Source organism: Anoplopoma fimbria, chromosome 8 (genome assembly GCF_027596085.1).
Source record: "Anoplopoma fimbria isolate UVic2021 breed Golden Eagle Sablefish chromosome 8, Afim_UVic_2022, whole genome shotgun sequence".
In the NCBI taxonomy this organism is placed as follows: Eukaryota; Metazoa; Chordata; class Actinopteri; order Perciformes; family Anoplopomatidae; genus Anoplopoma; species Anoplopoma fimbria.
This window is the reverse complement of record NC_072456.1, coordinates 3,238,823-3,383,001: the sequence shown is the minus strand read 5'-3', so window position 1 is coordinate 3,383,001 and position 144,179 is coordinate 3,238,823. Positions and strand designations below refer to the sequence as shown.

Here is a 144,179-nt window from a genome sequence, read left to right as displayed (position 1 = left end):
GTGTGTGTGTAGTGATGCCTCTTTGTAACAGCAGAGAGCAGCATAGTTACACATTGATCCTGTTATCCAAAATGAGTCTTCCTAAGTTTCCCCCTTCTGTCTCTGTGTATTTAAGTGTCTTATCTTTGGCTGTCATTAGGAGGGAGCTGGTCCACTGTCATCCCCCAGCTCCTCACACTGGGCTGACCCCAGATCAGAACTGGTCCATTATCAGTGAGTTAGCGTGTTGTTGTTATTTTTCTATGTGTTTCTGTTTTCCGAGGAGACCCAGCCCTCATCCATGACACAACAACCGATTTTAGTAATGTATAAAGTGTATGAATCAAGTGCTAAGAAATACTCCATTAGTTTTTATTTAGGTAAATAGTTAGATAGTTAGACTTTGTGATAATGAAGCATAGAATTTAAAGTTTTAGGAGAACCCACACACAGACATGGGATTTTATGGGAGCCTTAAACACATTCACACTTACATTTATATATATATATATATATATATAAAATATTATACAAATGTTGTCCACTTTCTGTAATTTTTTTCAAAGGCAGTTATTCTTTCCTGAAAAAGCTCCATCTTATTTTCAGCGAATTCCATTACAAATCGAAATTTTTATAGTTTTATAGAATCAATGCCACTTTATTTCCTCCTCAGACTGTTTTTATATAAGTATATATAAGGAAAAACATATAATTTACCATTAAGCAGTACAATGCTTTGAAAACCAGGTATCGTAGCCTCAATAACATCTGATAATATGTTGGTCACTTGACGCCAAATATAATGAACATCTGGACCCACATAACACACAGATTTCTGATTAGAATGGAAACATATCGGAATCATCGCTAGCTGACAGCCGCTCTGAGTTTATTAAAATAGTATCTATAAATTATTTAATTGGAAGAGCTGGTGAGTGCAACTTTTAAAGAAAGTTAAAGGAGTATTGCACCATACTCTTTTCCAAATAACTTTCAAACTGGCTGCATCACTCCTCTGTTCATGCTCTCTGTGGACAGCTGAGCAGAGCAGAGGACAAATAATGCTAACGGTTATCTGAAATAAACACCAACTTGTTGTCCCAGTAGGTTTAGCAGAGTAAACACCGGTCTGTGGCGTCCGGACAACAAACAACCACACATCCATAGATCTACCAGAATTTGGCTTCAAATATTTGCACAAGCCTGAGGTGCGTTCGACTCCCTCGGCAACACAACCTGTCTTCTAATCAGCTGATCAACCGTATTTACTCAAAAGGTGAGGCAGGTGTTACTGCATATTCTTCTTTTCTCTGTCCAGTGATCCCACGAAAAGACCAAACCAACAATGGATTAGCGCATCTCTCAATACTTTCTGACTTCCCTTTGCTTTTTTTTAAAGAAGGCTCATCAATTTCACAAAACAATTGGGCCCTGTAGTTTTAATCAAACGTTATACAAACAAGAGGAAATAGAGCCTTTGTTGAGGTAATGAAAAACAATAGAGAAATAGGATATATCAGGTACTTAAATGGTATAAAGATACATTAATGATAACAATGAAAACATAGAATATCACCAGAAACAACATTCATAAAAATATAACATAATAATAATAAATAGTATTGATGAGTTTTCATGAGAATCAAGCTAATGTTTCTATTGGTTCAAAGTTGAAAGAAAATGAACATTCAGTGTTTTTAGTTAGTCAGAGTTATAGTTTATTGATGCTTTACAGTAACAGTCATCAGTTCTCAGTTTATTTTTAGCTCAGTATGTACCTTTAAAAAATATACACACACACACTAACACACTGACACACACAAAGGCCCCTTTACACCCGGTATTAAAATGTTCTTTTTATCTTGTTTGTGGCCCCATTGTGATCACATGGATGTTGTTCATTTCTGAATCACTTTTTGCGGGGGGCCCTCTCAAAATGCTGTGCGGATGATTTTTTTCCTTTGTACCCCGACAACTTAAACTGCCGCTGTGTTTTTTTCCCCATAAACTGCATTAAATGTGGACGTGGTCTCCATGATGTCACCGCTTGTTTTTTTTACTTATCCAGATAACGTCCAGAATCAGATGACATTATAATGCCAGGTGTGAATGAGGTAATATAACCTACACACACACACACACACACACACACACACACACACAAACACACACACACACACACACACACACACACACACACACACAGATACAGTCACATAATAGCAGTGCTTGTAAACCCCCCCCGCTTTCTGAAACAGTACGAAGGGAGTGATTAGAGTAGTGTTCAACTGATGTCAGTGGCGTTTAAAGCTGCTAATAGTTTTTTTTTTTTTTTAAACGAGACGTGTTCAATACCAAATTCTTGAGACAATAAACTAACACAGGGACTATCAACACTGTTGTGGAGAACCTGGAGGGGGAACCTAGAGGATTAAGCCACTAAAAAGACACTTTTAAACCCAGTTTAAACAGACAGAATGTCAGGGGGACTTTAATAACTTAACGCTAACGATGAAAAAAGCAAGCAGCACGAGGTAAGTGGGCAATGTAAGTGTGAATTTTAAGAGTTTGAAGGAATTCATTACCCAGAGATCAGGTTATGTAATCTGAGTTGGGCGGACTCAAGCTGTTTGGTGAGATGAAGATGTGTAGGGGAGTTCATTCAGCAGCCAGAGTTAGATCTCTCACACACACCGGAATCTGCTTTTACACCAGAATACAACCTAACCTAACAAGCTGATTAAGACGATCACTATTACACCTATTACTGTACAAGTTAAAGGAGCAGTGTGTAGGATTTAGTGGCATGTAGTGGTGATGTTGCAGATTGTAACCTCTGCTCACTCCTCCCCTTCCAAGTGCGTCAGACAACTACGGCAGCCTTCAAGTGACGTAAAAACATGAAAGAAGAAAAACATGGTGGTGTAACATGGCGTACTCTGTGAAGAGGACACTCTCCCTATGTAAACGTGATGCACTAACTCTAAGATAACGAAAACATAACAGATGAGTATACACTAATGAAAACATCGTTATAAATATCATATTCCATTCCTGCCAATAAATCCCCTTTTATGTTCCACACTGTTCCTTTAAATAGAAATAAACCACTCCTCCAACTACCATTATTACTGAACTTATTACTGACAGTGAAAGCAGAAATATTTGAGTAAGTCATTAACAGTATTCTGTATAAATATGGAACTAATTCATTCTCAAAACACTGGTCTGCTTTGGTAAAATAAATACCATTAAAGCACCATTTCTATCCAATGTCCAGTACAGAGACATGCAGTGGTGGCTTCTCACAGTCTGGCCTATTCCAAAGACTCAGTTTGTTGTCTTCCGGAATGAATTGAAAACTTTTGTATAGAACCTTCATTTTAATGCCATTTGATTCTCTGTTTTTAACACAGAACAGGTTCTAGTGGATGTCTTGTACAGATTGTTAAAGGGGCTACATACTGTATATTATATTTTCCCACCAAAATTAGCACGTAGATGCATTTTTTAAACGTGGGGAAACCAGCTTGGCGATAGACTACCTTCTATTCTTTTTCTGGTGTGACTTTTTCTGGTGTGCCACAATTGTGACGGGAAAAGAGGGTTAGTAAGTGAAAACGTTACTGTTTGTTACTTGTTCAGTCAATTTGCAACGATGTTTGAGTGCTGATTGGACGAAGACAGACAGAAATCGCCAGCACATTAGTGGCGGTTATTTCTACTTCAACTCTAATTCGTCTAAAGAAATGTATCTTAATCTAAACACATTTCGCTTTCACGTTGACTGCATTTCCAGATTGAATTGACTCAAAACAAAGTATTTAGTATAAAATATAGTGTGTAAACTGCATGTTGTAGCATGTTTACTACAGCACATTCAGTCTGGAACACATAGTGAGGTGATGCATGTAGTTTGGTGTGTGAAGCTGTGTAGGTGTGTTTCACTGTCTCACAGTACAGTGAGTTTTTTGCATGTGTGTGTGTGTGTGTGTGTGTGGGTGTGTTCTAGTAGATCTGTGGCTCATGCTTCCTCTTGTTTTGACAGCAGAGACGGCCGGTTGTAAAGCCTCCTATCATCTAATCAGAACACACACAGGCGCAGTGATACTGTAGACATACAGGACACACACACACACACACACACACACACACACACACACACACACACACACACACACACACACACACACACATACAGGAGGATGTTACACATATACAGTAAGAATTAGAAGGGGAGAGAGAGGAGATGCAGAAAAAGGACACACACACACACACACACGCATGAAGGTGTGAGATCAATAGTTTCTTTGTCCTTCAGTCTCCCTCCTTTTTCATTCATCTCCTCACACCTCCTCGTCCTTCTCCCCTGTAGTGAAAGAGAAATATGGATCAGATCAAAAGAAAACAGGGAGAGAAACCAGATGGGCTCCACAGCCAAGTTTTATTGCTCTCGGGTTTCATTAAATATGTACTTTTACAACTTTCCCACTTACTTCAGAATGGAAAAAAATATTTGTCCAACTGCGACAAAGCTCCTAAAGAGCAACGTGTTAAAAACTTATCTGTAAAAGTTGATGATATTTCCATCTGCAGTGCTATATATATTTTCAGACTCACAATACAATTACTTTTATATGACATAGTGCATATTAGCCTGGTTCCTATACGTTGAGACCACTTACTGGAATATTCCATAGGACTGGGTGGTTTGGAATGTTTGGTCCTCAAAAAGCCTGGAATTATTTACTTATTTTGCTCAGGTTATAATAAAGACCTAAAAACTGTGAGGTAAATAATGAACTATATAGTTGTACAACCTCTCTGTGAAAGCTTATCACAGAAATGATGGTATGTTGGGAAAAGAGGGCTGAAATAATATGAGAAACACATGAGATTTTAGATTGTGTAGACTTCATTACTGGATCCTCACCACCACTATGGATGCATGTGTTCACTTGGTGTTAGCACAGGCCTGACCCTGGGTGTATTAAAAGTGAAGGGGGCCCGCTAAGGCTGCGTATATACAGGGTCTTAGATTTTTGTGTTAATAACGCATTCAGGAGTTCTTACTGTTACAGCTCCAGAAAAAAAAAAAATAATCCTGAAAGAATGTTAATAATATCCAACACTTTTGTTATTTTGAACACACCCCCTAACACACACACAGTTAAATCAAATACAAATTTGAAAATCCATTATAATGTTCAAGACATTTTTTTACAGTCTCAGTAGTGTTGTGCATTGTAGCAGACATTTACAGTCTCAGTAGTGTTGTGCATTGTAGCAGACATGAAAAAACATGGAACAAAGACCTGGAAAAAAAACCCAAGAAGTTAGCAATGCATCGGTTCTCTCGACAAAAAGCCTATGGGATTTTGCGGTTGGATTTTGGATTATTGTGAAAATAAACTGTGTTGCAAACAAACGTTAATGATACAAGATAATCTTTACAAATGAACACCACTTTTATGATTTTTGAAGTGTGAATACAATCGCCAGAAGTACAAAACTAACGTTTAAGGCTTTAAACTATCTACACCGCGGTCACATGACTTCCCGTCACCAGCACAAAGCTAAGGGCGAACAAGAGTTAGCCGTGATCACGTTTAGTAGTCTCATCGAGCCACTTGTTAGCAACCGCCTTTTTTAAGCTTCTAAATTTCAAAAAGTGAAACATTAAAGTACTTTATGTCATAGAACAAAACGTTAAAATATCTTAAGCTTGTGTTAACCACAGACCTTATTTGAACCAAACCTTACCAAAAACACATAAAAAACAACAACAACATTGATTTCGAGATGAGGGAACCGGACGTGCAAAAATGCTGACTCACTTCCGGGTTTTAGGACTCATTCCTGCACACTATACCATAAAAACAAATGAATAAAGCCTCAGCTGTACTGTGTGTTTATTGCTAATTGGCTAATGTTAGCATGCTAACACACTGGTGAACATGATAAACAGTATACCTGCTTAGCATTAGCATGTTAACTTTGCTATTGTGTACGTGTCAGCATTCCCCTTTTAGCATTTAGTTTGAACCCTGTTGTGTGCGGCCAGTTGGACAAAGACGGTTGCAAGACAGGTTCTTTTATTTCCACAACAACATGTGCTCTTTTCAGCCCGTGACAGTCGGTTGTATTTTTATATTCACATATATGCAGGTGAGAGTAGAATCATGCAGGTTGTCCTGGTTGGGTTCTGTATATTGTGGAACCAGTGGACTTCTACACTAAATATCTACCCCTTTTAACACTAGCTTTCTGTCTGACCTCCACCCAGCCCCCTCTCCTCTCTCCTACTTGTCTTCGTTCACAGATCTTTTTCTCAGGTGGGTTTGTGCTGGTGGGACCAGATCAGTATCCGTTTACTCTATATACAATAGGTCTCTGTTCTTCCTCTCCTTTTTTTTGCGTGCCCTCCTCAGTCTCCTCCTCTTTCATCCCTCTGGCATTCTCACCTCCCCTTCCCCACAGCACTCCTCTTCCTCCCTACTTTCAACACACTTCTTCCCTCACTCTGTTCTCCCTCTTTCCCCAAATCTTCCTGTTACTCTCATCTCCCTGTCCCTTCGATAGGAGCTGCATTGACGTCAGCTCAGATATTCACTGGCATCAGGACGTTTTAATAACTATGTCGGCCTGCTCTAAGTGGATATAGTTAGTTAGTATAGCTGCATTAGCATTTTCTACTATAAACTGTTGTTTTAAAGGTGCAATGTGTAAGACCCTGCCACATGTTTCAAACAAATAGGGGGCAGCATTTCACCACTGCTACTTGGTCCATGCTATCGAAATGTATAGTAACAACAGGGCTAGAGCTCAGCTAATAGCTTACGTTAGCCAACTGTGTGTTTGCTGTGATAATTAACCGGGGCTGTAAGGTCAGTGTACGCTTTTATAGTTTGCTAATTGGATTAAATCCAAAGTGGCAGACACAAGAAAATCCCCCCCAAAAATCGTAATCCACCTGGCAACATACGACTACTTTGCTAGGCTGTGCTCGCTGCAAGTGAGTTGCTAATGCTAACCGCCAACTCCTTTTTCTTCCGGTCCGTCCCCCGGAGCTGTGGCCCGTCCTGTTCCTGCAATGTGACAAACAAGCCCCCAGGGCAGATCTACTTCTTCGTCCTCTCATGTTGGACTGAGGACAGACTGGACGCTAAAGTGACTCACTATCACCTCTCAAGGTACAAGTGGTATTACAGGACAGACGGGCCAGGGTTAGCTAGTTAGCATGATCATTTCAGGACAAATTTCTGCAACACTATACATAGACGTCTTTGACATAACCTCAACACTGTAATCATGTTCTATTTAAATGTTTTTTAATTAAATTTTGGCTTAATTTGACCTTTAAGGTCCTCAACAACAGAAGATGCCATTGAGTTGCATTTCAGTAAATACTTTTTTTTTTAGAGTTTGACCCATACTAGGGATTAAAAGTCAGGATATCTCCGATCCAGCTGATTTGATTTTGGACACCCTTTTTTTTTGTCTGTCTCTTGCAAGCCCCCCAACATTTTGGAAGTGCAATACTAAATTTAGTTCACCTTTAAAAGAAAGAGGACATGATTTTTTAAAGTCAGTTGCTACAGCACGGTCAAATGAGATAATTTACTGCATGAAAGAGACTGTGTTCCTCCTGTCCCTGACACTATGTTGCTTACCAAGGCCAACTGATAGCAATGTGAAAGCTTCACACTTGTGAAGAAGAATAAACTGTAAGGACAACACCAGCATTTCTTTGCAGCCTCATCTCATTTTTCTAAATTTTACCAAGCTGACATGTAGAAATATAATTTTTTGCCGTCCACATCCCCTCTGTCTTCCTGCTGCAGTGCTACTGAGCTGAATCTGGGATCCCTCCATACACCACATACTGTATATAGGCTTGTCCCAGATAAGTAACTGAACCGGGTTAGTTCTTCCAGGACTTGACCCACTCCACTGTGCTTTCAGAGGACCCAAATTCCTCATGGACAGAGTGCCTAGTTCCACTAAAAGACTGTCCCCTGAGAGGAAATGCGCTGAACTAACACAAATTATGGAGAACAGTGTTAGGTTTTATTCATTTATACATTTATTTTACTCATATCTTAATATAAGATTTTTCTCATGAAGAAAGTGTTTTATATTAACAATGGACTAAGTGACTACATGTAAAGGGATATAATCACCCAACTTTGCTCACTTTACGGAGCATTGTAGCATTTTCAGCTCACTGTTTAGGTCTAACGGACGCAAATTTCGGTTGACTCTCACCGCTCTCATCAGCGCTGTTTCCAGCAGCAGACTCTTGTTTTAAGTAAATAAAGTAACAAAAAAAACACCACCTGCCCGGCCGCCAAATGGAAGACATGGTCACCCAATCCATCTTACAAAAAGGTTTTTTTCCCATCTATTCTCCTATAATGTTCAGCAACACGAGCAGTAAAACGAGCACAAACTCACGTATGTGGCGTTAGCCACGTAGGTAACAAAAGTGAGTTCAAATGAGTCAACATTGACTTAGAGTTCTGTGTTTGTTTGACCCGTCCATACAACCGACCTTGCCTTTAAGCAGACTCATACTATACTACTCACCTGACTTCCTCAGAGGCAGCCACACAGATTTTGCCTCACAATTAAATGCGTTGTATATAAATTTATAGTGCGCTACTTTTCTTATGTACGATTACAAACAGTAAACGAGAACAACTTGAGCAGGTGAACATAGCAGGTGAACATAGTGGAGCGTTAAGCAGCAGAGTGAATATTACATTCATCGGGTGGAAACTGATGAATGTTAATCCCTATTTACACTCATATTTAAAGGGTTTACTGTACAATGTCATGTAATCGGATGCAGAACAGGTAGGATATATGTGTGTTGGACCTTATTTTCAGGACAATACTTTTTTGTTAAAGTGGTCTGAAGCTACACCAGATAATACAATGCAAAACATGACAGAGCAGAACTCGTTGTAACACTGTTACCTTTTGTACTTGTATCTGTATAGGGGCCACAGTTCTTCTGAGTTGGCGGTGGGAAGCGAGAGTCACTGGAAGGCAGCCCGTACCGTCCGGTCGCTGAGCGGCTGGGTGGGACGGAAATTGTCCCCCAACATCCCGTCGTTCCCCTCTAGTAGCTCCGCCCCTTTGAAATGGGAACGCAGCCTCCGAAACTCCTCGATCTGCAGAGGAGGGAAGATTTCATTTGAAGGGCCAAACTATAGGTCACAGCTCCATATCTCAAGGCTCAACACTTAACAGGTTTGATGTGGCCAGTACTGATATCCCTGGACTGAAGAGGCTTATCACCAATATTCACTAGTTTACATGACAAAGGGATCCCCAACAACTTCAGACCTCCAGTGCACCCTGTGAATTTTATCCTTAGCAGAGTGAAATAGTGTCCTTAACTTGTGCATTACATTTATACAGTCTAGTCCCTAAATAACCAGCTTGTTCGCAATCCCAAGTCACTAAATACAGAAGATTAGTCATTGGCCCTACACGTCACATTTTGACGTGTGGTCTATGTGGTCGTAGTTATGGCGGGAGTAAAGGAGGAAGTCAGGTGCCGTAGTATAAGTGGAAAGTAAGCTGGGGGACTTTCAGGACCTTTCATCCCAAGGGCTGTTGTTTGTGTCCTGTGTGAAACTAACTTTATTTAAGTCAACGTTTAAAGGGGACATATCATGCTAATTTTCAGGTTCATAAAACTTGTTAATATTTCTTAAGGTAAAAAAACAAAACACATTATATTTCCTTATACTGTCTGTCTGAATAGATATGTATTTACCCTCTGTCTGAAAGAACCCCCTTCCGGAAAAGCAAAGTCTGCTCTGATTGGGCAGCGTTTTCCAGTCTTCTGCATTTGCGCTGTCCCCATCACTACAGCTGGGGACTCACTGTTTTGTTACAGTTCTTCAGTGACTACAGCTGTGGCATCACAAAAGTATGAAAATCCTGACGTCTCTTTTAAAGGGGCAGCCTCTGAATACAGGCTGTATGCATTTCTTGGTGGATCGAGCGTCTTGATAGTTTCACAGTATTTATGTAGCACCTAGACCTGCTTAATGATATACAAAAGACATGAAAGTCTTGCTTTTCACAATAAGGGACATTTAAGTAACGTAACGCTTAAATAACCTAACGTTATGTACTTAGCATCGGTTGCATATGTAACATAGCAACCCAAGCCATGATCTTTTTCTAAATCCAACCAATTATCTTTGTTGCCAAAACCTAACCAAGTTATTGGGAAAAGACAGTGTTTCGTAAATTGACACGTGCAAAACGCTAGAGGTACATACATACGACATAGTACAAAGCGTAAAGCCACTGACCAAGCCTCCTGTATTTGATGAGTTAGGAGTGAGAATTTGCTGAAATAACTAGACAACATGGTTGCTTAAAGACACCTGTTTTGCCCTTTGGCTTTCTATACATACACAGGATCATTCAAGTACTCCGTATGACTTCAAAGATTTGCTCTACAATCAGGGTTGCTCTGGCTTTTAAAAGGAACCCGCCTAGTGGAAAATTAGAAGGCTGGGACCAATGTGGAGTCCCTTTCATGATTTAATGATAGTGTGGGAATGAAATGTGAGAATCTGACAGCTGACAGCTTTCAGAGCTGCGGATGCAACAGTGTTGTCAGTCTATTATTTCTGCTGATTTCAGCTCTAGATATTTGCCTAAAGAAAGCGTGGCAGATGGCTGAGCAAACGGCCTGTATTTACCCAGCGCTACGAGAAACATAATCTCTTGTTGTTTTCTTGCTCACACCAGAACCTTGAGGTCAGAACTGTGACAGAAAGGATCTACTATCTGACTTCCCGTTCACGTGTAAACCGGCGCAGATACTATCACTTTTACATGAATGTACTGTAAAGTGGACTAGCCAAGACAAACAACAGTTCCTGTGTTGAGGTGCTGTTGGCTTACAGGAGCAGGATTTATAGTCCTCTGTCAAAGTGCAAAAAAATGGTAGGCATAGAAACACGTGAATACCTGCATGCACACATATACTGTGCACACACACACTCTTTAAGCAGTCAATGATAGCCGGATGTTCTGCTGTTGTACGTGTTAAACATTAAACATGACACATAAAATAGCAGTGCTCACACAAGTCAAATACAGTTAAATATGCAGAGTATAATACATATAGTATGACCTGCTGCAGCAGCTGGTTTTGATTCCTACATACTAAAGTAGTAATGCCTCTTTTAAAATAATTGAGCTGCTTACGTGTATGACCCCCAATATATTGCTCCACATTAAGAAGAAGGAAAGGTTAGGACTAATCTACAGAGATCATCTCAACCGTTTTAACGGCCTGGGACAACAGTCAAAAAGGATCCTCCTGGCGAAAGCTTGCTGATGCTGATTAAATAGCATTATCTCTGTTCAGAATCTTGTGGAATGTCGTGAAAAGTCACCCATTCAACCTACTGTTGAATGGACATAGCCGGAGGCAGGTGGACAGCCAGAAGTAATTCTCTCCGTTAGCATTTCAAAGGGTCAATGTGCCAGAGGGCAGCAAGGATGAAAGACTGAAATAAATGTCAGAGGATTAACCGTCATCATCCTCGAAAAGAGCCACGAGTCAGGGAAAAGGCTGAACTCAAGGCGATGTGACAGGCTCATTGATTGGCGGTGGGTGTAGAGGCTCCCTGTACTGCTTTGAATGCCAGAAGGCCTCAGGTCAGCGGGCGTGTGCTGTATGAAGGCCACAAAAGGGCCCGACATTGATTAGATGTATAATCTGTATTGGGATGTGGAAAAAGAGAGGACAGAGCTCAAACCAGGACAATAGTTTAACTTGTCAGATGACTGTTGCATCTATAAAATAGTCATTTAAGTGACGACCTTACTGTTGCTAGGGCGAGCATTTATGATCCTTGATTACACCCCTTTTATTGCTCACTAGTTTTTCACAAAGGGAAAGTGAAAAAAGCAACTGATCTTTACCTCACTGTATGACGTTGATATGGCGAACATGCTAGCAAACAGTCATTTGCACAACCAAATCAACATTAGCGTCCGTTTGCAGCGATGGAGAGTAACTACATTTGCACAAGTAATGTACTTAAGTACAAATTTGAGGTATTTATACTTATATATACTTTACTTATACATATTTACTTTTAGTACTTTGAGTATATGTTGGTGCAAATGCTATTTTTTTAAGGCAGGACTTTCACTTGTAACAGAGTATTTCTACAGTATCACATTACTACTTTTAATTTAGTAAAAGATTTGAGTACTGTTCAATTGTCATGTGTCTGTCCACCGGATGAATGTAAGTCACAATATTCACTCTCCTTTCAGCTCTGAAGGCTCCACTTTGCTCACCAGCTGGTCTCTAACTGGTTCTGTCTCACTGTTTGCTGGTAAGCAGGTGGAGCACAGTGACTTTATCAGAGCGTCACTGAAAACAGCCTCCTGCAGCCTAGAGAACCAAAAGCAATGAGCTGAGAGATGCTAATATACTCCAAAAGAGTAAAGTGAACTGAATCCGTTGGTTTGGCTGGGTGGCTTGTCACTTTTAACAACCCCTTTCACATTACATTTAGTCATTTAAACCCATTGTTAATATAAATATATATTAATTAGGTAGGAATGGAAGACAGGATTCAGTCACAAATAACTACTTTTAACAGTTAAAAATGGTCTGATTAACACATTAATAAGGGGAAAAAGAACCACAGGTGTACTCCACATTTGAACTTTAACATTACTGACAAAAAAGCGTCAGTATCATGCCCTCAAACCAGAGAAGTTGCCTTTTTGATCTGTGTCCTGCAGCATACCAGTAGCGACTCCATATAGCCTCTAGCAGAGATGAGCAGCGGGCTACAGAGATCTGCTTTACTAGCTCACTTCTTTCTGACTCCACATTTTCTAACTTGGACTCAACCGGGTCTGATTCAGGACATTACACACAGCTCCCTCTGGAGCCTCAAAATGCTTAATACATAAAAAAAAAATGTTATATGTACAGTAGCAATCTTCAACACCTGGAAACAAACTTTGACCTATAAACTTGTCGGAGTTCTCCTTTCAAAAGGCTGCAGACATTGTTTTACGTTTAGGTTTTACCTGTAACTGTGAGATGGTGAGAGGGTAGCGGTAGAGGATCCAGGTCACATTTTCACTACATGGTGGTGTGGTCAGAGATCCTTCATACACCCAGTAGTCTCTCAGTAAAGGGTCTGGAGGCAGAATAAACAGTTTGTAGAATAAAATGCTTCAAAAGATCTGTTGGTGAAAGCAGGTTTTATTCTCCAACTATGCATTATAATAAACGGTCTAATTTTCTGAAAAGGTGAGATTAGTTTAAATGTTGGCACTAATACAATGGGAAATTAAAAGCTGGTTACAGAGAAGCTGCTCCACACAGGACAATGTACAGAAATGATCAAAGGTCCAGAAATGCATCAATTTGTTATATTTGGGGACTCTGGCAATTCGGGCAACCCTTTTCTTGAAATAAGCCACTGTTCCTCAAAATGTTGTGCATGTCCCTGACTGGGGATGGGCTCCACTAGTTGGTTCTGTTTTAAATCTGGTTATAAGATGGTAAAATACCCTGATTCATAAAAGGTATTAAATGAGCCCACTGCAGAGCCGCACCGGCTGTTAGCTAGCCAGAACAGCACACACTTGGACTTATATGCAATAACATTCACAAGTGCAGAGAAGCCTTGAATTAGAAATCATAGATAGAGAGGGACTTCATTCTCTTCATTCTCTACAGAACGCCTTTATATGTTTTTATATATCTTTATATGCAAATAGTTGTTTCCTGCAATATTAATGCTCTAGATTCCAAATTTAGCAGCTTTAGCTCCAAGGTAAAAAAAAGAATCCCTGTCACATTTTGGATTCACAGTCTCTCTTGGATTGTCTCTTTTGCCTGGTTACGTATACAAACATGAGTTAACTCAGCAACACGTTGTTAACAGGACTGAGTGAGTGAACATGGCAAAACGTGTGTGGATACACTTCGCCAAACTCAGCCAAACTATTGTCAAATGCAATATTTGCCGGTGGGGTTCTCAGGACAAAAGGAGAAACAACAAGTCCCTGCTTAAATATTTATCTACTGTTAATAATTTTAAAGTAATAACCGTTTAAAACATGACAGACGGAGGTGAATTTTGATAACTTGATTAGGACGCGTGCCCTGACTCTCTCAGTATTACACCTTGTTCTGTGACACGTCAGATTCTGTGACCTGAAGCAGTGCAATAGTGGTTTTCCACCAACATTGTAAAAACTGGCATTAAGAATGAATGAATTGATGAGAGGATGATTGAGACCCAGCTTGCTGCCAGCTTGAGTCAACTATGGCCGAAAAACTAAAACTTATGTTTATATATTCATTATGCATATGAAAAAAAATATACTTTTCTTCTCACCAGGTAACAGAGTGTTGGGGTTGAAGCAGGGGATTATCTTGCTCTTTGCCTGATGGGGATACGGCAACACAACAGAAATGATTGTATTAATGTATCATGCGTGTTTAACAGTGGGGTTATTCATCTGATGTAATAAATGGTCCTCTAATCTGTCTTTTCAGACTTCTTCTCACTTTGTACTGCAGGTCCTGTAGAACTTCAGTAATGGCCTTCAGACCAAGATGTTCCTTACCGATCTGATAAAAAGCACAAAAGGTTTCAGTGGGCGGACAGTTGGTGGATCAATGTATCTTATCAGTGACAGCCTAAAAGACGTCAACAAAAAGACTTCTGTACAGGAAGTAAACATGAAGTAGAAACAAAAAGAACTGTCGAAAACAGGACGTGTGTGGTTGACTGTGGTCTCAGGAGGTCAGGGCCGGGTGTAACCAGAAGAGACTTCCAGTGCAGCCAACCTACGAAACAAACCTTTCATATGAATATTGAGGAAGGTGTTTTCAAACTTGCGTCATAGGCCTTCTTATATTATTACACAGGATGGTTCAAGCTCATCAGGAATGAACCCGTTCCTTATTGAAACCTTGTTTTAATTACAATTTATTCAACCTTTTTTCCCTGTCACCCTAAATAAATTGACACATAAACTTAGGCTACTGTATGTGTCAGATATTAAATCATGTAGCCTACATTTATAATTGCTAAGGTAAGGTAGCTTTATTTGTTGGCTCAGGCAGCCTGCTTGTTAGCTTTACATGTTCTTAGCTGGTTGTTTCTTGGCTAGCATGTTGTTAGCTGATGATGGAGACGGGAGTGTATGTTTTGTTTCTTGTTAAGGTTGAGTAGCTAAGGGTGATTGTGTGGTTTGTTCTTGGTGGTTTGAGCAGTGTGCTCTTTGTTGTAGCAACATGCTAAAACATTTTTGGGGTTAGCAGGTTGATATTAGCCAGCATGCTGTAGCTTGTGATGTTATAGATATATTAGACATAATTGAATATAGCTTTTTAAAAAAGGGGAGTGGTTCTTGGGCGCTGGTACACATATTCATACACAATACGTTCTCAATATAAATTTGTATTGAAACAATATTACTTTTGTTTAGAAAATTGAAAGAAAAAAGGCAGGACCCAATATGCGCTCATTCGGGTTGCATGTTTATATTTTGTCAAATTTGAATTTTGATCTTTGGCAGTGTAACACTGTGAGGCAAACAAACCCCTTATCTGGACACCACAGTATGCCAGCATACTGGTTCTTGATGTGGATGTTTTACCTGCACGAAAAGAGCTATGATGAGGACTCCGTTCTTCTTCCCGAGAGCGTCCTCCAAAGTGTTGAACAGAGTGCTGTTCCAGTGAATCAGATGGAGCTACAGACGAACAGAGAGACAACAGAACATAACCTGTGTTTGAGAGGCCATTGTTGTGAACAGGTGTATGGAACAGAGGTAAGTGGGAGACCATCAGCTGGAGGTGACTGAGAGTTTTATATATGGACTCTTATGTCAAGTTTATATGAACAAGGAGGAACGAGTGCAAACTTTTACACTGAAACACTAAAATATGAGACCAGACCACAGATCTTAACTTAAAGAGGCTCTAAAACTGAAAGCTGCTATGGTCCTAACAAAGGTTGAAACTAGTGTCTGTTGCACTCAGCTCCAAATCCATTAAAAAATGGTTTCCACTGAATATGAATAAATATTGTTTAATTTCTCATAAAAAAGAAAAGACTAAATCATTTTCGAAACAGTAAGAGTGTGTAGTTTTTAACAAAGGTAACTCATACAGGAGGAAAAAGCGCATTTGTTGGGGACTATTTTCAGCTACAAATGAAAAAAAATTTGGTGAATCTACGCCAACCTAAAAGACAAAATGTATTGTTTGTAATTGATTTGGAAAACTGCCACAAATGGTCTTTTACAAAAATTATTCATATACTGTTTTATGATCTGCCACCTCTATGGTTTGGGTTTGGTTAGATAGAGACTATTTGTTTAGAGGTAAGAAGAAACCAATGTTGACGGCTGGCAGAAGAACGGAACCGAAACAGTCTGACGCTTTGTATGTCCGACCATCCACCCTGACCTCATCCCTGACAGGTATTTTTCCATAACCCCGAAATATTTTCAATGAACCAAAATACGTTAAATGACAATGCTTTGTAAAATGTCCAATACAAACATCTTTTAAATTCTTGATTTGCACAATCTGCATGTGACATCTACAAAATGGTAAATCATGGCGATGGCTCTTGTTAAGGTTTGGCAACTGAAAAACTTGTAATAGGAGTAATATTCAATTCAATTCAATTCAGTTTATTTTGTATAGCCCAGAATCACAAATTACAAATTTGCCTCAGAGGGCTTTACAATCTGTGCACATGCGACATCCTCTGTCCTTCCCTCACATCGGCACAGGAAAAACTCCCCTAAAAAAACCCTTTAACAGGGAGAAAAAAGGAAGAAACCTCTGGGAGAACGACCTTTAATATAAAGGTCTGCATTGATTTAAGTAACCCATCCACCACTTTAACCTCCACACCCTTACTACACAGAAACAGAAAACTACCTGCTTTGGCCCTGAATGTTGGCACTGGATGTAGATTGTGGGGTGCAGCACTGTCCCATATGGACATAGTTCCAATAGTGAAAGTTGATTCCAGTTCCAGTTTAGCCCTACGCTGACTTGAATGGGGATAAAGTAATTAAATTGTGGGTCTCTTCTACAATTTCAAAATGTTATCTAAGGGAATAACTAATTTGTGGTGGTTGTAATGCTCAGAACAATTTATCCGCCTTTTTACAGCCGCCACAGTAACAACGACGTAGGCTACGGTGTAGGCACAAGTTTAATTAACTTGGTTGTGATTGGCCAGTGAGCGTGCACAAATGACCCACAGAGAGGGCCGATAAAGAGGGCCGGACAGCCGGTGAAAACTGTATAGGTTTTTTTTTTGGTCCGAGTATGCCAATTGGCCAGTACCCCCTGCAACCTATAAATGTTTATCTGTGACATGCTAACAGGCAGTGTATCAACAGAACAAAATAACACAGAGAACAATCATAAAGTCAGCAAACAGACTCAGTAATATCACTTATTTGAATTTTATTGAATCTAGACATTTTGACTTTTAAAGAAATGGTTCAAAAATTTCTGAGAAAAAGTTAGATGAGAATATTGATACCGTTTTCATTTGTGTGCAATAAGTACAGAGCTGGAGGTGGGGAGAAAAAGCTTGACTATATTTCTTGAAAAATACACCTACACACCAACAGCAGCCAGAGGCAGTGACTTCCTGCAGTCTTACCTCACTGTGTCGTTGCCAGGTTAGGTACACTAAACAAAAAAAAGTTACATAATTCCTCAAAATGTAATATTAACATTTCTGTTTGTGTATTAAAAAACTGTGTTAATTAGTGAACTGCATAGGTGTCGATACTATGTGTAGTATCCCAGCTCCATTCTAACTGCACAGACAAGAGAGTGGTATTGTTTTTTTTATTTAACTCTCGGACAGAAAGTCAAGAAGCAAATTTCCCTTAAATGTTGAGCAATGTATTTAGGAACAGCTGGCTTTCTTAGCAAATAGTTGGATTTGAAGAGTTAGGGCTGTCAAAAATCTCTTTCACCAAATTTTAATGTAACCTACTTTTACCTAGTTTATTTGAGCATCTCTTTGAGGCTATAGATATAAAGTTGACATAAATATGGTTAAGGGTTAACCCAATCTAAAGGTTCCCTAGACACATAGGGTTGATTTGTTTTCAGCCTGTGAAAACCAGAAGCATCTTTGGGCCTTCAGATGTCAAAAGTGTTACTTGTTAGAGAAGATTAAACAGGTTCTGTGTTCAAGGACTATACAAGCTACGGTGTTATCTGAAGGACAAATGTCAATACCACAAGGCTAAACATGTGAACACTGTATTTCTTGTTGGGGTGTGTGTCTTTGCGTTACCTCCATAGGGAAAGCCTTGAAGTTGACAGTGTGCTCTGATCCTCTCTGGTTCTCTTTGCCCCAGTGGAAACGAACCTCGTGAAGCTCATATTCATGATCGCTAGGCAACGGTCCACCAGTAACAACTGACAACAGCACAGGAAACCCAGGGCATTGTGGGCAAGCACAAACACAGGAAGTAGAAAACAAGTCAAAGCAATGAGAGTTGTCACTTCTTGGTCCATACATCTTTTTTTTCGTTAATGAGGGTGTGAAATGCTCAAAAGTGATAAGAAGGGAGTGAGATGGCTCACTCCTTAGCTACTTCCATCCTCAGCTCAGTGAAAAAAATTGTTTAATTCACAATGTTATTGATCAAGACTTTAAAACAATCTTTAACATCTTCTGGATACAGATTGATGAAGATTGCGATATGAACATAATTCAATTCAATTCAATTCAGTTTATTTTGTATAGCCCAGAATCACAAATTACAAATTTGCCTCAGAGGGCTTTACAATCTGTGCACATGCGACATCCTCTGTCCTTCCCTCACATCGGCACAGGAAAAACTCCCCTAAAAAACCCCTTTAACAGGGAGAAAAAAGGAAGAAACCTATGGGAGAACGACAGAGGAGGGATCCTTCTCCCAGGATGGACAGAATGCAATAGATGTCATGTGTACAGAAGTACATACACTCCAACAGGAGATAAACTGGGACACCTTTTGAAATGGTCTATAGTGTAGGTGCATGTATGTCTCAGATATATGCTTATAGACGTGATGTACATATAAGTAACCATGAATACTAATATCATACTGAACCTAATTGGACTCCATCCAGAAGATGGTAATATGTAATTGTATAAAAAAGTCTTAATCTTTAACATTCTAAATTAAACATATCTTGTTTTTTACAGGGCAGGGAATGGAAGTATCTAACGAGTGAGCTATCTCACTTCCTTCTCATCTTAGTTGAGGGTTGCACTTATGCGCAGTAACAATCAGGCAGGATGTACGAATCAGGTATCAATAAAAGTAAAAGTAAGGAGTAAGTTTTTTACAGTGGGCTAAATTTATTCTTGTTTTCAAACCCTGCATAAAAATGTATGAATGTGTCACTAACCACTTATCCACATTGACTGACAGCAAAAGCTATGCATAAGGCCCGCTACCTAATCTCTTTTTAAACAATAAGTAGTAAGTATTAACATGTTGTCTCCTGGGAGTTACCTGACTTGGACTTGAGTAGGATGCGGACGGTGTGTCCGTCGTTGATGACCTCACAGTCTCGACACACCACGTAGTTTGGTGATAAGCCCACGTCCAGGAGGGACGGGTCATACTGAGCCTCCCTGGAGTTCAAGTTAATGGGAGACTGGTACTCGCCGTTGGCTGATGGGAAATGGAGTCCCCATTCTACACCTATGAGTGATAACAGGTACACGCACAAACACATTACATGTACCGTATCCATCTAGGCCGTCAGTGAAAGTATGCTAGAATTATCAGAAAAATATCCTTAAAGTATCAAAAGTAAATGTACTCAATCCAGAGCAATTCCACCTGTTAGTGTAAATATACTACATCTGTTATGTCATCTATATACATCTATATATTATATTTTACTTAAAGTATATCATTTCATTATTACTATGATGTTAAATTACATTTTACTCTTGTAGTTGGATGAAGTGAAGCAAATATTAAACTTTTACTTATTTTGGACTGTAATTTATGATCAACATTTCCACCAGGAGGATCATGCAATTGCTTACGTGTGTGTGTTTGTCCCTGAGTGAGTGTGCACTTCTGTTTCCGTCTACGGCTGATCTCGCATTCTGCTGAAGCAACTGCCTAATACTTTGGGTGGCCGGTTAGGGCTATATGCTTACCAGAAAGACTGAATGCAGGCAGAAACAATTTGCTTCTGTCAAAAGTGAATAAGAGCATTATCTAAGGGAAGCTAACTAACTAACCAACTAGCTAACGCTTCTAAAACTGCCTCAATTATGTTGTATCATGTTAGCGAGAACACTAGCGAGAACGGAACCTCTTGGAAACTGCGTATGGTCACAAGGCCCAGTTGTTGCTAGCTTAACAGTGGTTAACTGCATGTTAAACCACTATGTCACATTTAGTATTTCTACATACATATTAAATACACTAAATGTCTAAATTCAGAAAAAAAGCTTTTGTGCACAGATTGTAAAGCCCTCTGAGGCAAATTTGTAATTTGTGATTCTGGGCTATACAAAATAAACTGAATTGAATTGAATTGTAACAAGCTAGCTGGCTATTTCCACCTGCCTCAAGTGTCCGCGTTAAGCTAGTCCAAACATATAACAGAGCTCTACCGCTGCATTAAACCCACAGAGATTACATTGATATTGTTAGTATGATCTTACACAGGCCTTCAAACTAGCTGTAATTAAACCTCTTCTTAAGAAACCTACTCTTGATCCAGAGGTCTTGGCTAACTATAGACCTATATCTAACCTTCCATTCCTCTCTAAGATCCTTGAGAAAGCAGTAGCAAATCAGCTCTGTGACTTTATGCATAACAATAGTTTATTTGAGGATTTTCAGTCAGGATTTAGAGTGAATCATAGCACAGAGACGGCACTGGTGAAAATTACCAATGACCTTCTAATAGCTTCAGACAAAGGACTTGTCTCTGTACTTGCATTGCTAGACCTTAGTGCTGCATTTGATACCATTGATCATCAAATCCTATTACAGAGATTGGAGCATCTAATAGGCATTAAAGGAACCGCACTTAGCTGGTTTAAGTCGTATTTATCAGACCGATCTCAGTTTGTATATGTAAACAATGAAAGCTCGATGAAAACCAGGGTCAGTCACGGAGTTCCACAGGGGTCTGTTCTTGGACCTATTTTATTTACCTTATATATGCTTCCCTTGGGGAATATTATCAGAAAACACTCAGTAAACTTTCATTGTTATGCAGATGATACCCAGTTATATCTATCAATTAAGCCAGACGAAACTAACCAGTTCTCTAAACTTCAAGCATGTCTTACGGACATAAAAACCTGGATGACCTGTAACTTCTTAATGTTAAACTCCGAAAAAACAGAAGTTATCCTACTAGGCCCAGATCACCTTCGAAATCAATTATCTAACGATATAGTTTCTCTAGATGGCATTGCTCTAGCATCCAGCACTACCGTTAAGAACCTTGGAGTTATCTTTGATCAGGATCTGTCTTTTAACTCTTATATAAAACAGATCTCAAGGACAGCTTTTTTTCATTTACGTAACATTGCGAAAATCAGGCAAATCCTGTCTCAAAGCAATGCAGAAAAACTAGTTCATGCATTTGTTACCTCTAGACTAGATTACTGTAACTCCTTATTATCAGGCTGCTCTAATAGGTCTCTTAGATCTTTACAGTTGATCCAGAATGCTGCAGCACGTGTTCTAACAAAAACTAAGAAAAGAGATCATATTACTCCAGTATTAGCTTCTCTGCACTGGCTCCCTGTTAAATCAAGAATAGAATTTAAAATTATTTTACTTACCTACAAAGCTCTAACTGGCCAGGCACCGTCTTATCTTAAGGAACTTATAGTTCCATATTACCCAACTAGAAAGCTGCGCTCAATCAATGCAGGGTTACTTGTGGTTCCTAGAGTATATAAAAGTAGGATGGGAGCCAGAGCCTTCAGTTATCAGGCTCCTCTTCTGTGGAACCAGGTTCCAGTTTCAGTCCGGGGGGCAGACACACTCACCACTTTTAAGAGCAGGCTTAAGACCTTCCTTTTTGATAGCGCTTATAGTTAGGGCTGGCTCAGGTTCGCCTTGGTCCAGCCCCTAGATATGCTGCTATATGCCTAGACAGCCGGGGGACTACCTAGGATACACTGAGCTCCTCTCTCCTCTTCTCTCACTCCCTCTTTATGTATTAATCTCCTATTTATGCACATTACTGATTTTGCTTCTTCCCCGGAGTTCTTGTGCTTTCTCGCCTGGCAGGTTCCCAGGAATCGGGGTTATATTTGGACTGTCATCGTGCCACCTGCTGAGGCCATGCTGACACCCATTACTACTACCACTATCATTATTAGTCACATTACTATTATTATTGCCTGTACTATTACGCTTATTGACTTGCTTCTACCCTGGAGTCTTTGTGCTTTCTCGCTTCGCAGGCTTCTATAAATCGTGGCTGTACCTGGACCGTGGTCGTGCATCCTGCTACAGCCCTGCTGACACCGACTGCTACCACCATTATTATTACTAGTCACATTACTATTACTATTACCTGTACCATTAAGCATTTTAGCTTTACTTCCACCCTGAAGCCCTTTTGCTTTCTCGTTCTGCAGGTTTCCATGAATCGTTGTGGTACCTGGACTGTAGTCGTGCCTCCTGCTGTGAGCCGACTGACACCCACTGCTACTTCGATTATTATTATTAATCACATTACTATCCCTATTTTCATAATTATAATTCTACAATAATAATTGCTGCTGTTATTATAAGTAGTCTTATTATATGAATCATTTATGTCATATACATTGAATGTGTTGTATCTCTGTTATGCTGCTCATTCTGTACACATGACATCTATTGCATTCTGTCCATCCTGGGAGAAGGATCCCTCCTCTGTCGTTCTCCCATAGGTTTCTTCCTTTTTTCTCCCTGTTAAAGGGGTTTTTTAGGGGAGTTTTTCCTGTGCCGATGTGAGCGAAGGACAGAGGATGTCGCATGTGTACAGATTGTGTAGCCCTCTGAGGCAAATTTGTAATTTGTGATTCTGGGCTATACAAAATAAACTGAATTGAATTGAATTGAATTACTCAGTAAAACAGCAAAGTTGGTCAATTGTTCTGTAAAAAGGAGGGTTTCTTTGTTTAACTATGTTGTGTATTGCTTCTGAGGTTCCTCCTCTATTTACTCTTTAAAATGTGAAATACATCATTGCATGTGTTGTTATATGACCTGGATGATACTTGACAAAAGCAAAGTCAAATTATTGTTGTTCATTTAAGTTCCCTTTAAATTAAAGGTGAAGCGGGTCATTTTTTACATTTGATAAAGTATTTTTGACATAGTGAAGAAGACCAAGAGATGTGATTGAAAGCTCTGGAAAAGTGTAAGTAACTGGACTTTCAGGTAATTTTTTTAGGCAACCACATTTTCTGAATGCTGTGTGCAGGGGAGAGAGACAGAGGGAGAAATGGGGAAGGATAGAGTGCTTGAAAACAAATTTAAGCAGGTTGTGGTTGCTGAAAGAGGGTCAGCCTATCTAACTGGCTAACTTTAGTTGCATTTATATTTGAATGACAGATTGAGATATTAAAAAATATTTTGTAATAATGTGTGAAAATAATGGGTCAATTGTCGCTATCAACTTAAGTTTTGTTGCACTGGCAGAGTGAAGAAACACAGCAGAGTAGAGAAAGTGATACTAAGTGACACCTACGGTGCACGCCAGTCTAGATTCCCTTCAGCTTTTTGCTGACCACAATCACTCTAAAAGCAGAATCAGATCATTGTTAGGTGTGTGGAACCCAATGTGTCTTTAAAATGAGGAAGCGAACACTTTTAGCGGTGAGTATCGTGTTCAAGAAAGCCCAGTATCCAAAATGTACTCAACTCCTCACGGTAAGCCTCTTCAGACAGGCTGACTGCTCTCTCCATAGCAGAGACGGGGTGAGGGGACCCGTCACATTCCCTCTTTCCTCAGCAACTAAAGCCATGACAACAATTTACTAAAAGCACTGAGGGGTTCAGTGCAGCGACAGTACACATGAAAGGGCTGTGCAAAATTCAGTGTGTGTGTATGTGTTTGGAGGGCTATAGAAATTAGTTTTAGTTGGATGGCGCCAGATCACATTGCTAACTATATAATACGACTGACTACCTGGTTGACTGATTGTGAGTCAGTTAATGTACTTGCCAGCATGTTGATATGACATAACTGTATCACAAAAACATGATTTAATGCTGCATTAAGCAAATTAACTGTAATGAAATGAAAAGTATGTTGTTGAGACATCATACTTCCAGGTTAACCTCTGTTCCATAGCTTTTGGTTCTTCATGTATCCATGCATCTACAAGTCTTTGCCATATGAGCGCTGACAAAACTTCATTGGATCTTAGGTTTTCCAGACCTTTCCTTTTTTTTCATTCATATTAGCACACGATTGCCAAAATTCCATATAACTTTATTGGCACGTGATGAGTATCTTTTGTTTGGCTCCTAGCAAGAAAGCCATCACCTTGAGATGGCTGCAAGACAAACCATCCAGCAAAGGACGAGTGACCTGAAATTGTCAATTAAATAAACTGTGTGGAGAATTTTACTTTTATCCTATGACTACAGTACATTAATACAAATGTGTTTTTGTCCACTGTCATATGTGTTTCTTATCATAGTCTGTGGAGGTCTGCGTAGGCTGGAGGACTCTCACCCTGCAGACCACTATTCGTTTCCCATGTGAAACCTAAAAACAACATTTACTTATTTAACCTATGTACATTACTTAAATAACGTAACAAACGTACTTATTTAAAGCCAACCCATGATCTTTTACTTAACCCTACCAGGTACTTTTGTTGCCGATACATAGACAAGTAATTTAATGTTTTTTTTTGCTTTGTTTTGTTTTAATTTACACGTTAAATATGTGTTAAAAACTGCTACCGTAATCCGGAAGGAAATACACTGCCCTCAAACCTGAGAATGCAGTTTAGTTGTATGGGAACATACACTCATTTTGTAGGAGACAGGGTTGCATAGTATTCAATATGTTAAATACTGAAATAAATGTCTCTTCCCTGCTGTTATAAAAGACGTGTCGGAGAATTTCCGGTGGAGTGTTAGTTTGCAGTTAGTTTGTGTAAGTACTGATTCACACTCAATTTTGTAGAAGTGGCTTTGTTCCAGTTTGTTTGTTGGTCCAGAGAACCAAAACAATGACGCAGCTTAGAGTTGAAGTCACGGCCATTTCATTCAGTTAATAGACATTTTATTCACCCATGCATCTTTAAAAAAAAAAGGAAAAATACATTTTTCAAAATGGTACCAATGCATTGAGAAAATAAGGGACCTGCAATGGGTTTTAAACCAGTGAAATCCCAGACAGATTGAGAAAAAATATGATTAATTCCTATGATAACTTAAGATAACAATGACTCATGCTCTGTGGCAACATCAAACCAATGCAGTTGACTGACAGAGTTACTTTTGTCATGTTTGTTTGTCTTTTGGCTAGGGCACAAGTCAATTCTATTTATATAGTCTATTATCACAAAACACAATTTACCAGGGGCAGAAGCAAAATTCAGTTTTCAGTCAGTCGAATCCGCTTGAAGTTGCATTGTGAAATTCTAATACTTACAGGATTTAGACTTCATCACTATCAGATCCAGATTCAAATGCAGATTATTACAAGCGCTTTGTGTTCAAAGGCAACACATTCTTTGTAAGCTTAAGTCAGTCCTTCCAACATTCTAATGAAGACTTTATAATATCAGGTGTCCTGCTGAAAGCCTTAATCTCCCGTGCACAATATGGCTCTCTTCATGAAAGCATGCAAAAAGTAACCAATTATAATAACTAAAAAACATTAAACATATTATCTGTGTCAATGGTACATCCCATTACTTTTCCTTCTAGTTATGATTAAGATTACTTTTAGGACAAAAGGTTTCCACAAGACACGGATGTGATATTTGCAAGCCATACATTAGTGTCTATCTCATGCCTCCAAAGCGTTGCATATCATTCCGTATACTCACAGTGAGAATTTCACAGCTCAGTATCACAGTATATCCCTCGATGCTCAGTAAATGCAGCAGTAGAAAGAAGACAGAATGAACCAAAACAATTTTAAATGAACTCATCACTTTGTACTTTAACATGTACTTATGTGTGAACATCTTGGAACCCATAATATCTTTCCCTTTGTGGAAAAGTTGAATTTGACTAACATAAATTAGCTCTAGGTAAGGCTTTCTACAATTGTTGGGTGACGGTTTCTTGTACGACCCCGACCCCACTAGTTTTAAGCACCAAGATGAGATTCAGCATCATGGGGGAGTATTACTCAGCCTGTGAAAACTGTTGAAAACAGTCAGGTGGACTGCATGCTGACTTTAGGATACTTTTTGCTTCCAAAGATATTTTGTGTTCGAGACTCTGAACTAGTTCTACTAGCGTGTCCAGTGCTGCAGGATGAGGTCCTTGTCTGGCACAGTTACTTGACTGTAGACCAGGCTAAAAGGCTGGAGAGTACGCAGAAACATGCTAACCCAGAGGCTCCATGCACTCCCTGATTGTGCTGAGATGCAGTCAATATGCCTTGACTTCCCCATAAAGCAGCTTGAGTTATGTTTGCCACTAATGGCGGACAGAAGATGAGTATTGGTCTTGTCAGAGATGGTTACCCTACATTTGTAAAACTCTGGGGAGATGGTTGAGGTATGGCATTGACCTTGAATGGTTAAGGTTAGGTCCTTCGGGCAGCGAGTCTCACGGGATTCTCACAGAAGTTTTCAGATTTACCATCTAGACACGACCCTAAGTATTGTACTGTTGAGAAGTCTCAGAAAGCTGCAAGTAAATAAGTCACTTTTGGATTGAATTTCCCGACTGCAATGACAAAATGCGCAAATCAGCAACCATCATAAGGGCATGTGGGAATTGCAGATCATAAAGCTGTCCCCCATGCCAAACTAACAGAAAATAATCATGATTCACAATAACTGAGAGGAAACTCCATAAAACACACAATTGACTTCCGTCCCGGGAATTGTACGATCCAGGGAAATCTTGGCCTCTGCTGCCTCTATTTTGACTTGTGTAGAGGTGTTGTACTTTTGGACTCTTTAACCCTTTAACTCCATCACACATTAAGTGGTTTCAAGACATTTATGACAGCAAAACTGTGTGTATAATAATAAACAGTTTCATGAGAGTATCCCTAAAACGCTGGTTTGTCTTTAATAACCTGTGTGGATATGGTATTACTTTTATATTTATTCTATACAAACTAATCCAGTTGCTTTTATGTAAATTGTACAGCAGAGGAATACCCACATTATGTTTGAAACAGCACATTTAAAAGCTTCCATGAGTAAAAAGTTACATGTATTAGAGAAACCTGTAAGAAAGGGGTGCAAAACAGACAAAACTCTAATTTATAGAATGGACAGGCCAACACAGTTAGTAACGATTACATAAAGTTTGGTCTCAGACCCCTTTCAAATCCATCTGGACCCTCAACTTTTTGGTTACAACACCCCATATTTCCCAGCATCCCTCCACATGCTGATAACAACCAGCACCGGCCTACCTTCCTCATAGCCCCAGTCCAGCTCATCTTTCCCCGGGTTATAATCCGACTCCTCGTTCACGCTGTCAGCCATGGAGCTCGGCAGTCTGCTCACTGCGAGTAGAAAACCAGTCCGTCCTCCCAGTAGCCACCCAGTCACACCGGTTTGGTCCTTTTCACTTGGACACAAGGTGAAGTCTCTGCAGCCTGCTGGATGGGTTCCCAACTGAGCAACGACTCCCTGGCCCTTTCACTTTCTTCTTATGTCTTTTTTATGTTCTTTAGATTTTTTTCTTTTTTTCTTTTCTCTGCGTCTTCTTGTCCCTTTATGTCCTCTCTCTCTCTCTTGCTCCTGTCTTCATACAGCTACTAACTGATGTGTGTGGAGCTCTCTGCCTCGCTGTGTTTCTCTTTATTCTGTTGCTCCTCCTCTTTCTCTCTGTCTCTCTCTCCACTTTACTCTGCTGTTATCTCTCCCCTCTCTCTCTGTCTTCCTCTCTGTCTTACTTCCTTTCTCTCTCTCTTTTACTCTGCAGACTGTAGGTGTGCTTGCCCCAAATAATCACATTATTTCCTTCTCATCCACCTTCCCTCCATGCTCTTAGTGTGTTAGCTTTTGTTATTTTTCCTTTCTACCATTTTATAAATGTTTTTAGGTTGTAGCCTGACTATGATATTTTCTGATGACCTTTCTGCTGTTTTGGGAAGCCCGATGGTGTTGCTTATGTATGTGTGTGTGTGTGTGTGTGTGTGTGTGTGTGTGTGTGTGTGTGTGTGTGTGTGTGTGTGTGTGTGTGTGTGTGTGTGTGTGTGTGTGTGTTGGCAGGAAGGTCATGCTGGTGTTTTGGTTGGAGGCCATGCACAGACCCACCCTTGGGTGTAGGAAACAGCAGTGGTTGAGAAAACAGGCAGAAAACAGCAGGGGTGGGGAGGCGGAGAGAGTTGATCACTTCAAGATGGACAGATAAACTCTCACACAGTGGATCCTGAAACAACTTAAACACACCCACGTTCACTCTTTGCCACGTGTTCTCATAAAGCTTGATGGTCAGACCTCTAATGCTTTTTTAAATGGGGGCTGGACAAGTTGTAATCTGTTATTTGGGTTCTTTGTACAAAAGCCTGTACGAAAAAGTCAAGAGGGAAAATAGTTCATGTTTCTTTTTTTGTTCTTCCTTGCTTCATTTCTTTCGTTCTTAATCCATGTCCTCCAGGCTGCTGGTGTTAATTGCCCTACATTCCTCATCGGGAAATTGTCCTCGGAGCCATCTAAATGCAGCCCAGCTCCCTTGTTTCCACACTGCGGAACTAAAAGCAGGACCTGGACTGCAGTTCATTTGTACACAGACGGATAAATGGTAAAAGGTAAATGGATTTACAAACGGTGAGGGGAGGGGCTACCATGCCCATCAGGATATCTAACCATTCATACCCATTCATACACCACAGGATCAGGCTACGGTAGCAATTTTGGGTATACTGTTGTGCCCAAGGACACATCGACATGAACTAGAGGAGCCAGGGTTCGAACCGCCGATCTTTGGATTGAACGACCCGTTCTACCTGAGCCAAAGTCGACGGGTGGGCCATTATTTGTGCCACCCATCTGAAAAATGCATGAATAAAATGTATAAATGAACAGGTGTCACAAAGCAAACAATTCAAAAAGTTAACTGATATGTAAATGTGGACACATGTAAACATCCCAGGTTTACATTGTGAAGCAATACTTACATTTTGCTGATTGGATTATCATGTTTTATCTATAGGGACATCCAAGAGAGCACTTTATCATGTTTTCTCCACTGGACTGGCACCCGAACAGGCACTTTATCCTGTTTGATCTACCGTTGGGGCATTTAAAATGGCATTTTATCAGGTTTTCTCCACCTAAATAGAATCCTCAGAGGGCACATTATCATGTTTTGTCCACTCAAAGGGGACCCCAGTGTTTTTTCCATCGGAATGGCACCCTAGATGGCGCTGCATGTTATATCTCGCCTGCAAGCATCCAAGAAGGCACTTCATCTTGTTTTTTCTATTGGAAGCGCACCCTAGGTGGCCCTTCTTCATGATTTCTCCACTCAAAGAGGACCCCAGCCCATATGTACAATGAAAGAATCACTGGTTGCTTTAATTGTTCCTCATATCCTTCCTGGTCATGAGGAGATCCCTTTCTAACGTTATTCCAATGACAGAGATAAAAGGAAAAAATCCACAGTCCTCGATTGGTATTCGCTCTGGGTTAATGTTTTACTGGCCTCTGGCGATCCCGATCGTCTACAAACCTCCCTGAACTATGCTCATAGAATTTACCTTACACCCAGAAGGATGCACTTGATGGCTGATTCCCGATGTACCATGTGTTACCCGGAGGTTCTTGGTACATTTGCTGCGTTCAAATGGAACTTGTTTGTGGTTACGCACTTCAAGCCTTGTAGATGATATGATAGGCGTTCAAAGTGGTTAAGTCGCGAACACCACTGCTAGGCAACAGCAACATAGAAGGTATTTGTCAGCATCTAGAAGACACAGAGGCTAAGAATTTAGCATAATGTAATTAAGTAAATGCAAATGCATAATGATGATAGGGCCGTTGGCGATATCAACTTTCATGGCCTCCACCATTTTTGAATTTGGGTCAAGAAAACGGATTAAACATACGACAAGCTGGATTCTCAAATTTTTGGGTGTAATCTAACTTGGCACCATTCATTGGCGCGTGATTTGAGTTAAGGAGTCCAATATTGTTGTTTTTGGGTGTCGACGGCTTGCTGTCATGGGGCGGCTGTGGCTCCCGAGGTAGAGCGCTCGTGCAGCAACCTCAAGGTTGATGGTTCAAACCCTGGCCCCTACAGTCCACATGCCGAGGTGTCCTAGAGGGAGACGAGGTTTCCTAGAGTGAGACACCTGGGCATGTGTTAGGTGTACTAGTGCGAGTCACCTAACCCCAAGTTTCTCCCTGGGCGCTTCTTAGCCCACTGCTCCTCAGGGATGGGTTAAAGGCAGAAGGGTTTTGTGTGTATATCTACGTCTATGTTTCTGTTCACATCATTGGTCCTGGAGTGTCCTCGGTTGGGCACTCCAGGACCGGTTGAAGATCTTTGCCCTGCTGCCCTGGGCCTTTTGAGGTGAAACCCTAGCTATGCACTGCACTGCACTCCTGCTTGTTTTTTTGTCTAATATTTTCGGGGGATTGTGTTATACTGTTTTTTTACTTTCTATGGTTGCAATCCATGATCGGATGACCAATGATTGTCCCCAATTCTTTAAATCAGCCCTTTTATAATCTTAACATTTAAGATGGCAGCCCTGAGAGGTAAGTGCGAAACAAAATTGTTACAATTATTTTCTTAGCCACAAGAGTCTGACGTGCGCCACCCCTTCATGTTCTAATAGGACTAAAAGCATTCATGTTTTCTTCTGGGTGTTTTAATTTACATAACTTGCTAACACTATTTATGTTCCTTTTTGTTTAGAGTGCATGGAGAAATAAAAAACTCACTCCCACCTGAATTTTACTTTAAGGAGTGTAGAAAGATTATCCTGACAAACCTCTTTAATTTTACAGAAAAGAAGAAAAAAACATAAATCAGACTTGGATCACCAGAAAAGTGTTATATTTTAGTGCATATTTCTATTAACAGATATAGATTTTTCCTGTTTCATTGTTCTGCATGTTCTTTATTATATGCATTTGTGTTGCTTGTTTAATTGGTACACTGACAGTGTCGTGTAATGTTGTCCTGTATGATCATTTTTGCTAACAATAATCCCCTACTTTATTGCATGCTTTTGATGATCTAAATAACTTTTGTAATTTTAATTATAATGTTTTTTTTTTCTTTTTAGGATGACAGTAACATCTGTCTAGGGATTACAGCACTTTGCTTCCCCCTGCAGGAAATGCTGAGCCACTGCAGCTCAGCTGCAGCAGTACTTTCTGCTTTTTGGACTGTTCAAACTGTTGCCAGTTGCCATAAATGACTAATTTTACTGTGCTCATATAGTTTGTTTGTTTTTTATTGTTGTTTTACTGACTCTGAACTACTTAAACTGCGATAAATTAACACTGTAAACTTGCTGCCATCAATTGGCTGTTTCATAGGTTGCAATAGTAATATGGATTATCATTGTACTAGCTACATGTAAACAAACAGTCAACATTAGTTGTTTTTTATTTTTTACTTAAACATGAACATTACAGGAGCAGTAACATAGAGTTGTTTTCTTTGTTCTTTTTGCAACCATTGTTATACCTTTATCCGGATTGTGTCCTTAACACATTTACAACATAAAGATTCATTTTCATAATTAACAATCTCTAACAAACATTTTGTTGAAACTACTGCACATCATTTGTTTTTTACCAAACTGAATGTACTTAAAGCTGTTATGATAATTATTTAAGTCATTTTACATGCAAATGCCAAAGATTTAATGTTTCTTCTCAAATGTGAGGATTTGCTGCTTCTCCTTTTAATTATTTTGATACTTTTCATTTAGTAGGACAAGCACTGTGAAGGTGACTCCTGGGCCTCTGGGTAATTGTGGCGGCGTTATCGTGAATTATTTTGTCAGGAATAATCATGTGTAGTGAAAATCTGATATTGTGACATGTTTTTGACAAAACATACAGACTTTGAGTGACTTTTACTCATTAATGTTAAACATTATAACGGCGCATTTTTACAGGGTTGTAGTAGAAGTAACAGGTAAAGGATCTGAATACTTCCTCCAGTACTGCACTGTAACACGTTTCTGTAGTTTTCACAGCATTATTACTGTATACTGGACAAAAGCTTACTGTAGAACCTATATACAGCATGTTGCTGTAGAGCATCATGGTCAAAATTAATTCCCGGGTTAATCCTACAGTAAATTAATTCTACTGTGTATCATATTACAGAAATTTTGAGCTAGATATTTTTTCAGCAGTTTAAACAATAATCACAAATGATAGTTTTTGTTCAGACAGACAGAAGGGGACACGTCATCTTTAACTCGATACCCTCCGTTGCGTTACTAAAAAAGAGGAGCGTAGACCATAAATGAATATGCTGATGGACATTTCTGATCGCATTCCACACTTCGACTTCAGCAACAGCAAGGTAACAAAACTCATTATTATTCCTTCGTATTTCCTTGTTGCCAGACATTTTGCACCTTTAGGTTAACTAACCACAGTCTTCTAATGTAAAGTAATCGTTAACGTTACCTGTGTACGCGACTTTAAAGTGGCCCTATTATGCTTTTCCACTTTTTCCCTCACCTTTAGTGTGTTATATATATTTTTGTACATGTAAAAGGTCCGTAAAGTGTAAATCCTGAATTCCAAGCCTAAAAGGAGTTAACCTCCCCCTCAGAATCACTGCTCTGAGCTGCCTGAAACGGCTCCATTGAATTCCCTCATTCACTTCCGTGCTTTATGAGGTCATTATGCTAGACAACAAAAGAGAGAGACGGATCTGAAGCTCCGGAGGAAGAGTTTTTTGAAATGTGAAACGTTGACCAATCACAACAGAGCGGGCTAGCTGACCAATCAGAGCAGACTTTGCTTTCTAGAGGGAGGAGCAAGCGCTACAACAGAGCATTTCAGAGAGAGGGTGAGAAGAGGTGCTGCAGGACAGAATGATGATAAAAACAAGGTGGATTATGAGCATTAATGCATGTAAACATGTTGTAACTGTAACTTGAGATAAAAATATGCACCAGGAAAATAACATAATAGGGCCTGTTTAAGAGTGCAACGAAAGAGAGAAGTAGGGAGACACTTTCCTGCACTAGTAAGCTGACGTTAGTGTTACTCACATTACCAAAATAGAGTATTTGCACTTAAAATTTTGACATAAATCATTTGGCGTCATTAAGTTGATAAACGGCACAAGTTAAATGTAAATTGGAAATTAATTGGAATCGTGTCTGACGCTGACACCTTTTATGTTTGTGTTGGTGCGCTAGCTAGCTAACGCTAGCACCATTTGGATAAGTGTTGTCAATCTTTTTTTTGTAACCCTAAGTTAATAATAACCTGTAAATAATGCTTAAATTTTAAATAATCATGAGCCTGTTAGTGATGAAGGTCACATGTTTTTTTATAAGAATAACAGAGTTTATTACAGAACTAGCTCCTGATGTTAACCTGCACCTTTAAATACATTTTGGAATATCTTTTTTAATGCAACATGAATTATTATATTATTATTATATTATTATATTGATTAGCCTGAGTGTTGTTTATACTATTCATTTAAAAGATACCAGGACCTATAGGTCATAGCCACCATGATGTCATATAGTTTTTATATTTATATTATTATTATTATTTTATTTTTTTAAAAGGCAGACACATTTGAATGTTTATTTGATTTTAAATGTGTTTTTTTTTTCATTTTTAAAGATTTTGAATGTTTATTTGAGTTTTGAAGATTTAATGATTTTTTGTTTTATTTTATTAATTTATTTTTTTTTGGGGGGGGGGTCCTGATCTGATTCATTTTGGGATTTATTTTAACTTTTTTAGAGGGAGGCCTCATTTTTTAAATTTGTTAATAATACTGTTTTGCATTTCTTTAGATTTTGGGAATAATTTAAAGTTTCCAATTGGCCTAAAGTGTATATCTTTTGGATTGTGGAAGGAAACCTGAGGTCCAGGAGAAAACCCACGCAGACACAGGGAGAATATACAAACTCCACAGAGAGAGACAGGTGGAGGTGTCTCTGTGAGGCTGCAGTGCTAACCACTGAGCCACTGTGCTGCCCTGAGTGTGAGGGGATGGGGGGAAGAGTGGATAGAGAGAGGTGGTGAGGTAGATGGAGGAGGGAGAGGGGAGAGGTGAAGGGGGGAGGAGGAGGGAGCTACTGTTGTCCTACCTGAGCAGAACAACCAGCAGCTTCCTCCACCTTTTTGTCGCTGTCACACTTCTTGTTTCTGAGCATCGCGCTCCGGAAACCCGTCTTCTTCGTCTCCATCTTCTCCTCCTTTGCTTTTTCCGCCTTCTCCTTCTTCTCTTTCATTTCCAGCTCCTTCTTTTGGAATTTGCTTTTCATTTTCTGCAACTCTGTCTTTCTGTCCTCCATCTTCTTGCGAAACAAGAAGCCTCTCCTCTTCTTTTTCATTTTCAGACAGAGGTCCTCCAGTTCTTTGTTCTCGTCCTTTATCTGTTTTTCTTTCGTGTCCCAGCCCTGTTCTTTCTGGGCCAGGTCCTCTGTGAACTTCTCCTCCAGAGCTTTGCATTCAGCCTGCCAGACTTTCTCTCTCTGGAGGAGTTCAGCGTCTTCAATGTTCAGCTGGTTCATGGTCTCTGGAAGCTTTTGAGAGAGACCGTCCTTCTCCTTGCAGAGAATCAGGATCCCAGCGTCCCTCTGGTGGATCTGGTTCGCTACCTGGTTCACCTTATGGTTCTCATTCTGCAGCGTTTCAAAGTGATGTTGTAGCTCAGACAGGAGCTCTTTGAACTTTGTCTCCAGTTCCTTTGTCTCGTCCAGTATGTGTTGGACGTCTGTCTTCATCAGATTTTCTTTCTCGACCCAGCTCTGATGTTTCTCAGCCAGGTCTTTTGTGAACTTGTCCTCCATAGCTTTGTATTTTGCCTTCCAGGCTTTTTCACTCTGGAAGAGTTCAGTATCTTTGCTGTTCAGCTGGTTCATGGTCTCTGTAAGCCTTTGAGAGAGACCGTCCTTTTCCTTGCAGAGATCCAGGATCTCCGTGTCCCTTTGATGGATTTGTTCCTCCATCTGGTTAACTTTTTTCTTGTATTCAATCTACAATGTCTTCAGGCTCTGTTCTTTCTTGGACAGGTCCTGTGTGAACAAGTTCTCCCACACAACTTCCCTTCTCCGTTCTCTACACTGACTCCCTGTAAGAGCATCCAGTTTAAGACTCTGGTGCTAGCCTACAGGGCAGTGAAAGGAACAGCTCCTTCCTATCTCCAGGCCTTGGTCAAGCCCTACACCCCCGCCCGACCACTTCGCTCTGCTGCCTCGGGGCGACTGGTTGCCCCGTCGCTCAGAGGTCCCTGCGGCCGATCCACCCGGTCACAGCTTTTTTCTGTCCTGGCCCCTCAGTGGTGGAATGAACTCCCCACTGACGTCAGGACAGCAGAGTCGCTGCCCATCTTTAGGCGCAGGCTGAAAACTCACCTCTTCAAGAAGTACTACCCTGAGCCTTCCTCGTAGCACTTATTGCATTCGTATTAGTTGTTGCACGTATTGTATTCGTATCAGTTCGCTGCACTTATTGTATTCGTATTTGTTTACTGCACTTATCCTATTCGTAGTAGTTTGTAGCACTTATTGTATTCGTATTAGTCTGTTGCAATTATTGTTTTCGTAGTAATTTGCCTCTGCACTATACTTTTGCTCTGGTTTATGCTTTAAGATGATGTTTAAGAAAGGAGATGCACTTATGACTTCTGGTGACTAGTAGTTCTCTTGAATACCTATGTTGAATACACTTCCTGTAAGTCGCTTTGGATAAAAGCGTCTGCTAAATGCCTGTAATGTAATGTAATGTAATGAACTTGTCGTCCAGAGCTTTGTATTTAGCCTTACAGGCTTCCTCGCTCTGGAGGAGTTCAGCATCTTTGCTGAACAGCTGGCTTTTGGTGTCTGTGAGGACCTGGGAGAGACAGTCCATCTTTGTCCTGAGATCCAAGATTTCAGTGTCCCTCTGGTGGACTTGTTACTCCATCTGGTTCACCTTCCTCTGGTACTCAATCTGCAGCTCATCGGTACTTTGGCTCTCGACTGCTGTCTTGGACAAAAAAAAGCTCCTGCAGGTAGTTTATTCTCGATCTACCTGCGTCCAACCTGCTGGGGAGGATCGCGTTTTCAGTCATTGATCCTTTCTTGAATTCTGTCAGAGAGTGTATCTGACCAGTCAGATGGTAGATGTGCCTGTTAGCACGATCAAGAGCATGGTGCAGAGGATGGACGTTTGGGGGAGGTAGCGGACGGCCCTGAGGACCGCCAGGAAATCTCCCCCCGTTTCTTTGGTTGTATCTTCTATCCATGGCACTGTCTGTAGCAGACTGCAGATGTGCGTAGAAGAACTTTGTTGTCTGTAGCAGACTTTGACTTTAAGTCAAAGACTTGATGTCTTGACTTAAGCTGTCTGTCGAAGACTTTGTAGTCTTTAAAAAGACTGTGGTTGTCTAGAAGACTTTGGTAGTCTGTAGAAGACTTGGTTGTTTAGAACAGTTTTGTTGTCTGTAAGTGACTTGGTTTTCTGTAGTAGACTGTAATTTTGCGTAGAAGATCGTCTCTGTAGCAGAATGGACCGTCAATCAACACTGGTGTTGATACGAATGAAATAATCTCTCTTGGACAGGTAGGTATTGTCACATCAGAGTTCTAGAATCCTCCATCACAGCTGGTTGGGCTTCGATAACGTCAGAATGTGATGTCATGAGAGGTAGTGTCATTGAGGGGACTCACCCCAGGTGAATGCAACAAGGACTAAAAATCGTCATGACATCCATTAACAGACTACAAAACCCATAGTCAGCAGGGCAGCCAGAACAATGGTTGCTGCCCAGCAGAACCAATAAGGCTGACTGCGGATACACCGTATATGGGTTGAATCTCTGCCATATGAGGTATGATCCTGTGGCCTTTTCGTTGTTTCTGCTCAGATGTGAGAGAATATGCAATGTTTTTATTTTGCAATAAACATTGAATGTGTACAACCCTAGCATGTATGCTACATATCTCAGAGGAGGTAAGTCAATAGTTGGTTTAAGTTCTATGCCATACAAGAAAGAGTTGTCTTCATTATGGAAGCGGTTTACATACAGGATCAATATGTGTCAAGAATTGTTCTTCGCTTAGCATTGCTGAAGTCCCTGCTTCAGGAAACAGGGCTGCTCAGTAAATTACATGTTGAGGAATAAATCTGTACGCAAAAAGTAAAAATGCATTTTTTTTTCTCATACTTTTCTCATGTTTTTTGCATTTAAACTGTATTTGCATGAGCCTAAATGTAATGGGGGACAACCAAATAGTAGCCTGTGACACCACACAAACAGTTTTTAACAATTTTCTAACAAAATGTTCTAAGTGTTCTGTGTATAGCAATACAATATGTTGACTTAGTCATTGGCTTACGTGTTAAAAGTGCCGCACCGACTTACTTCCATTTAATTATTTCAATAAAGAACCACACCACCAAAAATCACGTCGTGAATTTTCCGAGGGGACCCTGAAGACATCATACTGTAGCGTGGCGAGGGCGGGCCGTGTGACGTAGAGCTGAGGCTCTGGCTGTTTATTGTTCCTTCCCCAACACCGACAGAGAAAAACAGGCTAACAGGCTGTCAGCTACCCTTTTCGCACGGTTCACGGTTGGTTCAACGAAGGTGTAACGGTCGAGACAGCTGACTGCACAAACCAGGGGCCATGGCGTATGCGTACCTCTTCAAATACATCATCATCGGAGACACGGGTAAGCCGCAGCGAGTGCCACCTAGACAGCCAGTTAGCATCCAGCTAGCTCTTAGCTTAGTGGTGTATTTCCGCAGTGTTGGATAGTCCAATGACGTGGTAAAAGCGGAGATGCTTGGGGTGGGATGACAGCTCCAATTCTACAACGTTTACATATTCGTATGTGATTACAAACACCCTGACAGTGCCGGGAAATAAGACACAGACCCCTCTAAAACGATATTTCCTTAAACTTCTTTCGCGTAGTAGTTGTTGACACAGTTGGGCCTATTGTCCGTTTGCGTCGAGGGTGGGGGTGTTAGCCGCAGCCTGCTAGCCTGGCTAACTGTCTTGCTAGCATTAGCAGCTCCACTAAATATTTAGCAAACAGCTGTCACAGCGGCATTTGACGGCTCATTAAATCGTTAGTTAATCACAATAGACGTTTATTTTTTTGCCATGGATGCATGCAAACGTCACGCTTAGCTTTCTTGTCACAGAAGGCCAGTACGTCAAGCTAAAGCCTATAATATTCCCTAAAATGGCGTAGGGCACTTTAGTTATTTCTGACCAATTGTTCACGTCAGCTGTCTGTCCTGATGGGCGGCCTGCTCTCAGTTAGCTTGCAGAATGGAAGCAGGTGCATATTGTGATGCTGCCGTATTATAATGATGCTGCCCAAGTGTTTAAATAAAACAGACAGCAGCTCTCAGGTAGAGTGAGACGTGTATTAGGATTACTCAATACAGTAAGCCAAACCAAAGACTTGAGTCAAATACACAGTCAACATCCAAACAGGTGTTTCCAGTCAAGACAATTATGTTTTTATATAGAATATTTATTTTCATGCACCTACTTGCATAGTTAGTATAGACGTTCAAATCAAGGCAGTTATATAGTGGAAGCTATAGAACCACAGTGGGGAAGGATTGATAACTTGCACACATGTTAACTTATTTTAGATTATCCCTGTGGTAGGCTAGAATTTTACTACAGTGTTATTGCGAAACCTGTTTTCCCCCCCTGCTGCTGCTGCTGTTGTTGTTTATCTCTAATAGTGAGAGATGCAGCTAAGCTTGATTACATGCACGTCTACACCAGAAATACTCTAGACAGTCCTGCGAGCACTGCACGCATCTGTAGCCGTGTGTATTTTTTCTAATTTGGTCGAGCGAGGTCCAGGTTTTTTTTTTATTTCTTTAAGGGATTTCAAAATGCAACATGAGAGGGTTCAAGGGATCATTGCAACAACAGGTTGAAGTTTCACAGGTATTGGCTACCTTTTAAACATATAATGTAGACCCCGGGGGAAAATAATATGAAATAACTGTTTTGGTAGTTCATAGCCACAGTAATGTATAGTATCTTGTGTGGGTGTGTGTGTTTACATTTTGAGACCGTTCCTATTGCAGATCTGATGTGCTGAATTGTACAGGTGTGTAAGTTATTTTGTGCACCTCCAATAGATACACACTGACATTGTATATAGTCTGTAGCATTACACCTGCTCCAAAATGTCTCAAACCCTTTTTCTGCTGCCTGTACCTGAAACCCTTCCACAAATCAACTACTTTAGTAGTACTTTAAACAGTGCAGACATTGCGTACGTCCATGTTTAGCTTTGACATCGTAGGTCCTGTTGTCCTTTTTGATTGGAAGGAAAGACTGATTATTTCGTGGACCTTAAGCTGTTGGCTTTCACTAACATATTTGACAGAAATTGGTTATGATACAGCAAAGGAGATGTCCTGGAAAGAAGATTCAGTCTCCTCATAATAGCCATTTTCTATATTGTCACTGTGATGTCACTACACTAGTGTGGGTGGGGAGTGTTTGGGACCTCGTCAGAAATCCACAGAAGCTTCCAAACGTTTCTTAGGCACATACCCAGTTGGCTTACTCCTTTTATTGTTACCAATGTAACTTAAAAGGGTAAATGCTAAGATTTGGGGTGGTGATCTGATAACAGTTTACCTACATCAGTAAAAACATAGTTTAAATAGTCTAAATGTAATGTTTAGTTCTGCATAAAGGAGCCAGTTTTTGATATCACTTTACATAATCCCACACTATTTGGCCGTACCCTGACTCACATTGGACCAAGAGACACATCAATATACACTGAGATATCATTAAGGAGTTGTTAACCTAATGGCCTCTTACTTACCTCTACATTTTAATAAAACCTGTCAGGTCCTCATCTCGTCTCGTCGTCCTGCAGGTTGATGAGATTCACTGATTGTTAGTTACTACAGCCAAGTGTTATTTGTTCATCATCTGAGGCTAGTCCTGGTCTACGGTAGTTTGACATTTTTCAGTTGGGTGTGTAACCGCCAAGTTTAGTCCTGATACACCAAAACAAATAACATTATATCCCCAATATACAAGAGCAGCAGCTTTGACAACAAAAGCCCAGCTCGAGGTGCATGGCAGCACATGCTTTATTACAGAAATTCACTGTTTTCATATTTCTCCTTTTAAAGGCCTTGGTCTTCCCTCACACAAAATGACTGGCGTTGTTTTTGAAAATGTTTAACATTTGAAATTGTTGCGGCCAAGATAGACTTCCAAGCAGATCGGGGGGGGGGGTCGGTAGTGTTTTTTCTTGCATTTGTGGTCCACCAGCAGTAGAGTGTTGGAAATGAAGAGGAAAATTCCACCATTTGACTCATCCAGGTGACTCAGATCGGTGATAAGCTTTACCACTGCACTTAGAGAATGAGGAAGACGCAGGGGCAGTCGGTTAAAGAAGGGAAAGTTTTACGGTTTGCACAAGCAACATTTTGTGGCGGTAGAAAAAACAATTTGGCTAACACCCTTAGACAGCAATTTTTTTTGCTTGTAGTGTAGATTTGTACCCTCAATGTCTGGCATGTATTCAGTCTTTCTTTTTCTAAGCCATTAATTGCACACAGTTTTGTTCCAAGTTGCCATTCCTAAACCTGTTCTTGTAGCGCCTTACCTTTGAGCTATACCTCAGGTGTTTTAGGAGGGTACTTTTAAACACATATTCCTTTAAAACAAAAAAAAGGAATTTTTCCTTTCAGAAATTTGTGAAGTTTGTTAAAAGGAACACTCACTTGGCCTTCCTGTCACTGTTTAAGAAGCTCACCATATGATCAAAATGTCCTCATTTCCAATCCGTCTGGTGAACTTTGTTGCATGTCATTCAACCCACCCTCTCCTCTCTTCTCCTGTCAGCTCTCTACTATGTGCTGTCTATTAAAGAAGGCAGAAATTCCCCAAATAATACTTAAAGAAAATCAAACACATTCATTAGTGGTGCTTTGCAGAGACTCGGGGCGAGACTTTCCTCTTTGCCCACATGACGAGGCAGTGGCCTGGAGCTATAGGAAGTGAGTCGTCATTGATTATACTGTCCTGTTCAATAAGAAAAGAAAGATTTCTGTTGATTTTCTTTCTTTTAGCCAGTGGCCTCCAGCCAGCCTTTCCACAGATCTGGTTGGCAGAAAGACAGACTGGTTGAAAGAAAATTACAGTGTCTGTACATGTTTAACCCTCCAAAATTAGGCTCTGGAACACTGCCCGTTGTAGGTCTGCAAATTTTCAGACACTTACCACTTTTATTAAAGAGGTTTTGATCCCCGTTTTCTGGGTTTTGAGGATGCATTCAGGATCACTGGTTACTAGCAGAAGCACAGACATTACTCTGAGGGAACTAAATCAGTGATCGTCCATTGGGAATTTTTACTTTACATGTAAATGTCGATGCAATTACAAAACTAATACTTTAACTTCATTAAATAGAATAATCAACATTTCAACAATTGCACAAGAAAACATGAGCAAACTTAACCCTTTATGAAGATGATCCATGGCCACGACTAAATATTTACAGCCGGGGCAGTCAGGAATCTACAATCCAGTTTGTAGAACAATCACACTGTTCAATTCAGTTCAAAATCTCTGCCTATATATTGTTACACTTCCACCAAATGTTTGACTATTTACACATGTTTACATATACTACACTTACAACATATATTTTTTAAATTCCTTAGGAGTATCAGCGTCGTAATGTGTATGTCGATTAAAATAAAACTGAAACTAACTAAAAGCTGAACTAAAACTACACATGTCCTTAAAATTAAAACCCAAACAGTTAAAGTAATTTGAAGAATACATTAAAAGTAGATTTTTTTGAAAGCCTAGTTAGTTGTCCCTTGCTTTTTTTAAATTTATTTTTTATAAATTTTATTTAGGAGTATGTCCACCAAATGACTGTCTTGGAAGCCCTTCTTGGCAAGACGTCTTCAGCTCACAATTGTATGAAGTCACTTTTCATTGTATAAAGCTCATTGTAGCTCTTGTCCTTGACATATGGACGGTCTAGCTATAACTATCTGAGTAGTGAACTGCATTAGTAAAAAGGAATCTTAGCCGAGACTGTTGTGTGGCATTGTGTGGTTAAATGGCTGTCATGTGACCTGACTTGCATGGATCAACTCTGCTAACTGCCTCATAGTTTAAAATGGTGTTTCAGAGTGAGAGAGGAGAAGAAATGCAACAAAAGTCCCCCTAAGACCAATGAAAGACCTGTATGAATGTATTTTAAAGACTGTAAGTTCAGATACCACAGGGACGACTTTCATCAGGAAGATCCCGTATAGAGCCCAGAGATCGTTACCATGTTTGAAGACCAGTGATGTCACAATACCAGACATGTTGTAGTCCATACCATTACCAGTGAAATCCCATGATTCCCAAAACCCAGTTGATACCATGGTAAAAAATAAACAACAAGCAGTTAGAGCTAGTGTTAAGAAGTTAAACAGGTCATAATTCCCTCATAATATCTATTTTGTATTGCTTTTATTCAAGTTCTCGCCAACAACTATATTTAACAAGATTACATTTGAACACATCACGCTAACGTTATAATTTACCTTTGCCCAATACTATTGTTTTTGGGTTTTTTACTGAATAAAGCTTGAACTCATCATAATTGAACTCAATGGAATCTACGTAAACGTTAGCAGGACTGTGCTGCCCACCGGCTGCTATCGGCTAACGTTAACTACCATGTTTTTGGGAGGACTTGGTACAGAAGTATCGATTCTCGTGATGTCCCTCATGAAGACACCTCAGTGGCAGCTCCTGTAAGTGGAAAGTTCATCCTGGCAGACTTCCTGTCACATTTCCTCAGTACGGATTGCAGTGTGAGCGGAGCTGTATCTTGTTGACCTGCTGAACACCGCCGTTGATGAATGAATTAAATGAGGCAAATACACCTGGAGCACCCGGCCAAAATGAGCCTCTTATTGATGCCTCATTCTATAAATGGGACAGGCTACGTTGTCGCCGTTGACTTTCCAGGCTGAAAGCCTTGTCTTAAAAGTACAGTACCTGTTTCTGGCAACAAAAAAAAAGTGCTCTGCCTCTGAAATCCCCACTAGACACCCCAAAGAGAAGCTCGACCACAAATTTGCATTGATTCTTCTGCTGATTGTATTACTTCTTAAATGTATCTTATTTTATTTTATTTTCGCTAATAAGCATGCTTACACGCTTAACGAAGATGGTCACCAGCTAAACATCAGCACTTTAATGCTGTCGCTGTTAGCATGCTGATGTTTAGCATTTAGCTCAAAGCTTTGGTCGTGGTCACACGTGTCAATCATAACTGTCCCGTGAGACGTGCTTAAGACAAAAGACACCACCTGTGGAGACAAGCTTGCAGTCTTGTTACAAAGTATACTACTAAAAAGGGGATATTAATCTTTCGTCAGCCAACACATTGGCTCCTGAAAACAGTAATTACAGCAGAAATGTTAAATGGATGCCCGATGAATGAGCTCGCTTTTTACCTGGTTAAACTGAAAGACTTGTTGCCGTGACAACAGCTAAAGCCAGGTCTCTAGAACGCTCAAACCCAGGCTCCAGTCAAATGATCAGCTGTCACACTGAGCGGGTATCCTTTGTATGAAGAACAGAGCTCTGGTTTCAGACGTTGCCACATCGATCTCCTCTTTACGTTCGTGTTGTTCCTGTACAGAATCTTAATCCTGGTTGTTTTGCTCTTAAACCAGACTTTTTAATGTGCTTTTCAAAGCTTTCTCATGGTTAGCATTCAGATTTTTTTTAAATCTACTGTAGGCCTACCACTCGTATTCTAGTTGAATCAAGCAGAACGTCGGCCTGTGCTTATCTCACCTGCCCACATTCGCTGATTCAGACCGGTGTTTGCTCAGCCGGAGCCAAGAAATTAATCCACCTCCCATTCATCCAGTCAATCAGCCAGTTAACCTGTTCTTTCTAACCAGCCGCTCAGTCACCTGGCGGGCTTTTTTTTTTTTCTGATAGCCTGGCGGGGCTGTCCACATTTTGGAATTACCCACGTGTGATAAGAGCTTCTGACACGGCGAGGCGTTATAACCCCATCGAGACGCTGTGACATAATGCGTAGTTCTCCTCTCATTATGGTGAGTGTAGCCACTCTCACCATTTGAAGGCACAGCAGGTTGTGATTGGGGGCTGCAATAGACTGTTTTGCTCCTGCTCCGTACTGCAGGTGTCATGTTGTCAGCCTTTAGCTAGAAACGGGAAGCTGTGCTGCGCTGGAATGGTCTGCTTATTTTATTTTGACTCATTTAGCTTATTGGAAAACTATAAACGGAAGCTAAATGGCCTAATGTTTTCTCTATGACAGCCATAGAGGAGTGAAGTCTGTTGCTGAACACACAAGTGTGAAGGAGGTCAATATGACACAATATTTACTCGTGATATAGCCATCCTCCTCACGATTCTTCCCTCAGTCGCATCATCACCACGCGAGGACGCCTGCCTAGCAACGCCCCGCTGCCTGGTGATGGTAACCCTTGGAAACCACCAAGGAGGAAGACGACCACGTCCCTCCCTGTCAGCTCCTTCAACGTCTGTCAGCCAACCCCTTCTGGCCTTTTCACCAGCATCCTTCCCCCCCCCCCCCCCCCCATCCTCCCATACACTGCCTGTTGACAGCGTTGTGCTGCGCTCTAACCGCAACCCTCAGACGGCTCATCCTGGCATCAACCCACGTCTGCAAAATGATCATTAAACAGCTCTTTATCTTTTACATTGAGACACTCTTCCTTTTCTAATAGTTGCACAATTGAAATTGAAGAACTTTTGATATAAAAATAAGGTGAAGATGTGTCACTTTCTACAGAAAAAAAAGTGGCCAACCTCTAGATTTCAGTTGTGGTTGATTTAAGAATTTCTATTTGAGTGAAAACAAAGGAATTGTGCTCAGAGTTGTGCAGTCTGGAGTCTTGGGTCTTGGGACTATTTTTTTTTTTTGTGTGCGTACAATGGAGAAAAACTGTAGTACTGCACTTTTTTTGTGAGCTTCCCCACAGACACCAAGTTAGTAATATTGCAAATAACTAAATATTGCAATACTTCCATCAGAGGGCCAGAGGCTCAACCACCGCTGCAACTAATTATCGATTTAACTTATCAAATGTCTTCAATGGACTCTTTGGTCTATAAAATGTCAGAAAATATTGAAAAATTACCATAACTATTTCCCGGAACTTAAAAAAATAAATATCAAAGATTCTCCACTTCCAACAGAGTAAGAGAGAAAAAGCAGCAAACCCTCAACAAACCACTGAATGTTTGCATATTTCTGTTATCAGAACGGTTGCAGATTAATTTCATCAGTAGACTTTGTTTCACCTCCACTAAATATGTGCATTTGAGTATTATATAAAGAAAGACTTGCAATATGTGAACCTTTCCTTTTTAGGTGTAAGAGATATGATTCATCTCTAAATGTTAGCTCGGTGTTGTGCATATTAGACTGGGCCATATGACTTTAAAGCCTTGATACACTTTATTTTCTCTCAAATTACCGTTTGATTTAACCTTTTGACGCATATGATCATACCAGCGTGATGATTCAAGTAAGATCATCTGAATTTGGAGCAACACAGCTTGTAGATGATATTATAGAGGACTTTCATTTTGAAATTTCACATCAGGTACTTTGAAGTCAGATTGGTTTATGGAAATGAATTATTATAAAGTTTGACTAATAATTATTATATTGAAATTCATTTTTTCTCTTGAAATACAGTTTGCAGGCAGTATTTTCATTTTGTATTTATTTGTTGTTTTATATGTAGTAATGTTGTTTTGTTGATTGATTGATTGATATTGACAGACTGACTAACTCACTGAATGAACGTCAAACTGCCTATAACGTGCAACGTCTTTTATTTTGAAGTCAGCTATAACACGCTCTTACTCTTACCGTAAGGACTGGAATAAAGAAGTACCTCAAAACAGCATGGTGGCTAGTTTGTCCGTCTTCTTCAAAGTGGAGGCCGGCATCTTCCGTCACCGTTTCAGAAAGACGCAATACGTCGAGTATATTGGGCGTATGGCCAAACCCCTAGCTAGGATAATAACAGCGTGCTGTCTCACCTTTGGTAATCAGGCTATGTGTACTGAAAAGTGAAAATGTTTTACAGCTGTTCTTTTCTTCAGTCACTTTCTAAACATGCTGCAGTGGAGCTGCTGCTGAACCAAACCTGTTTTGTGTGTTTCTAACGCTTCCAATGTTTGTTTTTCAAGCATGTGTCAAGGAAGTAACAGCATAGCTTCCGGGAATCTGTTGATATAAAACGTCTCAGCACAAATCTTTCACGAAGCTATTAGAAGTCATGTGTGGAGGCGTGTTAATAATGAGCCCACACACACACACACACACACACACACACACACACACACACACACACACACACACACACACACACACACTGCAGGTTGGCTGGCTATGTAACAGTTGGCTCACTAACAGTTGGCTCAGGTTAACTGAAGCTAGGTTGGAGAAATGGTGTGTACGCTCCGCTTCGGGGTTGTCAGTGACTCCAATACTCCCAAGTTTAATTTTACTCAATTAAACCTATAATGCATTAATTATCTTTGTACATCTGTAACTTCCTACAGAGGGCTGTTGCCTACAAACAGCAGAGTGTCTGTGTGGGAGTTCAGAGCTCGGAGAAGTAATTGATTTCATAATGATGTTAGTGGCCTGTGTGGTGTTTTATTCTCAGCACATGTGACACCTCTGGAAATTAATCTGGAATGTGTTCGTGCTTGTATGTGTGTGACTATATAATCACTGTTCCAGCTCTATTTAATGCTGTGTTTGTGGGGTTTTTTTTTCTATTTCAGGTGTGGGGAAGTCATGTCTATTACTACAGTTCACAGACAAGAGGTTTCAGCCGGTTCACGATCTCACTATCGGTAAGAGCGCCTGTCCTCTAACAAACTCTACACATCACACCAGGGCAACATCATCACTAGAAACCCATTCATTAAATGTATGAAATATCATCATCATTTAGCGTTAACTAATGGAACTCATGCCTCTTGTTAGAAAGCAAAATTATTACAGCTGATGTTGACAACTGTATATCTTGTATCACAGTTAATGTAGTTTCAGATAAGCAAAGTTGAGCCCTTACATTCGGACGGATCAAATCACATTGAACTACAATAGAAAAATCACTGCAAATGATGTCTTAAGAATAAGGAGACCAGTCTCACCTTAATATCATAAATACAAAATACTTTACCCTTCCCTTTTTTTGTGTCGGAAAGGTAGAAATTTCTCTTTGGTTTGCCCAAACCTACTCTTAATAAAAAAAACATGACACACAATGTAAGCTACATTAAAAGGAGCACCAGGTACTCTACGGTGAGGACTGAATCAGGCTTAAATATATATATATATATATATATATACACATACACACACACACACACACACACACACACACACACACACACACACACACACACACACACACACAGTACCAGTCAAAAGTTTGGACACACCTTCTCATTCAACTACTTTGAAGAATGTAAAATATAAAACATATTCTGGTTTGTTGAGCATTTGTTTGTTTACCACATAATTCCATATGTGTTCCTTCATAGTTTTGATGTCTTCAATATTAATCTACAATGTAGAAAAAAATAAAGAAAAACCATTGAATGAGAAGGTGTGTCCAAACTTTTGACTGGTACTGTATATACAACGCTATGTGCTGAGATAACAAGCTGGCTTTATAAAGTAGCCAATCTTACTAATTAAGATATTTTATAGCAGTGGTGATTTAAGGGATGGCTGAGGTCGTTTAAGGTTTTGCCACTTAAGCATTGGACTGCTTTGCCACGGTCATAGGACAGCATGGTTCACCTCAGTTACAGTTAATCCTTTTTTTATTAATAATAATCGTTTTATCAATCATAGGAAATAATATCTGAGCTAGAGAAAGCACAAGGTATGTGAAATATGTGCAGTATAATATTCTGTCGTAGAAATGACAGTTTGGCCACCCTGTTGGGTCAGTGATAACATACTACACTACAGTATCTCTGTCTAGGCAACTCATCTGTGTGATCCACGTACAATGGATGAATAAGCTGTAAAACGTGCTTTTTATAAAGGAAAACAACAAGCACTTATACATGCTGTATGATGCAGCAGTTTAGAGCCCAACCCCCAAAAAATTGGATGGGCCAATATTACCATGTGACTGTTGCTTATCACAGCTTTATCACTTTTGGCATATATGACGGACAATAGGTAACCAATAAATGTCAAAAGATATGATTTAGAGTAAATTCCCTGATAGATTAGAAGACACAAAATGAGTTCAAACAGAGGTGTGTCCCACTCCCATTTTATTTAAAATATTTTGCATACCTTGTAAAAAAAATGAGTGAAACGTGTGTAATATTATGTAATACTTTGATACTTAGTGTCCCCTTTTTGTTCGGTTTCTGTCTGTTTATCACTGTTTATCTTATGAGGTTCCTTTTCTGAACTAATGATGCTTATGATCAGTTTTTTTTGGGGGGTGAGTTCTTTGCGACGGGAGAAAATACCTAATTGTCCTAATTCCCATTTTTCTGTTTGTTTGTGTGTGTGTCCAGGTGTGGAGTTCGGAGCGAGGATGATCACTATAGATGGCAAACAGATTAAACTGCAGATCTGGGATACGGTAATATATCTAATGTGTATATAAATCGTGCGTGCGTGTGTGTGTACCTATTTATATTAAAGGAAGCTCTCCTCAATGTGGCAGCAGATTCATGACTCTTTAAAGTGAGCTGAACAAAACTTAAATGCCCTAAATTAAACGTCTTTCTCTGAAAATGCAGACGTCTGAGGTCTTCAACATAAACAGAACCTGTGATTCTGTAATGAAGCGTGTCATAAATACAAATTACTTTTATTGGAAATAATCTGAAAAAGTCTTCACAAAGCAATTTTTTTGTGTGAATCTGACAGAATTTTAATATAAATATTTGATCATTACATGCCCTGAATAATTTTGAATGAATTAAAGTGTAAGATATGTAAAAGCAATATATCTGGAGCTCTGTTAGATGATAAGAAGGCTTACTCATAAAAGTTGTACTCACTTTGTCAACATCTTCCATGTTGTGTTCATGCTTTTCCAGATAGTTTTAGCTGTACATAAATCCCTCAAAGCTAATAAAAATTATTTAAAAAAACATGCAATATTCTAGCTGAAGAGGGAAATAATAGAAGCTCAATGGTTTCTGTTCCACTTTAAGTGAGTGAACATTCCTATCAATCTGTGGAGGTACTGTTGTAACGTTAGTAATCATATTAAAACCCCATACACAGCGTCAGCGAGTGTGGAAGTGATGTTCTGACCGTTGTATCAGTGTACTCTGGCTTCCTGTCTATGCAGTTAACCAGTTGACCAGCAGGTGGAGTTAGAGCTCCATGGAAAACAGTGTGAAGGCCCACAGCAGTGATGTCAGTCCTGCTAATCAAAACTAATACTATTGCAGGTTTTCTAACTGCTAGTTAATCGTCTTCACCTGGTTATCCGGGTGTCATGTAGTCCTGATTAGATCATGTCAATATGACAACCAGCATGGCTCACTGATGCTTTCCAGTAAGGATGCCAGCGTCTGTTCGTTTCTAACTGGTTCATTTTAAAGAATAGAAGAAGAAAAAAAAACGCGAAATAAGTGAGATACTAGAGTAAACCCCTTTTTACTCCGGCGCTCCGTTGACTATGAGCTTTGGCGCCGCATTTCGAAACGCTACATCAGTTTAATTTGAATGTTGCAAATGTCTTCGTCTTATGTCTTTTCGGTTGGTTTTGCTGATGTTTATCGACACTTTCTGATCAGGTCACAGGTGCTTCGCCAACAGATGGTTATCAGCTGATATTCTCTCTGGATAGTCTGATCGGTGGTCTCTGTAATGGCCGATTTAGAAGAGCCAAATGATAAATATTGAGAAGAATCTAAAATGGCATGCTTTGTTAACATTTACCTTGATAGCAATATTGCGATGATGTAGTGGTGTTGAATATTCGCGCTATCACAAAATATTTACATAATTACATTTTGATAAATAATCATCAGTAATTTGGATATAAGGACTAATTGGGTAAGGGCTAAAATTAAGACGGTTAGAACAATATGGTAAATTCTGAAAATGACATCACTTAACTGTGATGCAGCCTGCAACCAGAAAAAGGCAGCACTTATGCCATATTATGACCAAAGAATGTGTATAAGCAGTGTACGTAGTCGTCGTGACGTCACCCATCGGTTTGTGGACTGCAGTTATGAAACCTCCAGTTCGGCAATTTTGCTGTCGCCGTCTTGGAATACGGCCGTTGCCATGTTGTTGTTTTTTCACAAACCAATGAATGGAAGTTTCCAAATTTAGAATGCGGAGGAGTGACAGAGATGCCGTATACATCTCTGATAGCGGTAGCGACCTGTCAATCACAGTAACCCCGCCCTAAAGCATACCCTGCTTTATGGTCTATTTGACTCTAAATGGACCATAATTTACTAAATGAACATCATGCTGTGTTGAAAAAGACTTGAAACTAGAGATTAAGACCATAACATCTATGACATCCAAAATCTAACGATATCTAGTCTCATATAGAATTTTGACATATTGAAGCTTTCTTTCGGGCCCATGTGAAATCAACATATAGATCTTACAGAAACCTAATGACCGACATGCGTAACCGTTGACTTCCCTACTTACTAGACTTGTACAAAACACCACCACCAAACGGCTGGGGAAACGTGTGCGTGTAGAGCAGATGGCAGACAGACACGGCGTTCCCTCTCCTTCACCATTATTTATCATTTATTCACTAATAGCATTACAGACTGGTTGGCCGCTCCCTCACCAACGGGTGGCCGTCTGACTGGCTGTTTGCTTCACTGACCGGTCCTCTGGCTGACTGGTTGAGCTAGTTACCGGTGTCTAGCTGTCTTAACTAACCGGCTCAGCGACTGAGTGACTAGTCCTCTGACTGGGGGAGCGACCAGACTGGGTACCTGGGTAACAAACTGGCATCCTGGTGCTCTGACTTGCTAAATGATTCACTGGCTGGCTGTGTTTCTGACTGACTGTCTGGTTTTTCAGATGAGGTCAGAGCAGTGCTGCAGCTGCAAGGATAGAGCGGTGTTTTGTTTTCTGCCCGGGCGAAACACAGACAACATTGTTACTGTACATGGGATGAAGACAGAGGATGAATAGGGGGGGGGGGGGGTGTAAGGGCGCTAGATGGTGAAAGGAGTGATGGAAAGAGTGGAGGCCCTGGCGATTCATGGCGAAAGAATGAGAGGATGAGTGATGCCAGGAAGAGACAGTGGAAGTGAGACAATGAGCGGTAATAATGGAAAGGGGGAGTGAGGGAACAAGGTGACCGGGGGGGGGGGGCACGGACTGTTGATATGACAATGCTACAGGTTTAATCCACATGACACCGCGGCCGATGTGACCTTCCATGTTGTTCAAAAATAAGGAAGCTGGGAGGTAATGCACGCGAACAGAGCGAAAGAAAGGGATTGTGACGACGTGAGGGATGGAGAGAGAAAAGAGAGAAGTCCATTGTATCGGGTTACAGGCTCTGCTCTGTCCTGTCCTCTCCACCAGCTGATAGAAAAACCTGGAGCCGGACACTGCTAGAGAATCAGGGCCGGCACAGGGCATGTTTGGGACTAGACTAAATAATCGGGACTGGTAGATAAACAGGACTGGTGGGAGGATGCCCTGTAGGACCGACTGATGAGGCCTGACTCTTTTTAGGAAAGCAAGGGGATCAGCAGTTGTCTGCGGTCACTTCAATAATTCAGATTTCAATTTCTGTTTATTAATATATGTATGTGTTTCTGCAGGCTGGTCAGGAATCGTTCCGGTCCATCACCAGGTCTTACTACAGAGGAGCAGCAGGAGCTCTGCTAGTCTATGACATCACAAGGTAACAAACACCAATCAAGACAGACCCCTACGCATTCTGCAGCCAGGCTGCGTTCAGGAACTTTGTGAATTTGGTTGTTAGAATGAGAAACAATGACACGAAGTTCAAAATACCCCTAGTTCAACCTGTCCTATCATAAGCATCCTTTCCCCACTATGGGACGTTGCCAAATATTGTAGATTAGCATAATGTTTTTGAGTTTTTAGTAAATCAACATATAGCTGCACCAATGAAAAATATGCATTGCAGGAGTTCACAGATGCATTTCCAGAACGTACTGGCTAAATGCTAACACCAACAGGCTAACAATACCAATGCTAACAAGCTGGTGTTGAGCAGGTTTATTGTTTACAATGTTCGACAACTTACTTTAGTGTGTCAGTGTGCTAAGACACTTGCTAAGTACCAGTCAACTTGAAGTCAACTGAGATGGGTTGGAAAGTCATTTGTTTTGCAGGTATTTGATCATAAATTAAAAGTATTGTACAACTGCATAAAAGACCTGATGATGGCGCTAGATGAAAAAGTTAGGAATCAACAAAGTGATAACCTGACGGGGCATGAATGCGTGAACCCAATTTTTATGGCAATCCATCCAGTAGTTGTTGAAGAATTCATGGTGTCTGGCAACCATGAATGTCTGAACCATACTTTGTACCCATCCATTAAGGACATTCAGTCTGTCTTGGATGCACTTAAACTCGGCTCATTTAAGATAGAATAGCTACCTGATCCTCCTGAGACGAGTGTGAATTGGGTTTGAGCAGCTTCTCTTTTCAAACCCGGTGAGCTGCAGGTTTAAATCAATTCAACGCTACGGTCCGAAGCCAAATATATTGACGACTGCTGGCCAGATTGGCATGAGATTTATTATTGATCTTCATGGTCCCCAGAGGTTAATTCTTAATGATCGCCATGACCCTGTGACCTTTTTGTCCATCAGGTCAAAATCTCAGCCCCACCAGCCTCATCTATGTAAAAAAAACTGATTGGCCAGAGGTCAATAGATTATTTTTTTTTCTTTCTTTTGGATATTCATGTTCCCCAGAAGTAGAATCTAGGGCTGTCCTTGACTAAAGAAAGTCATCTAATCTTTAAATTGATTTAATCAACCGATCTGTTAAAGTTTCTCACTCAAAGGCACCCCTTTACATTTTGTGTTTACCAGAGATGACCTCAGAAGTTTCCTGGAATTGAGACTTTCAGCATGAAGCATTAAAAAAATTATCGACAATTGACTAAGAGGGTGCAGCCCTAGGAGGATCCTGCAGTTCTTAGCCCTGACCTAGTTAGTCGACTTGCTGCTTTGGAGTTCCTTTTGATATAGTTTATAATATTGTTGGGCACAGTGGATATAACAACCTTTAGGGGCCACTAGAGGGACTCTAGACATGGTGCCTCGGGCTTGAGGACAGTAAACTAGAACAAGAGGAAGTGTCAAGAACACCATTCACCACTCAAGGGAGAGTCAAATCTGATATCAATATGTACTGTGAAGCTTCTTGATGATCAGAACCAGGTGCTTTATCTCTGATGTTTTTCTTCTGTATCAGTGTTGAACTGTATTCTTTGCTCGTTTTCACAGAAGGGACACCTTTAACCACTTGACGACCTGGTTAGAGGACGCTCGCCAACATTCCAACTCCAATATGGTCATCATGCTCATTGGCAACAAGAGGTGAGATGCATCACACAGTGACGGTCCTCCACAAAGCCAGATAATCAGCTGTGTGTCGGGTTTAAAACCGTTGTTCTGTATTACAATGGTTTTGTTTAAGTAGTCCTAACGTTACACTCTAGCTTGTGTTCAAATTTAAATGAATCAAACTGTTCCACTCAGAATTAAATTAACAGCTTAGATCTGGTTATTCAGTCTGGCTGTGACGCAACAAGGCTGAAATACTTGCCAACCCCTGTGCAAAAAATACATCAGAACGTGCGGCCTGATAGAGAATGGTGTGCTATGACATTTGTCATAGATGTAAATACATTCTTCTTGTTAAAATTTAAATGAGGAAGTTCACTTCTGCAGCCAACCTCGGCTGCCCAGGTACCCTACCATACATACAAAACAACAAAGCCTGAGTCATCTTTGGCTGCTATTATCAGTGCTTTGTCATCATGAACACATCTCAGTTTAAGTTCATGAGAGAAAACTCTATCACAGAATTTAAGCGACACTGACTCGTGTTAGCTTCCTCCTCACTGTTCCTGCTGCACACCTGTTCAGAGGGTGTACTAATGTACCAGGCCACTAATGTTATCCTTTTGGCTGACCATGAGAACACGTTATGTCATCGTATCAACGTGTTTGTGCTTGTTTTTTAGTGACCTGGAGTCGAGGAGAGAGGTGAAGAAAGAGGAGGGGGAAGCATTTGCCAGAGAACACGGCCTCATATTCATGGAGACCTCAGCCAAGACTGCCTCTAATGTCGAGGAGGTAATAACACACACATGCACAGTACATGGAGACACCCAAATACAGTGGGTACGGAAAGTATTCAGACCCCTTTAAATTTTTCACCCTTTGTTTCATTGCAGCCATTTGCTAAAGTTCATTTTTTTTGCATTAATGTACACTCAGCAACCCATCTTGACAGAAAAAAACAGAAATGTAGAAATCTTTGCAAATTTATTAAAAAAGAAAAACTGAAATATCACATGGTCATAAGTATTCAGACCCTTTGCTCAGTATTGAGTAGAAGCACCCTTTTGAGCTAGTACAGCCATGAGTCTTCTTGGGAATGATGCAACAAGTTTCTCACACCTGGATTTGGGGATCCTCTGCCATTCTTCCTTGCAGATCCTCTCCAGTTCTGTCAGGTTGGATGGTGAACGTTGGTGGACAGCCATTTTCAGGTCTCTCCAGAGATGCTCAATTGGGTTTAGGTCAGGGCTCTGGCTGGGCCAGTCAAGAATGGTCACAGACTTGTTCCGAAGCCACTCCTTTGTTATTTTAGCTGTGTGCTTCGGGTCATTGTCTTGTTGGAAGGTGAACCTTCGGCCCAGTCTGAGGTCCTGAGCACTCTGGAGGAGGTTTTCTTCCAGGATATCTCTGTACTTGGCCGCATTCATCTTTCCTTCAATTGCAACCAGTCGTCCTGTCCCTGCAGCTGAAAAACACCCCCATAGCATGATGCTGCCACCACCATGTTTCACTGTTGGGATTGTATTGGGCAGGTGATGAGCAGTGCCTGGTTTTCTCCACACATACCACTTAGAATTAACGCCAAAAAGTTCAATCTTGGTCTCATCAGACCAGAGAATCTTATTTCTCATAGTTTGGGAGTCCTCCATGTGTTTTTTGGCAAACTCTATGCGGGCTTTCATATGTCTTGCACTGAGGAGAGGCTTCCGTCGGGCCACTCTGCCATAAAGCCCCGACTGGTGGAGGGCTGCAGTGATAGTTGACTTTGTGGAACTTTCTCCCATCTCCCTACTGCATCTCTGGAGCTCAGCCACAGTGATCTTTGGGTTCTTCTTTACCTCTCTCACCAAGGCTCTTCTCCCACGATTGCTCAGTTTGGCTGGACGGCCAGGTCTAGGAAGAGTTCTGGTCATCCCATACTTCTTCCATTTAAGGATTATGGAGGCCACTGTGCTCTTAGGAACCTTGAGTGCTGCAGAAATTCTTTTGTAACCTTGGCCAGATCTGTGCCTTGCCACAATTCTGTCTCTGAGCTCCTTGGGCAGTTCCTTCGACCTCATGATTCTCATTTGTTCTGACATGCACTGTGAGCTGTAAGGTCTTATATAGACAGGTGTGTGCCTTTCCTAATCAAGTCCAATCAGTTTAATTAAACACAGCTGGACTCCAATGAAGGAGTAGAACCATCTCAAGGAGGATCAGAAGAAATGGACAGCATGTGAGTTAAATATGAGTGTCACAGCAAAGGGTCTGAATACTTATGACCATGTGATATTTCAGTTTTTCTTTTTTAATAAATTTGCAAAAATTTCTACATTTCTGTTTTTTTCTGTCAAGATGGGTTGCTGAGTGTACATTAATGCGAAAAAAAATGAACTTTTTCGATTTTAGCAAATGGCTGCAATGAAACAAAGAGTGAAAAATTTAAAGGGGTCTGAATACTTTCCGTACCCACTGTATACTGTATTCAGGCTGATGGGGCCTTTTATAGACTATTGGTCGACTGATATTGGTTGGCTGACAGCGGGTATCTAATGTCGATTTCATTTTTTATTTATTTTTTTACATCCAATAAAATGCAACAATTTAATAATAATAATAACAAATGAGTCAAAACATTGCTAACTTTAAATGAACATTTATTTAACATTGTTTTTCTTTGCATCGCCTGCAGCGCACTTATTTTGAAAATTTAAAAAAAATCTCATAATTATGACGTATTATAGCTAGCCCTATAGGGGGAAAAAAATCACACTAAAAGATACAGCATTACACACATGAATCTCTTCTCGTAGGACGGAGCCAGATCAGAATTTCACACATATCAGCTGTTTCACAGTCATTAGTGCTGCATGTTGACTTGTGTGGCTGCAGTTGGTCCCCTATCTGGAACACAACGCGACCATAAACGTCCTTCACTGGAGGCCATATCTTTGAATATGTCAGGATGTGTGAATCAACAAGCCTTTGTCGGGCTGCAATGATGTTTTGTAACGAGCGCATTGTTAAACAGCATCATGGGTAACAGGGTTGGACCCAATCATTGGCTGATACCAGCTGTGTACGCGTTACAAATCACATTTTAGTCCAATTTGTGTCATCCACCTCTGATATGATGCAATATGACTTATTACATATACACGGTAAACATTATCAATTGCACACAGGAATAGAGTTAACCATTGATGAGATTAGATTCTACACCAGGGTACATGGGTAAAACGAGTGGTAATAGTCATTTTACTGTTTGTAGCCGTGCCGTAAATGTAGTATTAAGGGCCAGGTAAAGCTATTTTATTTAAATATAATATATTAATATTTGTTAGTGTTGACTATCTGTCCTGTTGTAGTTTAATGTACTTACCTGGATGTGTAGATGCCCCGGCATCATGGGTCGGCACCACGCTGGAGCCTAAAACCTTGCCCGCGTCACATCAGCGTCACATCAGCGTCACACAGCGTGGTTAGCCTGCCCCTCGCGTTGCCACGCCCGTGGGTGTTGTCGTGTGTAATGAATGCATGGCGTGGTTCCTGGGGGACCCCTTCCTCACTTATCCAATCACATAAATAATCCCATCCTACACTGCACAGCGCGCCAGCCAGGGGGGCACTGCACAGAGTACGCGTGTGCGTGTGCGTGTGCGTGTGCGTGTGCGTGTGTGTGTGTGTTTACATCGATTATTTTTCTCCCTAGCCCTCGCTCGCTTGGCCTATATCATGCTACACACACACACACACACACACACACACACACACACACACACACACACACACACACACACACACACACACACACACCACTGTTGAGTGGAGCTCTCTCCGGGGTTAAGATGAGGGGGGGGGGTGTGTGTGTGTGTGTGTGTGTGTGTGTGTGTGTGTGTGTGTGTGTGTGTGTGTGTGTGTGTGTGTGTGTGTGTGTGTGTGTGTGTGTGTGGTATGATTAATTTGTCTCATTAGTGTCCTCTGAATCCTCCCGATACCGCTCCACTCCTCCCTTCCCTTCATCTCTTCTCGCTTCATCCCTCCTCATCCCTCGACGTCCATCATTTGCTCTTTACCCCCCCCCCACACACACACACTCTCATCCACATCCTCCTCCCCCCTTCCTCCAGCGTGTTTTCTTCCCCTTTTTCTCCTCTACGTCTTCCTGCGCCTCTTCCATTAATTTCTTCTTCCTCTTCTCCATCATCTCCTTTTCTCTCTCTCTCAGCAGTATATCAACCAGTTATAGTTCATACATATTCATAACCCGCGCCCCGCCTCCCCCTCAGCGACACTCAGCAGCCAATCGGTGGGCCGGGTTTGTCGTCAGGGTCCGTGGGTGGACACCGGGCCGACGGGATGCTCCTTAGAGAGAGGTCCCTGTAAGCATCCTCTCATCTCTCCTTCCTTTTCTTCTCTCCTTACATCCTCCCTTCCTAGAGACCCTTTTCCTCAGCCTCTGCTTGTTTCTGTCCTTAGTTCTTTATCCCTCCTCTTTATTTTATCTCCGCATCCTTGTCTATTTATTTTTTATATCTCTTTTCATTTTTTTCCTCTGCTTTTCAGCTCTCTACTTGTAACCATTCCTCTAGGCCTTTGGATGGCCAAACTAAACTTTAATGGCCTGAAATTATTTTTTAAAGAAACTAGAATATTGTTTGATCATATTCCTAATACATTTTTACTCTATGTACATTTTGCATCCTAGTTTAAAAACTAGATGTTGACTAAGTGAAATGATCTGTGTCTTATAAGCTCTTGGCACAGAAACCAATATTGACCCATTTCTGTTTGTTACATCTTAATGTTCCACTCACAGATTTACATTTACATTTGCATCTTATTCTTCTAAGTGGTCTTAGGCCATGAACAGAAACCCAATTTTTGCCTGTTTTAATGTTACTTACTTACAGATTTAAACATGACATCATAATATGTTAAGCATTTAGGCCATGCACTATATTACAGTTCAAAGGTGTTCAATTCATTTAAATGAAATTGCAGCAGACACTGATATGCTTTTGTAATATGTGGGAACACCATTAAACAACTGTAATGTCAAACGGTAAACTATATTGTTCTAAATACGGCCCACAATCAGAAAAAAGTTTGGTCTCCCTGCTCTAGTCTTTCCTTTCCCCCAATATTCTCTCTCCCTCTCCATGTTCTCTCATCAGTTTTCTCTTTTCCTCCTCTCTTTGTTTACCCTGTCGAACAATCCACACACATCTGAATCTCATAGAAAAGGAAGTGTGGAGGAACAAGGGACGCAGAGATATGTTGAAGGAAGGAAGGAGGACAGGAGTGAACAGGACAGAGTGCACCAGGGAGCACCCTAGGGCTCCTCTGTCTATTTTCAGACTTTGTGTCAGATTAGAAGTTCAGGACATATTTTTTTCAGTCCTTTAATGACTATGCTGAAGACGCATGCTTTTTCTCGGCCTGACAAAGTTGCAGTTTGTAGTGGTGTTCCATTGTTCATCAGTAGAGCGACTCCATGTCAGATCACACAGACTGCACAACAAGTTCATCCATTCTCCAGTTTGGACCCCTGAGACACTTAGAGGCTTGTCTATTGGGAGACAAATGCAGCAATATCACAGTCACAGGCGAGTAGCTCAGGGAGCTTAATTCCACTTTATTCTAACATCTTTGATCTGCAGTGCTGTCTGTGAGGTGTGTGGAAAGAAAACAGAGATTGTGTGTGTGGGTGTGGGTTCTGCTCTTCTTGTAGCAGCTGTCAGCAAGAAGAAGCAAATCTGCTCTAAAGGGTTTCTGCAGCTTCTAACAAGGTCTTATAAAAGCTTTTAAAGTCCCGTAGATATTATTCAGTGAGGAGGTTTACTTCTTCACAGTCCACATCGTGAATGAAATACAGAGGTGAGCGTCTGTCTCCACAGTGAATCATCTGTTGAGTGTTTGATGGTTAATTATTTGCTCTTAAGAACATAAATGCAGTGAAACAATCAGAAAACAACATATTTCATTCTCTGGAAACCCCAGCCTAAAAGTTCCTGTACTTTCAGAGAGTACAAATACATGTCCCAGATCTTAAGTTAGGCCTCTGCTCCCCAATGTTGACACACATAAGGTTCCTAGTCCCTGTGGAAAGGGTTTTGCTGTGAAAAAGGGGCTTTGTAGAGGGGCTGAGTTAGCCCGTTCCCACAGCTCCCAGTTTTTATGCTAAGCTAAGCTAACTACATCCTGTCTTCAGCTCTATTCTAAATGCGCCGACATGAGATTCATACAGTTCTTCTCTTTTCCCTCTCAGAATAATAAGTGTATATGTGTCCTTTCAAAAAGGTTAAACTTTTTTTTTTTAAAAGCCATCATGATTTGGCTCCTTTTAGAAATATTACTTACCTTTATGTGTGTTTTAAGCCAGTTTTACTAAAAATCTTAAATACTCAAAACAGCGTCTTTTATATTTCTGTGTGCGTCTCGTTAGCCTCCCAGGCAGCTGTAGGTTTCTCTTTAATTCAGCATGTGATAAACTGTGCTTGTTTTTATGTTTGTAATAGTTACAGTGTGGCCTTCAAGTGCTGCTGTATAGCTTGGACCTCCCATACTTTACATCAAGAAGTCTGCGTTTGGTCATTTTTTTTCTGAATTAACACAACTTTGTGAGTGCGTCACTGTCCAGCGGCCAACTCTTAAAACGTGGAATGTCCGAGCCTCCCGCCACCATTTAACACTATTACAATATTCCACGAATGGATCCACACCTTCAGCCATCATTTATTTATTTTTTAAATAGTTTTTTCTGCAAAAAAAAGAAATGCAAAGTCATGTTTTAGGGGGGGACATACACGTATGTAATTGAATCTCCTCCTCTCCCCTCCTCTTAGGCCTTCATCAACACAGCCAAGGAGATCTACGAGAAGATCCAGGAGGGAGTGTTTGATATCAACAATGAGGTGAGACGCACCTTTTTTTTTCCACTTCCTCCTAAAACCTCTCCATTATTTATTTTTTTCAAGGCTGTCACCTCCTCTCCTCCAGTCTTTGTTCTCCTCTCTTCCCCCACTCCTTCTCCGTGTAGTTTTCCAGCAGCATGTGTGGTTTGCCACGCTTCCTCTCTCCTCTAAAAAGAGAGGGGGGAGAAAAAAAAACTCTTCTTCTTTGCTTCCTTTGACGCCAGCCAAGCAAAACTCCACTCGTTCCTCCTCTTCCCCCATCTATTTTCCACTCGCTCTTTCCCTCTCTCTCTTTCTTGGCAACTTGCCAGCTCATAAATTCCTCACATCCCACAAGGTCTCAGTCATTCGGCGAGAAAACAAACACTCAGCCAGCCAGTCAGCCCGTAAGCTTCATATCCAGCCAGTCAGTAAGCTTGCGATCCAGTCAACCAGATGGTTATCTTCTCTCAGCGGAACAGTTATCCATGCAGCAAGTATGCACTTGTCAGCAAGTGTTAGTCACACGACGTCCACACTCAAATCACAAAACTCTCAAAAATGCACCTCGCGCGTAACAATCGTCATGCGTCCACGTCGGCTTACATTTCCAGGTTAGATCTGTAAAAATCTCCCTCCGCACAGAAAAGCTGGATTACCTTCTTTGTCATCCTGTTTGGTCTGCAAACAACAAAGCTGCAAACGTCTGGTAAAATCTGGTACATTTTCCAGCACCATTCAGCGCTGGCTAAACTTGTTTTCCTACACAGTCGCACTGATGATCTTCTGATATTTGACGTCTTGACTGAATGGAAAATACCTTGATGACACTCCCTGTTTTATGTCCTCATAAAATGACGACAAACTTCTTAACTTACCTGCTGCAAAGCATCTGCCTAACCAGACACACTTCCAAAAGCTCGGTTTTCGTAGTCCACTCTTGGAGTGAAAAAAGCACCAGATTCGGACCAAAAAAGAGAGAAAAGATGTGTTTAAAGATGATACTTGCGTGTCAATGAAGGTCAACAAGACATCAATTTTACCATTTCACCATTTCCGAGCTAACGTGTTTTAATAAGTCCACGGAGCCCAAAGTGTACGACCCCCACATGTTCAACACCGCAGACACTCTGTGTATTATGAACAGAGTCGTGTGCACATCCACTGTCCGCCCTGCTGCTCTCCAGTCCCCTCCGTCCCTGCAAATATCTGCCCGTCTCCATTCACTTCAGTCTGAGCCTAGCTGTCAGCAGAAGCCTGCGTTTCCTGTTTTTGTGTGGCTCCGGTTGGCTCCTGCAGGGGACACACTGTGACCTAGCGGATGTTCATGTTCAACGATAAAGATGCCGGTTCAGCTTAGTCAGTTTGGTGGAATGAAAGGTCAGTGTTGGCCTGATATTGAGCCTGAATGGCCATTTCCTTTCACTTCATTCAATCAACCTGACTTAGTGTTCATGGTTCTTTCAATATTTCACTATTTATTATCTGTCATTTTGCCCTAACTGATCAGTAGCAAGTGATGTTTCTGTATGCAGACTATTCTCAGTCTGGACAGAATTAGCAGTAGCTGTTCCTATTGGCAGTAAACTTAATGTTTTCCACATTGATCAGAGACAAACTGTTGAAGTAATTCTACATAGGGCTTAATACATGAGCAGCTGCTTTGATTTCATCCACACTAGTCGGAATGTTTAATGAACGTAGCTAGCTATGAAGTAAGATGACATCCCCACTACTACACCCTGCCTGATCGGTACTGCACACTACTACAACTACACTCGTGCATCCTCTTTTTTTTCCCCCCCTGATGTGGCTACATCATGCTTGTTAACGTTAGCTGTTAGCAGCCAGTGGACAGCAAGGTCCTGCTTGGTTAAATAATGGAGCAAACGGCTAACGTTAAGTAAACCGAGGTTGCGTTGAGTTACGTTATGGAGCGTTTAAGCTCCATTAAGTACAAATTCGTTTTTGGCGAAGGTAAATTATATTATAGTGACACGTTCAAATGTATCTTGTAAAACGTAGTATTTGGCGAGAAACTTGAATGAGTCCAGCTCTTTGATAGAGATGTTTTCGTAGCAATAGAAAACAGATATTACAGAGAGAATCATGACCTGGTTAACTTTTATTTCTTATTTTGAACGCACTGGTATTGGATCGGTACTCAGGATTGGCCGATACGAAACTACAGGTAGCGGAACATCCCCGCTATCAATTGTTTGTGAGCTCAAACAACAAAGATAATATTTGATTTTGATTCATATTTTGATTTGAATGGACATTGACATCTTCTTGTGGTCGGAAACACTAGTTTCGGAGGCGTTTCCGAGGTCTGGAACCAAGTCAGGCTGACGTGACCTTTAGTGTGGATGTTCGCTTAGTTTACTTACCAATCTTCTTCAATCTTCTTGCAAAAACTCTTGACCACGTCGTAAATCATCAGTGAAATGATGTCTTTGTCCACACAGACACAATCCTTGTGCAGCCTGTACACGCCAACAAACACGTCCATGAACACAGAGAGTCTATAAAAACAGCAGTGTGTGCATGGAGAACATATGTGGCCCTTTTTATGCAGCCAGCCAGCATGTAACACAGTGTTGGTTTGGACGTGACTGGAGTTGGCCAGCCAGCGAGTGTTTTTGTTATTAGTAACAGTAAGACGGAGGAAAGGCAGGCCGGCCAGCCAAACCACATCAGCTGACTGGCTGAGAGAGAGAGAGAGAGAGAGAGAGAGGGAAGCCCCACCAGAAATGTTGGCAGCCACTATGAGAAAACACTCACACACACTTACTCTCTCACACACACACACACACACACACACACACACACACACACACACACACACACACACGGCCTTAGCTCAATAAATGTGATTTAAAGGCATACAGTGTTTCCCAGAGGCACCACTGCTACTAAGTGTAGGAGGGGGAGTTACGCTGAGAGGGAGAGAGATAGATATATACAGAGAGAGAGAGAGAGAGAGAGATGACGAAACACAGAGGGAAAGTGAGCACCACAGTACACAGAGGGAGAGAGATGAAAGAGCCGTGTCTCTCTACCACCCACCTGCCTCCTCTCTCTCTCTCTCTCTCCCTCTCTCTCTCTCTCTCTCTCTCTCTCTCTCTCGGTTCCTCTTCTTTTATAAGTGCTTTTCATTTTTTTCCTCCGGGTGTCCTTGAGTGCTGCTGGTGTTCCCCCTGCCTTTGTGCACAAAGCAGCACCTGTTGCTCCGTCTGTGATGTGATCTAATAGAAGCACCAGCACCGTTCAGTGTTACATGGATGGTGTCGTTGCATGGAGTACTTCTCCATACAACAAGTTTAAATGAATATTTATAATAAATATGGTGTCATATTTTGGATGAAGGTTAGCTAAGGTATCACATTGGTCTAATCACAATCAAAAATGAGGTGTTAGAATAACACAACAGCTTCAGAAGTTTTAGTAAATTGTTTAAGCACAGTTGTGTTATGTGCTTCCTCACTGCTTTGTTTGTCTACATGTACTGTGGAAGAATGTATAGGGTCGTAGTGATCCATCTCCTGTAGACCACAAGGCTAGCAGGCATTCTGTCAAGATGGCTTGCCATTTGTCAAATTTGCATCAATAAGCCTAAAATGTGAGTTTGACCAGGCGCAACCTTGCTTTAGGTTGCTTTATGCAGGAATAACTCATATATATGATAAATGATAAATAGATCAGAAATAGACAGGGTTTGTCCACAACATAACACTTGATGTGTGATCTGAGTTGCCATTATCCAGAGTAGCATTGCAGCAGAGACATTTCATCATTCCTGAGTGAGATCTTGTCATGATGATGTGCTTTATTCATGTCTTTTCCTAACTTACATTAACTCATTTGGGTTGTCTCTGTCTTTGTCTCCACACAGGCTAACGGTATTAAGATTGGACCCCAGCATCCTACCACCAACTCCACACTGTCCGGTAGCCAGGGAGGCCAACAGGCTGGAGGGGGCTGCTGCTGAAGCCCCAAAACACTCCTCCTCCTCCAACCCCCGACCCTTCCTCCTCCTCCTCCTCCTCCTCCTCGCCCTCTCCAACTTCCCCTTGCGTTTCTACAGAACTGTCCAGGCTCACTAACAGTTTGTTAACCTCTCCCTCTCTTTCTCTCTCTCCTCTGCTTCATTCGTTTATCCACCCCTCCCTCTCTCTCTTTTTTCCTCTCCGTCTTTCAGCCATGTCTTCGCAATGTCCCTCGCCCATACCTAATGGTCTTGGTTGGGGCTATGTCCCCCTAAAAAAACCTGACTTCTTACAGTCTTACGAGGACCGAGTCAGCTTAGCCACCAAATTCATTTTATTTTTTTTTGGGGCTGGTTAAATGTATTTTTATCTTTTTATTTCAAAAACAAAAACATGCCGGTATGTGAAGAATTCTATTCCAGCAGTTTAATATCACACACTCCTCTTAATTCCCGAGGACGTTGTTGGGATTTTCCCGTACCTCAGAATCTAAAGCTAGGGTGTATCTGCAGTAACGATGAGGGTTCTGGGTAGAGATTAAACACGCTCTTAACAAGCTGACTGTATGGAACAAACCATGCGCTGTGTTGTGTCTATACACACACATCTGTACATGTTCTGGAGACAATGACGCAGCACGTTGATAGCAGGACATGTTTCCACATGTGGAGTCGGTCCTTATGCTGTGCCTGTTTGTGTGTGTGTGTGTGTGTATAGGGACGATATATAGGTGTTCCAGTATGCCGCCGGTTTGGTTTAGGAAGCATTCAACTCCCTCTGTATCTGCTGTCCATAAAAAGTGCAAATGATTATGTTATTTTGTGCTTCCTTTCCCTGCTTGTCGCCATGTTTTGTTCTCTCTCTCTCTCTCTCTCTCGCTCGCTCGCTCTGTCTTTGTGTCCTTTTCGTTGACTTGCATATGATTTGTATTTAATGAACACTACAAACTGGTTGTGGCTTAAAATAAAAGTGTTTTAAATTGTCTGGAGAGAGAATAAAAGAGCAAACTGTTCAGTGTGAAACTGGATCCTTTTGGGGACGACAGAACAAGGAAAGTTCAAAGAAACGTTAAGGGAGATTGAGAGCAGCGGCCGCCATTATGAAGTTGAGAAGTTTAAAAGAAAAAAAGAAGAAGAAATGATTGGAAATCGAGACTTTTTGTTAACTATATTTATCGGGCACGTTTTTGTGTATATATGGCTCTTTAGGTTTCTATAGCATTTTTTTTTTTTTTTTTTGGGCTTATTCAAGGTGAAGCTTGGCGTGTTGTTGCGGTCTCGTTATTTCTTTACCAGGGCTGGGAAAGAGACACCTCCAGCAGCTTTTTAGCATTTGTCCATCTCCCACTTAAACCCTAAGGCGCCCGCGCCGCCCCGCTACATTAAGGCCGGCCGTGCCCTTTCTTTTTAAATGACAAGTATGAATGATAGCGGGGCTGTTAACAGGGCCGCGCAGAGGCATTTAAAGTCCCCGGTGGAGAACAGACTCCGACTTAAAAATCTCAAGGCGTCCCTCCCTTTTTTTGAGCGAGCAAAGACTTCCACCATGAATTAGCTGGCAGATATATAATGTATACTGTTTAGAGCTTGATCGATGACTGCTGCAATGTTTTTTGTTTTTTCGCTCGGAGATCTCCGATGTAATCAGCACCATTTTACTGTTATGCTCATATTTTACTACTTTGGTTACTTGTTATCCATCCCCCCCATCCCCACTTCTTCTTCTCTCTCTCTCTCTCTCTCGCTCTCTGACTCTGTGGTAACATTAGCTCTGTATCTATTTTTAATGCCAAATTATTGTGCTAACCTGTGTTTTGTCAAGAAAAAAAGAAAAGAAATTACTAAGGCCCTGTTATATGTCCTGAAATCAGCTGCCTGCCTTAACTCCAGCCCCCCTGAGAGAGATTTGGACAGCTGCTAAAAAACAAATCAAAACTGACCGTTTTCTCTGCTGTTGTTTTTAGATGGCTCGCTAGCTAGCTGACGATGCATTACACATGCAGAGATGCACACGTAGAGAGAGAAGTTGTAGAAACGGGCCTAGTTTGGATTTTGCACATGAATTGGGGCATTCAGAATGAATCCGAAACCAACATGCTAACATTTTTTTCTTCCCATCCTCCCCACACACACATATGCACACACACACACACACACAGCCTGCAAATGGTATGTGCGCCCATATGCAGACGATGCACACATCTATTTCTGTTTATCTAACATAGCCGTAGGGAGTTTTTGGTGGGTTTCACAGCAGTGTGTCCCTCTCTTGTTGTTCTTTTTTTATTCCAAGATATATTCAGAAAGTTATTAATCCTATTCTGATAACAATTATTCTTTGTAAAGCAAAATGTAGTGTGTGTATGTTTGTTTGTGTGCGTGCGTGCGTGCGCGTGTGGACCCAGAGGGACTCCGGGGGGGAAGGATCAAGCCAAACCTGATGCCTCCATCTATCTGTCTATCTATGGATCGATTTAGCTATCTTTATCTATGTGGCCCTCCTCTCCCCCTCCCCCTGCTTCTCCCCCTCCCCCTGCTTCTCCCCCTCAACGTTATTTGCTGTGTTTGTTATTTGGAAAAAACAAAACTTAAAAAAAAGAAAAAATGAAAATGCTATCACAATAAACTATAATAAAACATTCTAAACTCTAAACATGTCATTTTGATGGTTATGTGGAGATAAAAAATACAGTGTTTGAAAAACAAAAAACAAAAAAAACCTTCATTTGTATTTGTTTCTGGTTTGTTTTTTGCTACCCGGCACGCCCATGCTGACTTTTTCGGCATCTGAATGAATCAATCATAATGGGTCCTCCTGCTGTTTTACTCTATCTGATTTATCCATTAAAATGAGCAGGGAGGGACTTGTGCACTTTGGATCCGTGCCATTCGACCTTCAGCGGTCATGGAGATTGTATTCCCGATGAAGGTCAGCCAGACTGAGAGCCTGCTTAATGAATGAAACATTTTTGAACTCGTATGCAGTCAGGGAAGGTTTACATGCTCAGTGCATGCGCACAAGCTTCTCAGAGATGATGTGCATACATAAAATGACTACATTTGAAGGATTATGTCACGTTTTTGGGAAGACAGAATGTAAACGTGTTGCAGTTCCAGAACATTTCAACCTAACATACCACCACGACCACCTCCATAGGTTTGGTACTCCAAAAGATACATATTTAACGATAACCACAAGATATATTAATAAGTATTCAGTGATCAATTATTAATTTGCACCTTTAAAAATGTACAAAAAATATTGACCATAGTTACACAGATACATGTATATTTATATATATTTAGTATATATATATCCCAATGAAAATAAACCTTTTTTCCAGAGCCGTGCCAGCCTTGTGGCATTTTCAAAACCTGGCAATCCAAAAGTTTACTTCAATTTATTACCGATACAATTAATGCTGGATAAAGTCTTGATAAATTATTTATTAACCAGTAAACAAAAGCCATTACTTGTAACATATAACCCTTAAATGTTTTTATTACGGCTAAATTGACTAAAGGGACTTAGTCTCCAGCAGTTGTGGCTACATGGCTCCTTTACAATAATAAACTGTGTAGGTCAATTCCATTACCTGAAGGAGATCGTTCCACTTCGATTTAAAGAGTTGGTTCACCCAAATTACAAAAGAAGAACAACAGTTTACACTTTCCTGTAGTGCTATCTTATTTTTACTCATCCAGGTTTTGCCTCGTGTACATTTTGCACAGCAGGTATTTTGACTTGTCGGGGCAGGAAACGTGTAATTAATACAATTAAGGATGGCTCTGAAACTGGAAAGGCTTAATAGATTGAAACTCTTAGCAATATTATGACTTACAATTGGGGTTTTCCTGCTCTCGTGTGAAAATTTCTCCTGGGAAAAAGAAACTATGGTGAAGAAATGGATAATTACATTTTTTAAAAATCAACTTAAACATCTTTTTACAGGAACTGTGCCCCAGTTACTCCAGTGGATCAATGACAGACCTTATGTCAACAGTTTTTAGAGGGGCTATGTATTTCTACTGTTAAAGGTAGCTCCATAGGAAAAGTTTTTTTGTGTTTGTGTAGGCTCTTTAGAACCTCAATAAATTCAATATAAAGAAATCCTCATGCCCGGATGCTGCTGACTGCAGACCTCAGATCAGCCCTGATGGAAGAAGAGCACGCAGACCACACCTTGAGAATTACAGTAAGTATGTTTAAGCACTAAAGTATTTAACTGTGATGTACTGGCAATGACTAACCAAACATAACATCCGGTTATATCATATTTTATAGCTCCCCAGGCCAGTGGGGTAAAATATACATGTGACCCATTTGTTAGTTTTATGCTTGAAGGTGCACAGAGAGAGCAGCTTCAGTGGGCTGTGGTGAGTTATGGCCACCTTCATCGGTCATTGTGTGCAGCTTCAGATCTCCCATGTCCCTCATCAGATTGAAGACAGCAGAGTCTACCACTGCAGTCCAGACGGATATATCTAAACTACTGGATGGAACCGCGTTGAATTTTGTACCAATGTTCACGATCCCCAGTGGGTGAACCCTTATGGATTAAGTGCCACCAGTAGGTCGAATTTGTTCACTAATCCTGTGAAATATGTCAACATGTACTGACATTCACGTTCCCCTCAGGATGAAATGTAATAACCTTTCTTTCAGCATATTAAATGTCGCTTCAACGTTTGGTTCCACAATGTAAAATACGTCAGTAAATACCCCTATCGGGAATTTTGAAGCTTTTATTTGTCAGTTGTTTACAAATGGCTTAATGAGACTACAAAACTTCATCCCACTTTACAGCTTTGTGTGTATACTCGCTATCATGCGGCCGTTGTGTAGTTTGTTTATAGCCTTACGTTAGCTTTTTACTTCTGCTGTTTGCATTCACTCTTCAAAAATCATAAAAATTGTGTTCATTGTGAAGATTATCTTGCTGAACAATAAGCGTAAGTATCATAAACATTTGTTTGCCACAGAGCTTATTTTCAACAATAAATCCAAATTAAATGGGAAAACCCCATGATGCTTATGGTGATGCTAACATCCACGGCTGGCCTACAAAAATATGTCACCTGTGCACCGCTTTAGTGCTAATCAGCCAATGTTAGCACGCTAAACTGAGATGATGATCATGGTCAAATTTCCTGCTTAGCATCAGCATGCTAGCATCATGGCAGCATGCTGTCATCAGCATTTAAGAAACACTAATCAATATAAATATCAGCTCTATTATTTCTTGAAATGATAAAGCAGTTTTGTTACAGCAAATAATGCAGCATTATATCATTTCTATCCACATCAGTGGAGGTTGACTACAAAGATATACACACTGTAGGAATGAAAATGTGGCCCCAATATGTGATAAAACATTTTTTTTTATAAAGAAATGAAGTAAAAGTAGCAAAACAATACTGTCAATTGCTCCATTGCAAGTAAGTCCCATATTTAAAAAGCTACTAACATAAAGTGTATAAATATTACCAGAAACATGCTCTTTTACAACAATTTGACAAATACAAGTCCTCATCATGCAGTGTCCCCTTTCAGAGTGTTATATTTTCATATATTATATGAATAAGTATTTAAATTATGAATGCATTAACTTGAGAGCAGCCCTTTTTTTGCTCGCTAATTGTAACTACTTCATATTCTGTTGGTTGGTTAAATGTATATAGTGTTTGTATATAAAATCTTAATCTGTAAATCTAGATATAGCTGTCAATCATTGGGTACTTTCTGCACTCAGTTGAGTAGCATGAGGTCACAGATAAAAAGGAGCTGGTTGTTGGGATTTGATACATTACTTAAACAGGAGAATAAATAGCAGGAAAATAAACATCAAACTTCTGCAAAATTGTAATCATCTATTGTACATTCAAAAATATTTTTTTCCTACCTTGAAAAAACAGTTCTTCCACTGTTAGCAAACTCAGTACATAAACCTAAATATGTAAATGTATACAGTGTATGAAGGAGAATAATTAGTTTTTCTGTCTGTTTGTAGCTTTATAGTCAGATAAAACTTTTGGTACTGTGACCTGGACTTCAAATCTGCACCTTTAACTTCATAATCACGCTACGATAACACAACGATGACTATACGAGAAGCGGACACAATGTTCAGGGTGATGAATTACCTAACTCCAGCTAGTTTCAAGTCTCTGCATGTTGATTTTGAAAACATACTGAAATGAGCTGAAACCACGGGGCTGTCTGAACGGGAGGAAAATATGTCCAAAAATACTCTGTGGGAGAAATATAGCGCGTGTTTGGAGTGAAGGGAGAGGTTTAACATGCTAAACCAGGAATTAAAGGGCTGTCAGCTGATCTCAGAGCAGCACAATCTTCTATCAGGAGACACTTAAGAGAGTTGGTCCAAAGTATACTGGAGAACACGGATTTAAGCAGTGGTGTACTCAAGACCACCTAAAATGAGACCAGAGTCTGTCGAGAACAAGTCAAGACCAAGACTTTGAGGGGTTGAGACCAAGTCAAGACCAAGACCAATGCAGGGCGAGACTGAGTCATGACCAAGACCAGAGTGTATCGAGACCAAGTCAAGACGAAGGATGTGCGAGACCAAGTCATGACCGAGACCAGAGTGTATGGAGACTGAGACGAACCCAACACCAGAGTGTATCAAGACTGAGACAAGACCAAGACTAGAGTCCATCGAGACTGAGACAAGACCAAGACCAGAGTCCATCAAGACTGAGAAAAGACCAAGATTTTGAGGTGTTGAGACCAAGCCATTGAGGGTTGAGACCGAGCCAAGACCAGAGTATATTGAGACTGAGTCATGTCTAAAGACTTAGACAAGACCACGACTTTGAGGACTGAGACAAAGTCAAGATCAAGACTAGGGTGTATCAAGACCGAGACAAGAGCAAGACCAGAGTGTATGGAAACTGAGACAAGACCAAGACTTTAAGAGGTTGAGACTGAGTCCAGAACAGTGTGAGTCCCGTACCGCATGGACACACTTACGATAAAATATGGAACTTGCTAACCAGACACCCCTTTAATCAATCTGATGGATCCCCATTCTCATAAAGCATCCACAGAAAAACCGATGATTCCTCCTCATTCAGCTCTTTTATATTCTGTATCTGTAAATGTGTTAGTGTACCATGAGAGACATCTTGATAAAATAATCAAAAGACAACGCAGAGGTGAATTTTACGTGTGGGAATTCTTCTTTGCCTTCTATGAGAAATCACAAGAATGATTAATAAATCAGACAATGCACAGGAAGTTGGGTGGTTTCCAGACGAGACCAAGACTGATCTGGAGTACTAAACTGGTTTTAAGGCAACAAACTTTATTAGGTGACATTTTTTACCCCGAGTACGTCTTCATCAAAGTCCAACAGAATAAAACGTGTATCATTTTCTGTAAATGGGGGACAAAATGCAGAATAATGATATAGGGAATAGTAACAGTAATGTGACTAATAATAATATGATATAGGGAATAGTAATAGTAATGTGACTAATAATAATAATAATGGAAGTAGCAGTGGGTGTCAGCCGGGTCACGGCAGGAGGCACGACCACGGTCCAGGTACCACAACGATTCATGGAAACCGGCGAGGCGAGAAAGCAAAAGGGCTTCAGGGTAGAAGCAAAGTCAATATGCGTAATGGTACAGGTAATAGTAATAAAAAAAATAGTAATGCGACTAATAATAATAGTGGTAGTAGCAGTGGGTGTCAGCAGGGCCACAGCAGGAGGCACAACCACGGTCCAGATATAACCACGATTCATGGAAACCTGCGAGGCGAGAAAGCACAAGGACTCCGGGGAAGAAGCAAAATCAGTAATGTGCATAAATAGGAGATTAATACATAAAGATGGAGGGAGAGAAGAGGAGAGAGGAGCTCAGTGTATCCTAGGTAGTCCCCCGGCTGTCTAGGCATATAGCAGCATATCTAGGGGCTGGACCAAGGCGAACCTGAACCAGCCCTAACTATAAGCGCTATCAAAAAGGAAGGTCTTAAGCCTGCTCTTGAAAGTGGTGAGTGTGTCTGCCCCCCGGACTGAAACTGGAACCTGGTTCCACAGAAGAGGAGCCTGGTAACTGAAGGCTCTGGCTCCCATCCTACTTTTATATACTCTAGGAACCACAAGTAACCCTGCATTGATGGTGCGCAGCTCTCTAGTTGGGTAATATGGAACTATAAGTTCCTTTAGATAAGACGGTGCCTGGCCGGTTAGAGCTTTGTAGGTGAGTAGAAGAATTTTAAATTCTATTCTTGATTTAACAGGGAGCCAGTGCAGAGAAGCTAATACTGGAGTAATATGATCTCTTTTCTTAGTTTTTGTTAGAACACGTGCTGCAGCATTCTGGATCAACTGTAAAGATCTAAGAGACCTATTAGAGCAGCCTGATAATAAGGAGTTACAGTAATCTAGTCTAGAGGTAACAAATGCATGAACTAGTTTTTCTGCATCGCTTTGAGACAGGATTTGCCTGATTTTCGCAATGTTACGTAAATGAAAAAAAGGCTGTCCTTGAGATCTGTTTTATATTAGAGTTGAAAGACAGATCCTGGTCAAAGATAACTCCAAGGTTCTTAACGGTAGTGCTGGATGCTAGAGCAATGCCATCTAGAGAAACTATATCGTTAGATAATTGATTTCGAAGGTGATCTGGGCCTAGTAGAATAACTTCAGTTTTGTCGGAGTTTAACATCAAGAAGTTGCAGGTCATCCAGGTTTTTATGTCCTTAAGACATGCTTGAAGTTTAGAGAACTGGTTGGTTTCGTCTGGCTTAATTGATAGATATAACTGGGTATCATCTGCATAACAATGAAAGTTTACTGAGTGTTTTCTGATAATATTCCCTAAAGGAAGCATGTATAAGGTGAATAAAATTGGTCCAGGGTGATCAGGGTGTGTTATCCTAGTAGCAGCTAATGTAGCCTTGGGCCGCTAGCCTCAAGCAGAGATGAGGGATAGGAAACAGAGGTCTGGTCAACTCACCTGTTTCTAACTCCACACCTACACGTTTTAATGTATTTTAATTTTCAAGCTTGTAGTCTTCAGCCCCATCCGACGCTGACTCAAGTAACATCACCAAATGACTCTTAGGCTTTAAACAAGACGCATCCCTGTGAAAGCTTATTATGATACACTATATGCACCATTTTATTGTCTCGTCACATGATCAGATAGAGACTTGACAACACCCACTTTCATATTTTCCAGTAATCATCATAGCATATCTGTATATGACAAAAAATACTATTGAATTGAATAGTTTTTGTTATAGCTTGTAGTTTATGTAGAATAAGTATCTAATTTTGTTGGTTAGTGACTATTGTACCACCAAAAAATGAAGCTATAAGTTTGCATTTTTGAGGGAATAGCAGATGGCCCATGTATAATATATGTGTAAATTGTCATTTAAACATGGATGTTCCTATGAATTTGCAATTTTAAATAATTGAGACTTGGCCTTTGTCAACACATTGTTTAAGAATCTACTTGCTCCATTGTTTTGGTGTAAGTAGCCTAAAGTGCTGGAGATATATCGGCTGTAGAGATGTCTTCTCTCCAGTATAATGGGATCCACATGTAGGAACTACTGTTGAAAGAAAATAATTTATATAGGAAACTGCTCAAAACGAGGTCTGTTTTATGGGTGAACTGCCCCTTTAAGACACTCACATGCACAAAAAAAATGAAAATTATCCAACAACCCCTCAAGTTTAAATAAATAAAAAGATTTATAGAATTTTTAATACTATGCATTCATGATATTCAGAAAAAAGAAAGAAAGAGGCCTATGCAGACTCATTACAGACCATCACCATCATTCCTCATGGTGGTGATGATCAGCACACAAGCATTCAAATAAAGTTTCCTGTTCCTAAATTGATTGCATTCATGCCATTCACAGTACAAACTTTTAACATAAATAATTACAACCTAGCATTCCAGGAATAAAACAGAATACCTATCTTCCTCTACATGAAAAATAAAAAAAATGATGGCAGAGCTACCCACCTACAAAGGTTAGACCTTAACCCACATTTATGTATTCATTCATTTATGTATTTATCTAAATAATGGGTATGATTTTGAAAACAGTGCTCTTTTCAAATTGGCTTGTATTAGACTCACAAACAGGTTTCCCCACTTCTGTTGTGTTATCATATCTTTCTATTCAAACAATAAACAAATTAAAGGACAAACAATCTAATTTGGAACCACTGTTATTACACCAAACAATAGTCACAGACGCCCTTATTTTGTCATTTATTTTACAATCCACACATTGAGAACTCGCAGAGAGCGTCACACAGGCACGGCAGGGTCAGTGACCGCGCACGCCGCCTGTTTATCTCTAAGAGATTCTCGGGAGCGCGCCCCCCCTGGCCGAGGAAGGTGAGCGAGTGTCTGGAGGGGAGGACTCGGGAGCGCGACCAGCCGAGGGATCGATCGGATTAAACTCGATTTGAGTGAAATTAACACAAAGGAGAGAAGAGCAACGCACACTAGTCGGCGAGGTCGCAGATGCGAGACACGCCGGAGAAACATTTCATGAATAAGAAACTTGAACTTTTTTTTTCTCTGTTTATTTATATTTCAAACGAGGAAAAGGAACCACGGTGGATTTTTTTTTTTGTCCGACCAAGCGGAGATACTAACGAGGAGTTGATTTGATAAAAACCCGAAGTGACCGAGCTTGTTGGGTAAGCTAACAAATGCCCCTTTGAATGAGTGCATTCACATTTAAATCGAGCACAATTCAATACGAATGTGAGAGCTTTAATAGTCAACTGGTTTTGAATTAAAACAGTTTAAATTATCTCTTTAATAGCAAGTTTTCCATACTTTACCCCCCCCAATCGCACACTTTAATCTACCCCTGTTTTTACACCGATGGGCATTTCATTCAGTGCTAACTCGCTGGAAAGCTCATCTTCTTGCCGGCCGGTTTATTTAAATTCTGTTTTATTTCTTTCATTTCAGCAGAAAGTCATTGAAGGTCCATGTAGCTGCCATGCCGACATGCTAACAATAGCAAGTTTAGCCTTGCCACCCGCTGAATCTCACACACACATACATACACACACTCACACACACACACACACAACAGTCCCATAGTTAGTTGAAAAGTGTAAAGAAAACCCCGCAGCACAACACGGATAACCTCACTAATTCTGGGTCTGTCCCCTTGATAACTTGTTGGATTGTATACTATGAAACATTGGGTTTAAAGTGTAAAGTGTTAGCTCTGTTAGCTAATTGTGTTGAAGCTTCTGGGAGACACGAGGTGGCTCGTAGAGGTGAGTCACTGGCCGACTGAACCAGCGGAGCTCTCCGTCACATTCCCTGGGAGAATACCGGGTATATATCACTCAAAAACGCTTCATTTGAGTTAAATTAAATTAGATTACTTGCAAAAGTATGCCTAGTATGTGTGTTTGCATTGAATATGTGTGTTTCCGTCGTGAAAGCACTGTGAAGGCTCCGTAGTTTTATTGGACGGAAGGGACAGAGCCGTGGAAGAGGGGGGGGGTGTGGGGGAGCTGTGAGGCCAGGCGGTCATTCCACATTCAACACTCAAACAACCGTGTGTTTCGCGTTGTTTCTGCCACGTTTTACACCTCCAAAACCCCTTTTAAATATAGATTAAATACTCTCACATACTTCTAAGCTTTGCAATGGAAATTAAAGTGGTTTACTTTGATAAACAGCCGAGATGAGCGAAGCGTTCCTTGGTCCGGAACGACGTGCGAAACACCACTGATAGGCTAATTAGCCGTGCTAGCCGCTGGAGGTTAGCCCAGCTAGGACACACAAGTTCTGCTATGCTAGCCTGCTCTCATCCCTATTGTGTCCGGACTAAAAGCACTTATTACCCCCCCCAAGCTAGCTAGTAACCTGTTATTGTTTGAAGCATAGCTCTGGGCGAGGAAAACGAACTTTCCTCATCTTTCGCTTCACTTTTATTTCATCGAAACACAAAGTAACGTCGCGTCCTTTCCGCGTGGTTTTGTTAATGGAGCTTGTTTGTGATGTGACAATGTATCCGAAGTTTGTTCACCTTCTGCGGCTACACTTGTTACATTGTGTGGACGGGAGTAAACCAAGCTCCAAAAACACCTGCTTGTGTCCGTGTACTTTTTCGCTACACATCTTTACAGGATACACAGACGGCTGCTTTTTGTTTTTTTTTTGTGTTTGTCTTTCTTCACAACGCGACTTTATCCGTGTGTCCTGCCCTCTTTCTCCATTATGCGTTCTGTAATCGGTCAACTTGCATAATGGTCACCCTGCAACTTTGGCTGCTCTATCTCTGGGGGACTACACTACGCGTTATATCCCTAAAACTATATTAATACACAAACCATGGTATTAACTCTCACATAGTGGTTTTCTATTCAGTCTCATTCGTTCAGTGTGCATGTGCTAGTTCGTTATTTCTCCTCCTCCAGCCGGCCACAGCGCCAGGAGCCGCTACCCCCACCACCACCACCTCCTTGTCTGTGAGCCAAGATGGCAGCTAGTCCTGTTTAGCGGGCCACAGAGTGAGAGATAAGAGGCCCCGACCACACACACACACACACACACACACACACACACACACACACACACACACACACACACACACACAACAGATGTTCAGCACTATTTGGGCTCTCTCCCGTTTGTCTCTCTCTTTTTCTTGTGGTTAAAGTTGAGGCACCCCCCTACCCCCCCAGCCACAAGGCTGCTTTGGGTTGTTGGTCTGGACTAAACTCGGGATAGGACACAAAGTTAACCCCCCATGTGGATCTGATCCACATGTAGTGCCATCTCTAATCCCATTTTTATATTTTACCTATATATGTTTCATGTTTGCAGGTTAATGGTAGTTTTCTTCTTGTTAGGAGTGGAGCCTGTTTTTGATTCAAACTCAAGTTGTGTTTCTAGAAGTTGTCTTTGTGACCTTGGGAGTTGATTCTCATGAACATTTCGGTGTAGGCCATGACACATTATTTACAGTCGGAGAGCATGGAGGAAAATTGGGGCAAAATACTGTACATTACATTAGTCATTTAGCAGATGCTTTATCCAAAGCGACTTACAATAACTGTAGGAATTAACATTTAAAGCTACAGGGAGGAAAGTGTCTCACAATCAAAATGTTGCTTAATAGTTAGTGGAGGGATCATTTTAACTTTATTAAGTGCCTGGTTTTTATATCTTGTTAGGCCCATATAGCTGTATAAAGCCAAATCTAGTCCCTCTTTTTAAATCTGTGTGCCCCGTTCCACAAAGCCTAAAATATTCCAGTTTTCGGTTCCAGCGTGTTTGCAACGTCCCCACAAACAGCCAGCTTAATCCCTGCCGCCTCACACTGGGGGCAAGATGTGAGGAAAACCTCCACAAGCAGCCAAGCGACCCACACCCTAACGAAACACAACATTTAGATTTACCAGTTAATTAAGATTTCACAGAATGGCGCAATTCAATTTCCAGTCCTAATATCCATACGCTGGAGCTCCCTCTCCACATGTATGCCCCCATTATACTCTCCCAACACATCCAAACAAACATTTCTAATGCCTATGAAGATTTTAACTGTGCCACGGCCTGGTTCATTCACTCACACTTTTTCGGAAGAAAGAAAGACACTTTGTTTGGAACAGGTGTCCGTCAATGTGTCACTCGTTTTGAATAAGCTGTTCCCTGTTATTTTGACCTATGAATCATAACTGTGATCGGCTCTGGTTATCTGAACGTTTTCACTCGTAATGGGCCACCTTCTATTGACCTTTTAACCAGCTCACACTGTCTTCACAATGGTTCGGGATAGCTCGGAGCAAGGTAGATAAATGTATAAAAGTGCAGTGGGAAATTGGGCCACATGGTGTGAGAGAGAGGACGAGAAGTCAGCAGTGCCCCCATTGGCATGCAGAGAGCACCAGCTCGTGGCTGACAAACACTGATGTTGTTGTGCTCTGTTAGTGAAAATGGCCATTGTTCCCGTCTTTGTCCCTCCCATCTCATTTGACTTTCTTTGCTGCGTGCCATCCACCAACGGCCCTTTCCAATTTCTCTACCCCTTGAGAAGAGTTTAACTCATCAGGTTAATAGTTTTGGAGATCTCTCTTTCTCCCTCATTGCTCTCAAATCTGTCAGAAATTCCCCTTTCACTTGTTAAATTATAATTTCACCACATTTCCATACACCCATTCATATTCAAATCAATCAGCTGAATGTTTTTTTTTTTATTATATGGGTATATCTGAGGAAAAGCTCTGTGGCTGTGATGGGGGCTGCAATTTGTTTTCTCTCGGAGGCTCGGAAGAAGTTTAAATCAGACGACACATTTTCACTTTCAGTGTGACTTGTTGAGCTACTGTAAGCACCCGCTCACATAGTGGATTTACAAATTCAAAGCTATTTGCAGCATTTGGCAGGAAACTTTTTTTTTTATTTCACCCACCTAGTGTGAAGTAAAGTGACTTGACTGGATCTATTAAACACGGCCTAATGTCCTATATACTTGTGTGGGGATAAGGACAGAGTGGTATAGGTCCATGGCTCAGACACCCTTGTTGATGTTGAATTGACTGTGTTTATGAGCCCAGTTATTAGAATAATAGCCTGTCAAAGAGATGGTACCCCATAACACCTTAAAGTGATATTTAACTTAACAGTAGCTCTGGTTGACAAACTGTTAAATCCCACCAAGGAGGGTGGAACTTCCTCTGTGGGTTTGGGGAAACGTACAGAACAACTTCAAACCTCACTTTCATCTCCCATGCTCCACTTTTACAGTTGTCTCAAGTGAACTTCTACAATCTCAACATAGTCCTGTCAGTGTTTTCTCACCACTCTGCCCTCTTCAGCTGATCGGTAGAGCTCTTCAGAGACTGTACTCTACGTGCAATGGTCCTTTAGTGTTTGTATTTTTGAGTTGCAGATGACAGCCGTTCTGTAGCTGAGCATCTACGCACGCCAACTTAGTTTAGGTGCTTTGATACTGAAATTGAGATTTGCTGGCCGATGAATATGTATTGTTATTGATTTTAGTCTTGGTAGGATTAAAGTGTTCTTTGAGCCTTAGGTCTCTTTTCCTGAAATTAAAGGTTAAACACAGAAGCATGGCTAGAAAAGGCTCGGTGAACTTTTCAGGCTATGCCATGACTTGTTCATGCGGTTAGAAAGAAACGGCTGCGAAGCTTATGGGAAAACTCTAAAATGATCGATGGGTAATGCATCTTTATAGATTGCATTATATCTACAAGGTCAATGCAGATTTAACTTTCCTGAAGCCTTTGCAGTCATTTTTCTCGGCCTGACATCTGATTTAAGAGTAATCGCAACAACATGCCCTCACTTTAACCGATGAGAAACTGTATTTCCGAGGTGGGCGACCCTGACTACCAGACTGGCCAGCGTTGGAGCCTGCATGGTGTGTTTGGGTATCTTGAGCCATAAGCAGAGTCGGTGTTTGTCAGGAGTGGCCATTTTGTCTCCCATCATCATGTGTCGCGGATGGCAGACACGAGAAGTGCTGCTTGTTGTTTGTCTCCATCTCTTTTCATCTCGCCCTCCATCGCTCCACCTCCACCCCTCACCCTACCACCCACCCACGGTCCCTCTCCATCCATGCGTGAGCTGCCTCCTCTTCTTTCTGCTCTTCATTCGCTCCCTTTCCATCGCTCTATCTCTCTCCATCTTTGCCTGCCTGTCTGTTTCCTCCCTCACTCCCTCCAGCCCTCATTTCCAGCCAAAAGGTTAGCGGGGGTCTTTAGCACCGTGGTGACATTCAAAACCGAGTGTCATTGCTGTCTCTCTCTCTCTCTCTCTCTCTCTCTCTCTCTCTCTCTCTCTCTCTCTCTCTCACACCCCCACCCCTCCCTCTCACCTGTCTTTCCCTCTGCCTCCTCATCCTCCGCACTAACCCTCCCCCATCCTCCTCCTGCAGCGAGGGCCTTCTGGACCAAGTGCTGTGCCTAGAAGAGAGGCTGGCGTTAATACAGCTCTCAAGTGTTGGTGTGTGGTGTGTGTGTGTGTGTGTGTGTCGCATGTGTGACCGAGGAGACGGCCCGTCAAGTACATCTCTGACCCGCCCGTGTGCTTCTTTTTAATCTCCCCTTGACCTCACGCCGCTTCCCCACCATCCAACCTCACCGTGGCAGGGAAACAAAATCAAGCTAAGGACTCCGAATCGTGTTGCCGACAAAAAATCCGCCGCCGTGGCATCCTACCACCGTTTCTGTCCTCAAATGATTCACGCTGCCGAGGAAAGGTTAAGTGCTGCGTGCTTGTGGACTCAACATCCAGTTAGGAAGATGGAGATGGATGCAAGGTCAGAGAGGAGGGAAGAAACGCAGGAGACCGTGTATGCAATCTCTCCAGTAAACCCTTTTGTTTCACCCCTCCTCTCAGATGACACTGTTGCTCGTCGTGTCCATCATTAGTAGCTAATTTTGGTCGTTATTTCCAGCACCCAAATGACCCAGCCAGATTTTCATCCTGCTGAAAAATCTCACCAAAAAATGTGCCTGAGATGTTGAGCTGGATTCAAACCCACAACAGAAGAGCTTTTGATCCTGCAGAGCACATTGACTCTGGGGAGAAGTTACCCCTCAGCCTCATAGAAAGGACTCCGGAAGTTAATTGGTTGTTAGCAGGCAGGCAGGTGGGGCCGTGGGGGGGGAAGCGGCCAATCTCTGGGGACACGGTCCAGACCTGCCTGTCCCATTGGTCTAAAAGGGCATGTCAATAGCAGTGATTGATTAGGGAGGTGTGGGGGTAGCACGCTGGAGAGCCCGGTCTATATTCGGTGTGGGTGAGCCTTCCTGTTTTCTCTTCACATATTCATCATCAGAACCCTTTCTTTGGAAGCGCACATCTTATTCATATTTTGTGTAAAATCGAAAATCCAGAGCGAGAAACCATAAAAGTACTGAATGTGACGTGGTCGCTCAGAAATGTTTCCAAAGCTTCTTCTTGCTCTGTCTGCACCTGGGATGACACATCTCTCACCAGCCCCCAAAAACCACTGGTGGTTTCTCTTAAAGAGACTCCCAGCTAGTGACGAATCCTGTAGTTTTTCTAAAGTCTAACCTCCTTTTTGAAAGTTTGACTAGAGTTCTGTCGGGGATTCCCCTCCCCCCACCTCTCATAAGCCTGTAACAGTGGCAGTGCACCACTGTGAGAACTCATTTGCATTGCAGAGCAACAGCTTTCCCCCGTTCACCTTCAAAAGTTTGGTTTCTGATCTTCATTAAGGTTAACTGACATGAATCGAATTCAGTGTTGGAACAGTCTCTTGAAATCCAGGGGTATGTGATCTGTTTTAACACCGGTTTGATTTCTCCAGTAGCTGCCAGTGAGGCACGCAGTCTGAGGGGAGAGGCTGTGGTAGTAGACGCTAGTCGGAACCATCGTTGGTTGTCTGAACCTGAAAGGTCGGTATGCGTCGTCTGACGTGGCATTTTTGATGCGAGTTGAACGTAGATCGGACACTAATGTAGCCTCATAACCTTTCTGTGTACGGAGTTAGAGGATATAGACTTTTTTTCTCAGAACCCTTTTCGATCCCCCAGCAGAAAGTGTCTGTACTTGATCTGGGAATACTGGCGTTAAAACCCCAATACAGACGGTGAATGATCAGCAAAAAAAGCATCTGTAGACATCATCTTCATTGGATTAGAAATATAGAATGAGTCCACTGACAGCATGTGTCCATGTAGTGACCTAATGGATGAATGAAGCAGACCAGCGTCTTTTTCTAAAACATTTCACAGCTATTTAAACGCCGATAAATCTCTTCAAGGGGGAAGAACCTCGAGCCAGTCGATGATGTTGGGACTCCCCATGACTTGTCCGGAGTTGAGATGGTTTCAGCCTGCTCTTGTGAGTCAGTTTCTGTAGATCACCTCCTACTGTTTGATTCTCTACAGAGACCCCTCACCTCGTCGCCACCACTACTCCTCGTCTAGGTAGTGTCCTGCTTCAAAAAAGAACGCCTCCTTTTACTGTTTGACATCCAGCGCAGGACAATATGTAAAGACTTTCCTCGCTGCTGAGGCCAAATATAATCCGGTGTGTAGTCTTCCTTCTGACCTTGAGTCTGAGAGGTTCAGGGCCCGACAGCTCCTGGATTGTGTCAACACTGATGGTGCACGGTATCCATAAGGAAGACTCACTTTTTAAACTGTATAGATATCGATGCAGAGAATTCACCGGTGGTGTAAAGATGCATTTAGTCTCCTTTTCCCCCGTTTGCTTCGACATCCTGAATGCCCCGACGATGTCACTCAACTTTAACACTCCCACTCACAGATGCGAGTGGGTTTCAAAGACTAGACCGAGCCGGTTTTAGTGACCCTATAACAGGTTCTTTAGCTTGGTGAGCACACACACACACACACTCTCTCTCTCTCTCTCTCCACTAGCAGGTTCCTTGGCTACCCCCTGTGGCCTACTTCCTCTCTCTCTCTCTCTCTCTCTCTCTCTCTCTCTCTCTCTCTCTCTCTCTCTCCTCTCTCTCTCTCTCTCTCTCTCTCGCCTCTTGTGTCCTCTGGGATCAGACTGGTAGCCGGCCAGTGGTTTTTCCTACCACATGGTAAAGGCAGGGAACAGATTGGATAAACACAGCCCTTTCCTGCTGACCCCCCCTTCCGCCGAAACACACACATACACACAAACCCCCGACATTCACACTGCACGCACACACTGTCCATTAACGAAGCAGCCATGCGTAAAATAACCAGATTTTCTCTAGCTTCACTGCTTCTCTCTTTCTTCTCTTGCTTTCTTGATCTCTCTCCCTCCCATTCCCCCTCTCTTCTTCTTCCTCCTCCTCCTCCTCCTCCTCCCCTCTCTTCCTTCCTTCCTTCCGGGCCACAAATCCCAGCCCCAAACACACGGCCCTGCATCCCCTCACTTGAGCGTAATTACACACACAGCTAGCCAGCTCCAGCGCAGCCGTTCCTCCATTTGGGAACAAAGGTATAAATTATAGTGGCTTAGATCCCGGCGGTAATGGGAGGTGGGTGGGAGCGCACGTGTCCTCCAGAGGAAGAGGGGGAGATCTACTTCAGGTGTCTGGTCGGGGTCCGGGTCTGCGTGAGCGGTCGGTGTAGTTCTCGTTTCTCTGGCTGCATTCTGTTTGTCTGAGCCTGCCTGCCTGTCTCCAGTGGGAGAGAAAAAAAAGCGGTGTTGTTGACATGGCAGAGATTTCCTGTAGTAAAGCCTGGAGGCTACAGACCGTTTAGCTGCCAAACTTTCTACAGCGCAGACAGGACCGCATTGAGCTGCTGTCGGCTGATCTGGCCTCCTCCTCCCTTCACCCTAGACTAAAGCCTCATGCACAGAGTGATTTGTGACCATTTGATCGAGTATGTAACCAGTTAGGACATAATGGCATCGCCAAATGTCCTTATTTAGCAACCGCTTATTGTTAAAGGGAAATCAGTGAGGAAGAGGCCTTTCTTAGCTCTCAGATCTGACTTGAAGAGTGTGGCAATTACATGCAAACTGAAAAAGTACTATAAAGTCTTTGAGCAATGTGCAGAGCAGGAAATGGGAGAGGCGTGTCACGGAGTGATGAGCACCTGCTGGTTTTCAGACCAACTGACGTTTACCCCATGTGATGTCACTCATTAACACACCTTCAGTCAGACTGGAAGAACGGTTGCATCACCTGCTGTAGGGATTGGTAGGAGTGAAAACAAGTAGTTGATATGCCTTTTTTTGAATTGGAATCACTTTCCAGTACTTTGAATATAGATCATATAAAATACATGTGTTAAAATGCCAGTGTTTTCCCTCAGAGTTCCTGTGTGTATGTTAAATGGAGGCCCCTCTCTAACGCCCTACTGCAGATGACTGTGTGGCACCGCCGGCTGTCGGAGAGGCCACTCAGTGATATTCAGTGTTCGCGGCCTCCATAACTGTGGTTTGACAGAGCGCCACAGTCGGTGTGAATTCCTGAGCGTAGCCGCCTGTCAGTGAACTCACCGGGTCTGTTAAAACGGAACGCGTTAGAGCCTCTAGGTGATTACTGCTGGTTTCAGATGAGGCGGAACTGGCAGAGCTGTTAATTATGTTGTTGAAACTCACAGGCTCGCGTGTGTCAGTGAGTCCCCCATTTTCATATTTCTTCCTTTTTAAAAAAAACAAAAAAAAACTGGATGATAAAAATGTCGGCCGCTTTAAGGTCAGAGTCCTGATTCAGCTCCTCAGGTTTTGGTCTGGGACACGGTTTGCACCATTGCAGCAGTACTCTCCACATTATTGCTGTCTATTACAGCTGCAACAACTAGGCCATTAATCAAAATGGAAACCGGTAACTACTTTGAAGATCTATCTGAATCGTTTAAGTCACTTTTCAATCACAAATTCAAATCATTTGATAGGTCCAGATCCTCGTGTCTTTGAATATAGTAAGCAGTGTACTTTTGGACGGTTGGTCGATCAAAACAAGACATTGTCTTTTTACGTTTCTGGTGTTTTTACAAACCAAACAATTCACTTCAGCACATTATTTGCTAATGGAAATAATCTAAGCTGCAACCCTTCAGTGTATTCCTCCAACATTCCATGTTATGACATTTTATTTAGGGTTACATTTGGCACTTAGAACATGGACGAGTTGGCTTAAATGAATCAGTTTCTGGAACCCGTTTTTTACGAGTGCCTTCTCTTACTGTTACATAGGAAGGGATGTCTTTTGTAGAAACACATGTACTGTAACTGAAGTTCTTCATTTCATGACAGCATGAATGATGAATAGAGTTTGAGTAAATGTACAAGCTGTCTGAAAAACCAGATAAGCATCAGTGTGGTGTTGTGAAACCAAACAAGTGAACACAACACTTTCTCTCTGTGGTTTAATATCATAGCTGACCAAAACAACCAGAAGACATTCATGTTTGAGAAGCAGGAACCAGTGACTTTTTAAAAAATTTTTTATTTCTGTTTCAATAAATTATTTAAATGTTGAATCAGTAATCAAAATACTCTCTCGAGTCACTGTCGCTCAACTAATTGATTAATTGACCAATTGTTTCGGCCCTCCTGCAAGTCGTGGTCTCAGTAGACTGTACAAATAGGAAGCAGCATTCAAGCAGTATTTTCCGTGCTGCTGCATCAGACCCGTCCATCAAAACGCCATTTAACTGTTGTTAAGTCTTCATGAGGACGGGCGCTTTGTGTTGTAATAGTTGGATACAAAATGAGATGCCAGCATGAGATGGAGGAGACCTACATTTGGCTTTTTACCATAGGAGTGTGTTTTCTGCATGCTAAATGCACATGATGTTTAGATGTTAACACTGATGTTGCTGCGAGTCTGTTGCTGCCGGTACCAATGAGGAAATGAAATGTGAGCCATAAAGTTCAAGTGAGCGCAGCAGTTTTCTGCTCTATTTCAGAGTTTTGTCCAACTTAGGGAAAAGTCATGAAGGCAGTGAGGGTTCGCTTCCTTATGTTGAAGCTTGTGATGTGAACAGAACCTATTTGATTGGCCTGCACATTTATGTTCCCAGGTGATGGCTGTCAGAGCTGCGCTACTGCAAAAGTCAAAGCCAGAATCTCGCCGGACGCGTCTTGGCTCACCGTCGTCTTTAGCATGGACGTAGTCTCTCTCTCTCTCTCCCTCTCCCCCTCCTCACCACGTGTGTGATGGCAGCGGATGGGGTGGTGTGGGGAGGGGACGTGTAAAAGGCCTCATCCTTTGATGAGATTTGGCGTCCAAAGCGGCACACTGACCGTTCACCTAAATCTCTCTACAGTGACAGCTGGGCCTCAATGCCAAACTGTGCATGTGTGTTCCCGTGTGTGCGTGCTCGGAAGAAGAGATGAGAGCTAGAGGGCGAGCGCTGAAGCGACTGAGGAAGTGGTACAGAACGTTATAGAAACCAAGGGCTGGGAGCAGAAGCCTGGTCTATTCAGTGACTTCTCACTGAGGGTAGATGACGAGCAGCACCACTGGTGTGACGACGAATGAGACCAGAGGAGACGTAAGACGCGTCCGGCTCTGTCCAGGGTGTAGACGGGTTGGAGGCTAACTGGTAAAGGCCAGACAAAATACGAGCAGAGGAAAGACTCTGTGGACTTAAAACTTTAAGCTAAGGCTGTTTATCTGAGGAAAAGCCCCGAGGCTGCTGAACACACACATGCACATTTATTACACACACACACACACACACACACACACACACACACACACACACACACACACACACACACACACACACACACACACACACACACTGTCAGTAGCCAGCAGGTGCTTATACAGCTACATTAATTCTGTATTGTAGAACTCCAGGTCTAATATAGTGTGGTGTGACTCGGTTGACAGGAAATCAGTTGCCTTCGTAGTAACTTGCTGCAAAGGATGTGAAATTACACTCAATTTCTCACTCCTGCAACACATACACACGCACAAGCCACACACAAACACGATCACATGCAAACGCTTTTTTTGTGTGTTTTTTTCCTTCCTGTAGTGATTGAAATGCACGGGAAGTGATGTAACTCAACATCGTTGCTGCTTGCACCAGTGTGATCTAGAAGTGTCGACAGCTCAAGCCCTGCTTTATCTGCTAGTTTCTGTTGGACAGTCTGAAAGAGAATGTTAGAATGATACAGAAAACATATAAATCAGAGTTGAGGGGTTAGTTCAATCCATTTCTTTGGTTGTTGTTAGTCGATTGGACCAAAACACCAATTTTGACATGTTAACTTGAACTCTTGAATGGTTAGGGTTTAAAGTGTTAGGAAGTGTTGTAGTGTCCTGAACACACAGTTTTAACCTGCTACGCTTCTATCTTAATTGTTAGGTATAAATGTGAATATCGTTTACTATGTTGTAGGCTGGAACTAGCACTCAAGTGTAGCTGAGCTAGTGAAGAGCCTCTATAGGTCTGTTTACTCCGTTCCATACAAACTTGTCTGATGGACACAAATCGTATCCAGTATCTATTTTTTTAAAGGGCATTGTAATTCCTGATTTATCATACTGGATCAGGTCAAAAGTGATGGGAGAGATGGACTTGACTTTCTTTTTTTCTATCAGAACTACTTTTGGTGCTGGTCCATTATATTATTAGAGAACATGTGTATTTACAATTTTCAACTTTTGAATTCAGAATCCACTGTGCTTTTATTCCATCTCTGTCATGCAGACGGGTTTCGCTCTACAATCTTGTAGAAAACTTGGGAGCGCTTGATTTGATGCATCAGAATTCAGACGTTAGAATTGGAATGTTTAAAAAAAAGACTGTGCACACATCTTCTAAAGGTCTTAAAGCCCATGCTGTTTATTCACATATCCTGCAATAAATCAATAACGTAAAAGTGATCAAAGTAATTTCTAAATATAGCAGAATAAGTCGATACAGTAATTATTGCGACAGGCCTAGTGTTTTTATTTCTCAGCACACGATGGTTAACTAAATTAATGACTAGAATTTGACTCTTAATTATTATGACAAGCCTATTTGAAGCCGATCACATGCATGCATGGTATCACTGCTCAAAGATGAGTGCACGCGTACCTCGCCTGGTCCCGCCTCTTGCTGAACATCATATAGTAAAGAGTTAAACAGCAGCTGTCTTCCTGTCTTTGTGTTGACGACATTGTTTTATGGTTCAGAGAGATGGAGGAAAGGGTTTGTTAATTACCATTTACACAACAAGAGTGGATGCTCCCATCAGGCATTGTGGAGACAGCAGAGGACTCAAAAGGGCTGGAGGAAGTCTGTTCCACTGTGGTCCTGTGTCATGCTAATGGAGACTGAATGGGTATTCTTTATTGTCCCACAAAGTCCACTATGGACAGTAATGGTGATACATTGGCACAGAAATAGTTTGGTCTTTGTTATTAGGTACCAAAAAGTAGTGTTGTCCCGATGCTGACATTTCTAACTTTGATACAACACCTATGTCTGTTTGATACCATTTAAATGACCACTGGGGAAATTTGACACAACATGGAATGCACTACATTTTAGATATTTATTAAAATATGAATATATCCATGCCCTGACATGACAACGAAAAGCTGGTGGGCAAATCAGCTCCAGCCTTTTTCATCCTGTGGAGTAAAGCTAAAAAAGAAAACATCTGCCTTGTGACAGGAAGCAGTCGGGTTTATGAGGAGGACACCAGCGCTAACCATACTGCCAAACAGAATCTGACAGCTATTGCTGTAATTACAAAGCAACTAATGTTACTGTGAGGTACTGACGGCTCCGTGATGGACTAGCATGCTGTACACTCAAACCCAGCCTGCCACTAACGCGGTGGAAGCCCCTCTAAAAGTGAGCCACAATAACTTAGTTATTAAGGGATTCTTGGGCACGGCAAAATATTTACTAGAAAAGTCCAATTACCAATTTGTGTGCGCTATTTCACGTAATGAACCAGTAAGTGGGTGAGAGAAAATTAGTGGGAGTGAGGAAAGTGAGTGTGGAGGAGGAAATAAATGAGGTGAAGAAGGGGGAGGGGGGGACCGTAGCAGCTTTTGTGTGTTTTTTGCAGTGTGGAAAAGCAACAGGCACACCTCCTCCTGACCCGGTCTCAGATATAAGGCCTACCTACACACACTCATTCATGCATGCTTAGACTCCACCTACCTCCACCTTCTCACTCGTAGATGACTGGGTGTTAAGGCGGCCACCCAAAACTTTGGTTGTTGATTATGTATAAACATGCTCTAGATCAGTTTTAAAGACATTTACATGCAAATATGACAGTAACAAGTAATGGTAAAGTAGGTTTCCTGTCCACATGTTTTGTCTGTCCTTTTACCAAGAGAGATCCACAGGCACACACAGGCTACAAAGGTAGCCCGTGGCTAACTCCCTTGTCGTGGCACATCTGTCGAGACTGACTGACTAGCCAGCTGAATGGCTTGCTGACCGAGAAGCTACTGGCAAACTGGTTTACAGAAAAAGCTCCCTGGCTGTTGGCTGGCTGATTTCTGGCTGGCTGGATGGCAGCTGCTGCTGTTCAAACAAGAGTTGCATCTGCTGGGCCCCTTTTTTGTTCTAACACACACACACACACACACACACACACACACACACACACACACACACACACACACACACACACACACACACACACTCAATGACTCCGAGTGTGTGTTTGAAAAGAAAGAAGTTCTTTTGTTGGCTAGGAAAATTGAGGTGGGGGAGGGGTTGGGGGGCAGCGCTGTGTGTGTGTGTGTGTGTGTGTGTGTTTCAATGGGTGCATGTTTTTTTTGGGGGGTGGTTACAACTGATTAACTTGCTTAACATGCAAATTAATCCAGTGCACCTCTGCTCAGCAGGTAACAAGGCTGCAGATAAATGTTGAAACAATTAGTTTGTATGATGCAAGATCCAGAAAGGGTTGAGTGTTTTGGGGGAAACTATACTAGTGATTTCGTGGCCCATATTGTAGTTTAGATTGAGAAAATATCCTATCCAGGGTTAAATCGTGGTCTAACGACAAATGTACAAACTTTATTCATCTCACATAAAATATGAGATGAAATGATGCAGTCGCGTGTTTTTTTCTAAGATTCTTCTAGGGTTTTTAGCCGGTGGGCTTAAGTTTGAAGTAACCCAGTACTACTAGATACAGCTTTGCTTAATTAGGTGACATAAAGCAATGCCTGACTTCAACCAGGTGGTTTGGCCCGACTTAACTCAACTCACTTATGGTAAAAGTGTTGTTGTTTTGTCAGTCAACGCTCTGGATAGTACCTCCTCAGTGTAGGTGTATAGAAATGGGTCCAGTGAATAACAAATTTTGGTTGCTATTGACGGTAGCTTTATCACGCTATTTCAAAATTGCCTGTTTGTACATGATGTCCGGTGTTCTGAAAGTGACAATTTGCTCTAAACATTTAGTGGTCTGCACGGTTTCAACGTGGCAACTTTTAGTATGAGATCAGCTTGATTGGTTTTAGCCATGACACTCAAGTAGTGTGCTATGGCTACATAGGTGTCCATATATGTTAAAAATGAAAAATGACCAGTTTGTCCCGTCTAACAAATGGGTTTGATATTTAACTCGAGACTCCTTATGTTTGAACCATCGCCTCTTTAGCTGCCAGCTGAGACCTCAGCTAACCTGTATGAAAACACAATGCCATCATTCAAACATCACCAGCAATGTTGTGGCGCTGTGCATGCCAGCATAACTAAAGCAGTGTTTTTCCTCAAACAATATACCAGTGGGAAAACTTGACATGTTGCTATATTTTGATGAGTGCTGTAAAAAAACGATTCTTCCGTCAAATGAATAGTAGTCTGTCTGTTTCAAGTCGTTGGTGGCAGACGTTGTGTAATGAATCTGCCTTTGAACGTGTTTGTAACTTTCTGCAATTGTCCATGTCTGCTCAAAGCGTCATCAAGGAGCTTTTTTAACCACATTTATCACAGTCCAGCTTTCAGAACAGCACTTCATTCAAAGTGTACAGCAGCCTTTTGGTTCTATGCACTAATTCCAATTTTTGTCTTTCTTGCTCCCCTCCCTCTTCTCTGTTCTCTCCTTTATCTTCCCCTCCCTCTGTCCGTCACTCTCCAGGAACCTTAATGAGGACCATGGAGTAGCAAGCTTCAAATTAGCAGTTAGCTGATTAGCTCCTCACTGCACAACACATAACTCCATCTGCGGGCCCCCCATCCAGCCATGGCGGACCCAGGGATGTTGAGCTTATTCGGGGACGATGCAGGGCTGTTCTCAGATGGATTGGATGGTTTAGGGGACTGCTTCCCGCAGCAACCTGCCTCCGCCCAGTCCAACCCTTTAGCCCAGCAGACTAATCCCTCTCTGAACCATGAGCACCAAGGAAACAGAGGCTACCACCAGGGGATGATCCACGGCGCTGGGCCCGGTCCCGGGCAGCCTAAATTGGGGCCAATGTATGACCATGGTCCCTACACAGGCTACGATCAACCTGGTGCCCCCGGAGCACGAATGATGGCCCAGAACGGTCCCAGCCAGGGGCCACCAAACGTAAACACGGCTATGAATGGCATGGCCTCCCACTACCATAATAACCCAGCTAACTCTAGCAACCCCCACCATGGGTACCCGGGTGATGCTGGGGGAGGAGGAGGTGGGGCTGGTGTTTGGGGCCAGCAGCAACAACAGCAGCAGCAGCAGCAGACCAGATCAGCTTATCAGCAGCCTTCGACACAACCAGGGGGCGCCCCAAACCAGATGGGAGCCTACCAGATGTCTCAAGGCAACTATGGTGCGATTCAAGGCCCACCTACACCCGGTGCAGCTCGCATGAACCAACACTACCCTTCGCAGAGCCTGGTACCCCCTCCTGCGCAGGACCCATCTCACTACCTGGGACATGTTGGAATGGGTGGGGCTCAGATGAGAAACCCCCAGCCCCAGCCACAACCCCAGGGTTATCCCAACATGGGCCACACACCCCGATACCCACACTCTCCCTCCCGACAGCCTCCACAACCCCACCAGCACCAACAGGGCATGGGAGGGTTTGGGGGTGCCCAGTACCCTGGCTATCAGGCTCAGTATGGAGCCATGGGACCTGGGATGGGCCAGACTGCCAATGCGAATGTCAATGCTAACACAAGCCAGAGCTTAGGACCAGGGCAGCTCGGTCAGAGGTTTAACCAGGGATCAGCCCCAGCGGCTGGGCAACAGGGGCAGCGATACCCCCCTGGACCATCGCACCAACCCCAGCCCCATCCGAACCATTCTGCCCCAATGCAGCAGCAACAGGCAGGGCAGCAGGGCCAGCCTATGCACCCCCAACACCCCCAGAGTCTTCCCCAGACCCAAAACCAGCCGCAATCCCACCTTGCCCCCCCAGCTCAGGGAACTTACCCCTCCCCGTCTTCCATGTCCCCCATGCGGGTTTTGGGAACCCCAACACCTCCTCCCCAGCAAGGCAGACCCCCAAGCGCAGGGTTAGCCGGAGCCCCGGAGGTTGCAGGGTACACGGCCCTGCAGTCTCAACCCAATGCTATGGCCCAGAGAACTCCCCAAATCCCTCTTTCTGCCCCACACCCCCAACACCAGCAGCCCCTCAACATGCCCCCCAGTTCAGGGCCGATGTATCCAGGCATGGGGCCGCAGCGTGGTCCACAAATGGGGCCAAACAGGCCTCAGCTACAGCAAGGTAAGCACAGGACCGTTGATGCTGTCCCAAGTTGCATCGTCATTGTTCTCACTTTTGGTTGCTTGATTGGCTTCCATTCAATTCATTTACTTTCACTATACACATTTAAAAAAAGAGTGAGAGTACAACACAGAGGTGTTAGAGTTACTATTAGGGTATTGTTTTTACCCTGCCAGATGTTCATAGCAGTTGAAATACCAACAGAGTATAATTGAAAACATAACACCAATTTGAAGAAGAAAAAGCTTTAATTGTCTTGAATGGCGCACACTCCCTAGACATGTCAATGGTCAGACCACAGCGCGATGCAGCATCTCTAGGGTTGTAGTGGATCTTCTTCTGCTACACACTGCAGAGGTTGTACCAGCAACCCTCCAGAATGCAGTAGAACTAGGGTAACACCCTAGCTTTTGTTATTATTCTTGATTAATTTCACATTTAGTTTTCGATTATGCGTTTCAATGCTTAAAAAAAGCATTCTAAACCTCTTTTGTTTTACTTACTAGAAACTGATTTAGTGCAGCCAGCTAGTGTGTCTATTACTTTTTCATATTCTGCAAACAGAATATAGAATTTGATGGTTTTGTTGATTCAAACACCGACACAGAAAAAGAAAAGGGAACTATTGGCTTGTTTTAATGTTCTGGTGATGGACAGGTGGTAAATAAAACACATTGTTGTTGATCATCATGTATCCACACAGTCAGTGCTGATGCCGCGTTCCTCTCCCCGTCTCTACTCCCAGGGCCTCTTGAAGCTCCAGTCAGCCAGGGGGGAGACCAGCGTCTGCTCCAGGCCCCCCGCAGTGGGCAGCCCCTGCAGCCAACTCCAATGGGTTTCCAGGGTCCGGCGGTGGGCCAGCACGGAGTCCCGGCCCCAAACCAGGGCCTGGCACCATCTGCCCAGAGCACTCCGGCGCAGCACGCACACATGCCGCACCACCTGCAGAGCACGCCTACTCCCCCTAACCAGGCCTCCCACCCCTGGGCGCCTCCCGCCTCCCATCCGCTGTCCTCACCCCCTCTCACCCCACAGAAAGTGCCTCACGTACAGGTGAGTCTCCCGTCAAACAAACACTTTGATGTGGTAGCAGTGCAGTGTGTGTGTGTGTGCGTGTGAGAAAGATCAAGACCGTGCATTTGTTTTCATGTGTGGGTGGATTTCATGTGAGTGTTTATTTTTCAAGTGGGTGGGGGAATGTGTGTTTGGAGTGTAAGGGAAGTGTGTGTGTGCGCATAAATGTGTGTACATGACATTTGAGAACACAGCGGTGCACTGGGCGCTAGTTCTGTCTCTCTCTCCGTGTGTGTGTGTGTGTGTGTGTGTGTGTGTGTGTGTGTGTGTGTGTGTGTGTGTTGCCTTTTGTGTCTTCTGCTGTGGGCCTTGTGTGTGGTTGCGTTTCCGTGTGTGTGTGTGGGGAAATGGATTTTTGCAGCTGTTTGTTTCCTGTGAGCTGCATATCCTGAGATGTGTGCAATACACACAAACACACTCATGCTAACACACACACATACACACACAAACGGAGGCGCCACCAGCATAATCTCTCCTCCCTCTTGCTCCCACGTCTCCCCCTTCTCTATAGAGGAAACCTCCCTTCCTGTCGCTCCCTCCTCCCCGTCTCCTCTCTTTCCGCTCTCTCTCTCTCTCTCTCTCTCTCTCTCTCTCTCTCTCTCTCTCTCTCTCTCTGTGTCTGTCTGTCTGTCTCACTCACTGTTTGTCTTACCCATTACAGGGTTGTCATCTCTAAGTTAATGTTGTGTAGCCGAATGTGCAGAGAGACAGGCAGTTTGGAAAAGAGAGAGACAGTGAGGAGGAAAAAAAAGCTGCGGGGTGATTAAGAGATTGGGGGAGGGGGGAAAACTAAGAGGAAAATAAGTGGGAAAATGAGCAAAGAGTCCAGGATCTCTCTCTAGCATGGAAGACGAATGGGGGGGAGGGGGGTTAGCAGTTCTCAATGGCAACCTCCATGTTTGTGTTTTTGGTGCGAGTGAGCACCGTCGCCGCCCGCGTCACGTGCCCTACAGCTTCCATTAGCTTGTTTTGTTGCTCAAAGCCCTCTTTCTCCACTGACCCATTCACACACAATAGCGACCCTGTGCCCACCCCCCACCCCCTCCATTCTCGTTCACACTACTCCTCTCTTACTACTCCACCCCCACCCCCACTCCCCCCATTCTAGCACTGCGTCGCTGTGTTTCGTGGTTGACATTTCAGCCGTCACTCTCAATCTATCCAGCGCTCCTGACCTAGATGCCAGGTTGACTGGTGAGCCCCACGCCGCGCCCGGGCGAGCTGCATGTGCCATCCCGACTCTAGCTGCAGGCCCAGCAGCCCCCGTCATCTCTCTCACACACACACACACACACTCTCACACACACACACACACACACACACACACACACACACACACACACACACACACACACACACACACACACACACCCCCGACAGTGTGGCTTGGGATGGTGTGGTCTGGAACGGGATGGCAAATGTGCCCGGGGAAATACGATAGCCTAGCTAGAGGAGTACTCAGATTGGTGTGTGTGCGCGTGCACTTGTATGTGTGTTCTTGTGTGTGTCTGCTTCACAGGAAGGGAGTTCTCTCTGCCCCATGATGCACTTGTTAGAAAGAGACACACACACACACCAAGCCGGTCAGTCAGTCATAATGACTGTATGTCTGGTACTCTAAGCTCCATCTGTTCACTAAGCATGGTTATTACACATGCACACACACACACACACACACACACACACACACACACACACACACACACACACACACACACACACACCTTTGTCAGCAGCTCAAGGTCACAGCTCTGGCAGAGTGCTGTGCTGTGACCTTTATTCTACATCTCTCACACGCACACACACACACACAGACACTGTTGTTGCGTGCAGCACTTTAGTTGACATATAACATGCCTGTCTCGCCCCTCCCCCGCTCTCGCATGCTGTCAGCGAGCTGCCATGCCATCCAGTTCACCGCGGCTTCGAGGAAACGCTCCTCCGGCGCTTAGTCGGAATGCTCGATTTCTTTCATACGTTTCACTAGAAATTCATGCAAGTCCTGTAGAGTAATGAGGACATTTTTCGCAAGAATGTCTCTTAGAGTAGTCAACATACAAGTGCAACTTGTTTGCCCGTTTCTTCCCCTCATCCTCTGTTTTTGCAAAGTCTGTATACGTCCGTCCATAATGACAGACGCATAGAAGTGTTGTTGGGATGGGCAGACCCGTCAGAACAATGGATAGCTAATGGCAAATCAAGGGAAAAACAGCCACAGCCGATGAGTTTGGCTTCATCCCCTTGTCCTGAAAGATGACATACTTGGTCATCCTTTGAGGGACAGATAATACGAGCACCTTGCCAGGCTACTTCGCCGTACGCTGATTCATCTTGGTTTTGGTGGTTGACTGATTTTTATTGGAAACCCACCTCACCATACTTGAAGAGCTGAGACATGCAACTGCTGCTGCTGCAGCTGCTGCAGTGTCTGAACAGAGAGGAGGTGCTTCCTTCCTCCTGTGCTTACAGTGAATGCTTCTTGGACATTTCATCATCGACCGATGAAACATGAACACTGTACATGAGATATCTGAGCTTTCAATATGTGCATTAGTTATCTGCACAAGCCAGGGTTCACATACTCAAATTAAGAAAGAAATGTATCTTATCAATTTGGTAAGATACTTAGACTTGGATATTCGTGCCAAAAGGGTCAAAGTAAAACTTGCTATTAAATGTCTATTATTATTATATATAGCTATGGGGGATATGGCCTAGATAACAGAGACAATAGCTTAATATAAGCAATAAATCCAAGAGGACGGAGACATAGGTGTGTATAGTTTCTAAATCGCCTGAAAACTTGTTAAATCTCTGTATCTTTTATTTATTATTTATGTTAAAGTTTAAAAATCAAACCTTTAGCTAATCTGTTCTGTTAGAACTATGTGGGTGTTTGAGTACACTTGATTGAGAGTGACCAAATAGGCCAGCATTCATCATTGGATTTAAATGTCGTTAGATCCAGGTTGTTACACGGTAGTCAGCGACATCTATCTCTTGTAGCTAGACTGTTCTCAACAATGGAAGAAAATTCAGTGTAAACCACTTCCAAAATGATAAAATAGGGATTTGTAAAGAAATGTGCTTTTCAATGTAAGCTTAGAGCTTCAGGGTAGAGTCCTGAAAGTGTTATTCACTACAGTTTTATTCTATGTTGCCAGTTCAGCATCTATCAACCAATGGTTGACCACGGCTAGCTCCCAAATGTGCAGCCGAGCGTCACAAAGAACAGTAGTGATACGGCAAAATGTAATCACTGTGCAAAAATGATTACATGCAGGGGAGGAAGTCAGTCTAACGTTCCAAAGCATTCGATGGCAGCATGATGAGTGAACTTTCAACTGGCTCGATAGAGAAATAATATATGTTTGACCTATTCTGTAACCAAGTAAATGAGAAAAGATAACCAGCATCTGCTGGAAATAAAGGTGCTCTCCCAATAATGCATTTTATGGACAATATATTGTACCAGATATAAGTATCAATATTATTTTAAGACCATTTTATGCTAATGATAATATAACAAGTGCACATTTTCAAAGAGCTAAATAAAATACAAACCAATAAATAAAATGGATTCTCTAGCGCTGTTAAATTTCTGCGCAATGTCCAAGTCTTGTAATTGTAAGGAAAACCCTGCTTTTTATTCTGGTATCAGGTTGGCTTAAATGTTCTGAAAATAAACAGGTATATAGACACAGAGCAAAATCGAGGTCGGCAAAATGATCGAGATAATTTCCTTTTGTCCTACGATATGTTTATAACGTAAAAAATGATAGCGCCAATGTCCATTTACTGTACGATAATTCGCTAACAAATATTGAGCCATGTCCATATTTAGTACAAAAACTTATCACGGTCATATCAATATATCGTACGATAAGTTTCACAATGAAAATTGATAATGGTCATGTCCGCATATGGTAGGATAAGTCGACAACGTAAAAATGACAATGGTCATGTCCATATATCTTACAAGAAGTCAACATGGTATTAATTGTGACAGGCAGCGTTTTTTCTTTCAACACATATGACTAACTTAAATCATATGACAAGATGGGCAGGCGAGCGGATGTATGGGTATGTGGATGGGCGGGCGGGGGAGGGAGGGAGGGAGGGATGGATGTGTGAATGAATTGATTGAGGCATAGTGGACAGGTGGATGGATGCGTGGATAGGTGGGTGGATAGTGGGATGGTGGACTGGTGGATGGATGGATGGATTGACGGGCAGACGGATGGTTCGGGTAAGGGGTCCGTATTTCCTTTCACTCCATCCTTTGGGAGCCTTGAGTGTTTCTGCCTGGTAGATTTAACCCTTCATCTCACTCCACTTCCAGCTGAGGGATCCTCCAACATCCCCCTCTGTCCTCTGAGAGATGAAACTCAACCCTGTTCGTGTCCTCTGAATCTGTTATATCGGTCCGGAGGCCACCCTGTGATTCATTGAGGTCTTTTCTGGATCTTTTTAATAAATCCACTTGTTTTGATATTATTACGACCCATGTTGGAGGTGCATTATAAAGGTGTTTCAGTAGAGCACAGTGAATTATTATTATTATTTATTTTTTCCCCCATCATTCCTTGTGGAGAACTGGATTCAAACCAGCAGAAACTCAGCACACCATCAAGCTGCAGAACGCCAAACCTGACGCAGGAGTCCAGCGTGTGTGTGTGTGACATTGTTTGTGTATATACACTGTGTGTCTCCATTGTCATTCGTGTGATTGATTATCTGGGAAGCTTGGCAGGAGGACAGATTTATCTCTTGGCACTGCACCCCCCAACCACATCTCTCTCTCTCTCGCTCTCTCTCGCTCTCTGTGTGCTCGTCCCTCTCTCTCCTCTCGCTCTTCCCGAGTTATCCCCCCCCCTCTCCCTCTCCTCCCCCTATTTGCGTGTCTAAATGTCTCAGTTTACGTGTGTGTCAGCAGGTGTTTGTGTGCAGAGGTGTGTGTGTGTGAGACGCGTGACCTTGCAGTAGTTTGGTGTGAAATGTGCGTGTGTACATTAGCATTCTCCTGATGGAAGTGGACTTTCAGTGATGGCACCCCAACTCTTTCCTCCTCCACGTGAACACAACAGAGCTAGTGTGTTTTTGTGTGTGTGTTTGTGTGTGTACACAGAGGGGAGCTGCTGCCATGGCATTTCGCTATAAACTTGCTGATGCTCACACACACACACACACACACACACACACCTCTTTGACACGCAGTAACACATGCCCATGCGCACACTCTCAAAGGCACACTGGTATGACACACACACACACGCACACACACATACTCCCTCGCTGCGCCTTTTTGAAGTATGGAGATAATTTATTCGTGTCATGATGCCTGATTTCCCATCTGCTACTGGGACCCTGAGCAGCTGGAGAGAGAGAGCAAAAGACGGAGGGAGGGATGGGCTGGAGGAGAGGGTGAGGGAGGAGAGGCAGCTGGAGAGGCTCCCAACAGCTGGTAACCAGTTGCCTGTCACAGGGAGCCTACTTGGGAGCGGTGAGGAGAAGGAGAACAGGGAGAGAGGATAAGGCTGCAGGAGAGCAAAGCAGGAGGAAAAAAGGAGGTGTCAGCTGGTTTGTTTACTAAGGTTAGCCCGCAGGAGGAGGGGGAGGACACTGGCAACAGGGAGTCAAGGAGAGGGTGGAGGTGGTAGCCATATGGATGGATGGATGGATGGATGGATGGATCCCCTTCTTCCCCCTCTGCTCTGTAGTCGGCCATTACTGACAATCTCAACCCCGGCCCACGCAGAAAACATAGCGCCACTGACTTTGACAGGCTGGCACAGCCAAACGATGCAAACGCTAGCCGACACATTTCACAGCAAGACTGATCCATATTAAAACAATATATTGATTAATCAATCAAAAGAAATGAAGCAACAGCAAGGCTTCAATATTCAGTAATTTTTCAAATAAGAATAATTTGAATACTTGTTGACTCAGAAACAAGACATTTATGACATTTTCAAGATAAAAAAGAATCGCCAGGTTAATTGATAGCAAACTAATTGTTAGTCGCAGCCCTTTAGATTAGGTTTTTTTTTTCTTTTTTTTTGGGACACAAAATGTAGGCCTGCAAGTAACAATTATCTACATAGTCAATAAATCAATTAAGTCAAGGAAAAAGTCATAAAATGGAGAAAAATACACCAAGGCACAAATATATTTACTTCAGAATTATAGATTTATAAATGATGCAGAATATTAGAATTATAGCTGGAAGTTGAGTAGCTTTTCTGTCAAGAGCTTTAGCGCTAGGGAAATATTAGCATATTTTCATGCTTTCAATGCGACTTGTCCAACACTGACCACATCTGTACATGCAAAGCCAAGTGACTACTGTTCTGTGTTGTTTGAATGATGTTGCTTACTCAAATTAACAGCTCACTTTCTCCTCCGCCTCCCAGCATTCCCCCACCGACCCGTCAGGCGACCCCTCAATGATGGTTCCCGACAGGCCGATGGTCGGCGCCGGCGCCCCCGGCCAGCCTATCAGCACAGAGCAGCCCAGTGACCAGGAGACCAAGCCAAAAAGGAAACGGAAGAAGAAAGCAAAAGTGGCGGCCGGAGAGGAAGAAGAAGGAGGGAAGAAGGCAGCGAGAGAGGAAGCAGCAGGAGGAGAGGAAGACGTCAAGTCTGAATTTCCCGGAATAGGAAGTGATGCGGTTGAACGGGTGACTGGCACAGGAACTGTAGAGGGAAGCTCACCACCGTCGGAGGAGAAGAAAAAGCGGAAAAAGAAACCAAAGGAGAAGGTGGCGGGCAAGGAGGGCAAGGAGCCCAAGACCCCGAAGACACCCAAAACACCCAAGACCCCCAAAGAGCCCAAGGAGCCCAAGGAGTCCAAGGAGAAGAAAACGAAGAGCTCCACGCCCAAGACCAAGACCCCCAAGAAAACCAGGTAGGAGACACTTTACGTGAGTCCTTGTGTGTTTGGTTGTTTCTAAAGTAGCAGTGTAGAAACGACCAGGTAAGATGTGTAAAACTTCATCAGCTGGTGTTTAAAAGTCCTAAAGATGCAACAATAACTACTCGGTAGAAGTGTGGTGTTTTCCACATATACATTTACAAAGCTGGGAGTGATTACATAGAGAGGCAGCAGCCCAGGTGGTAACCGTTGAATACCAGCAGAAAACAACTGAGGAAACATGGTTACTCTCAGTTTTGAATATTCAGAGGAGGTTTTACTAGGGCTGCACGATATTGGAAATAACTATATATCCTTGTGTGTATATGTATCTATAGATAGATGGATAGATATCATGGATTTTGAAAGTTTTAAAGTTAAACTTTTAAAACAAGAAACTGGATCTATACGATGTTGGCTCTTGTGATCCGACTAATGGGTTGTAGACTGGTGATGACAGAAAGTCACAAGATCAACGTGACGCGGTCCATGTTGATTTCGGTGGGTTTCGGCGTCGCCGTAGACCCCTCCAACCGAGGACAGTTTTGTGGGGAGCCCTGTAGCTCCCTACGGTGAGAGAGGGCGCCACGCGCACAAGTCCACGATCTCGGGGGAAGCGGCAAGGGGTGTTCTAAATTACAGGGCTAGAGACACGGTTCCTCCTTCACTCCTAGGCCGTCCTGGAGTCGGTGGTGGTGCATTGTTAGGGGGATGCGCTGGCAGAGGAGAGGATCCTCTCACACAGGTCGTCTCCGCCCCGTAGAATCCCCAGGGCAGACCAGAGGAGTATCAAAATGTATCAATATATATATATATATATATATATATATATATATATATATATATATATATATATATATATATATATATATATATATATATATATATATATATATATATATATATATATATATATATATATGGTTTCTTATGGGTTTCTTATGAAACGCGGTCGTGTACACCTAGACTGCATTTAATTCGTTTTATTTTTGAAAAAAGGAGCAAAAAAGTTTCGGCACGACGAGTTTGAGTTGATTTGCCGACATTGCACATTCCAACCATGTGACTTTTGCACATGCGCGCACCATAGTCGCACCATAGTGTCCGTACTGAAAGGCTTTATCGTGCAGCCCTAGATCCACACTCACTGGATCCATCACTCATGTGGCCAACCAGGGGGAACTGAAGAGGTCACAACCTCTGAGCAGTGAACCACCCCACTGCCACAGAGTGTGTGTGTGTGTGTGTGTGTGTGTGTGTGTGTGTGTGTGTGTGTGTGTGTGTGTTAGTGATCACAGGGCTTAGTGAAGCATGGAGCATGCGCCGCTGGACTGACAGATCGGAGGATCAATCACATTTTCTTGTAAAGATGAGGTTCGACAGGGTCACAACTGCTGTCGGTTTTGCAGGTCGGGCGGAGAGTAGCATTATTCACCTCACCTTCTTCACTTTTTCAGTTAACCCCCTGGAAATGCCACGTACCTTTTTAAAGAACACACTCTTTTATCATTATGATTAATAAATCAACTCAAACATGAAATTTACAGCTTTTTTCCAGAAGTAAATGGCTGCCTTCTCCATTCCATATCATGTCTGCGATGAAGTTGGAGCAGGATATCTAAAGTTTTCACAGCCATTATAAGAGAGCATGTTTCTCTAAGAGCTAGTCCCCAGGTTTCTTTCTTATTTAGATTTATTCATCCTGCGTGTGTCCTGTACTGGGACTTTTGTTCTGACAGTCTTCCGTTAGTTTCTGTAGGTGGCCCTCTTTTACTTTTTCTCTATAAAGTGAGTAAACAGAAAATGCTAAAACAAGTATGATTTCTTCTTTTAGAAGTAAAATTGTCTTGCTTAAAGGATAGGAACTAACAAATTGTCAAGACTTCCCAAACCTGTCTGATACAAATCTTTTAGCGTCTCAAATACAGAGAGCAAAATCCATGTGTTGATGAAGGCAATGAGATTTAGTTAAAAGGGCAGGAAAAGGGTAGTAGGTGGGCCTCCTGTTATGATTATGTTTTTGGTTTTATCAAACGAAACACAAACGGGAGGAAATGGTGAGTTTGTTCGGGATTATTTTTAGCAGCAGATTAATCCACATTTGATACTCGGTGAGTATCATCACTTGTTTTTTTTTTGGGTGACACCTGTCTCCTGAACTGAGCGCTTTTTTTCCCCCGCTTCATCCCTCGCAGTCCGTCAGATCAGAGAGAGCGACGCGAAGGGGCAGAGAGCGTTTGTGTACGAGAGAGTCAGATGTGGTTTCATTGAGACGATGGAAACTTGATCGGACTGAGGAATGTGTCAGGCAGCCCCCATCTCTCGCTCGCTCGCTCGCTCTCCCTCTGCCTGTCCCAGCTTTCAGGCTCCCTCCCCCTTTTCCTCTCGGCCCCCTTTTATCCAGAGGAAGAGGGAGGGCCAAAGCAGCAGGCAGGGGTCAGCGCTGGGGGAGGTGTGTGTGTGTGTGTGTGTGTGTGTGTGTGTGTGTGTGTGTGTGTGTGTGTGTGTGTGTGTGTGTGTGTGTGTGTGTGTGTGTGTGTGTGTGTGTGTGTGTGTGTGTGTGTGTGTGTGTGTGTGTGTGTGTGTGTGTGTGTGTGTGTGTGTGTGTGTGTGTGTGTGTGTGTGTGTGTGGGGGAGGGTCTGGTGATCTTTGTGGCAGAAAATGGCGTCTAATGATAATGAAGGCCACGCTGCTGACCACTCCACAGGCACCACTGTGTGGGGGGGGCAGGCAGAGGAAATGTGGGGGGAGTGCATTGTCAGCCCGCTCTCTGTGTGTGTGTGTGTGTGTGTGGTAAACTAGCTCTTATCTGTTGTCAGGCTTTTCCTCCATCTTGAGTGGCGGCCTGGAGCTCCCAGGTTAATTTAGCATAATAATGGCTGCTGGCCATTCACTGCTACTCTAAAATGGTGGACCGCTGCAATCACCCAACTATCTTCTCTTTTATTCTCTCCTCTCCTCCCCCCCTCCCCCTTTCTCTCTCTCCAGTCCCACCTCTTCCTGCTGAAGAGGAGCAGAGCCTTTCATCTTTTCCCCTCCACCGCCCCCATCCATCATATCTCCATCTACACTCCTCTTTTCTGTCGCTCTTCCTGGATTACGCCACGGGTTCAGGGTTGAGGTGTTTGCTGCTGCGCGTTGTCTTTTGCACATAAATTTCCATATTTTTTAAAGATGAAGTTCAGCATGGCTCTGGTGAAGTTCAGGATCTTCATTTGTCATGGTCCATTCCCCATAGGAAAGTCATACAGTATACATGGAGGTGTAGGTTTTCTGTAGAGGAATTGATACTTTTCTGAATTATTAGAATACATTTCAAAAGCGATAAAGCTGTAAAAAAAGAACTTGGTGTAGAGTGGATCCTCTTCAAAGGTCTTGAGCACATACGTATGTTCCTTTGCATTTTTAGAGAAGTTTACGATTTCCCCTAGTGGGCTGGAGAAAGAAGCCCCCAAAGCTCCAGAGTTTTTCATGTGGCCCGTACCAAGCTGACGTGTGTTTCTCTTTCTGCTCAGAATATTTGCATCTATGTGTGAACACTACAGAGCAGACAGAAGCCTTCACCTCTTCAGTGTAACCACTAACCAGGGTTGGGCTGTTCTGGTAAACATTTGAGCACTGGCTGTTTTTCATGTTTCACTTCCTTTATCTACAAGTTTGTGGCATTGTCATTTCCACGTCTTGTCACATTAACCAGGCAGAATACGTTTTATGCAAGGTTTTCCAAAATTCACAACTTGTTTTTATCATTCAAGCTTAAATCCATATTTATTTGTTTTTAGCCTTTCATAAACTACATCTTCATTGTGGTCAAAAACAGTTTACTCTCCGGCACGCACCTGTATTAACAGTGTGGCATAGCAACAATCTGACAGAACCATAATTGACATTTTTGTCATCATAACAACACTAAATCATTGTTGTTTTTTGGGGCTCGCTATGTGCGTTGAATAATTGAATATCGTTCAGTTATCTTGGACACGTGAAGACAATTATCGTGGCCAACCAATATTGTTCTAAACGATAATCTCGCCTAAAATGCCCGCAGGGTTCCACCAATATCTGAACGTGAATGGATAGACAGGGTCATCCCTTGGGAACCAGCCAGGACTTAATTTGCTACTCCTTCTGCTTATGACTTATCTGATATACATTTGGGATAAATATTTTAGACATTTTTTCCACCACAGTTCAACCGTCTCTTCTGGCCTGTATTTTTTGTTGTTACATTTCGATAAATCTGCGCTCGTAGAAGTTTCACTGCATAAGGCGCATATTTTGATGAGCTAGATTCCAGAAGTATGCGTCTTGCTTAAGTTGTTAGTTGTGATGTGTACACAGGGTTAAAAATATGCCTTATACCTAATAATGGTATTTTGAGCAGGCCGACTTGATGATAATGAAGAGACAATAAATATTAATATTAAGATGTGTTCAGCACTATTGGCTTCAGCTGTCCAGGAAGGTGTGTGTGAACGCTACAGAGAGAATAATGTGCTTTACTAGTCCAGTCAGCTCACTCCTCTCCTTTGACCTTGCTCTCTCTCTCTCTATCCCTCTTTTCCTTTGCTCCCTCGCTCTCTCGCTCCCTCTCTGTCTACCTCTCTCAGAGGAAGTACATCTATAAATAACCCAGCGCTCAGCTGCCACACCCTTCCCTCACTGTGTGCGTGTGCGTGTGTGTGTGTGTGTGTGTGTGTGTGTGTGTGTGTGTGTGTGTGTGTGTGTGTGTGTGTGTGTGTGTGTGTGTGTGTGTGTGTGTGTGTGTGTGTGTGTGTGTGTGTGTGTGTGTGTTTGTTTGCAGTACACACAAACAAGTCAGACATGCATGCAGGCACCTTGCGTGTGTGCAAATACAGCACTTTTAACACAGATATGTGTGTGTGTGTGTGGGGCCTTCTGGCTGCTGGTGTTGGTTTTTGTTACCATGGGGCGAGTGTGTGGACGGGCTTCGTTGGTATGACTCATCATGGCAGCAGGTGTCCCTTACACTCCACCCCCCGTTTTCTTCCTCTTCATTTCTCCTATCCCTCCCCATATTTTACTCCAGTGCTCTGCTTCCTGTCTTTTCCTTTATCTCCCCCAGCACCACACACACACACACACACACACACACACACACACCGTGCAACACAGCTGGCCGGCATGTGTGAGTGCCAGGTTCTAAGCCCACGAGTATACAGCAGAGTGAATGAGACGTTGAGACGGGATGGGGGGGGTAGCACACCTGGACAGGACTAGCTTTATACAGAGACCTTAAGAAGATCCAGTTCCTTTGTCAGACATTCTGAGTGACCAGCCTCTCAGACACAATTTATATGCATCATGGATACAAATGTGCAATGACCACATTTGTTTTTACCGCTTGGGGCCAATGGATGAAAGTTATTAAAACATTACCTTAGCAAAAGGTTGCTTATTAACACATTCAGCAGTTACAGAGTAACGTCATCATTCTTTTGTGTCCACCTGAGGAATGTAAGTCCAATATTCAGTCTTATTACCAATTCCTGAGTGGAAATATCCAGTTCTGCTAAATGCACCACTATATTCACCAGGTAGTCGATACCTGCTTAGCACCAAACGGCACAACAACCGCTATGTCACCTTGTTTCACGCTTCGAAGTTTTGCAAGTCTTTTTTTTTTTTTTTTTTCTGGTCTTGGAGAGTTAAAACATGTTTGCCAAAACAGCCCTACTCGCGTGTCCGAAAACAACACAGAGAGCTGTGAGAGTGAACCAAAACGGTCCAGTCTGGATAGCTGAATGGTGAGCTCTGTAAGGGCCACAGGAGGCCACAGGAGTCATATGATAAATGATTAGCGATTATAGCAACTCAAAGTTGAAACCCTGCCCAAAACATGTCGGGTTCACCCTCACTAGGCTGGTTTCCTCATTCAAGGCTACCGGTTGCCATGGTCAACTTTGATTCATGTTAATAGATGTTTCAATAGATTCCAAATACTAACAGCGGAAAGAAACCCGCTTTAACCCCTCTGCAGTCAGAGAGAGCTGCAGTCCTAAATACTGGAAACTAGTCTGTACTTTTGCACTTCTGGTTCCCTTGTCTTGAAGTCAATGTTCTTTTTTTTTTTTGGATTAGAGTCCTGAAATATGGGTTTGCGGTTTAGCTTAAGAGATTTAAAAGTTTTGTTAGACAATATAAAAAATGGCAGTAAATATCCCTCTTGTGAATTTTTAAAGCCTTTCAGTTTCTTGAAAAAGGTGTTTGCTAACAAGTCCTCCTTCACAGCCTGGATGTGTACAGTGGTGCGGTTTGTTTATAGCCTAACGTTAGCTTTTAACTTCTGCCGTTTGCATTCACGCTTCAAAAATCATAAAAGTGGTGTTTATTTGTGTAGATAATCTCGCTGAACAAAACGTTTGAGTATCATAAACATTTGTTTGCCGCAGAGCTTATTTTGTCTGCAGTAATTCAAAAGCCAATAGAAAATCCCATTTGCTTTCTGACAAAGGAAACTTCCTGCTTACTGATGACACGAACTTCCGGTTGGCTACAAAAACATGTCATCCCTGCTGCACTCTATAAGTAAACTTCTCCACTGTCCATCCATACTCTAGAATAGTACGATAACGCTACACAGAAGCAGTGTAACAAAACAGTTTTTGTCGCGAGTCTGCATACTTGTTTGGAGTTTATTGTGGGACAAGTTGAAACTGTTGGGGACAACTAAACTAGACAGGAAATAAAGGTGAGTAGGAGAGTAGAGTTTGAGCAGCAGAGGACGAGGACTGAAGAGATGGACGGAGCAGAGAGAGTTTTAGGGAGATGATAGTGATTGAAGAGAGAAGTGAGGCCACGAAGACGCTAGGAGGGAGAGAGGGGGGAAGGCAGCCAAGTGGAGAAGTGTGCGTGTGTGTGTGTGTGTGTGCGTGTGTGTGTGTGTGTGTGTGGCCAGATGGCTCCAGCGTGTGGCGACCAGCCAGAGGAACAGGTGCAGGTCACATGACCAGCCGTTACCAGGGAGATGGTGATTGCTTTTGGCGTGAGGATGAAAGGAGAAGGGCCCCGGGGACAGAGGGGGCGAGAGACTGAGAGAGAGAGAAGGAGGGAGGGAGGGAGGGAGGGAGCGAGCGAGCGAGCAAGAGGGAAGGAGAGAGAGAGAGCGGGGATCAGGAGGGAGAGACATCCAGGCATACAGTCCTGCAAAGGGCAACACTCAAACTACGAAAGACACAGCTGTTGTGTACATTCTATTTTCTAGTCAGTAGAGGAAGACGACGTGTAAAGAAAGGACAACATAGAGTTAAATGTATAACTGTATGTTGGTCATATAAGAAGAGTATGGGGGGCTGGGATAGCCCGCTCCATTGTGGATCCAGTTCCAGTTTGAAAAAAAAAACGAGGCTCCAGTGCTAACAAATCTGTTATGAAACCTTTCATCTCGCCTCATTATTTTTATTATTTTTTTATTTATTTAATTTTTAATTTTTTTACAAAAACATTCATTTTCTTTAGCCACTTATCTTATTGGCCTGTCGAGGTGGCAGATTACAGCTGTAGCCAATCAAAGTTAATTCCACTCGTAACTCTCACAGGTAACCGAAGGCCGTAACCAAACCTCACCGTCGTCTGGTTAACGGGTTCCCTGCAAGCACGCATTTGATTAGTTAAGGATCCTTTCTGTGGAGTAAAACAAACCCACTCTTGTGCAGCACAAGTTTCACTGAAGAAAGGGATACCTGAAGCATAACCTGGGGCTAAATCATGTTAACTGATAATAGTTGGTGTCGTTAATTTTGGCTGATGAAAAACACGCTTAAAACAAAATGTACTTACCAGAAAATGATGACACTGTGGTACCCACTTTTCAATCACAAACATACCCTGCTTTATGGTCTGTTTGACTCTAAATGGAGCATCATTTACTATATGAACATCATGCTGTGTTGAAGACTTGAACCTAGAGATTGAGACCATAAACTCATAAATAGTTATTTAAACCCTATGTGTGGCTTGAGTATACAACTACTGTTGGTATTTGAACATCAGTACTTTGTGAACTGGCTTCAAAATATGATGGTGGTGGCAGTGAAGTAACTGAGTAGTGTGTGTGTGTGTATGTGTGTGTGTGTGTGTGTGTGTGTGTGTGTGTGTGTGTGTGTGTGTGTGTGTGTGTGTGTGTGTGTGTGTGTGTGTGTGTGTGTGTGTGTGTGTGTGTGTGTGTGTGTGTGTGTGTGTGTGTGTGTGTGTGTGTGTGTGTGTGTGTGTGTGTGTGTGTGTGTGTGTCACAGATAGAGCCAGCTCCTCTTGCTCTCCATGCCAGAGATTAGAGGAAGCCTGGGGGCCTTTCAACCCCCCCCTCCTCTTTCTGGGGCCTCTGTCCCTCTGCCTGTCTCTCTCTCTCCCCCTCCCTCATCTCCTCCCCTCCCTGTCTCTCGCTCTGTGCCCCCCCTTTCTCTTCCTTTCGGTTCCTGTATCTCTCCATCTTGCTCCCTCCGCCTCCTCGCAGTCTTTCATCACATTAACCCCCTGTGTGCCAGAGCCTGAGGCACACTAATGATTTCTAAATGGGTAAATCAAACATGGCGACTGCCCTGGGACAGACAGGCGCACACACACACACACGCGCACACACACGAATACCTCGTAGTGTGTATTATGTAAAAGACGGACAACTTTGAGGACTGGTTTTCTGTTGTTTTTGTTTACCCATTTGTCTCTTCTTCAGTGAATAACAGTTGGTTTTTTTTCTTCCTCCTCTCTCCCTACAGCAGTAAAAAGGTTGAGTCTGAGGGCGGGGCTAGCGCTGCTAAGAAGGATTCAAAGAGGAAGAGAGAGCCGTCAGTCAGCGAAGAAATGGAGGTGAAGTCTCCACCCCCCTCGCCTCCGGAGGAGGACGACGATGACGGTGTACAGGTAGGCATCTTAAAAAAAAAGTTTCTTCAGGAAGCCCAGCGAGAACAGCAGAGGGCCATAAAGGCGCCGAGCCAGTGGGCGTGTACGGTTTGTGTCGTAAACCAGAAGTGTTGACAGACCAAGCCCCACCATCAGCAACTTTTCAGCTGCTGCATACATACTTTTTATTTTTATTTTTTATTTTTAAATGCAATTTGAAATTTTGGAGGAACAAAGCAGGACTCCAACATATCCCTCCTTAAAACCCCTCAAATCAATTTTTTATGTGTGAATGTGATTATGTGGGCCATGTAAACAGAGGAGCAGCTGGCTATTAGCTACATAAAGAGCCGCGGCTCTCACTCAGATGTGAAAGCACATCAGCAGCAGCGTGTCCTCTTCAGCCTGCTCGCCACAGCAGCGCCTCACACATCCTTATTATTTGGCAACATTTAGATATAAACATGCCGGACCATATGGAAGAGAGTAATGCGAATAAAGTGAGATCCTGGCAGAGGACAGCCTGTGGTTTACTGTCTCCATCTCTGCTCTAATCTTGTGTCACATAGTATGCCCTCTAATGTTTTGCTTTGTGTTGAGTGTCTCTTTGCATTGACACATCTCTCTCTGCTTTACGACCAGTGGACATTTTTTAATGAACAAAGTGAAAGGGCGTTTGGTTAAGAGTCTTCCAGCTGCTGGGTATTTCTGCAAAGCGCCACATATCTACAGCCGATGTGTCCTCTCCCTCTGTCCAACAGAAGCGTCGCTCCAGCCGCCAGGTGAAGAGGAAGAGGTACACGGAGGACCCGGAGTTCAAGATCTCTGATGACGACAACAGCGGAGACGACTCGCCGGCATCCAAGTCCCCGTCGTCACATCAACAGGTACGGCTGCAAGAGTAGAGGTTTCTATATACTACGGTCCAGTACATGACTATTTAATAAGAGAATATGGCCAGCGTCATAGAATAAAATAACCCCATTTTAACCCTCATATTTTCACTAAACTTTTGTTATATTAGTACATTGGGTTGAAATAATGTACATCGGTGAGCTGGACAGCTTTGGAGACTGAATTCATAGTTTCCTATCAGCGCCTTCTAATTACAGTAAATAATGCTCAATCAACAGCAATGTCTCTTTATCACCAATTATCAAAAAATTGTTAAGTATTGAAAGCTGGCATCAAATCTCTGTTCTGATTTAATCTGGTCTACTTAATCCTTGATCTGTCCCTGATTTAGATACTTCTTTTTAAATGGCAGTTTAAGTTGGTATTTCTTTCAAAGCTTTTGCACAGCTGCTTGGGTTTAGACAAAATGGATCTTTTTTTTCCCCTTTGATTCAAATTATAAAAAAATGTATATGTATGAATTTTAAAGACATTTTAAAGAAAAGTATTGTTCTGGTATCAGCACTAAAATTAAGGTGTTGCCACTAATGTTCAAATGATATCAGCCACATTATAGTTTGTCCACTGACACCAAATGATGGTGGTCAATTTAAAACTATATGAAAACTATTCTTTGATCAGGAGGTATAGCTTCGGGTTCAAGAACGGCAAATGATCAAGCACAGCCCGTTACGTCACCTTTCCATCTCGTTTGACCAGGAGAAACGCTCTAGGTTTTCTAATGTATATTTATCGTGTATCAGGCCGGCAAGGTCAGAACGTCCAACCATCTCCAACTCTGTGTTCTGTGTGTTTGCAGGACGTTGCTGAGGCCGAGGGGCCCGTCGTGGAGAAGATCATGGCCAAACGCATCACAAAGAAGCAGGTGAGATGCAAGGTGACGCACATGCACAACAGACACACACACACACACACACACACACACACACACCGGCCCGAGTCACGGTTTACGTCAGCTGATTAGCCGCTCCACAGCTGGCCTGAGCAGATTATATACGCACACACACACACACACACACACACACACACACACACACACACACACACACACACACACACACGCGCACACACACAGCTCAGAGTGTATTCACTCGGTAAGCGGAGACTTGAGCTCTTGTGTTTCATTATGTGTGTGTGAGCTTGGAGCTATGCGTGTGTCTGTGTTGATGTGTGTGTCTACCCGGCTTTGTTTTAGGCGGCTCGTCTAAAGAAAGCTCATCCCTGAGCCAACACGCGCACGCACATCTAGTCACCAGCCAACTTTTCTTTGCTAGCCAGCTGCCAATGGGTTACCCACACACACACACACACACACACACACACACACACACACACTGCTCCATTCAGAGTTGACCTCGGGCTTGGCACACAGCCAAAACCACAATGCTAGCTACGCCAGACGCCAAGTTAGCGTTTCCTCAGGCTGTGTGTGTGATTGATGATTCATGGCATTACAGTAGTAGTAGCGTGTGCGCGTGCGTGTGCGTGTGCGTGTGTGTGTGTTACAGTAGTAGTGGTGAATGGAAGTGGACGGCTGCGCTTGTAAGAGCTACTGTTTTGGTATTTTGCTTTCACTCACACATACTGTATGTACAGAAAAACACAAAGGCCTTTTTAGTACGTTCTAATGTTTGTGTTGACTGCCACTATTAATCTGTCTATTGATTGAAAGTAGAAACCATTAGCATATTTTAAATGTTTTTTATATATATATAAATAAAATGAAAACTCCTACAGTTTTCATTTCCCATGACTAATCCAGTATTTCCTAGTAGTTGGCTGCCATCTAGATGGACTACTCTAGAAGGTCAGAGAGGACATTTTGCTGTGTAAGGGTTAATTCTTCACCAGGGCACAAAGTTCTACAACTAGCCTCTTAATTTTGCTCCGAAGTGCACCAGATTATTAAGTTCTCTTTGAAATGTAGCTGCTAAATTATATCAATATATCTTTTGCAGGGGATCGTATATCAATAGCGTGAAGCCCTAATGTCAGCATGAAAACTGCCATTCAGGCTCCTTCTGTGCCACTTAACCACATGTTGTATAACAATGACACGCCACTTCTGCTCCTTCACCGCGCTGTTACTATATTTGCTCATTATTAACCTTTTTTCTTTTTTCTTCCCAGCTGGAGTCGGGGGAGGAAATGGAGGTGGAGGAGTTCTACGTCAAGTTCAAGGGCTTGTGAGTAACTCTCTAACTACCTCTTTAGTCTTACACAGCAGAGATCCTCTTTTGTATTTTTTATACATGTTTTCAACACACAGTGTAAAAGCTCAGTATATTCAACCTGAAAGCCTTCTTCACTCTAGCATCAATATCAGTGGTAGTAGTAGTGCACTGGTCCCATCATACTGCTGAACACGTCTGTTGTTTTTCCTCCATCTTTTGTTGTGGCAGTCATTGATTCAGCTGGCGCACATTTCATGTGTCCACTGACACTAATAAGATTTCCGTTTGGACAGCAAAAAAAAAAAGAGATTAAAGCTGCGCACACAAATTTAACCAAACAACTTGCCAAAAAGTATGTAACCGCCACCATCGCCGGCGTGGAGTTTGATTTTCTCCACAAGCACTCTCTGACTTCAATAGGAGTGAAATGAACCATTGGTTTGTCTTTGTGTCTCAGCTCGTACCTCCACTGTCGCTGGGCAGACCTGGAGGAGCTGGAGAAGGACAAGAGAATACACCAAAAGGTCAAGAGGTTCCGGGCCAAGCAGCAACTCAACAGCTTCATCACAGAGGTAAGACCTGAGCTCATCACCACAACTAGCCAGGGGAGCAACGGATCATATGACACAGGGTTCAGATCGTATCACCGGTTTGACTCACGATTCGGATTGGCTAAAAAAGGTAGCAAATGTAGCTTTTTGAGATGCCCTATCAGGCTTTTCCCCGCTGTTAGCAATTGCAGATCGTTGATAATCTATATTGGCCAATACAGATCAGATCTGTGGTTTTTGTTTTGTTATAGCAGCAGGTCTACAAGAATCCAGACTATTCTTATCATTACCCTCCCCAAAAACTTTTCAACCCCTCTGAAGTCAGTGTAAACCAAAGGGAATTCTACATATTATACTTTTACTTGTTATAGTCATATGAAGTGATTAGGATTTTTTTTTGTATTTTTATAGATTGCAAAAAATATTTCATAAGTAGTTTGAACGATGTATTATAAACTGTTTGCTGCTAGTATTGTGAAGTTAAACAGTTCATGGTTTCCTTTCTGATATTTATTTTATATTGCTGTGAAAACATCTTCAAACAACTGTTTATTCAAAGGTCAAAAACTACATTTTACTAGATTACATGTGAACACATCATGATGACATTATAATTTATCGACGCCCAATACTCATATTCACTGAACAGAGAATGAACGCATCATAATGTAACTGAATGGAACCTCGTACGTTAGCGGTTAGCAGGGCCGCTAACGTTACTAGCTCTCCTCCTGTAAATTTTAGGTTGTTTGTTGTAAACAATGTAACATTGTCAGAAATAGGCGAATATAAAGCATTAATGCTGATCTCCTGATCATATATTTTTACAGAATTGGCATGAGAATGATCGGCAGTAAAACTTTTTTAACACGATGATGGTTAAACAGTGTAGTTAATCCCCTGTGAGGCGGGATCTGACTGATGACTGATCCACAACAATCCGGTGGTAGAAAAATAAATAAAATCTTTAAAGTAGAACATCTGAAAACCACATCACGAGGCCTCGCCCGAAAACGTGCTGTAGGCCGGCCTATCGCCTCCTTGCTTCTGACCGTAAACCTCCACTTTGCTCTCCCTCCCCCCTCCAGATGGACGACGAGCCTTTTAACCCGGACTACGTGGAGGTGGACCGAGTCCTGGACGTTTCAGAGAGCCCAGATGAAAACGGAGAGGTGCTTTGATCTCTCCCTGTCATCTTTCATGGGGTTTGAGCCTCTCCCTCCCCACACACGCTCACCAAACCTCCCTCTTGTTTCTCTCTCTCTCTCTCTCTCTCTCTCTCTCTCTCTCTCTCTGTGTGTGTTTGTGTGCAGACGGTGACCTTGTATCTGGTGAAATGGTGCAGCCTGCCTTACGAAGACTCCACCTGGGAGCTGAAGGCCGACATCGACCAATCCAAGATAGAAGAATATGAACGCATCGCAGCACGCACACCCAACACTACGAAAAAGGCAAGTAGACCCATTTGTGTGTGTGTGAATGCTTGTTAGGTGCTATATGGGTCCCAGCCTCCTCCCAGTAGGCGTGTTTGTGTGAGTTGGCCTGCTGCCTCGCTGCCTGCTCTTTCCTCCTCCAGATTTACAGCTCCCTTAACTGCTCTCCACAGGGCCACGTTCTTGTGGTCTTACACACTCACACACACTCGCACACACGCCCTGCTCTTGTGGCCAAGCCAAACCACTAACAGTGTGTTTAATGCTGAACAGAAGCAGCTGACTGGCTGTGGTCTTTCCCTCATCACTCTGCTCTCTCCCTGTGTCCATCTATTTAACTGCTGCCTACTGTTTCTCCTTAAAGGGATAGGTCAGCTTTTTTAAAGTGTATTTGTATGAGGTACTTATCCATAGTCAGTGTATTACTACAGTAGATGGAGTTTGGAGAAAAAGACAGGAGTACCAGCACGGGAGCAAAACTATGTACTGCTAAACAATATCTACCAAATCTCTCTAATAGCCACCAGACTCCTTTGAACAAAACAGTAATTTTACCTCTCAGTACACAGCAGTTGCTGGTGGGTACCCCTGCCTCCATCAGCTGTTTGTTTTGTGTAAAATTACTGTTTTTGTAAACAGTCTGGTGGCTTTGAAGAGCGCTTAAATACCGTCTTAAGTTCCCTGTCAGAAAGAGCTGTCTGACAGCAAGGTGAAGAGGTGAAAATACTCTAAATATAGCGTACACTTAAACTGATAAAGATTTGTATAGGTGTCTTACTTTTCTCCCGTGCTGCTACTCCTGTCTGTTTCTCCAAACTCCATCTAGATAAACCTCCTATAACCCCATTTAAGAAAACTCCTAATGACCATGTTAGAAATGCTATATGCAATATTTTGTTTGTGTAAATTGTTTGTATATTTTAGCCACAACTAATGGCGAGGAATGGCGCTTTGGACCCATAAAGATACTTCTACTCAACTATTTGACAGATGGACATTCATTTCCCCAGAGGATGAATGCTAGTGACTTTGTTGGTCAAAAATTCAATTCAACAACTTAGTGCATGACTACATTCCTCACACTAAACCACGGTCACATTGATTTTTCATGTGGCTTAATAGGGGGTCAGGACTCTGGCTCTCTATACTGAGCCCGCCTTACCCTGAAAATATCCTGTTTACTGCAATTCACAGTAAACAGTCTTTAATAACACTAAACTGCTGCATGCATTAATCAAATTTGAAGAAAAGCAGCTGAATCACTTGATTCTCCAAATAGTAGCTACATTTTTTTATTCTATTTTTTTAAATCAACTTATGAATTACTCGACTATTTACCTCTAGATGAGGCAGTGAAATAGAAGTAAACCCATCTACTATATCTCAAAAAGCCACATCCTTACACCAATGATTTCATAAAGGTTGATAAGCCTCAATGTTATTTAATAAATAATTCAATGTGCTTCTAGGATCGGCCTCCTGTGGCCGACTGGAAAAAGCTGGAGGGCTCCAAGGATTACAAGAACAGCAACGCACTCAGGGAATACCAGCTAGAAGGCCTCAACTGGCTAACCTTCAACTGGTACAACTCGTAAGTCTGCATTAACTTTATTTCTTTGGAATGAGTCCCTAACTGCCGCCGCCGGCCTCTATGTGTCATAGCACCTCATTTAACAGTCTTAAGTGGACATTAAGTGGCCCTCAAGCATCGTGTGGTTTAAGTTTCCCCCCCGGTGCCATCCATGGATTAAAACGGGTTCTCTGATGGCACCACAAGAGTCTGGAGCGCAAACACAAGATAGCAGTGTGACTTAAGTCTGAGGACATGTGCATCTTTCTGTTCCTGGGCTCCACATCTTTGAGTTTGAGAGTGAATATTAGTCATGGAGGTATTGCAGGTGTATTTAGGTCAGATATAAGAGACAGTCTGGTATCTGGCATTGGGGTCCTCACTTGTTTAGCAAAACTGAAATACCAATGTATGTGTTGTCTTGAGCCTCTCGTTCACTCTGTCCTCCACAGACGTAACTGTATCTTGGCGGACGAGATGGGTCTAGGTAAGACCATCCAGTCCATTACATTCCTCAACGAGATTTACATGAAGGGCATCGAGGGGCCGTTCCTGGTCATCGCCCCGCTCTCCACCATCCCCAACTGGGAGAGGGAGTTCAGGACCTGGACCGAGCTCAACGCTGTGGTCTACCACGGCAGCCAGGCCAGCCGCAAGACCATCCAGGCCTACGAGATGTACTACAGAGACGCACAGGTAAACAGGGTTTAGGCAGCGCGCTAATCGGGCTTTAGATGTAAAAAAAAGTTTTTTACATCTACGTCGATAGATAAAAAGAACCCCTGACACAGAGACAAAAAGGACAAAAATGTCCCTGTAGAAACCCCTAACAACCACAGTGACCATTACTGTGTATATCATACATTCTATTATAACGTTTTCAATCTAGAGCTCTGGTTTCTAACTTGTACTTTATACTATTTTACACCAGATTGAGTCTTTTTCTCATGTTTACCTTTTGGGGTAAATTCATGCTATTTTCCTGGTTTCCACTAGGGGCATTGCTGCTGTATTATGGAGTTATGCAGTAGTTGATGCAGTGCATTAAAATACATGTTGATGCTCATCATTTACACATACCAGACTGGGGGAAAATCATCCACAAAACAAAACAAATGTTCATAATAAAAAAAAAAATTTAGCATTATGAAAACAAATGGCTTAAAATTTGGGGAATGAATGAATATGTGGTAGTTATGATCAAGACTGATGTCGGCTTAAAGACTTAAATCAGTTTAAGTGGAAAATGATATTAGTTTCTAGTATTTTTATTTCAGTTTTAGGAAGGGGATATTTTTGTCCTAATGACATCGGAGCAACTTCTTTTATAGTGAGGCACAAGGGTTTATGTCTTATCCAGGCTTTCTTTTTACACATTTCTATATAAAATAAGTGTAATTTGTGACATTACGCCTGCATTCCTCCTCACTCAGGGAGAGATAGGTGTGTCTGGGCCGGTAGACCCTCTCCCTTTGGCGTCTGATCCTCTGTCCCAAGACGTATTCAAAACACTCAGGAAAATGTTTGGCCAGTTAACATCACTCAGAGTGTGATTGGTCATTCCTGCAGCATAGATGGCAGCTCAACCTAAACTGCAGCAGTTTGCTAAGTAAAGTAGAAATAGACAAAGGAACCAAAAACAACCTGGTTGTTTGGTTGCTGGCTACACATCCTCTTAGCAGCTCCGTATGAGGATGAAGACAGCGTAGCTGCACAGCAGGCTATGGTCAGCAGATCGGAGCACCTCCTCGGTCAGGGGGAAATCTTCAGCTAGCTGGGGATGGACGGTGCTCTCTGCTGTGTAAGCTCTTTACAGCCCTGTAGCTGTAAGCTCTCACCGCACAATGCTGCTAACATCTCCCAGTGCAACCTGTGCCGCAGTGATCCACCGAGGAAAATAAGCTGTAGTATCCACGTCCTCGCTAGCTGCTTGTTCCTAATCCAGGCTGAGGTAATCCTCAAGGTCGCCACGGACGATGTGTTCTTTTCTCCTGTACTGCCTGCTTCAACTGCAGACAGAGGGGGACATACAGCAGACACACTCCTGGTCTCCACTGTTTATGTATGCCATGTCTTGGATGGCTATATGTTTTATTGTGTATTTATTGTGGTTTGCATGAAGAAAACGGGCTAAAATCAAGTGGAAAATGTTTTGTAGCACAAATTTAAACATCCTATTTCAGAGCTTGCTTTTCCTCACAAATGTACTGTGTATCGCTGTCGCCAATCGTCACTTTTTTTTTAGTTAAAGTGAAAGTTCTTTCCCTCCTTAATCTACGGGGTTAGATAATAACAGAGTTTAAGATTACTCCTATTGACCTTCCCTTTTTTTTCCTTTTGTCTTAACACACTATCAGGGTAAGATAATAAAGGGAGCGTACCGTTCCACGCCTTGATCACGACCTTCGAGATGATTCTGACGGACTGCCCGGAGCTTCGCAGCGTGACATGGCGCTGCGTGGTGATCGACGAAGCCCACCGCCTCAAAAACCGCAACTGCAAACTACTGGAAGGACTAAAAATGATGGACATGGTGAGTGGCAGCCGGGGCCAGGAGCAACACAGGAGCCGGGAAGAGGCCTGTGTCTGCCATCAGCTATTGGTTTTTACATCAAGTCTATCACGTGGTATTACTTGTACTACTTGAGCTCAAGGCACTAAAAAGCCCCTATTTGGAGGTATGTGCTGTAGTTTCTTGGAACACTGAGTACAGGCTGATAAAAACATGAAGCAGGATTTATTTTTAGCTTTTCAAAGGTCTTGTAGAAACTTGAGACCAGCCAGTACCTGAGACTATGATCCCTCTCTCCTTCACTTTGGGGGTTCAAGTCCTGTAGACATCCTGCTTCCCATTTTAGAAACTCAAATTTCCTCTCTCCCCTCCCTCTCTCCACCAGGAGCACAAAGTTCTGTTGACGGGAACTCCTCTCCAGAACACAGTGGAGGAGCTGTTCAGCTTACTCAACTTCCTGGAGCCCGAGAGATTCCCGTCCGAGCCGACATTCATGAATGAATTCGGCGACCTCAAGACCGAAGAACAGGTAAACGAACGACTCAGTCGAAACCGGGGGAATAAGAAGGGATTGTCGTTTTTTTTTTCCAGTTCCTCGAGTCTCCAAGTGTTAACAATGCCTCCATCTGTCTCAGGTTCAAAAACTGCAGGCTATTCTGAAGCCCATGATGCTGAGGAGACTGAAGGAGGACGTAGAGAAGAACCTGGCCCCGAAGGAGGAGACCATCATCGAGGTAGGAACGAGATGATCTCAGAACTCAACGTTTTGGTGTCAAAACTCTTCCGCTGACAGTTTCCATTCAGCCGTAAGATGAAAAGACATGGTTCCTTGCAAAGCGTTGGTAACTAATTGAATCATCTCTTGTTGCCGTCAGGTTGAGCTGACCAACATCCAGAAGAAATACTACCGGGCCATTCTGGAGAAGAATTTCTCCTTCCTGTCCAAAGGAGGTGCAGGAGGAGGAGGAGGAGGAGGTGGAGGCGCAGGACCCAACGTCCCGAACCTCCTCAACACCATGATGGAGCTGAGGAAATGCTGCAACCACCCCTACCTCATTAATGGTAAACACATAAGTAAATAACTATGAAGATTCTGTGAACCAAGCTCATAATGTCTTCGTGTCCTGATGAACTTGAACTGTCTTCACGTGTCCAGGAGCGGAGGAGAAGATCGCTGAGGATTTCCGGGAATCCCACGGCGGCAAGGCGGACATGCCGGACATGGCCCTCCAAGCCATGGTCCAATCCGCCGGCAAGCTGGTGCTCATAGACAAGCTGCTGCCTAAACTGAAGGCCGGCGGACACAGAGTCCTGGTGTTCAGTCAGATGGTCCGCTGCCTGGACATTCTGGAAGACTACCTCATCCAGAAACGGTGAGAGTGGGGACAAGATGTGTGTCGGGATGTCCCGAACTGTTTTGGGACCTCTTTACTAGTGTTGACTTTTTTTCTGGGAGGTTACTGACAATAACTCCCCGCTCTGTGTCTAGATATCCCTACGAACGAATAGACGGCCGGGTTCGCGGCAACCTGCGTCAGGCGGCCATCGACCGCTTCTCCAGACCCGACTCGGACCGCTTTGTCTTCCTGCTGTGTACGAGAGCCGGAGGACTCGGCATCAACCTGACGGCAGCAGACACCTGCATCATCTTTGACTCCGACTGGAACCCTCAGAACGACCTGCAGGTATGAACCACTGTGATCGGCTACACCATGGAGCCGTTGAGGCCCCGCTGCTGGATGTAATGTGTCTGACTCCCTGACTGCGTCCCTCCTTCCTCAGGCCCAGGCCAGGTGCCACCGCATTGGCCAGTCCAAGGCGGTCAAGATCTACCGACTGATCACCAGAAACAGCTACGAGAGGGAGATGTTCGACAAGGCCAGTCTCAAGCTGGGGCTGGACAAGGCCGTCCTCCAGAGCATGAGTGGACGAGAAAACGCCAACAGCGGGGTGAGACGAATTGCATGCTCACATGATAGCTTTAGATTGATGTTTGTCCTGTAATTCTACTGAGTGTACCATGTGTCAGAAGGATGCTGTGTTTTTTTTATAGGCCAACCCAGGAAGTTCTAAGCTCTAAATTAATGATGACTTTCACATTTTGTTCGGCCAGATAATCTTCACAATGAAAACCACTTATTTGATTTTTGAAGCGTAGCTACAATTGCCAGAAGTAAAAAGCTAACGTTAAACTGAAAAGGAACTCCACGGTCACATGACTTCCCCACTACTGATCCAAAAGCAGACTAGTGTTCAGCCTGATGCCGTCGAGTCGTCTCGTTAAGACACATGTAAACGACTGCCTTTTTTAGGTGTTTATTCACTGTATCGTAAATACAATAAATGACGTATTTAATGTCGTAAAAACTAGTGTAAACCACTGATCTTATTTCAGGCATCTAACCAAAAACCAACTGACTTTGAGACAAGGGTGCAAACTGTGCAAAAGTGCCGAGTCATTTCTAGGTTTTAGGACTCATTCCTGATCCCTATTGTTTGAACAGGGCACCCAAGAACCTTACAAACACAAAATAAACAAAATCCACGGCATTTGTGCGCTCACTGACGACGCTCTAATTCACACGCTAAAATTCGTCATGACACGTGTCCCGTTTCTGGTCTAAGGTCCAGCAGTTGTCCAAGAAGGAGGTGGAGGACCTGCTGAGAAAGGGAGCGTATGGGGCTCTGATGGACGAGGAGGACGAGGGCTCGAAGTTCTGCGAGGAAGACATCGACCAGATCCTCCAGAGGAGAACCCACACCATCACCATCGAGTCCGAGGGCAAGGGCTCCACCTTCGCCAAGGTAATAGGCCCCACCATTCCCTCACATCGGCCCTATTCACACTGTCTGATGAACCACTGACCAACGAGTTCTCCATCTACAGGCCAGTTTCGTCGCAGCGGGTAACCGAACAGACATTTCTCTGGAGGATCCGGACTTCTGGCAGAAATGGGCCAAGAAGGCGGAGCTTGACCTGGACTCCATGAATGGACGGGTACTATATATACGCACACGCACACACAGCTGTGCATACACAATGTAAACACCTGCAGTGTAAACCCCACCCATGAACACACACAAATTATTTAGCGATAGAGGGAGAGCAATCACAATGTGCTTCTAAATTCTTGGTCCTCACACACACAAGGTGGTGTCCCCTTATGGAAAGGGGACTAGCAGTGGTAATTAGTCAGCGCTATCACCACAATCGAGGAGGAGGAGGGAGAGGCAGAGAGGGAGAGATTAATATTGACAGTTGGGAATCTCCTCTCTTCCTTAATTACCCATGTTTCCCTGCTCTCGTGTGTGTGTTTGAGCGAGAGAGAGTAAGCTGCTTAGCTCCACTTAACGGAGCACAGATGCCTGGAGGGTACAGAGATATCACTTAGGCTAGTGCTCACACACACACACACACACACACACACACACACACACACACACACACACACACACACACACACACACACGGACGGAAACACAAGCTCACTCACATTCTTACACACTCGTTGAGTGCTCTGCTAACAACCATCTTTATATTCTTGCTCTGCTTCCCCTTCTCTTTTTTTGTATTTGTGTATTTGTCCCTCCTGGTCCGTGGTCCAGAGAGAGGACTCTGGTGGAGGGCCCTCCACTGGAACACTTAATCCAGCTCCACGAGCGTGAACGCGGGGCCGCTCCCCCCGGGATTTCCCATTGTGTGATGTTCAAATGGAAACGACGGCGGCGCTCTGTGATAATTGCGGAGCTAACTACTGCCCTGTTTGCGCATATTAATGGGATTGCAAATCGAGGGGGGAGGGAAGAAAAATCGAATTAATTGAACAAAAGTGTAATTCATTAGACGACATAATTAACGGCAGTTTATTTGAACCGGACAGACATTTTCTCAGCATCAGGAATTAAATGCAGGGATGAAATATCCAATTAATCTGACTTTGTACAGAGAATACGCCGTGTATTCTCAGGGTTCGCGCTCGTCACAAATGGGCCACCTCGCAGGAGTAAAGCAGAAGGTGCTTTGCATATTGCTGTGGATGGATTTCAAGCCATCTGTAATTGAAACCAGGTTCTTAGTAAATAATAGAAAAAGAGGAATGAGCGCTCTGCTATAAAAGAGCGCAGACTTGACGTTTGCGTTGACTTTGTCCCCAGAACACGCTGGTGATTGACACGCCGAGGGTGAGGAAGCAGACGCGGCACTTCAGCAGCGCCAAAGAGGACGAGATGCTGGAGTTCTCCGAGCTGGAGAGTGACGAGGACGAGCCCAGCAAGCCCTCGTCCAAACCCCGGCGGCCCCAGGACAAAGCCCAGGGGTACCCCCGGTCCGAGTGCTTCAGAGTGGAGAAGAACCTGCTGGTCTACGGGTCAGTCGCATGTTCATGTTTCCTACTCCAGAACCAGACAGGAAAAATGTTGACCGCCAACTTATTTACAAAAATGAAATCATGAGAATCCGAAGTGTTTCTTCTAGATCAGGCTTTTGGCGGCCACCGATGAGAAGATGCCATGAAAAGCTAAATGCTCCATAAGGGCTCTGTATACAGTTGCATTCAAAGCAATAGAGAAGTGAACTTTTTTGCTTTCTATTCTTCATGAGAACTGGATGAGAAGAGCGATACACTCACGTTCATCTTTGAAATACGAAGCTACAGCCAGCCTAGCTTAGCATAACTACGGGAAACGGTTAGCGTGGCTCTGTACGAAAGTAACAAAACCTGCTTACCAGCACCTCCAGAGCTCACTAGTTATAGCATTCTGTTCCTTATTTTTAGTCATAGAAAAATATGGTGTATAAAAGTGTGAAAATGACAACATTGTTTTTTTTCAACCCCTAGCCTCGTAGCGGCAGCGTCAATGTGACGCCAAACACTTTTTGTACAGGCTAAGCTGAGGATATATAACACGTTGATCGCCGAGCTTTTGATGAGCCGGTAGGGGGGATTTTGTACCCTCGAAGCCAGACTACTGGCGGTACTGTCATATTTATAACCCGACACGTGGTCTCTTGTTTATAACAGACCTGTGTGGTACCACAATGTTGAAATATTCCTTTAAATATGGAGAGACGAGGCACATGTAGGGAGGAAGAAGGGAGATTGAAAATAACGCTAGCAGAATTAAAACCTTCATACAACTAGTAAAGGTATTTCCCCAGAGTGTTAAGAAGTATGAGTGGTAAAATTAAAACAGTGAGGTAGAACACCGACTAGAGAAGGAGAATAAAACCGAGTGGACGCGGAGTCATGCTGGCTGGTCCACTTCATCACTCGGCTCATGTGTGTAAAAGAGTTAATGGATGCAGACCTGCACACCCAGTGACTGAGTAGACCAACCGCTGAATTCGAGGACAGCAGCACACTAATCAGACGTGCCTGTAAACGTTACCCACTTGAATACGCCAAGCATTCTAGTGCACACAGTGTGACCTTGGAAAGCATGCCGCTCATACTCACACACTAATGTTAAGACCGTCACACACCCACTTTTCTAAAAAGAGACCACTGAAATTTCAGGCGTTTTTTTTTTTTTTTTTGCCTTAAATGATCTTAACACATAAAATTTGTCTTCAGGGCCTAATGTATATGATTCATGTATTGTAGCATTTGAGCTGTAAAGAGCACTATTTAATTAGAATGTCTATTAACCTGTGCAGTGACAGAAGAGCATCGTACCAGTACACAACAATCACTGCTTTTAGAGTACATTATATATATATATATATACACACACACACACACACACACACACACACACACACACACAGCAAGGCAAATTGACACACTTACCACAGACAGTGACTATGGGGCGAGCCCGTCTATTTTCACGGCTGACTTGGCGTGTGTGTGCGTGTGCGTGTGGGTGCGTGCGTGCGAACGAGCAAGTGTTAAGACAGAACAGTGGTGCTAGTGAGACGTCAGCACTGTTATTGTTACAGTCTAGTCTCGTGGCCCGAGGCTGTAGGACACAAAAACACACTGTCTGACTGGGCCCGTCCTCTGCGCCCAGGCAGCTCTGTTGTCTTTTCCCATCATCCATCTCGCCCTTGTCCACCGTTCCACTCCCACCCCCACCCGTCTAAAATCATTCAGAGGAAGGTCGCATGGTTCAGTGGAGATTTGGAAGCGGCAGTGGAAAGATTTTAGTGGCGAACAGGACAGCGTGAGGAACGCTGCTCACCATATCAGCCTTTAGATCGCTTCCTCTCTGGACCTCAGGGGGGTGGGGGGGTGATCCGCACACACAAACAAAGTGGGATGCCTTGGTGTTTCTTGTTGGGGCGACTCTAACGGTTAAATCATTTTAGTACAGAAAACATTCAGGTTTTAGTTAACAATATCATTATCACAGTATAGCAGGTTAATTATTAGGAATATGTTTATTTATTTGAGCAACTTTTAACTCGTATATTCTTTCCATGCTGTAGAGATGAGTGTACCACTATAGGAAATCACATCTTTTAATGCACTATGCTAGAGCATTAAAACAGCATGTCATTGTTATTGGTATTAAGGCTGGTTATATGGCTTATAAATATAATCTCTATATGATAATATTTATATTTCTTGATATTTCCATATTATCTCTAAAATAACATAATGTTTGATAGAACCCTTTAATGCGTATGATCATACCAGCGTGATCATTCTGGTAAGCTCATCTGAATTTAGAGGGAATGCAGCTCGTATATGACATTTTAGAGGGCTTTAACTTTGATATTCCTCATACATCCTGATATGGTCTGAGTGACACTCAGATGTGTTCTGCTATTATTTTGAAGTCAAACTTGTCTGTGAAAACAGGAAGTTTCTCAGTGAATCTATGAGGTGGTTTACATTGATTTTTAAGTCAGATTGGTGCATGGAAATTAATAGTTTATTGCTATATACTAAGTTTGACTAATTGTTTACAAAATAGTTTTGATTTCTCTGAAATATACTTTGCATACAGTGCAATGGTTGTTCATTTCATAAATTGTTTGATATTTATTTAGTTCTAGCTCATGGTGATTAGCTCGACCATCTTTTTCTAAGTGTAGTCTATCATCTTCCATCGCCGTTTCCTGTATAAACACTAAAGAACCTTTTCACTGCTTCCTTCCAGATACAAAACTACTGGTCTACTTACTTTTTGTGTCTGTGATAGGAAGAGAAGTATAGTTTGCTCATTATACCGCATGCATTATAGTGTTATTGTTAATGTCTCACTTATCTGTTGATTGGTACAGTGCTGACATGGAGTCCCAAAGCCTTTGATCTGCTCCTTTGCTTTGGTGTTAAAGTTCTCTTGATTTAAAAAAAAAAAAAAAAAAATTTTCTGCGCTGTGTACTTTTGTATGAATGTTGTGTATTAAATATTTGTAATGAAATAGGCTGACGGTGTCCCTTCCTGTCGCGTCTGTGTTTAGGTGGGGCAGGTGGAGCGACATCCTGTCTCACGGTCGCTTCAAGCGGCCCCTGAAGGAGGCCGACGTGGAGAAGATCTGCAGGGCCCTGCTGGCCTACTGCCTGCTGCACTACCGCGGAGACGAGAACATCAAGAGCTTCATCTGGGACCTGATCACCCCGAGTGAGGACGGGACCACCAAGACGCTGACCAACCATTCTGGTAACACACACACACACACACACACACACACACACACACACACACACACACACACACACACACACACACACACACACACGATTCAGATATAGACCCACTATCTATATACAGCTCTCAATCTTCATCACCTCTCTCAAACACATGTGCACAGCGGTAGTGGCACTCAGTTCGTCTCTGTCTCTCTTTTATCATACATTCGTATTAGTTGTTGCACTTATTGTATTCGTATCAGTTCGCTGCACTTATTGAATTCGTATTCGTTTACTGCACTTATCCTATTCGTAGTAGTTTGTAGCACTTATTATATTCGTATTAGTCTGTTGCAATTATTGTTTTCGTAGTATTTTGCCTCTGCACTATACTTTTGCTCTGGTTTATGCTTTAAGATGCTTGTTTAAGAAAGGAGATGCACTTATGACTTCTGGTGACTAGTAGTTCTCTTGAATACCTATGTTGAATACACTTCCTGTAAGTCGCTTTGGATAAAAGCGTCTGCTAAATGACTGTAATGTAATGTAATACATTGAAGTTTTTATTTTTGGGTCGGGTGGTTGAATAATGCATATTTTTGCACATTGGGGGAGCACATTGGCTTTTTAATACAGGCCGCTGGGTGCAACTGACTCTGAGTAGCAAAGATGCATTCTTAATCCCCCCCCCTCTCTCTCTCTCTCAGGTCTCTCCACTCCAGTCCCTCGGGGCAGGAAGGGCAAGAAGGGGAAGCCCCAAGCCCCGCCTCCTCAGACGCCACGAGCCGATTGGCTGGCCAGCTGCAACCCGGACCACTTACTGCAAGAGGATAGCTACAAGAGACACCTGAAACACCACTGTAACAAGTAGGGCTTACTCACTCACTCACTCACTCACTCACTCACTCACTCACTCACTCACTCACACTCACTCACTCACACACTCACTCACTCACTCACACTCACTCACTCACTCACTCTCTCTCTCTCTCTCTCTCTCTCTCTCTCTCACACTCACACACCCACACTTGAAACAGCTTGGGAGCTGGTGTCCAACGAACTGTAGGGGCCCAGTAACAGTTTATGAAAGGGTTATTAGTGTGTGGATACCGAGCTAATGGGGATGGAGCGGTGGCTTACACACACACACACACACACACACACGCTGGATCACACTGTGGTCAGCTCACTCTTCTCTGTTGTCAGGGAGATAGGCCTCAATCCCAAGATTTTTTTTTTTCTTCTTCTTCTTGAGGGGGAAGTTTGTTTGTTTGTTTGTTTGTTTGTGTGTGTGTGTGTGTGTGTGTGTGTGTGTCTCTGGCTGGGTGCCAGGCCAGGTGCTAGGCAGGCAGACCTGTTGGAAGTGGGTGAAAGGCACGCGCACACGCACGCACACACACTTGGGGGTGATTATGTGGTGCCATCTGCTAGGCTGGAGCACAGCGTTGTGTGGCTAATCAGGCCTGGCACATTGATGGATGAGCTCACACAGCCTGCCAACAAACACACACACAGCAAGTTGTGATGCCATTGATGCACACACACACACACACACACACACACACACACACACACACACACATAGTGAGTCGCAAGTATCGGGCCTTTATACCCTCCCCCGTCTGCGCTGCCTCTCCAAAACTTTCTGTCCCCTCCCCTCTAGCGTTGCCGCTCTCTGTCCTTTCAATTCGTCTCCTCCCCACCCCCCACCCCTCTGCTTCCTCCGTCCGTTATTGGCATTAAATCCCAGTGACAGATCTGGTGACAAATGTTTACAGTGAAGGCGCATCTCCCAGTTAGCAGTGTTTCCAGCGTCGGGAGATCAGTTCCGACTCTCATTTTTGAGACTCTGCTGAATTTTCCCTCGGGGGATGCTGGATGCTGGCTGGAAGGGTATAACTCTGACCGGGAACATCCATGGTTCGTATCGTAAGAAGACCATCTATTGTTGTTTTCTACAACAGCAGTAATGAATGATAGTTTGTGCAGCTGGTATTTCAGCAGAGGAAAAGAGTAGATGCTTAGATCACAGAGCATCTGCAACTTCCTATGTTTTTACAGTAGTTATGAAATATCTGATATCAGAGGTTTTATGAAGAAATGCTGCAAATAACATGTTTGGAAATACGTTTTTCTGCCGTATTTTTGTTTCTTGCAAATAAATTGCATAAGACCATTGATTGACCACTCTGTTGAAGAATTATTTTCCGTTGATTGACTGAACGATTGACTCATTTTTGGTGCTCTAAAGACTACAATGACCCAGAACATTTCTTTCACTGTAGCTCTGACATCCATCTCATCATCTGATGCAGAGGTTCTCAGTTTAATAGCAAATGCAAACTAATTGACTTTGTGTTTCAGGGTGTTGCTGCGGGTGAGGATGCTGTATTACCTGCGACAGGAAGTCATCGGCGACCAGGCCGATCGCATCCTGGAAGGAGCTGACTCCAGGTCAGTAAACACTTCTCTCACTCTCTAAATTCAAATGTCTCTTCAACCACAACCTCCCTCGCTATGAATGTCAGTTTTCCTTTTTTCTCTCTTCACTCTGAGCCTTTTGCAGCTCAAACTAACTCCTCAGCTCCTGTTCTGTTTTAGAACAAACTGTTCTTATTTTGTTCTGTTTTAGAACAAACTTATCAGTGCTGTGGTCACACTTCCTCTCACAGACGTCTGGAGATGATAAAACAAGACCTTACATTCTTCTTCGTTTTATTGGTAACATAACAGATCAGAAAAAAAAAAAGAGACAGACACTTTTGATCCGATTCTTTGTCCAGAGCCATCATTTCATAACCCGATAGTAGATCCGAACCCAAACAAAACACCGGATCCATCCTGTAGTATTTTTCCTTGAAGACAACACACTGGTTGTTTACAGTTGGCAGAAAGGCTTTCATGTATCAGAAGCATCATGAAAGTGAGTTGAGAGATGGATATTTATATGAACGTGTGATGAATTATTACTGGAGTGTATTTCCGTCTGTTCCAGTGGCCTCTTTGGCTGCTTTCTTTCTATTCTGAAGGATACAACGCAGTTTCTTTATCTGGGGAAAACCAGCGTTTTATCTCAGTTTTGACCCATTTAGAGTTTCTTCTTTTCTCTCTTTTGATCATTCGGTAGAGGTTTTACAGTGTGAGGGCCTCAGCATGACGACTCCATCACCGCTCCCTCCGTCTTCTTCTCTGCCACGCCACACTTTTCTTGCTGTCTTAGTCTTTCTCTGCAGTCCACTTTAGTCTCTCATCATCTCCCATCCCCCCCCTCTCTCTCATATCACCCTTTCACCCAGATGTGACTGCATTTATAATGTGTAGCACGTGCACTTCATGTTGATCTATCCACCTCCCCGTGTCTCTCTCTCTCCCCCTCTCCTCAATGTGTGTGTGTGTGTGTGTGTGTGTGTGTGTGTGTGTGTGTGTGTGTGTGTGTGTGTGTGTGTGTGTGTGTGTGTGTGTGTGTGTGTGTGTGTGTGTGTGTGTGTGTGTGTGTGTGTGTGTGTGTGTGTCAGCGCTTGCCAGACGTGAGCATACGGGGTGCCATCGTGCCAACATATGCCAGGGGGATTTAGCATGCCAGTCTTGGCGCGCACACGTGTGTGTGTGTGTGTGCGCGTGTGCGTTGCCAAGGCCGGGCATGCTGCTGTTTGCAGAGATAAGGGACTGTTTCCCTGGTTTCTTCTCCCCCCTGTCACCCTCTGTCTCTCTGCTTCCATTGTGCATTGTACCCTTTCTCTCCAGAACTAGCTGGAAAACACAATTTTCTACCTTCTTTCCATAATGGTTTCTTTTTCTTTTTTTTTTGGTGCCACAACATAAAATCCACTCTGCAAAAAAAAAAGAAAAAACTCATTCATTATAACTATTGTCAGTTTGTCATTTACATGCATGGAGAGTTCTTGTCCTTACCTAATAACTGTTTTTAGTTTTGAAAAAAAACAAGACCTCATAAGCTCATAGTCTGCTCATAGCTGCTATGTCCCAACGTGCTCTCAAGCTGCTGTCGATTCATTTGATATAAGGCAAATAGCTTCTAGTTACTCTTTGTGTTCCTAAATGTCAGGCTGGGATGGAAACAGTAGAGCTCCACTGAGTTATCAATGCACAAATAACGTTATGGATGTGGATGCAGAATCTATGCAGCAGAATGAAACCATTTCATATAGGCAGTAGTTCTCCTGAACACCTGGAAACAAATGCCTCTTTAAAATAATTCCCTTTCTACTGTTTTAGCTCACAATATGATAGTAGTGAGAATCCTATTGGGCTTATTTTAAGTCAACCAACTGGTCCCACAAACACTAACGGGGCCAAATTAACTCCAATGACAATACAACACACCAATATTATACTTCCAATATTAATAGCAGAGGTTGATGATCCATAGATGCTCCGCTGTGCTTGTCCAGGAAGATAATTGCCCTAATTCTACTTAATGAAATCCCACATGGTGTAGAGGCTGTTCAACTCCTCAGTCATCATTGGTTTCCTCTCTCAAAGAACTCAAATAATCATATAGAGCTGTATGTAGCTTTCCTTAAATGGGTTTTTGTGTTCAGAGTTTCTGTTGGTCTGTAAGTTTTGGACTTAAAGGTTGAAATTGTCTTTTTATTTGTATCAAAATAAATGCTCTACTGCCACTATGAAGATGTCAAAATTCAGGACATTAGGAATCAAAGTGTCATCCATACTTTGATATTTTTGACCGTACTAGTTCAGGAGCCTGCTCCCTGATTCAGATATCACCAAGACTGACTAGATTTCATTTAAACATGTCAATATAATTATGTGCTCTCAGTAATTCTATGACTTCATACTAATTTCCCTTCGTACTTCTACCAGTTGGACCCAAGAGACACTTGAACCTTGAGGTGGCTGAGGCAGTACTTCCTGTTTAGATTATTATTATTATTGCACTCACAAAAACAGTGTAATTTGACTCCATGTGATGTGTGTGTATATGTGCCACAGTGAGCTGGACATCTGGATCCCCCAGCCGTTCCACGCCGAGGTCCCGGCCGACTGGTGGGACAGCGAGGCCGATAAATCCCTGCTCATCGGCGTCTACAAACACGGTAAGAACAGCAGCCAAAGATCTACATCCACGACACAGCAGCCGCAACACATGGACACGGAGAATGCAAAATGAACATCGCACACACCCACAGATAACATGTCAGCACCTTTACTTACACACACACACACACACACACACACACACACACACACACACACACACACAGATAACATGTCAGCACCTTTTCACACACACACACACACACACACACACACACACACACACACACACACAACACACACACACTTTCACACACACACACACACAGATAACATGTCAGCACCACTTACACACACACACACACACACACACACACACACACACACACAGACTCGCTCCGGTGGCTTCCAACTATTCAAGCATCACATGAGCAGTCAAACATACACACACACACACACACACACACACATCCCCCCCACTTCTGCTGCCACCGGTTGATTGGTGTTGCTATGGCAATAGTGGTACGCAGCTGGCAGGCTCTGTGTGCTATCGGAGCGTGATTGATGGCTGGTTTCACCAGGAGCCACTGGTGTTTGTGTGTGTGCATTTGTCTGCTTTGGCAGGTAGTTACAGGTGTTTATGTCACAGATGATGATGATGCTGATAATAATAATACCACCAAACTAATTTCCTTTTTTCTCCGTTTATTGATCTTCGGATCGTCATTGGGGGTTAGCGTTAGTCTCCATATTGACCCACCTTTGGGTGCTGACTGACTGTGACTCCCACTGTCTGCAAGCTGTGGATGGAGAGCCTCATTCATATTAATTTGGCATAATTGTCATAATTTTATCATCATTGCCACCCTCTATGATTCAATTAGGACACACACACACACACACACACACACACACACACACACACACACACACACACACACACACACACACACACACAGAGGTTTACAAATGGGGCTCACCCATAGTTAATCATAATCCTCATTCACTTTGGAGGCCCTTGGGGGGAGGGGGCTAACACACAAAACAATGCGTCTCACACACATGCACACACACACGCATACACAGAAAAGTGATGGTCTGTAAGGCCTCAATGATTAACGTTTGGCTGCCGGCACAGAGTTGTGTGTGTGTGTGTGTGTGTGTGACAGAGACGGTTAGGGAACAATGCTTCACATCTTCCCTAATTGAAATGTGATGGAGAGAAGGAAGGAAGGAGGAATGAATAGAAGGTGGAGGGAGAGGCTCTGTGGGTCCTCCTCTCCTTCCACCTGTCCTCAACTATCTCACTTCCTCTTCCTCTCTCTCTTTTCTTTCTTCCCTCATCTCACCTGCTCCTTTGAATTTTCCTCTCATTCCTTCAAATCTCTCTCCCCCCCCTCTCTCTCTCTCTCTCCCCTTAACTGTGTGTCTCAGTGGGACCTGCACATTCTAATCTGTTCTGCTTGAATGCCCCTAACGGACAAACACACACATACAGTTCTCACACCCACTAGCTCACTTTCACAGACATCCTGACACACACACTTTTTCCTCTTCATCCTCTCTCTCTCTCTACCTCTCTATCCCTCTCTCTCTACCTCCCTCTCTCTCTTTCTACCCCTCTCTCTCTCTCTCTACCTACCTCTCTTTTTCTACCTCTCTCTACCCCTCTCTCTCTCTACCTCCCTCTCTCTTTTTCTACCTCTCTACCCCTCTCTCTCTCTACCCCTCTCTCTCTGACACATGTGAGCAACTGCAGGCTCACTTGGATAAGTGTGCACACACACACACACACACACACACACACACACACACACACACACACACACACACACACACACACTTGCGAGCTGTCTGTCTTGTCAGCAGCTGGCTCCTGGGGTCTGCCCTTCTGCTGCTGTTTTTGTCTACTCCTTCATTGTGTGTGTGTGTGTGTGTGTGTGTGTGTGTGTGTTGTGTGTGTGCACACCCTTCTTTCTAGGAGTGTTCCTAGATGTGTGTTTTAGTCTGAGACTACATGGACTTTAAAGTCCACTTCATAGCCTCCAGGCTTCCGTATTTTTCAAAGTTTCCTCTTCCTCCTCTTCAGGCTATGAGAAGTACAACTCAATGCGAGCCGACCCCGCCCTGTGTTTCTTGGAGAGGGTGGGCATGCCCGACGCCAAGGCCATCGCCGCTGAGCAGAGGAGCTCCGACATGATGGCAGATGGCATCGAGGGGTAAGAGAGCGAGCTTCTCTGTTCCCCCGTCTGTGATTAGTCACATTTAAAACCTTTTTCCTACAATCGCTTTCCCCTTTTTATTATCCACTTTCTACTCTTGTATTTTAACTTTAAATTGTCTAAAAACATGAATGATCTTTTGTTTTTTCAGAGCATGTAGTCCAGTGTCTCCAATAGATGGGACTGGAAGCAGATGTAGATCAACGTTTTTAAAAAAATATATATATATTTGTTTAAACTGCTGCCAACTTAAATGACGTTGGTTTTAACCAATGTCTTTACATACACTCATGGGGATTGAAAATCCCTTGAGTTAAACTTGAGCCTTACTTCATTCAGAGTCTTAATGTCTAGCCTTTTCACCTCCTTTTAACATACTGTGTTGCCTGTTTCTCAAATATTAAGAGTGAACATGATCAGAATGTGCTTCCATGAAATACAAATGTTTAATTATTTACTGCCCCCCAACATCTACAGTGAGGATGAGGATCCAGAGTACAAGCCACTGCGGATGCCTTTCAAGGACGAGATGGACGACTTCACCAACTCTCCACTGGACGACACCGTAGAAGGTGAAGCCGAAGGTAAATTTTGGATTCATGTAGAGGATCCGTTGTTTTCTAAAAGCAGAGTAGTTCAATAGAATGTGAAATGTTTTTGTGCAAGTGTGTTAAAAATCAAACCCTGCCTGATTTTAAACTTCAGCCCTAGAAAAACCAAGCAAGATCTCACCTGCCGCTTGAGTACTTTCAATGTTTAAAAAAATAAATAAAAAGATCTGATGATGAGGTTCCTTACATCATCTTTTCTCTCATGCAGACAAATCAGGTGAAAATGGTCAAGGCATGGGCGGAGCCTCAAGCTCCAACGAGCGGCTCTACTGGCCGGCGGCATCGGCCCTCACCGCCCGCCTGCGTCGCCTCATCACGGCCTACCAGCGCTCCAACCGCAGGGAGCAGCTCCGCCAGGAGGCCCTCAGCCGGCCCGACGGCCGCCGACGGCGGCGCAGGGACTTCCTGCCCGCCATCGGCATGGCAACCGACGCCGGGGAAGGAGGGGCAACTTACATCCAAGACGCAGCAGCGGTGTTCATGACAGAAGGAAGCCCGTATCTGGCTAAAGGAGGCGCCTACTTTGCCAAAGGTGGCCAGTTCCTGCCGGAGGCGTCGCCTGTGATGACCGCCAGCTCGCTGATGACTGATGGAGCCATGTACTACAAGGAGAGACGACAACGGTAGTTATAAGAAATTGTCCTTTAGCATTGAACCCCTTATTTAATATTATTTCATCAAATTAAAACTTTTTTTAGTTTAACATTTACTCACACAGTTTTTTCTTTCCTCTGTCAGGTGGACTCGTCGCGAGGAGGCCGATTTCTACCGCGTGGTCTCCACATTCGGTGTCGTCTTTGACACCCAGCGTCATAAATTCGACTGGGCACAGTTCAGGGCCTTTGCTCGACTGGACAAGAAAACGGACGAGAGCCTGGAGAAATATTACTACTCATTCATCGCCATGTGCAAACGGGTCTGCAGGATGCAGGTCAAGACTGAAACCGGTAAGAGGAATCTAAAACAACAACTTATAGGTCAAAGAGAAAGTTTGGTTTGCAGAGAAATAGTCCAATATGAGATTTAGTTTTTTGTTTTTTTTTACGACTTTTACCTCATCAGAACTACCGGACCCGACCCTGATCATCGACCCCATCACAGAAGAGCGCGCCTCCCGCACCCTGTACCGCATCGAGCTGCTCCGGCGCATCCGGGAGCAGGTCCTCCCCCACCCCCTGCTCTCGGAGCGCCTCAAGCTCTGCCAGCCCTCCCCTGACCTCCCCGAGTGGTGGGAGAGCGGCCACCATGACCGGGACCTCATCCTTGGGGCCTCCAAGCACGGCGTGAGCCGGACGGACTACCACATCTTAAACGACCCCACCTTGGCCTTTCTGGACGCCCACCAGCGCTTCACCGGCCAGCGGGGGGGCGGCGCCTCAGTGGTCCAAGGAGATATCACCAAAGCGGGGACGGGAGCGGGGGAGAGCGACCCCTCGCCCCTCCTCACCTCTGCCGAGCTGGCAAGCGCCGCAGCGGCTGCTGAAGTTGCCGTTAATGCAGTGAAAGAGGAGGGCGAAGGGAAGGAGGTGGAAATGGAAACAGACAAAGGAGACGCCGGCGACATTCCACATATCAAGACTGAAACTGCTGATGAACAGAAGGGAAATGAGGGAGAGGTCGGAGAGGGGAAAGAGGAAAGCGCTGCTTCGCCGAGAAAAGAGGTGAAGGAAGAAGAAGAAGAAGAGGAGGAGGAGCAGACAGCCCAGCCAAAAGTGGAAAAAGAGGAGCAGGTAGAGCAGAAAGAAGAGCAGAGCGGAGAAGGAGAGACGACCTCCAATCCGGCAGACGACCAAGACAAAGACTTGACAGAAGAGGAGAAGAGCTCGACTCCTGCCGACTCTCTCAGGGACCAGACGGAGACCAGCACCGAGCTCTCAGAGCGCCCAGACTCCCCTCCCAAAGATCAACCGGGCCACAAGGCTGCTGAGCAGGAGGAGAGGGAGCGCCCAGAGTCTCCTAAATCTCCAAAGTCAGCCGACACCGAGAAAAGCCCAGAGGAGGAGGAGGAGGAGAGGATGGATGAAGATGACAAATCTGAGAAATCCTCTCAGGCTGAAGGTAAGGGGGAAGTTTACTGATATTAGTTTGGAGGAAGTCGGTCATTGATCTCAGTGGAACTTTGAGCTTCAGGGTTGAGAGAATAAAAATTTGGAATTGGATCCCATGGAAAACCCTTCTTAAGGGTTCAAGGATAATTTATTGTCATTATGCAACACAGGGATGCACAACAAAATCCAGCTCATTTGTAACACAACAAACATATGACAAACAAAACAAAAACATTCCTGTGGTGCACTTTTTAAAGTCGAGAGCGATGGCGTGACTCATTTCTCCCCCCCACACAGCGAGCGCTGCGTCTGAGCAGAAGAACTTTGACGAGGAGAGCATCGCGTCGCTGAGCACGTCGGCCCAGAACGAGACCAGAGACGGGTTCTGCCCCGACGACCTGCCGGAGACCTCGGCGCTGCAGGCCCTACAGGACCGCACCTACGGCTTTTCATTCTGGCCCAAGGTGAGTCTCAAATAGCAAGAAATTCCAAAAGTCCACGTGTCTTGGAACTTGAATTAGTTTTTGATGAGCCTTTTAAGTTTCAACTGTTGTAGTGGTCCATCATGGCCTCTCTCCTCTCCCCATGCTCTCAGGATCGAGTGATGATCAACAGGATGGATAACATCTGTGATGCCGTCCTGAAGGGCAAGTGGCCCGTCAACAGGCGCCACATCTTCGACTTCCCAGGCAGCCTGTTGCCGGGGAACGGCTCCGCCGTCGCTGCAGCTGCCGTCGCCACGGTGGCCGAGAGCCCGCTGCACAGGCGGAGCCTCGCCGAGCTGACGATGGCCGGCATCCACACACCTTACAGTGGGAGCGAGGATAAAACACTATCGCCACAGGTTCATGTGAGTGCTTGTGCAGATATTTTTTTAAACATAAACAAAATAAATAGATTTTAATTTATTCAGAAACTTTTATTTTGTACTTGATAGTCATAAGTAAAAATTAAAACCTGGAATCAGCCTCAACTGACTGTTGCTGTCCCGGTAAGAACACTGACTGTGGTATGGTCGGAGGTGTAACTGTTAACCTGACGTTGCAGGAGGACGCTCTGAGCCTGACGGCGCCGCGCCAGAGGAGGAGGAGGAGAAGGAAGATCGAGATCGAGGCGGAGAGGGCGGCCAAGAGGCGCAACCTGATGGAGATGGTGGCTCAGCTGAGAGAGAGCCACTCAGCCGCCGAGTCCCAGAGCCAGGCGATAGACCTCACCAAGGTGAACACACGGAGCTCCTCTCCTTTACACATCGGGGCCGCTGGTTTTCATAATCAGTCATTATATTTTTTTAACTGTTGTTTTTGTCATGAGTACTCTCAAACAGAACGTGAATATTACGCCCCCCAAAAAAGTGACTTTTGTAACTTACTTTAGCATGTATTGTATTTAAAAAGAAAAAAAGGAATGAGACCAAGTTTATGAACTAAAACTGATCTGATTTGTCGTTCAGGGCATGCACCATCACCACAAGGCCTCTCCCTCATTGGCCGGCTTCCCCAGTGCCCTGGTAACTAGCCCCTCCCTCAAAGCCCAGATGGAGCTGCTTCAGCAAGCCCCTCCCTCTGGACACAGAGCCAATGGATCGCTGGAGGCCGACCTGCCCATCATGAGGAGGAGGCGGGGCCGCAGGAAAAATGTTGAAGGCCTGGAGCTGTTGTTCATGGGCAACAAGAGAGCAGGAGGGGTAGGGAGTGTTCTTAATAGACAGCAGAAATGTCAGCTTTGCACCAACACAACACAGTCCGAGTGGCGTCTGTGACTTCGTCTTTCCCTAACGTTCTTTGTGTCCCTCTTGGACGTTCAGGATGACGGCGATGGGACAAAGGTCTCAGGTGCGGAGGGGGTTCAGCATGCTCCCCGGGCCCACAGACCCCGCAGCGTCCCAGAGCAGAGCCCCAGTGCCAGGTCCCTGGCCTCCGGCAGTCTGGAGGAGGAGGAGGCAGCGGTTTCCAACAAAGAGCTGGGAGAGTGGCTGAGGCAGCACCCGACGTACACCATGGACATGGCTGGATTCACACCAGTACGTCTTTTTTTTCAAAATGAATTCATTTTTTCATTTTTTTTCATTCTCTTCACCTTAAGTCCTTTTGTTAGTGTGAGCCTAAGTAGGATTAGAGCTTAATGAAGTTCCCCCTCCTGTTTTATTCTTGTTGGTCTTCTCTCTGAGCCACGAGTTATTCACACCCACCTCTCTGTGTTTTTCTTCCTACGACAGAAGAGCGAGGATTTACTGCCCTCTCAGTTCTCTAAGCCCAAGCAGAAGCGCCACCGCTGTCGAAACCCCAACAAGATCGACATCAACACCCTGACGGGAGAAGAGAGGGTGCCTGTAGTCAACCGTCGCAACGGACGCAAGGTAAGCAGATCAGTCCTCTCTCAGTACGGATATCTAAGGTTATGAAGAAGCTTTCTGCTTGCATTGATTTTCCAAGAAAAACTAATTTTCATCTTCCTGCTTCTCAGATGGGCGGGGCCATGGCTCCACCAATGAAGGAGCTTCCCAGATGGTTGCTGGAGAACCCAGAGTATTCTATTGCCCCTGATTGGACAGACATCGTCAAACAGTCGGTAAGTAGCAGAGACGACACCTGTGAAGGTTACACCTGCTGGATTACACAGATGCACGTCGTTGCATCATTGTTTCCTTTATAACCTGAACTCTCCTCCTACTCAGGGTTTCCTCCCGGAGGCCATGTTTGACCGCCTATTGACCGGCCCTGTCATCAGGGAGGAGGGCGTTCGTCGTCGGGGGCGACGACCAAAATCTGAGATCGCCAAGGCAACCGCTGCTGCCCAGGCCCAGGCCCAAGCGGCCCAGGCGTCACTGGCCTCTGCAGCTTCATCAGGTACAAACTACTGCTGAAGCAACTTCTTCATCTCACACACACACACACACACACACACACACACACACACACACACACACACACACACACACACACACACACACTCTACATGTATGTTGAGGACAGATAGTCATCTTCTGACATTGTTTAACGTTAATTTTTAACCCCTCCACTGTCAGATCAAGGCTGCGTAAGATAATTGAACTTCATAGCAGATGGTGTTTGTGCTGAAAGATGGAGCTTCATTTTAACCCTCCGTTTGTGTTTGTGTGCGCACAGGCGGAATCAACCCTCTGCTGTTGAACAGTCTGTTCGGGGGATGGACCTGTCGTCCCTGCAGAGCCTCCAGTCTCTCCAGCTGGCGGCCGGTCTAATGGCGTTCCCTTCCCACTCTGACCCCAAGCAGGCGGCCGCCAACGCCGCCGCCGCCTCCATGCTGCCCCTCATGCTGCCCGGTATGGGAGGCCTGCCCAACATGGCCGCTGCCCTCCCCAACATGTTCAGCCTAGGCGGCCTGTTCGGGGGCAACCTGGCCGCCGCAGCCGCCGCCGCCGCTGCCACGTCAAACTCCTTCGCCGCCACATCGCGGAATACCAACGGAACAACGGAGGGCGAGGGAGGAGACAGCGACGAGACGTCGAGGAGGAAGAGGGATGAAGAGGGAGAGGACTATGACGAAGGGGGAGAAGACGAGGAGGAAGAGGCTGAGGGTAATGAGGAAGGAGTGAAGAAGGCGAGGAGGAAGGAGAAAGAGGGCAAAGGAAGGGCAGGAAAATCCGTCAGTGACTCCAGCGGAGCCGCTCGAATCCCAGCCGCCGATTCGTCAGCCGAGGCATGCATCAACGGCGACGCGGCAGCACTGCTGGCCGCAGCCGGCATGTCAGCCAACTCGCTGGCGTTCAACCCCTTCCTCCTCTCCACCATGGCGCCCGGCCTCCTCTACCCCTCCATGTTCCTCCCTCCGGGCCTCGGGGGCTCAGCCTGCCCGGCTTCCCCACCGCTTCCACCCTGGCCGAGCTGCAGAGCGCCATGGCCGGAGCGCTGGGGGGCAACATCGTGACAAGGAACCTCCAAAGAGACGACGAGGAGGAGGGGGAGGAGGAAGAGGAGGAGGAGGAAGGGGAGAAGGCAGGGCTTAAAGCTTCGGCAGAGGAGGAAGAGGAGGGAGGAGGAAAGAGTGACTTGGCTGAGGAGGAGGAGGATGGAGCGGAGGAGGGGACGAGAGGCGACGACTCAGCCCTGGAGGACGCAGGGATGGAGGAGGAGGAGGAGGAGGAGGAGGCGGCGGCAGCGGCGTCTCCACAGAAGGACAAGAGTGACTGAAATAAAAACACAAAACTGACTGGCCTTGGACATTTCCTCTCCTCCCCCTCGCCACGTTTACACACCTCCACGCCTCCACCAGAAAAACCCAAACTATTACCAATCCTGTTTTGTTTTTTTTCTCCTTTTACATTGTCGTTGATGATTTCTCTCACTATTTGTTGTTACTTTTTTTTGACCAGGTATATCTACTACGCGTCAGAGAGAACGAGGTGTGCGTGTGTTAAGTTAAATCTCTCTGATGGATAGAGTAGTCAGGGAAGATCCTCGCAGCCGCTCGCTCAGAGCCCGGCTCCTCCTGTGTGCACTGTGAACAGTGCACACCCGCTTTTCTCCCCACCATCCTTCCAATAGGACTCCACACAGTTCAAGTAGTGCATTTATTATTATTATTAATATTATTATTATTGCTGCTTTCAGCTCTCAAATCTTTATTTTTGCTTCCCTTGTCGTCCGGACTGTTTTGTTGTTGTTGGCAGCATTCTTTCTGACATCAGTTCTCAAAACAAAAGGAAAAAAAACAGCATTACAGCTAGGGCCCGGCTGTCTGTCTGACAAAGCTGCTGCAAAAGGAATTGTGGGTAACTGAGTTGATTTGAGCTGTTCTGTTTCAGAGCAGACTGTTTTTTTTTAAAAAATATTTTCTTCTAGTTCTCACATATCAGACCAGGTAGACTCTGAGGAGGAAAAGCGGACTGGACTATAACTCAGTCTCACACACACACACACACACACACACACACACACACACACACACACACACACAGACGACCAAAACATACTTGATTATTAGCTGCACACACACACACACACACACACACACACACACACACACACACACACACACACACTAACTCCTGAAAAACCCCTCTGTCATGTGACTGTTTAGTGGGAGGACTCGCCCCCCACTGTAGCTGATTTCATTTTGAGCGTATCTGCGTGTGAATGCACGCTGAATCAATACTGTTGAACCCAGTCCCACACTGTTTGAATGCCAGTCTTTCAGTCTTTCCACTGCCACGTCTGAATCCTGTGTCTCTTTCTCTCTCTCTCTCTCTCTCTCTCTTCGAGGCGGCTGGTTTTTGTGCTCAGGAGGGGGCAGGCGGTCTGGGTCTGCTACCCATCGGGCTTTTCCATCGGTCCGCTTCGCGCCGCCGCCAAAAAAACCAGCCGTCCCCGTTTGGAGTTTTTTTTTCTGTGAATGGATTCGGAGCGGTGGTCCACACAGCGATGTGATGTTTCAGGTTTATTCTTAACGGGGGGTGGGGGGCACATTAAATGGTTGATTCTTTTTTTCCCGGTTGCTGCCACATTAAAAATCTTGTATTTTTATTATTTCTTTTGTTTTTCTTCATGTCCCGGTAGTTTCAGACCAAGTGCTGCTCCCTTAGTGACCTTCTCTTAAAAGACTGTTTCTCTAGTCACACACACTGACACCAGGCCTGGCCAGAACAGGACTGAGACACACCTGTCAACCAAGTTGGAAATTCACTTAAGTTCCACATGAAGTTCAACTCGAGTTTAAACGCTCGAGGAGTGCGGGCGGCGCCCGATTCGTTTCCGTTTTTCCCCGTGGCCAGTTCGAGTGTCCGAGGCGAATCGAGCTCGACGAGTGGTTCAAATATTTGAAAGTCCATTCTCACACACACACACACACACACACACACACACACACACACACACACACACACACACACACACACACACACACACGTTGTGGCCAGGTCATGTTAACATTTGCTATCACAGCCAGCCCAGCAGATGCAGAGAGAGGGATAGAGGAAAAAAGGGGATGGATGGGGGAGGGTCAGTTTTTTTTTTGCTGTCTGGAAGACACCTTCCCCTTTAAGTTCCTCGTTCTCCCTTTTAATGCTGAGACAGCAATAACCAAGGCAGCTTTTGAATGTTCCAACATCACTCTCCCCACACACACACACACACACACACACACACGCGCGCGCACACACTATATAAATAACCACAAGTGTCGTATGAATAGAAAAAAACTAAACAAAAACTGTAAATGATGACATAAGTACTGCAATCAATTTTGTCTCACTCTGTTCCTGTTGATGCACTGGTGTTAAAGAGTTAAAATAATCAGGTACCTTTATTACTTAGCTACTTTTTCTTGAAAAAAAATGGACTTTTTGTTACTTTTAGCCAGCAAGCTGAAGAGCATTACCTCAAAATTCTTATCTAGCCTTGAAGTTTACAGACATACCATGTAAATGTTTTTTTTTCTTCTTTTTTTGATGTTTGTCTTTTTGTTTTTTGTTTTTTGGAGACATCATGTATGATGAATTGTAGCTATGATGCTTTTAATAAAAGTGAATCATGATATTCGCCTAGGAAACCAAACCCTCTGCTTTGAATCTGTTTTTTTGTTCCACCCCTCTCTGCTATTATTTTTTACTTTCTGATAACATGTTTTTGTAATTCTTGTCTCCATGAGATCAGACTCGAGCACTTTTTCAACCAGCTGAACTAAAATCAAAGCCGACTGACGCTCACTGTGTGTCTCTACTGTGTGTACATATGGTCCCACTGGACATGCAGGTTTGTTGCATTCCAGACGGGGACAATCAGGGACTAAGATCAGTTATCCAAGGAGGGTATTGATTATGAATATGCCTCGTCTAACTCATTACGGTTATAAGTAAAAAAAAATAATAAGTGATTAGATTAATAAACCAGTAATAAAATCGAAATTTAAGGTCCAGTTTATTTAATGCAATTCAATTTATTTTGTATAGCCAAGTATCACAAATTGGCCTCAGAGGGCTTTACAATCTGTACACATCTAAAGTCTAAAACAACTGAGCAAATGTGGCATTTGAAAAACTGAAGAGCTCTTTCCAGAAATCATGACCCGGTTACTCCAAATAATCCACAGAACATGTGATCAGTCTCTTGTAGGAGCCAATTTCCTGCATGAAACTGCTGAACTTGTCCTTTAAATCTCTGGAAAATGCAAGTGGACCTTGAGAAAAAGGTACTCTGTGGAGTTTAACAATGTCATGGTTACGTTCAGTGTTTTACCAGAATACATGGTATCATTGATGCCTGACTATATTGACTGCATTTACTTCCTCAAAGCATTTGCATCCACTTCTGCTTGTTTTCACTCATCTGACCTTGCCTTTGTTGGATTTGGAGCCAACAAATGTCAAGCAATGAAATGGCATGAAACCGACAGTAGGACTGTTTATCACCTTGACCTTGTGCATGTGTGATGATGATGTGTGCGAGATACTAACCAAACCAAGTGGTTTTGATGTCTTCACTCCCTTTGAAGACGGAAGTTTACTCTGAAAAGACACCATGAATGTTACGAGGGTTTACTGACAAGTCGTCATAGTTTGAACCTCAGGGCCACTGACCAATCAAGTGTTTGACGAGTCGGTTGAGACAACGTGTTGCGTTAGGACATTTTATATATGGTGTAAATAAACCTTTGCTGCATGTTACAGGAGTCTTAAAAGGCCTGTGAGTGGCCCCTAGAGGCTGCTTTGGTTACTG

General features: G+C 43.2%; 3 protein-coding genes across 3 annotated transcripts; 2 read left to right on the top strand and 1 right to left on the bottom strand.

Annotated features, from left to right (window-relative positions):
• Nucleotides 1-1,691: 1,691 nt before the first annotated feature.
• ca8 (carbonic anhydrase VIII) lies at nt 1,692-28,004 on the bottom strand. The gene is made up of 9 exons (XM_054602251.1): nt 27,665-28,004; nt 19,567-19,758; nt 18,354-18,478; nt 15,670-15,765; nt 14,573-14,635; nt 14,400-14,448; nt 13,078-13,190; nt 8,962-9,158; nt 1,692-4,348 (listed from the first exon to the last, which is right to left on the bottom strand). Exons 1-8 carry the CDS (start codon nt 27,735-27,737, stop codon nt 9,024-9,026), a joined length of 846 nt encoding a protein of 281 aa, XP_054458226.1. The 5' UTR covers nt 27,738-28,004; the 3' UTR covers nt 1,692-4,348; nt 8,962-9,023.
• Nucleotides 28,005-37,839: 9,835 nt separating this feature from the next.
• On the top strand, nt 37,840-67,525 carry rab2a (RAB2A, member RAS oncogene family). Its single transcript, XM_054602252.1, has 8 exons — nt 37,840-38,087; nt 47,249-47,320; nt 49,019-49,086; nt 52,280-52,362; nt 53,948-54,040; nt 54,691-54,802; nt 60,841-60,909; nt 64,784-67,525. Exons 1-8 carry the CDS (start codon nt 38,042-38,044, stop codon nt 64,877-64,879), a joined length of 639 nt encoding a protein of 212 aa, XP_054458227.1. The 5' UTR covers nt 37,840-38,041; the 3' UTR covers nt 64,880-67,525.
• A 7,774-nt stretch (nt 67,526-75,299) lies between these two features.
• Nucleotides 75,300-143,037, top strand: chd7 (chromodomain helicase DNA binding protein 7). Its single transcript, XM_054602247.1, is given in 44 exon segments — nt 75,300-75,583; nt 91,431-93,006; nt 93,752-94,059; nt 100,497-100,990; nt 109,733-109,877; nt 110,618-110,743; nt 111,571-111,636; nt 112,902-112,957; nt 113,403-113,517; nt 114,585-114,668; nt 114,810-114,947; nt 116,399-116,520; nt 116,952-117,195; nt 118,857-118,878; nt 118,881-119,032; nt 119,397-119,540; nt 119,647-119,745; nt 119,887-120,073; nt 120,168-120,384; nt 120,501-120,696; nt 120,794-120,961; nt 121,637-121,816; nt 121,899-122,009; nt 123,167-123,378; nt 126,420-126,619; nt 127,296-127,455; nt 128,953-129,042; nt 131,563-131,666; nt 133,697-133,826; nt 134,307-134,413; nt 134,649-135,063; nt 135,179-135,387; nt 135,503-136,498; nt 136,786-136,952; nt 137,084-137,338; nt 137,536-137,706; nt 137,939-138,172; nt 138,293-138,508; nt 138,704-138,844; nt 138,952-139,056; nt 139,163-139,334; nt 139,614-139,652; nt 139,655-140,302; nt 140,305-143,037. Coding segments are annotated over 43 exon segments (9,969 nt in total). The 5' UTR covers nt 75,300-75,583; nt 91,431-91,535; the 3' UTR covers nt 140,658-143,037.
• The last annotated feature ends 1,142 nt before the right edge of the window (nt 143,038-144,179 follow it).

Coding starts and splice junctions, on each gene's coding strand:
- rab2a (XM_054602252.1), top strand. CDS start 38,042: ATGGCGTATGCGTACCTCTTCAAATACATCATCATCGGAGACACGG. Junction 49,087..52,279: donor AACTGCAGATCTGGGATACG/GTAATATATCTA, acceptor GTGTTTCTGCAG/GCTGGTCAGGAATCGTTCCG. Junction 60,910..64,783: donor TGTTTGATATCAACAATGAG/GTGAGACGCACC, acceptor GTCTCCACACAG/GCTAACGGTATTAAGATTGG.
- ca8 (XM_054602251.1), bottom strand. CDS start 27,737: ATGGCTGACAGCGTGAACGAGGAGTCGGATTATAACCCGGGGAAAGAT. Junction 13,191..14,399: donor CCCCAACACTCTGTTACCTG/GTGAGAAGAAAA, acceptor TTCTGCCTCCAG/ACCCTTTACTGAGAGACTAC. Junction 9,159..13,077: donor TCACCATCTCACAGTTACAG/GTAAAACCTAAA, acceptor CCTCCTCTGCAG/ATCGAGGAGTTTCGGAGGCT.